Here is a 112,580-nt window from a genome sequence, read left to right as displayed (position 1 = left end):
GAATAAACAAATTTATATACTCGTACTCACGCTTCGCGATCGCATTATTCATGTATGAAGATATCAAACTTTTTCGTGATGACAAAATATGAATAGAGTCCTTTTGTTAGTTTAAAAAAAAAATCTGTTTTCACATGTCCCAAATCGATCAGGCCAGGAAATAAAAAAAACATACAAAAAAAAATGGCTGGCCACTTTGCGGGTGATGGTCCTTTGGGTCAACCCAACCCCAACTCCCCCCCCCCTTGTAAAAAGCTAGATCTGCCCCTGATATGTCTGGATACGAGACGACCCTGGTGTTACAAAATTCTTCGCAATTAAAGGGGCGCAGACACACACCCCTCTCTTTCTTCTGATCGCCGCCCATACCAAGGTCTAAACATTCAAGGTCGACAGTTTAATTAATTGGTTTAATTCTAGTCTAAGCTAGAATTTTAAACCACTCTTTTATGGAATTATTACTTCATAAGGATCTTCCATGTATTTCTGGCAAATATAATGTATTGATTAATTAATTAGAATCGATTTTTTTAGTACTATTATTTTCCTTTTCATTCCATTACACGACTCAATAATTTTTACAACTTTTCAAACCAGGAAACGAATAAATTTTCAATGATGAATTAGTTGACATCTGGCTTAAAAGTGCAGTCTAGATTAATCCAGGTTTCACTAGATCGTGTTTATCAGAATGATACCACTGTCATTAACCCTAAATCTGCGGGGGTATTTTGATTTTTGTCATTCCCGTGGGGGGGCATAATGCCCCCCCCCCCCTTAAGATGTCAGCCGCGGATTGCGCGATCACAACGAAAATTTGCATGATGGTAGAGAATGACGTAATCTACGAAGTTGCATTGGTAAATTTTACTGAATTCGTATTTTTTTTTATTTTTTATGAATTTATTATGCTAATTTATTCATGAAATCATACTCTGCTCTGATTCACTAAATAAAGCTCCTAAAATGCTATTTTTTTGTAAAAATATTTTTATAGCATTCCTAACAATTGTGAATAAAATAATGTTGGTACCAAGATCGATTTCTTATGCATTTTAATGTTGTTTTTCTTATGTATTTCTTTGTTTTTTATTGTCTTTTGCGATGGAAATCGTTCCAGACTTGATTCTGATCTTGAACAAGGCAAAATTAATTAAGTTTTATCAGTGAAAGTAGAAATAATGATACATTTTATTTATTTTGGCTAATACACAATCTGCATTCGACATCACGTTTATGACCAATTAGGGGTCTGACATGCACTTACATAATGCTGCGTAATGTCGTAACCGCGTACCCGGGCATCACAAATTTGGTCTGGAAAATTTGCGCGAGACTTAACTTTATATACCGTGTTTAAGTATAAAGTCAGTGAGCGGCGAGGTCAAAAAAATTTGCGCAGCAGATATATCGCGAAAATTGTTAAACCCCCCCCCCCCTCGGACATGTCGGAGAATTAGGGTTAAAATAAATATATATTCACGTCTCATATACCCGTCTCTCTCACTTTTTTCTCGACCCCCACCCCTTCCTCTCTCTCTCTCTCACTTGATTGCTGACAGTGCAGAAGACGAAAATGTCTGAGATGTGCCGAGGGCTGATGAATTGGGATTGACATTGATATACCAAGTGGCCTCCAATATCAGGATGAAGTGTGGTGTTATGGTAAGATCATTCTGCTTGCATATTTCATTGTGCAATTTTTGTTCTAATTATTCTACCAAATAAGCCTTTTCCGTAATCCACTGCCAGCCTAACACACAGCAAGAGTTTTTCGTTAACCCGTATATATTCCATTTCTCAGATGGAGAGTACCAACCATTTTACTTTTCAATAACATGAATTTCACTGGACGTTTACCATGTCAGAACTGAATAATATTGAAGGGTTTTCTTTTTGCTCGATTTTTAAACATTTTTATTGTCATTTGAACCTATAAATGCTCGTTTGCACCTTTAAAGCAGCAACGTGTCACCTTTTATGGAGAATAATACTTGACTTTGAAAAGGATTCAAAGTTGCACCTTTATTACATGATTCATCTTTGCACCCTAAAAGTAGGTCTACGATATTTATAGACAAACCAAATACAATCAAAGATACTCAGCGGAGACAGTATAGAATGAGGTCAATAAATGTTTCAACGTGACGATTCAAAGGTCATGAATATGGGAAGACCGTACAAATAAACATAAAGAAATATTGTGTCGTATTTTCTGGAGCGGATCCAGATTTTCCAAGGGGGGGGGGGTCAGGCATTTTTGTACTGTAAAGTTTGAAACTACAAGATTTCAGAGGTCATTTTGGTCCATGAAAATTTGGACAGAAAAAAAGGGTTTTCGCTACAAAATTGACGTCATTTTGTTTGAAAAAGGGTCCTCTTTTGCACATGCAAGACATGCCCCTCCCCCTCCCCCAAAAAAGAAATATTTGTTGTGTCTCTCAAATGGGGGGGGGGGGCATGGGCAGAAAGTCCCTTTAGCATGTTTATCCGGATCCGCCACTGAGTATGGCAATCTAATCTGATTGATACACGATTACTGCAACCTGGGCTCCGTAACAATTGCAAATATCAAAGAACCGCTGTTATTGGTTCCCGGTCAGTATATCAAACAAAGTGCGCATGCCAAGATAATCTTGATTGGTCATTGGTATTTAGCGATTGATTGCAAACTTTTTTGTTACGGAGCCCTGGTTCCATGTGTACGAACATGACGAAGGTGGAATAGTAAATTACTTCCGTCTTCGTCAAACTTGGGGATGATACCTCCCAAGTATTTATGATGTCCACATGTATGACCAAAATGCCCCTAATTCAAATTCGAGAAACAAAGGGCGTATCAGGAAAAAAATGACGTCTACATTAAAAATCATTCAGTATTTTTTTTCTTAGTTAATTTCCTGATACTCGTATCTAACCCCGAACCTTGTAACACTAATACAGGGTACATGCATGACCATAGCAACATACAGATCCTGTATGAGAGCATGCACAGTGAGTATTATATTTTCATAAACAAATAACTTTAATCATGTAGGCCTACCTAGTATCATGTACTTTACACGTTGCTTTGAATACATGCTTCTTTCAGATTTCAGTGTATAGCTTTGTCATACACCTAAACATTCGAGGAAACAAGTGGAACGCATCTAAACAGTCTTGCCTGCATTCTTGTTTCACGAACTAGATCCATAAACTTTCTATTAAAGTTATTATGCCAATTCAACAAAATACCTCCAACGCGGCAAAAGTTCATTAATCTTAAAGTTTTAAACGACCTTCGATCTTTGCCATGTGACCTGAAGCACGCACAAGATATTCAAGGATACATGATTGCTTTCTTGTCCAAGTTTCATGAACTATCTCTATAAAATTTGTAAGTTATGACAATTCCACAAATACCCCAAACATGGCCAAAGTTCAATGACCCGAAATGACATTTGACCTTGGTCATGTGACCAGCGGACCTCGTTGCGGTATACCCATTGGCTCTTCTCGCACATCGTTCATTATTTGGCCCTGCATGCACGCGCTTACGTGTATTATTTTGTTCTTTCGAATAGCCGAGATCACCTTGTGTGTGCTAGGGAAGGCACTAGATATTGCTTTCTTAATTTGCGTCTAAAACTTTTGGGAAATTTTCACTCGCCACGTCAGTGGCTTTCCGTCACAATAGTACAAGCTTCCCAAAAGTTTGAGACGCAAATTAAGAAAGCAATATCTAGTGCCTTCCCTATAGCGTTGAAGCGCGTTTGGTATTTACCACACACAAAATGATATCGGCTATTAATATTCGAAAGGACGTGCTCCCTATCTCTTAATGCAGCGATGTCATTTACGAGTAACCAAGCATGCGCTGAACAAAACTGTTCATCTCGGTTTATGGTGCTCAGTCGAGCAAGGAGTTTCACTCATTTGCGCATGCTCGAGGCAGGCAGAAGGAGTTTGTTAGAACCCTTGCGCTATTTTTGTTGTTTCGCTTCAATTTACGGCTGGCATTGAGCCTAACTTGTTTTCCTTGACAGCCAATCACGGCTCACCATTTAGCGTCCATTGTCTAGTTTCTGTTCTTTCATATAATTGTTGCTCTAAAGTCTAATTAGTCATTCATGAGATTTCACTCCGATGCGTACATCTCGCAAAGCGTTAGTATGTCCATTCAATTTATTTGTTATCAAATTTTCAGTGTTTTGATCAGTGAATTTTACTTAACTTATTCAGGTTAATGTTTTTGAGGACATTCCATAGTTATAATGAAGTCCATGTCATTTTTACCCAATTTTGCAGAGTTACTTTGGTATTTAGGCCTATGCATTATGAAAATGAAAAAAAATAATAATGTAGTTTCATGTGCTTATTTTTTTCTCCAGGACTTCAAAGTCGCCGTATTTGATGTTTCGCAATCAAGAGAATTCCAAGTCAGCAAAGTATCTGGGCCAATATGGGTCACATATGGGTTGATGTGGGCCATATGGGGCCCATATGTCCCACATCATCCCCATATGAGCTGATCCACTTGAAACCCATATGGCTAGAAACATCTGGGCCCCATATGGGGGTATAAATGGGCCATGTGGCATCATTAGTAACGGTCGATCTGGACTGCACTCATGAATATTCAATACAACAGTAAATGACCAAAACTTTAGCTAATACAGCTACAACAATTAATATGTTCATGTTCATGCAAGGATTCCACCATGAAAAGTTTCAGAAAAGTAAGTGATTTATATCGTTACTAATGATGCCAAATGGCCCATATATACCCCATATGGGGCCTAGATGTTTTTAACCATATGGGTTTTAAGTGGGTCAGCCCATATGGGGATTATGTGGGACATATGGCCCCATATGGCCAACATGAAACCCAGATTAAAAATCGAAACATTCAATTTCAGGAGAAAAATTTCAAGATTGAATATTGAAAATCGTTATTAACCATAGCCTGTCAAGTATAGCAAACTCGCTCTATATAGAAGTCAACAAGTTTCGGTGGTTAGGTGTAGGATACGATAAGGATAGGATTAGGATTTAGGGTTAGAATGTAGGATTATAGGATATGATAAATGATAAGGATTGGAGTATTGGGTTGTAAAGTCACCATAATGACACAAATTAATATTTTTTAATTGATTAAAACATCGTGAACCTACATGGAGCCCACATGGGACCCATATAAAACACAGTATCGTTTTCATATGGGGCCCACATGGGTTTCATGTAGGCTCGACCAGATTTTCCCCATAATTATGAAACCCACATGGCCCATATGAGCCCCGGATGGTTTGGACGGTGCAAAGGCCCATATCCAAGCCCAGATAAGCCCATATATACCCACACGGGCCCTAGATACTTTGCTGACTGGGTTATGCCTCTCTTAGACCCCACGAATTTACCAAATGAGTTTAATAGTCAGGCAGCATATGTCATGATTTACCGGCTACTTCGACAAATTGGCTAAGTCTGATTTTTCACTTTTATGTGATTGGTGACATCACAAGGAACAACTTTCAACTTGGTGACAAATTTCTAATGGTCATCTTGACCATGTTAGGGGTCAAAATAAGGTCAATAGGGGTCAATTTTATAAATTGCCCCAAGTCTGTTGAGTCACACACCAAATTGTTTGTCTTGTTATACTGAACAAAAAAGTGTACACAACCATATACTCTTGACCTTCTGTTAAAAAGTTATGACCGGAAATGTCAAAGGTCAACGAACTTTCGTTAAATGGCAAATTACTCTGAAGGTGTTAAGGAAGCTCATTTTCCCGTGTTTTTATGATGTGTGTACGTCTTTTTCTCGATTTTTGATCGTCAGAGGTCCTTATCCAGAAGATATAAAGGGTCAAGACAAGGTCAGGGAAAGGTCAAAAGGTCAACAAACTTTCATTGGAAGCCAAAATACACGTCTAAAAGCGGTTAGAAGTCTTATTTTTCGTGGGTTCTTCATTTTCAAAAGTCTATATCTAAGAAGACATTATATATAAAGGGGTCCAATGTGCTTATTTAGGAACAAAATAGATAAACAGAGATTGACGTCGAATACATTGAATGTGGGTATCATGGTATTGCAGAAATACCTTGGAAACGACTTGACAAACTCTAATGCCCTTAAAATCTTATCATTTTCATGATGTAATAATTAAGTGCATCCAGGGAGTTTTTTTTTAATTTAGGAATTCAATTCAAGTTCAATTCATTTCAATTTACTAGTCTTTGATATGTAAAGAAGTGATTTCTTCATTGGCTTTGTACAGGATATTCTAATTAACAGAACCTATTGTTATGTATTGGGGTATAAGTATAATAGGCCTACTATGTTGACAGAATAAACAAATCGATTCATCAGTGCTTCCAACTCCTAAGAAAGTTCCCTAACATTTCATTTGGATTATCTTGCGAATAAGATGCTCTGGAGCCAAGAAGGACTAGACATTTCTGGTGCATGTGCTGTTCTTAGCTGACCACTGGAGCCCTTTTACATTTTGTAAAGTGATATTTAAGGATTTCGAGCATACTTTTGGTCAATTTTATTTATTTTTCAGTAAAAATGCAAGTCTTCACAATTTCTGGGGGCAGCTGCCCCCACTTCCCGCTACGGTATGGTTGTGGTCTACATAATAATTGGATTTACTTCAATGACATTCTTTCTAGTAACATCCAGGCAGTTAAGCAAGTAGGAAAAAACAAGAACGACAAAAGAACAAAAACAAAATCTGCATCTAGCATCTATGCACATCAGTATCGTGAGAATTGGTACTAAGTTTAGTTTCACGTTGTAGGCATTCTCTGATAAAAAAACACACTTGACAAAAATAGTACAAGCCGTTTTTGTCAGCACATAATCAGGCATGTGTAGTCCAGAGATCGAGTCAGGCGCGTACGCAAGGGGGGGGGGGTTCGGGGGTTCAACCCCCCCCCCCCCCCTTTCGTTTCGTTTCCCCCTTTTTTTTTTTTTTGCTTGCTTGTCTCCCCAGAGGTCGGTCTGGTCAAGGAGTCATCGGGCAAGCGCCTGATAACTCCTTGGTCTGGTTACGGATAGTTCCCCTACCCAGTAATGTATATGACAGCAATAATGAACAGAATCTCATGTTTCCGACGAAAAACACAGAAAAAATTTCCGCTCGCTTCGCTCGCTCCATTTTATTAGATCTATATCTTTTATTTCCGCATGTCACCGACATGATCACGGTATCGCCATTAACAAGGCCATACATGATTATCATGATGTATACTTATGAATACAAGTGAACCAAGACAAAGACATACGTTTTCTTACAAAATATGTTTTACCAATATGAAAACCAAAATGACGGAAAACGCTAAAATGTCGGTTAGCTCGCTCCGCTCGCTCGTAATAATTTATGAAATTCCCTAGTATTTATCAAGTATCTAGTCTCCTGTTCAAGGCCGTATTATGAGTGTTACGAATAGAAGGACATGTAGCATCGACTAATACTTGATTTACTAACAAACTATTGACAAGAAATGTATGTTTTGACGGAAAAACGCAAACATTTCGGCTCGCTTGCTCCGCTCGCTCGTAATTATTCATGACATTTCTCAAGTTTCTAGTGTTCTGATCAAGGCCATATCCAGGCGCGTAGCCAGGGGGGCGGTCGCCCCCCAAAAACGTCCCCAAAAAGAAAAAAAAAGGGGAAAAAGGAGAGGAGAAAAGGAAAAGGGAAGGAAGGAAAGGGAAGAAAGGTAGCTTTGTGTTTTTTCTATTTATTCTTTATTTTTTTCTCAAAAGAGAAACTCCTTCACTCTTCTTGCTTTAAATTCATATATGAATTTTGCTTCCGCGCTGCACGCGGTTAAATGACAATATTGAAGTTCTCCATTGTTCCCCCACCTTTTCTCTAACCCTTTTTTTCCACCTCAGCTATGTGCTTCTTGCCAGTTAAAGTTAAAATTGTATACATTACGGCATGAATTTGAGTAAGGTTAGGCCGAAGTAAATGTATGAAGTTATCTTTTTTTTCAATTGATCGCGCAACTTCTGGTCTGGTCGGCTCCGAGCGGGTAAAATCTTTATATCAGTTTCTGCCGTCACCTCCATAAAGTCAGCTTCTCCCGCTTTTCAGCTCATTACTATAAACAACCATAATTTGGGGGCAAACAGGTTCCTAATTTAAAAAGAGGAAGGTATGGAATTCGTGTCGTATTAAATAAAAAAGTACAATATTTTTTTATCAAATTGTATTAAACTTCATCTCCTGTCCTGTTTTGCGCCCTCAGTTTGAAATTTTGAATGACACTTAAGTTTCTTTATATTCAAAATGAAGCGCTTCAGGATAAGTAAAAAAATTAATCATCCTTTATTATATAGATAGATAATTTCAATAAATCACAGAAGTTTCAACTTTATGCGCACTATTTTCCTTGTAATGAAGTTCAATAATCTTAGAAAATCAATTGAATTAGAGACGATTGGGTATTAGAGATATCTACATTTGATGAAACGTCCGCCCTTTGAAATTTCAGAGTTTCATTGCTCATCGCGGGGAGGAATATCTTCCTCTACCAATCTTCTCTGTTTTGCGAGTTAAAAATATGCACTGATGCTAAATTGTTTGTAATCAAATCTGATCTTTCCAAAGAAAGTTTCAATATATCTTTGAGAATACCCTTTTTTCGGGACCCTTTTTATGGCAAGAAAAATTGATAAATCACTTTAGCTTCCGCGCTTCGCGCGGAGTTATTATCATTTTAATTTCCTCCATTATATACCTCTTTTGTGCGTTTACAATCACTTTTGAAAACAAGGTTCAAAATCGCAATATAGTCAACCGAATTGGAGGTACTAGAGACAAGAGAAACGGCTCCTTTTCATTTTAATTTATGAAACACTAAAAGCTTCGCGCGGGAGGGGGAAACTCCCCCTCCCTGCACCCACCCCCTAGGGAGCGCGCTTCGCGTGCATTTACCGCCCCCTCCAAAATGAAATCCTGGCTACGCGGTTGGCCATATCATGAGTGCTACGATCCGAAGGACATGTAGCATCGACTATGATACCAACAAACTATTGACAAAAAGGTTATGTTTTCAACGTAAAAACGAGAACATTTTTGCTCGCTCGCGGGTCATGACCGCACTGTTACATACCCATCCCCACTTAAATGTTATTGTCTTATTTGCAGCGCTGAAAAAAAAATCATCACCCCCCCCCCCCCCCCCCCCGCTCATCACTTTTTAGAGACTGGGCGAGAGATTTAAAAAAAAAATCAGCTCGAAAACCCCCCCTTTTCAAAAATCCTGCGTACACGCCTGGATCGAGTAATGGTCAGAATATATCACATCAGCATGATGGACACACATGACTGACAACAAACAGCATGCTTGCACGATGTTACCTCTTTGTCAGAAATGATAGAAATAATATTACCGTCACACAGAATTCATTAAGGGGCAATTGGAGTCCAACTTATCATATCATCCTCAATCCTAATTACCTCATTATCTTATTCGTAAGTTAATCCAAATAAGATGTTAGGTATCTTTCTTAGGAGCTGGGAGCACTGATCAATTGATGTGTCTGTTAACATACCCTAATACATTACAATACTTTCTGTTGATTAAAATATTATGTACAAAGCAAATGGATGAAATGTATCTTTACAAATCAAAGACTTGTAAATTGCAAAATGAATTGAACTTGAATTGAATTTCTAAATCAAGAAACTCGGAAAGAGCTGGTTGCACTTATAAAATCATGAAGATGATACGACTTTTAAGGGCTTTAGGGTTTGTCAAGTCGTTTCAAGGCATTCCTGCAATACCATGATACCACACCGAATGTATTCGACGTCTATCTCTGTTTATCTATTTTGTTCCTAAATAAGCACATTGGACCCCTTTATATGTAATGTCTTCTTAGATATAGACTTTTGAAAATGAAGAACCCACGAAAAATAAGACTTGTAACCGCTTTAAGACGTGTATTTTGGCTTCCAATGAAAGTTTGTTGACCTTTTGACCTCTCCCTGAGCTTGTCTTGACCCTTTATATCTTGTGAATAAGGACTTCTGACGATGGACTTATCGAAAATCGAAAAAAAAGTACACACATGCATAAAAACACGGGAAAATGAGCTTCCTTAACACCTTCAGTGTAATTTGCGATTTAACGAAAGTTCATTGACCTTTGACATTTCCGGTCATAACTTTTTAACGGAAGGTCAAGAGTATATGGTTATGTACACTTTTTTGTTCAGTATAACAAGACAAACAATTTGGTGTGTCACTCAACAGACTTGGGGCAATTTATAAAATTGACCGCTATTGACCTTATTTTGACCCCTAACATGGTCAAGATGACCATTGGAAATTTGTCACCAAGTTTAAAGATGTTCCTTGTGATGTCACCAATCACATAAAAGTGAAAAATCAGACTTAGCCAATTTGTCGAAGAAAATTACATATGCTGCCTGACTATAAATTGTCTTTACTCTGTCGATACCGCATCAAACTTCATCAAACTTTCAGAATATGCAACTAAGTGAATACCACAGTAGGGGAATGTCTTCTCATTACCCAAACTAAACCCCTCCAAAAAAGTTTGGAAATCTGATTTAAGCCACTGATTCCTCCCAACTCCCGATTTTACACAAAGCATATTATTTTCATATCATTCAAAAGGTCATTGATATGAAACCATGCTTATTATGATCATGCCCTCCGAAAAAAAAACAGGATTCAAAAGTTTTGGATGAGGTCTGAATTGAAAAGGTGTAAAATGAGGATAAATAGTCTTGAAGGGTTACCAAAGATTATTTGGTCTGTGTCAATAGAGATGAAAATTCATTCAAATCAAGCCCCTGCTTCTTCATTTTTGATGTTTTATTGTGGTTTATTTAGTAATGGTTCTGTGGTGTGAATACCCATGCATGTTTGTCTGAGTTTGCTTGTTCATAGGTGTGTTTGATTCCATGTTAATGTTGATGTTAAGGCGCATGAAAACAAGAGAAACCGCTGAGAAGCTCACTCATCACCAACGGAAAAAAGAACAGTGACTTTTTCGTTTCGCATCTGGAACGGAAACATTCAATCTGCGTTTCGTGTGCAAAATTCTGGTTGCTACTATGGTAACAGCGATATATCTGATTTAGGACGACTTTCCAAATCCAAATTTGGTTCCTCCCAGAGCTCGAGAGGCCGCCCGGGGGACCCACTTCCATTGATTGGTGGATACCAGGCGCGACCACACGTAAAAAGGGAAAGAGTGGGTAAGTACGTTATGTATAGGCCTATGTAGCGTTATGAGGGTGTGAGAAACAATGATTAAAATACTGAAAAGGGATATATTTCCACTACTTGTAGGGTGTCACAACTTGTTGAGAGATGCATTTTCATAATCTGGAAAAGACCTTCCCTTGTTTAGGGTGCTTTTCGAAACCCCATGGTCGCGCCTGGTACCCACTCATCAATGGAAGTGTACCCCCCGGCAAACCCCCCATTTCTGCGGAAAAGTAAAACATACTGCCCATTACATTGTGTGCTAGAGGCATATCGTTCATGTAGGAGGTGCAGGCAAAAGAAAAAACTCCGCAAATTTAGACGGTTTATGGCCTGTTGCATGATGTGTACATGTCAACGCATGGGAAATGATTCGGCTTGAGAGGTGATCTGACTCATGGAATCAATTGCCAGTGATCCACAAATAATGCACATTAAATGCAATATCGATTCGATGGACTGTAATGATCTATATCTAAGCCTTAATTCGGTAAGTTTTTGCTTACTCAATATGTACTCGATTTGTTTGAAAAACCACTTTCTTATCCATGTCATAATCTACATTTCGCATGTCTCCAGCCAGCTGGAGTCATAGCCATGATACAGGTACAGTCCCGCCGCGAGCTTCGGCAGGCAAATGGCATGGCATGGCATGCTGGTATCGTATGAAAGAGCTTTGCACACGAAAAGCAAGATCTATAGGGCCTGTAACACAAAGCTTGGCAATGATTGTAAAACAGTTTTCTACGTTTGATTGTATTGACTGTAATGTATAATCAATCTAGAAATTCGAGTCTATGATTAATCGTTAACTTTTGAGTTACCCGACTCTAATCTCGCGTTGTAGAGATTTGCGAAAGGTGCCTATTTTGTGATTACTCTAAACGCCCCGTTACCGCCTGGTGAAAATATGCAGATGATACATTTCAGGTTGATATAGATGAAGAGTAAGGCACAATCTGGTTTGAATATAATTCACTAGCACAGGGCAGGAAATAATTTCCATTTAGGTAGAATGTAGAGTTAAATTGTTCATTTTTTTTTTCATGGATAATGAGAACTTAAATAGAGAATGCTAAATATGATTTTAAGAAATTTAATGTATTTTGCTAAAAAGTTAAAAAAAGGTTATCATGAAATTGTAGTTTGCACAGCAATAAAAATACATAGTTTGATGACATTGTATTTACCGTTCTGCTTAATTTTTTTTTAACAAGTGCACACCTAGTTACCAATAATGCATTCAGCATTTCCATTTATTTGAAAGCAAGATAAAAGAGCTTTGTAGATGAAAGGGGAAGTTCACCCTGAAGAAAACTTTGATGTAAAAATAGCTGAAAAAATAGTAAAAAATATTGGTGAAAGTTTGAGGAAAATCCGTTAAAGTGTAAGAAAGTTATTAGAGTTCAAATTTTTGGATTTGTGACGTCATAAACGAGCAGCTGCCTCATGTGTTATGTAATATAAAATGTATGAATTTCAAATTTTGTATGGTTCCTGATGACTTAATTTTGTTTTCTTTTCATGATCGGATGTGAAATGATTTGTCTATTGATATACAAAAGGTACAGTGAAAACTATTTTCAATTTTCTGAGAAAATGGCATTTTATTGTTTTTTTACCATTCGCTATGTAGGAATGCTGCTCGCATATGACGTCACAAATCAAATAATTGAAATTCTAATAACTTTTTAATTATTTGATGAATTTTTCTCAAACCTTCGGCAATATTTTTTATTATTTTTTCTGCTATTTTTACAATAAACTTTTTGTCAGACTGAACTTCTCCTTTAAATGCTTTGCTCACGGGCATTAGGGCCGCGGCCGGGGATCGAACCCCAGACTTTCCATGTATAGCCAGGCGCCTTAGACCACTCGGTCACGGCACCTCCACATTCTGCTTAATTTCGCTGTCCCTACCAAAACTACACCATCAAACACCAGAGCCAAGACCTTGATCTTCTGTCCTGACAGCGCCGAAACTTCCCCGGAAACATATAGGTGAGCGGCCAGAAGCCAAAAAGTGCCTTATTTCTTGACTTTAATCCCCCCGGCTGGATCAAAGCAAAATCATACATCAAATTAAAGGAAATTTCCTGAATTTTTCGGAATTGGGCATTAAAAATGCCGTAATGTGTAGCATCACTATGGAAACCAGCCTTGAACAAGCCACGCCCATTTTAGATACTTATTGAATATTTATCACGAATATTGATTTTTTACTTATTAATTTAGATTATCAGATATTTTTCTTATTTTCAAAGGATAGATCTACTATATATTGTAAGAAGAATTACTGAAAAACAACTTAGCATGAATTTTATGAACATTTTCTCAGAAATTGTTGCCTAGCAACATAACTTTCCTTAGCAACCATTTAGCTCCTTAAGTTAACCACTTATTTTTCCATTTCAAACCTAACTTTTAACTTTTTAACTAGGTTGAATTAAACCAAATAAGTTACACCAATGAAATTATATAAATTATCATTTAAAAATAATAAAAAGAACTGAAAACCCTCATTTAAGCTATTGAGAACCTCAAATTAATTTGCTATGCTCTCCCGGACACACCCCTTCACATCGTACAAATCGCCATTTTATTGTTCATTTTGACTACATTGATACACATACATGTACATGTACGTACAAGTCACATACTTTATACTAGTTATTTTGTACGGTGAAAAAGTTGATTGAGTGAATAATTCCTGATCAATTATCTTGTCTTCAATAGAACAACAACAAAATGACAATTTCACATTATCCATGGATACCAATTGTTGCCTAGCAACGACTATATTAACACTCTTTTCCCTGGACAAATCTGTGGAAAATAGTCCATTATGAGCAATAATACTGACACAATTATCATTATAGATGTCTACAAACTCGTTTTCAGTAATCATTCAACAAACTATTTTATAGCTTCCATGGAGTCAAATGTGTTGCCCAGAAACAATATTCCCTAGCAACGGCAATGTTACCACTCTTCATCTCGGCTAAATGTGTTGACGAAGTTGTGCCTTAGAGTAAAAATATGGGAACGTGCGCGTACTGCGCGAACAACGGTGCTGGCCGCATACTCGACGCGAATCGACCAAAGCTAGCTGGATATGGACTAGAATGATATGGACTTGGTCTGTCACTGTTGTGGCACTAAGGCAGTTGAGCAACGATAAATGTTCAAGGTTAGAATCTTAATATTCTCTTTCAGTGTTGATTGGAGTAAAAAAAATATGAATACAGTCTGTAATATCAACAATTCCCCATCTTTTTGCTATCCATCAGGCAGAAATCGAATATGGCCACTACACGAGCAAAGCCAAGCCCTTGACCAGGGATTCTCGAATAGCGGCGCGCGTGCGCCACTTATGGCGCACCGAGCCTTGCGGAGTGGCACGTGAGAGCTGGTATGAAAAAAGATGGGTGAAAATATGTATGTAGATTTGATATTTGATAATAATTTTATACAAAGGGAAAAACAAGTCAGTTTTATTTTAAACTTAATTCTACCTTGAATTTTATTTTATTTATTCTAACGTTATGGTTTTTATATGCTTGGTGTATGGAATCATGTGCAACTGTCTGCATCACGATAGAGGAATACAATAATACAAAATACTATGATCATAAGTGATCCTGGGGGTGTTTCATGATAGCTGTCAGCACTGACAAGTTGTCTTTTTCCGGCAGTTACCATAGTAACAGTCAGAGGCCAGCGCTTTTCAGCCAATCAAAACCAAGGACTTCTCTAAAATTGTTAGCACTGACATTTTAGTCAGTGCTGACAACTTTCATGAAACACCGTCCTGATAGCCCCGTTCGTCAGATATCTATTACGTTTTTAACTTTTTCTACGGCTAGTAATTTTCCATTTCAAGATTATACATTGAAATTTGATGGAATTGCTCAGATGCAGCATTTGAAATGATGACAAAAAAATCCATCATTTATCACTCTTGTACCTGATAAACCATGCTTTTAATCAACAACTTGGACTCTTGGCATAGCACATCGAATTCTCCATTCTTCTCATGATATTGATCTAATTATATTTAATCATATTGGTTATATTGATTTAAATTTGACATGCATGTTAATTGATATTTGATGCACTTATCACTTTATTCAATGTTGAATTTTGTTCAAGCTTTTATATTCAAATTGAATTGATTTATCTTGTACTTATTTGTATTATGTTCATGATGTTGAAGAATGAAAAAATAAATTAAAATGAATATCATATCGGAATAAAATAGCGACATATATATATAGATATAAAATAAAGTTCTTAATTTGCATATTGGTGTGGCATGGAAAAGCAAGTCGGGTAAGTTTTAACCATCAAATAATGTTCACAGGAGGAGTTTTAGACATATTAAAAAATCAGAAACTTTGTTTCCGAAGCCGATTATTTAAAATCCAAGGATGTGAAAGAGAAATGCTGCAAGGTATTGCCTGCTGTAATGTGTGCATGCCCTCGTGAACCAGCGGTATAACTGGTGTGTTGTGAAAAGCCATTTATCATTTGAAAAAAATAATAAATTGTGTAGTTTGTTTGCATTTGTGTTTCTTGTGTTGGCATTAATTAGACAATTAAGTTAATTATACACTTAAATTGGACACTTAAAAACCTCATTTTCCAAAGCTTCAAGGGGCTCCGCCCCCTCGAGCCCTCCAGGGGCCCCTCAGCAATATTTCGCTCGTTAGCGCTAGTGGAGCAGTACAGATTCTCGACAAGAAATGTGGCGCTTCAAACAAAAGTAATTGAGAATGACTGCCCTAGTCCTAACGCCGGGGTAGGGGGGGGGGCACTATGCGTGCTGGGTATGTGCCGCGGTGGGGACCCCCATTTTTGTACACTCAAATTTCCGTTCCAAGGCATGGCATTTTTATCGCATTGAGAGAATATTTTTCGTTTCGCCGCTACGGCCGCACTGATCCGTTACAATAAGCTGCAATTTTGGTGAAAAGCGGCCGCAGTGCGATGTCCCGACCATCGCCTCTGCGCGAGCGCACCCGGTGCCCCTGCTGCCGGGCTAGCTAGCTGCATGCACGTATGCCCGTTCCATAGGGATGCATACGCACTCGACCCGTTCCATTGACCCGTTGTAACTGTGGACAAAAACAATTTTAGTTCCGAAGCCCGTTCCGAGGACCCTCCATTTAAAAATAAGCCCACTCCAAAGCCCCCGTTTTTGTCTCGCCCGCGGTATATGTATATACCTACCACTTTTTTGGTCGAGTACCCCCCCCCCCCCCCCCGCCGGATGAAAAATTATTTTTCCCACCGCAGTTCCAGGCGCAAATGTGAAAATTTTAAGACTTGGGTCTTTGGAATAAGAGTACACATGCGTACTCAGAAAGAATAAAATAAGAGGAGCAATATAAAACTTGTTTGATCGAAATCGGTTATAGAATAAGCAAGTTATAGAAGATTGAAAACTCTTTTTGTACTTTTTATGGGGATCCTAAAATTGGCAAACGAGCTCCAAAATGGCTGATTTTGTGGACAACTCTCCATTTGTTTTGTTTTGCCAATTTCAGGATCCCATAAAAGTACAAGACTTTTTAAATATCCATAACATGCTTATTGTATCCCCCGAACAGAGTTCGGAGGATACTATGGATTTGGTCTCGTCGCGCCGCCGCCGAGATTTCCTTGTGAGCGCTCTATCAGATGCATTTCTTCTCCGATCGTCTCCAAATTTGGCATGAAGGTTGAGTATGGTATAGCAAAGAAGCCTCTCGATTTTGGTGTGGGTGGAGGTCACATGGTAAGGTCAAAGGTCATTTACAGGTCAACATTAATGTTTACATGCAAGACTCTCTTATGCCACCTAACTCCGCAACCGTAAGTCACTTTTCAACCAAACTTGGATGATAGATCAGATGGTCTTGGGGAACCTGCATGTTATGCTGCAGTCAGAAGTCACATGGTAAGGTCAAAGGTCTTTTTCAGGTCAACAATAAAGTTTACATGCAATACTCCTTATGACACTTAACTCTGCAACTGTAAGTCACTTTTCAACCAAACTTGGATGGTAGATGGATTTTGGGGGACCTGCATGTTATGCTGCAGTCAGAGGTCACATGGTAAGGTCAAAGGTAATTTTCAGGTCAACGTTGATGTTAACATGCAAGACTCTCTTTCTCCGCAACCATAAATCACTTTTCAACCACACTTGGAAGGAAGATGGACTTGGGGACCTGCATGCTAGGGTCATTGTCGCCATGATAAATGTATATTTTTGTCAAATTTATGTGTGAGCTCTATATATCGCAATGACGGATGACGCGGTGGGTTCGGAGGATAAATGTGCTCGGCTGCGCGACCCGCCGAGCATCTCTAGTTTCATAACCGATTATGATGAAACTTATGTTTTCAATTGTTCCTCTCATTTCGCTCTAATAAGATTGCTTTCGTCTCGATTTTTGACTTCCTTTATTTGTGGCCGCCGTTCACGTTGCCACGAATTAAAGGGGAAGTTCACCCTGAAGAAAAGTTTGTTGTAAAAATAGCAGAAAAATTAATAAAAAATATTGGTGAAGGTTTGAGGAAAATCCGTTAAAGATTAAGAAAGTTATTAGAATTCAAAGTTTTGGATTTGTGACGTCATATGCGAGCAGCATTCCTACATAGCGAATGGTAAAAAATCAATGAATTTCAAATTTTGTATGGTTCCTGATGACTTTATTTTGTTTTCTATCTATGATCGGGTGTGAAATGATTTGTCTATTGATATACAAAAGGTACTGTAGAAACCATTTTCAATTTTGTGAGAAAATGACATTTCTTTGATTTTTTTACCATTCGCTATGTAGGAATGCTGCTCGCATATGACGTCACAAATCCAAAACTTTGAATTCTAATAACTTTCTTAATCTTTGACGGATTATCCTCAAACCTTCACCAATATTTTTTATTAATTTTTCTGCTATTTTTACAATAAACTTTTCTTCAGGGTGAACTTCCCCTTTAAAGAATCAGTACCCTCAATTTAAACCTAGATCAAGTTTGTGAACACTTATCGAATTGCCATTAATGAAAAGACGAAGTGCTAGGCTAGACTTTATAGGGCTAGCCTAAGCTACCGACTGCATTAACTTAATCTAAAATCTGGACCTCTCTAATGCCATGGACCATGGTCAACTGGTTAAAATCTGAACTTAACGTTTATTTACGTTTGACCAATGAGCTAGCCTGGCTTGGTTTAATAGGTCTAGTCCGTATATAGAACTAGTACCACAAACAATTATTACCGATTTTGAGCACGGATATCAAAAACATGATTAGTAAAGAAAATGCATATCGATCGAAATTTAGTTAATCAGATTAAACGATTTATTTTGCGATTGCAAATGGTAGTCGCGCGTTCACATAAGCAGTTTACAAATTTGATTAGTAAAGAAAATCAATATCGATCGAAATTTTGTTAATCAAGAGAGATATTTTGCGATAAAGTGGTGAACCTTGGGTCGCGGCATGGGGGGCACCAGCAAACAAAAATCACTTAGTGAGCGCGCGAAGCGCGCTTGGTTGTCAGATGTATTGACAAAATAGAGGCATTTTAAGGACAGTTCTATTAACCCTATCTAGGCCGGGGGCCTCGGAGCCCCCCCCCCCTCAACGAATCGCGCGATATTTTCGCCGCGCGAAATTTTCCTGACCGCGCCGCTCGCTGACTTTTTACTTTCAAGTCTTGCGCAACTTTTGAGACCAATTTTGCGTCACCCGGGTACGTGGTTCCGAAATTACGCAACATTATGTAAGTGCATGTCAGACCAAAAATTACTCAAAAACGTGATTTCGTGTACAAAGTCAAAGCAAATTGTGTTTTCAACAAAAATTCATAAATGCATGATTATTTTTAGTGTTGCTGGTCTAAGTGTATTTATTTTATGCTTTTTATGATCACAGAAGAGTCCCCAACAAATTTCCTGGAAAAAACAACGAAAAACAAAAGGTCAAAAAACATACAAATACATAAGAAATTGCGAAAAACAATATAATACATAAGAAAATGATTTGATATCGCAATTTTTTTCATGTACACTTGCAAAGAACACCACAAAGAGTTTCTATTTGGGGCTTTATTTAGGGAGAAAAAGTATGATTTTGCAGACTAATTACGCATAAATTAGCATGATCACTTAATAGCAATTCGCATGAAAAAATTACTATACAATCTTGTAGATTATGTCCCAGGCAACCCGCGTGCTAATTTTCGGCGCGATCGCGTGGTCGACGGCCGAGATCTTAAGGGGGGCCTGGGAGCCCCCCCCCCCCCCCCGGCCATATGAACTCCAAAAATACCCCGGCCTAGATAGGGTTAACGGATACGTATCTCACTGATCAAATACCAATACGCCCAAAAAAGTGACATTATAAGAAGAACACTCGGTTGCCAGTTGTATTGACATAAGAGGCATTTTAAGGACAGTACTATCAACGGATATGTATCTCACTGATCAAATAGTAATACGCCCAAAAAAGTGACATTATAAGAAGAACACTCGGTTGCCAGTTGTATTGACATAAGAGGCATTTTAAGGACAGTACTACTGACGGATATGTATCTCACTGATCAAATAATAATACGCCATAAAAGGTGACATTATAAGCACATGTTTGTATTCATGATACGTATCTTTCTCGCCTAAGAAACAATGCGAGCGCAAAGCGCACAAGGCCGTCGCTCTGGATATCGTCTGTAAATCTGCGCGCCCGTCGAGAAAAAAAAAACACATTTATACCAGTAGGCATAAGTGAATGGAACTCTTTATCTCAAGACAGTCGATCTGTTCAATCATCATTAATATTGAAACGACTTCTAATTTCCTCAAAATATTCGCATATCATATAATTGCATAATTTGTTTTCGCTCAAGTCAATATGTAATTATAATGTTAAATTAATTATTATATGTTACAAGTAAGTAACGAGTCTGCAGAATGTGCCATAGTATGTGAGGGAGTGTGTGTGTGTGGGTGTGTGAGTTTGGGTGCTTCCGTGCGTTTGTGTGTTTCTGATTAATCTGATGACGACACAGATGGTTGGGATTTTTAAAGATTTATTTCTATTGAAAAATGTTTCACAACGTCCAGTTTGATCAAATCGGAATATCAAAAATTGTTGAGCATGATACACTTCGTTTTCGTTATTTAAGGAAAGTGCAAAAACAGTGTTGCATAGCTTGCGCTTCGCACTCGTTATAACTGTTTATTGAGATATATATATATTTATATGATCGCAGTAAATATTGAGGGGGTTGATTCAACCCCCCCCCCCCCCCCCTCCGGCCATTTTAGGGTTAAGGTTATATCGCTTCGAATGTCTTGTTTTTAGGCCTAAATTTACATTAAATCTAAGCTGTCGCTTCGTGCTCGCATCATGTATTTCTATATTTTCTTTCATGTTGGACAGTGCTCAAATTTTCCATTAGAATACCGAAAATTTCCGTTGCGCTTCGCGCTCGCATTCAGATACAGAGAATGTTAAATTGCAAATGCCGCATTTGAGTTTGTTCTTTATTATAAAAAATTGTGAAACAATTAAGTTTTAAGTCAAAATTTCAATTTGTCAGCTCGCACTTCGCGCTCGCATCATATATCATATATATATATCATATATATATCATATATATATATATATATATATATATATACATACATACATACATATTGTGTAAAGAAATGGATGAAGAGAACAAAGGTAGGCGTAGCGTATATCAAGGTTCCCCAGAGCTATCTACCCTCTGGAAAAAGACAGAGACATTTTTTCGGCATCACCAAATTTTCCAAAGGGTAGATAGCTCTGGAGAACCTTGATTTAAGCTACGCCTACCTTTGTTCTCTTCATGCATTTCTTTACACAATATTTAAATAAAAGAGTTGCCAAAGCTGTTGTACATGTATAACTTCACACATTTCTCCACAACTTTTCTTTATGAGATTCAGTACTATACAAATAATTTGAACTCGCGCTTCGCGCTCCCATCATTTTTTAAGATACACATTTTTTTCCAAATACAAATGCAGAAACTTACTTAATTCAAATGTACAAACTGTAAAAGTGCTTAGCTTTCAAGTAAAATATCCTAAATTTTCAGCTCGCGCTTCGCGCATGCTCTATTTGATCAGTGAAAATGTATCATATAAATAAGTAATTGCAAATAGTTAATAAGCATGTCCTTTTTCAGAAGGGTCAATTGAAAATATCAGATCGCGCTCGCAAGATTTGTTATACGCACATTCTTCGTGCGAAAAGTGCTTAGAATGTCCAGTATTCTTGTCGGAATTAAAAAAAATCAGCTTGCGCTTCGCGCTCGCATTTCGTTTTCGAGATACACAGCTTGCTCAATTACATAGAGAGAAGCTGAGTTTTCTTTAATGTATAAACGTGTAGAAATGTTTAGTGTTTAAGTCCAAATAGTTCAAATATAAATATGAATATAAAAATTCCGTGCTCTCTCTAGATTAGTGAGATGTGTATTATATTAATGAGTCACTGCAGACGTATAACTGACATGTCTGTTTTAGAACAGTTATTTAAAAGTATTGGCTCACGCTCGCATGAATTGTCAATATCGCATGTATCATTCATGCGAAAAGTGCTTAGAACGTTTTCTGGTCGGAATCATTTTTTTTTTTCAGCTCGCGCTGGGCACTCGCTACCATTGTTTGGTTAATGTATCCATCCTCTTTATGGTTACAATCGAGTTTTAATCTCAAAATATTACATTTTTCAGCTAGCGCTTCGCGCTCGCATTCATGGCTTGGAGATAAGTTTACAATTTCATGGTTCACTGCAGACAGTCTTCAAAAGGTGTTTATGCTGGCCAGTATAATTTCAGCCCGCAATTTGCACTCATAAGGTTCGTTTAGTTAGATACCCCTCTAGTTAATTATTACAAAAGTGATCACAATGATCGATTTCCAGGTCTAAATATACAAAATATTCAAACATTTGAGCTCGCGCTTCGCGCTCGCATGGTAATATATATTCAGGCCACATAATACCTTATGTTGCTTCAAAGAATGAAAATTTAGTTAGGACTAACCCTTATTAAAAAAATGGTGGCCGCGACATAGAAAATGCGGATTAAAATCTTTTCGAAACCCCCTCCCCATTCATGAAAGTTCCTTGGCATTACAAAAGAAAGTGTTACTAAGGCGAATGAAGAACAAGAACAAGATTCATGGTCGCGGGACATCGGTAATGTCGATAATCGGTACTGATATTTGTCGGTAATCAGGGCGTCTACACCCCCTACTGGGAAAGGCCTAGGGACGCCCCTGAAAGCGCAAGCTGAAATTTTGTATATATTGACGGCAAACAGGGACATTTTAAGGACTATATTTTAGGAATCCATTTAGAGTATACATATCTCACCATAGTCATCTATCACCAAGCTCTAAGGGCTTGCTTATTTTGTTAGAATTATATCTTAACACATGAAGCACTTTTTGAAGTCATTTAAATCATGATTTTCGTACGCATCTCAATATTACGAGCGCGAAGCGGGAGCTGAAAATTTATAAAATTCAGACCCGAAGAGGGGCATTCTAAGGCTAGTTTGTAGGAATATACTAAGACCATACGTATATTTCACCAACCAAATAATGCAAGTGCGACACGCGAGCTGAAAATTTGTATATTCAGTTTAAAAAAAAAAGATATTTTAAGAACTGATTATAGGAATTCATGAAGAGCAGACATATCTCACTAATCCACTAGTACGAACGTGAGCACGGACAGGAATTATTTTATATTAAGACTTTAAAATGGGCCAATCACTTTAAGCATGTCACTACACAAAACAATTAATAACTCAAAGTACGAGAATAAGCTTGAAAATGGGAGGTTTTAGTACAACGGGATAATACATCTCTTTAAACAGACAATGCGAGCAGTAAGAAAAATAAAGACATGGGCCAGAGCAGATTATGTTTCATATAGTATTGAAAAAGGGTATCTATGTAATATAACATAACATAATCATAATATAATATATTATGTGATATAATAAAATGATATAATATTATAATGAACAACATTTCTTCTTTGCTACAACGTTTCTCTTCCTTTCTCCCTCTCTTTCTCCTTTTCTCAGTTTTTTTTATTTTTGGCCGGCCGATGGGGCCGGGGGGGGGGGAAGTGTCCTATCTAGTCCTTCTCTTACCCCTTATTCTCCTGACAATCTTGAACACATTGCTGACATCCACATGATAAAGTCAAAATGCTGCACTAAAAATTGCAATTCATGATCACTCATGCATTAAATTTCAATTTAATAACTCGTGAAATTTTCTCAAACAACTATATGATCAAAATTGATCATTAATTCATCCTAAATCCCTCTAATTTTGCAAGTTCCAACCAAAAAAAAACCTGGAAGACATTGGAAGGCTAATTCCGGTCCAGACTAATTTTCATACCCTTTGTTTCATTGGGCGATGATCGCTCAAGCATGAATAGTTTTCCAATTTTTGGTGTCATTTGAAAGTTGAATTTATTGGCTTTCCAAAATACACAAGTCTTTCCCCCAAAGTGATATATATTTGTTTTATTTGGCAGCCATTTCAAAAGTGTATAGTTTTTTAGTGGACGCACTGTATGGGTGGCATGGGAATAAATGTCATTGCCATTGTCATTGTGCTTCTAGAAAATCATGCGCATGGAATGAATGATTGTACGAACTGGCTCAAACCTTGATTTGTGACGCTAAAAATCAGTGCGCATGGTGCGCGTGATTTTACGAAGTGGCTCAAACCCACTGTTTTGGGGGTAAAAATTTGCAGCTTGTAAAATGCATACATGCGCTTCTTTTCAAGTATTAAGAGAATGAATACGAATTGCGGACGAAATTCTGCATATTATGAAAGAAAAGAATGTATGCATTAAATTGGTATGAATAATTAATCTGGGGCCCGTAACACAAAATTTAGCAATGATTGATTCCTTTGACTACTATGTAGAATCAATCGTGAAAATCAAGCGTACGATTAATCGCTGACCTTTGTGTTTCTTTCAAAAGCGTGAAGTTATGAGGGTCTGAGAAATCATTCAAACTTTGAACGCAATTATCTTGAAATCATGTTTTGGAGACCAGCCGAGGTTTGAGCCTGTTCGTAAAATCACTGACGAAATGTATAAAATGCTAAGGGTTCCGTAGTTCTGCTCTCAAACATTCTAAATCCATGTCATTTTCCCCATACTCTCCAGCTTTGTCGTGTTTGTAGAGGAACATATTTTGAAGCATTAAAAATATGGGTCCATGCGCTCATTTTTAAACTATCAGACCCGTATTATGAGGTCGGGTTTAACTTAAACTCAGGTTTAAAGTTGTGGTTTAAGTATGGAATATTTCACCTCATTCGGCTCTCAAATCATTCATAATTGTGTAGGAAGTACGAATAAATGATTGTCTTCACGATCTATGAATTAGAAAAGAGCACAGTAAAAATAAGAAACATGCAACTTAATAAATATTTTGACACTTTTTTGCTTCCCATAATTTTAAGAGAGAGTTAAACCTGACTTCAGATTACGGGCCTTTGTGTCCAAACTATTGTGAGTTGGCTTGAAACAGACCAAAACGGGCCGAAAAAAGCCAAAGTCTGATAATACCGTCTAAAAGGCAAATGTCGTCGTATAGTTCTGCTCCCAAACTTTGTTGTAGAACGTTTAAATGAATGATTGCCACATGGTGGCATCTGAGGGGAAAATGTTTATTCTTCTTTACAAGTAAGGTGAAAAATATCTAACTCACATTTAATATCGCTTAAATTTCATCTGCGTCCATTTTGCTCATTGTTCACATTCACTTTTCAAATCTACATACAGACTAGCTTTAAACGTACCACTTTTCACCCAAAAATAAATGCCTCTTATGCTTTCTTTCATAAAAAAAAATCAGAAATCGTGCATCATATCTCAGACTTGGCCCCTATATTACAAAATTTTGTTAATACGAAATCCGAATATAACATTATAATGGCTTAATAATATTGGGGAGATGTAAAAAAAAAATCCCTCATCATATCATGTCTTTATTTTTATTATTTTATTCTTACTTCTTTCCCGTTTTCAGTCCAAGAACACATTTCTACTGCTAGTTGTCTTGACAACCGTTCTGATGTCATACACAATCTTACAACTAAACCAAGGAATAGCAAGCTCAAACATTCTACGGTAAGATATATACATATATATTTTTTTAATCTTTAGAGAAAAAGAAATCCCACTCGACTGACGTAAAAAAAAACTCATTAATTTCATATGTTTGCAAGAGAGTTCTAGATACCATTAATATAGACATCACCATTTCAACAAACGGACAAGTCTTATTTCATTGATATCCAGTACACAATGTGTTCGTACATAATGCGTATCAATGTGTATCGCAGAAATCTGTTTGCGCAGAAATGCTCGTTTTCACGCAGTGTCAAGGGGAAAGGGCGAAATCAAACTAACGGTACCCTGCGATACATTTTTCCTACTTCCCTTTCACTTTTAGTCAATTTAGATCAAACAGATACATTCAAGCATTTTCAAACAAATTTGCCACCCAAATTGAAATTTCAACACTTAGTAAGCACAACTTTTACCCTTTTTGTGCCAGCTGGATCTGATGACATAACTGAATCTGAACAAAAGTTTACATCAGACATCTCCAGCACTTTTTCACTAAGTTTTTATTATTTAAAGTGGGTTGACATTTATTTTTTCATTTAATACTTGTTTCTCCACACTTTTCCCAAGCTCAACAATGATTAACAAAATGAAAATCAAGCCTAATTCATTTTATGTAAATCACAGCTCAGTGTAAATCAAATATCGTCTTGATGGCCTTGGTGTGTGGGGGAGTGGGGCGGGGCGCAATGCACTCTTCGAAGTGTATTGGGCAAGGAAACAAGTTAAAAGAGGTCAGAGATATCTTCAAATCAATTTTACTTGCTAAATTCTACGTGTTCTTCATGATAAAGGTTTACTTTTATTCGCATAGCTATTTCAAAGTTCTGCGCAAATCATTTTTCACTAACTTTTCAAAAGTAAGTGGTGCTCACTCAAGCGGAAATATTTTTCGATAGTTATATCGTCATTTGCTTAAATGGATCTGTACCAATGTTAAAATGTCGAAAAATCTTCAGGATATTACAAGTGTATAATTTTACAGGATTTTTTTCAAAGTGTAAACTTTTTTTGATACGCACTGTATATTCCTGTTGAACGTCTGCTACCGGCGGGTTTCATGCCCAAACTTGAGGCGATCTTCAGGGTCTGTGATTGTGGCCTGAGATATCCTTGAGTGTGAACAGCCCTTGTTGATATAGTACATTTGGTGAAGTATGCATCAGAGTTGAATGAGACAAGCTCGTGGTGGATCTTGTAGAACATATAAGGCGTGAGAATTTTCGTCGTTGTTGAAGGGATGTACATCCTAGCTCCTGCAGCATCGATGGCACACTTAATGTCTTGTGATATCGATTCAGTGTGTATCTGGCTGCTCTGCACTGGATCATTTCAAGCTGGTAGATGTTCTTGGGGGTTAATGGATCCCAGACAGTAGATGCATATTTCACCAAAGGTCTAATGAGTAGTTGGTATGCTGTAGCTTTCATCTTGGGAGAGCTTACTCGCAGGTTTCTTCGTAGGAAGACAAGGGTGTTATCAACCTTTTGACAAACATTGCTAATGACAATAATAATTGTCATTTATATAGCTACGACTGCTCAAAGCGCTTCACAATTATTATTACCCGGTCACTGGATTCATAGTATTTCCAGCAGCCTGTTAGGCTCACACTTGCTACACCAACCACAATGACGGTTGTTTCCTACCGGTACCCTATTAGCACCTGGGTAAGAGTGGCAAAGTGTGGATTGACGCCTTGCCAAAGGACGCTAGGTCATGGTGAGATTCGAACACACGACCTTTTGATTGCTGATGTGGTTTACGGTACACCATGTGGAGTGTTATAGAAACAGTGAATAGAAGAAGAGAAGAAGTGGATAGGCGAGAAAGTGGAGATTTGAGAGTAGAGTATTTTTTCTTGAAAATAGTCCTGAAAAGGACTGTAAACCAGAAGGAATGTTGGGTAAGAACAGCTTGAGTAGTAGAGCTGATGAGGAGATGCTGGCTTGAGTCGGCGAGTAGAGATGAGTAGTAGAGAGACTCGACGTTTCGGACAGGAGACCTGAAGACGGACAGTCAACCTGTCCGAAACGTCGAGTCTCTCTACTACTCATCATCTCTACGTGCCGACTCAAGCAAGCATCTCCTCATCAGCTCTACTACTCAAGCTGTTCTCACTCAACATTCCTTTTGGTTTACAGTCCTTTTCATGACTATTTTCAAGAAAGAATACTCTACTCTCAAATCTCCACTTCCTCGCCTACCCACTTCTTCTCGTCTATCCCCTGTCTCTATAACACTCCACATGGTGTACCGTAAACCACATCAGCAATTGTACATGTCACCATGCAAACCTTCAAACAACATCTGACCTTTTGATTATAAGGCGAGAGTCAGAACCGCTACACCAAGGTGCTTCCATGGCGCTGATGTGACTGTTCCACTTCAGGTCTGATGTGATAGTGACACCAAGATGTTTCGTTGCTTCTACAGTCCAAGGATAGCATCGTTGAGTTTGTACTGGGGTACAATACTGTTTCGCTTCCTGGTGACTGTGATGACTTCACATCTATTGGTGTTCATCATCCATTTACCGATCCATCTGATCACTTAGTTTCTTGAGGTCTTTCAGCTCATCAGCATCTTACTGAACTGTGAGGTACATGATAGCATCATTAGCAAACAGTCGAGCACTTGACTTGAGTTGATCAGGCAGGTCATTGATAAAGTAGAGAAAGAGGCATGGGCCGAGGACAGAGCCCTGTGGTATGTCTGAAGTTACATCGACTTGAGATGAATTACGACCATCCAGGAGCACTTGCTGCTTCATGTTATGAAGAAAGATGGTAATCCAGCGGTTATGTCCTCCAACTCCATATAACTCCAGTTTCCGGTGAAGGCGCTGGTGACCCACCTTGTCAAAAGCCTTGCTAAAGTCCAGCACTAAAATGTCTGTCTGCTTTCCATCTTGAAGGTTGTTGGTCAGGTTGCTTACTAGTCCTAACCATTGTAGCTCACAGGACCTGTGTTGTCTAAAGCCATGCTGAAGATGGTACAGAATATCCTGGTGGTTTCCATGCTTCATGATATTACTGGCAATGACGTGCTTCATCAACTTACATGCGATGGAAGTTATTGAGATGGGTCTGTAGTTGCTTGGTTCCGCTCTATCTCCCTTCTTGTAAACAGACACTACATTGGCATTTCTCCAGTCCTGTTGTATCTCCCTGGTGCTATAGGACTTCCTAAAGAAATCCCTAAGGGACGTTGCGATAATACCTGATAGCTCCTTGAGTACTCGAGAAGTGATGGCATCGGGACCGGGTAATTTCCTTGGCTTCAGATTGTCAAGTAGTTTCTTGATACCTTTCGTTGTGATGACATGTGGCATGGTTTCATAAGGCGAAGTAGGGGGAAGCATGTCAGGCGGTACAGGGGTCTCTTCAGTGAATACTGATTGGAATTGCTGGTTGAGTGCATTGGCCTTTTTAGTGGGGTCGGTAATGTGGGAAATTCATCCACTGCCACTTCAGTTGAACTTAATGAAGCTCCAAAATCATTTCATGGCCATGAATTGATTGTCTTCGTTATCAGATCCATCAAACATAGACTCAAGATATTTCCAGCATTCTTCCCTGGTCTCTGACTGGATGATCCTCTTAAGACTTCTGCTATACTCTTCAAGGTTATAATGGAAGAAGTCCTCTGAATTTCAAGATTTTTTTGAATTTCTTGTCAACCCTACTCCTTTTCTTAATGAGCTTTCTACTTCTTGCAGTCACAGAAGGTAGGATGGTTCTGGACTTCAACATTGTATGAGGAATATGTGCCTCGATGCCATTCTTGATTCCTGCTTGAAATATGTTCCAATAATTCACTAATGGAGGCTTACTCGAGCTTGGATAATATTTTATCAGCTACTTTTGACATGCTGTCCTTGAACCCTTCCCAGTCTGCTTTGCTGTAGGCCGGAACCTTTCTAGGCATTTGACGTATTCCTGGTGGTTTCAAGTTAAAGGTCAGCAACGGACTGTCATGATCCGATATGCCAGGAAGGAAACACACATTGTAAAGGCAAGGGTGGGATTGTTGGTGAGGAACAAGTCCAGAGTGTGATGCCGTATTGTAGGTTCTTCTACTGGTTGGTTAAGTTGTTTGTTATTATGGATACTTTTTCCTTCAGGCAACGATTGCACAAGCCACTTTTTATTTGGTTTGAATTTTACTTTGTCCCAAGTTAGTCCCGGTATTTTTCATGATTAAATGATTTGATGTGGTTTCTATATCTTTGAATGTCCCCCTGGAAGCCCGAAGTAGTGTTTCTCTTCGTTGCCATATGTCGGTTCGTCGCCTTGCATACCATAGCCGTCTGCATACACTTTTCTAGTAATGGACATGGGGGGGTTGCCGACATTTACATTTTGGCTCTTCTTCCGCACGTCAATTCGAATTTAATGTGTGATAACTTTTTAGTTGTGGGTTTTTATTACGGTTTCCATGTTTTTCATGCAACTGCAGCTAACCTTTATTGTGTTCTCGTTGAATTTTTGGTTCAGTTTGTGTCCCTTGGAGAAGTACTTCATTATTAGCTTCAGGACTCCCCCTCCTTGTTGGTTTTTACCTCGGAATTGTATGGTGGGTTAAACCAGGTGACTTTTCTACTTCTATTTCTTCTTTTTCTTGCTTCTTCTATTAGCCTGGTGTATTTGTTGGTCTTATCATACCCGCTTCTTTTCAGGGCGTCGTCGTATGATAGCGCTGCTTTCTTGAACAAGTCTTCGTTAGAAGATAGTGTCGAAATGCGCTTTTCAATGGCCGCAGGTATTTGGTTGGGGATAGGGGTGGGTGGGTGGATGCCCTATGTACGTAGGTAGCTGTGTCGTTAGGTTTTCTGTATGGTTGAAAATCGCCTGTGTCTAGATTGAGGGTGACGTCCCAGTAATCTACGATTTTTTGGTTGGTTTGCACGGTGATGCGTCGGCCGAGATCATTGAAGACTTTTATGAGGTCTTTTCGCGCCCTATCCGCCCTGCTCCTTGATGCTAGTCGGAGTACTGCTCGGCCGTCGTCGAGATATAGGCCTACATTATAGGTGTTATAATTGTTTAAAACGCACGCCCCCTCAGATAAATGAAATGGCAGAGTTTGTAAATGACTTATTGGGAATTGTAGATGAGTTGGAATTCAGGCGGGTAAATGACCAATTCAAAAGTTTCAGAGGTAGGCCCTAACCATTTTTACTCATCCAATGAGAATTCATCACATTTGTATTGGCGATGTTTTCTCTCTGGTGGGTCAGCAGGAGCTAACCCAGGCGCGTAGCCAGAGGGGGCGGTCGCTCCCCCCCCCCCCAAAAAAAAGAAGGGAAAAGAGAAAAAGAAAAAGCGAAAGGGGAAAGAAAGGTATTGCTATTGTTGTTTTCCTTCTTTTTTTGGTCAAAAGAATAACAACCTAAACGAGACTTTCCTCTCTCTTCATGCTAAATATTTTGCTCCCGCAAATAAAAAAAAATATAAAATTGCTATTCCCTTTGTTTCCCACATCTTCTTTCTACTCCTTTTTTCCCTTTCCCGCCTTGGGAACCGTATATTCTTGCCAGATAGTGTAAAGTATACATGACACAAGATTTTGGATCTTCTGTTCAGAACGGGTAAACATTACTACCGTCACTCCCCGAGTCCCCAAATGCTATTTCTTCAGCAAGTAATTTTTGGCAGAGTATCTGCTCAAATGTGGAGGAATTAAATTCGTGCCGTGCTATATGTAAAAGTATGTACGATATTAAACTTTATTCTGAGCTGTATATCGCTGCTCATCCATCTCCTGTCTTGCTTTGCGCCATTGATTTGAAATTTTGAATATTACTGAACTTTCTTAATCAAATAAAAAGAGGCGCCTAATATGAGCGATTTTTTTTCTTCCAAAATAAATCACAGAGGTTTCCGTGCTTCGCAAGCATGGGAAAGGAAAAGTTCATCTTTTAGCTTCCATCATCCCTTTCACTTTTGAGCTCGTTTTTGTTCTTAATCGAGTAATATGTGTAATCTAAAATATATAAAAATTAGAAGAGATTACAGTTTCAGATAATTTTTTAAAGAGTCAGAGCTTCAAAGCCATTCGCGGGAAAGAATAGGGCCTGTTTCTTGTATTTATACCCGTCTTCTACTAGGTTTTGCGACTTGAGTTGACGGTAAGAGGAATTATTTTAAATACTCAAATTTTTTCCCATTTTGTTGACGCTCATAATTTCTTTCGAAAACCATTTTTTTAAACACAGCAAGTCAATTTTCGACTTGTTCAGGGTACAAGAAACGCAAGAGATGCCTTCTTTTGATTTGAATTTGATGAGATATCAAAAACTTGCGTGCACTTACCGCCCCCTCCAAAATTAAATCCTGGCTATATACGCGGTTGTGCTGACCCACACCTCTCTCTGTAATCCATGCATTCGAACAGACTGGTCATTCAATTCATCCGTGTTCTTCCTCATCCCCTCTTACCCTCTATCTTCCCCGTCAACGCTAAAGACCGTCCTCTCTATTAAAGTCATGTCCAACAAAACTCATTTTCCTTATTTTTATATCAATAATGAGCTTTTCTAAATCCTTGGTAAAGGTTAGTAAAGAAATCTTGTATTCAGCGCTGTCTTAATGCTGTATGATTATTAATTCATTTTATCACAACGTTTTATTCTTTGCAGGTCTAATGGGACATATCTACAAAGCTGGCAACTCCCTGTGCACAAGCCAGTGTTAATCCACAAAAGCTGTGGAAAGGAAAGTAATGCACCCATTGCAACAAGCAGAATTCAAAGGGGTTTTCCTACATCATGTTGCGCGGTTCAGAATATCGCTTACATAAAGACATTGAAAACGGGCTCGACGACCATAATGTCAATAATCAATAGATATGGATTCTTTCATAATTTGTCTTTCATTTTGAATCGACAGTCGTCAACAAATGGCCATTTCTACCACCTCCCGTTCACGGAGAAAACGGCGGAAACACATTTCTTGCCTCCTATCCACGTGGCTGAGAATGATTATCCAAACTATAAAAACTACAATATGATGGCGGTCCATGTTCGTTATCAGCGGCCTGTAATGGATAGGTTCTTTGCACAAGGTACAAAATACATGACAATTATTCGTGATCCTGGTGTGCAGTGGGAAAGTGCTTTTAATCATTTCCAATTCCATGATGCAATTCTAGTTAACATAACCGTCAAGTCAAATCCAAGTGCAATGAACAATGAAACGAGTACCTTGGGTAACTCCACGTTTCGTAGCCGAAATCCCAGATTCAAAGGATGTCGAAAAGAGCTCATGAAGACATCGCAAAAAGGCTCATCCATAAACCAGACCAATTGTACGATTTTTGAGCTTATAGAAGAGTTTATGTCGCGACCGAAATTCTACCAGGATCGTTTGCTTTTCTTGCCTTGGGAACATGAAATTGGAAAGAGATGGGCATACTCTAGGAACAACCAGATTTACGATCTTGGTTTGGACCCTCAATACCACGAAAATACGACCGCAGTGAAAGAATGGATACAAAAACTTCAGGACGAGTTAAGCATGGTCCTTATCAATGAATACTTTGACGAATCGCTTTTGATAATGCGCAAGCTCTTCTGTTGGAGCTTCCAAGACATTGCATACATCGCCAAGAATATCCGGATCAAGGATACGCGTCCAAGCATGAAAGATTCTCTAAGAGATAGAATACGCGAGTGGAACGCCGCGGATATGCTCTTGTATCAATCCTTTAACCGCACGCTTTGGTACCGTATTGACAACTACGGACCAGGCTTTGAAACCGATCTTACTTACTTCAGGAATCTTCTGGAATCGTTATTGCAGAACTGCACACAGGAAACAGAATCGACAAAGTGGGACAAGGATCATCTCTTTGGCCACCAGGAGCGCGTGCCGCGCAAGAATGCTTCGTTGTTCTGCCGAACGCTTGCTGAATCTAAACGTGAATTACATATGAGAGTTTATTGTAGGCAAGACGTCAATAGAAGTACGGCAGCATGTAAAGTACGTAAGAAGCGAGTGAAAGTTGGCAAAGCCAAAGCAAATCGCACGAATCTATCAACGAAGAAGAAGAAGGGTAAAAGGAGGATTTCCGTCATTTCCAAGAAAAAAATTCAAGCAAGTCACTGAAAAGAGACAATAAAATCATGTAGTAGGGCCATGATAAAATGAACCATCGTGGTGATACTTTGGAAAATTTGCCACACCTGATCTTTCGGCTTTATACTATCTGCGTTCATATTTTATAAGACAAGGAAGAGCTTTCATCTTGGTGTCCAATGTCTTGTAGTCACCTTGACAGTCTGAGGGCGCTTTTCTCAAGATGGCTTCCGAATTCATCAATGTATAATGATTAATTACAGCATTCCCTCCATGTAATCACATTAAAAGATCGGGGTCATTAGTATGCTTCAAATGAAATATAAATCAACAAAACAGGAATATCAACGATTTGATCAAAACTGCAATTTGTCGAGATGGCGTCAGCATAATTGCCAGCTCTACCACTCTTAAAGATAAATTCCAGTTTTGGTAACGATCTCAAAATGACTTTTTACAGAATCCAATATAATGACCACCCAAGTATATGAATAAAAAATATGTGCCAAAGGATTCTGGAAGAAATTGTGTAATTGCTGAGAAATAAGCAAAAAAAGCGCGGATTCGGTCACTTCCGTCGGGTCTTTATTCCAGCAATAATAATACACTGTCCCACGCGTGCCTATCTGTATTGGTGATCTTCAGTGTGAACGTTTTTCAGCGTAAATTTCAAGATTTCACAAAGTTTAGTATATGTGATTGTACCAGATCTAGATCCTCGATGATATTCTGACAATTAAGCCTGGTTTTACAGACTTTCTCATGAAATCAGTGTTTACTGCAACTACTGCTTGTATCTTTAATTGGCGGTAGTCTAACGCTTTTCAAGCATTTTCACCACCTACCGTTATATTCACTCTCCTTACAATACAATCTGCTTTTTCAGATAATGATGTATTTTCACATTTTTTTTGTCAGAATGCATGATTTATTGACCAAAGGTTTTCCAAACTCCGCAATGGGGTGTGGTGAGAGGTGCTCGGCAGCTAATTATAGTCTATAGAGTGTTAGTATATACAATAATATAGAAAGTTCAGAGCAAGCTACAACTTTTCACTTGTACAGTTTTGTAAGGTTCATTGATTCGTGAACAACTTACGAATATTTTTTTAATGCATATAGCATTTCCATTTATTTGAAGGCAGGATAAAAGAGCATTGTACTTTAAATACTTTGCTCACGGCATAGGTGCTGCGGCCGGGGATCGAACCCCTGATTTTCTATGTATAGCCAGGCGCCTTAGACCACTCGGCCACGGCACCTCCACTTACGAATGATGGTGGTATATCGATATCTAAAACAAAACGATCTTGCTATGATAAATCGTATTGTTTCCCACTGCTCATTAATTTGGGTGAAGAGTTTAAAAGGACTTCGCCATGAAAAACTCATGTAGAAGGTTCTTTTGCATTTTGCAGGACACATTCTTCTGAATTCAAAGTAAGTCATGGTGGAATAAAATAAATGATGTCAGAAAGCACCTTACACCGGACAAACGTGGAGAGTTAAGCCAGAGTCCTAACTTACCCCAAAATCGCGCGGGCATGGCGGGGGGGGGGAATTCTTGCCATGCACAAAAATAATAAATAGAGAGGCTCTAGCTCGGGCGGGGGCAGTCAAATGTATTGCTGTACACATGCGTGACCAAATTAATTCTTAATATCCCCTAAACGAGTTCATTCTCTGTGTGCAAAATAACCCCCTAAACAAGTTTTTCGCGGGATTTATTTGCACATTTTGGCCTAAACATGTTGTCGCCAGAATATGAGCCCGGGGAAAAACCTTGTGGGAAAAAACACACCCTAAACACGTTTGGCTAGTCTTGAAAAAAGCTTTTAAAAATACATACCCTATACGTTTGACCGTTCGATTAACCATTGACCAGTCTTTCAAAACTACCCTCTTTTTTTGAAAATCGGTGTTTTTGATACCCGTTTTGATACTCGTTTTTGATAACGAGTGCACGCGCGGCCCGCGTCCATAACTAAAAAAAAAAAACCCTTTATACGCGGTGTTTTGTATTTTGGTCACGCTTGTGTACAGCAATATATTTGACTGCCCCCCCCCCCCCGACACGAGACAAACGTTAAGTTAAGCCAGAGTCCTAAGCGACACAAAAATCTGTATTTTTCCAAAATCGGGGAAAATATTTTGCTATGCACAAGAAATGATAAATAGAGAGGGTTCTAGGATGGTGCAGGGATTCGTAATTATTAGAGCACAGTCTCCTTATCGTCGGCCGAAGTACAAATTCATGTTACAGATTATTATAGTCAAAGAATTACACCATAGATTACTTTAAAGGAGAATGAAACCTTTGGAACAAGATAGGTTGTGTGAAAATAAAAAAAATCAAAGAAACAGATCAACGAAAGATTTAGAAAAATCTGACAATGAGAAGGTTATGAGCATTTGAATATTGCGATCACTAATGCTATCAAGATCCTCACATTTCAATGCGACAACGATGTGTATGATGTCACTTGTGAACAACTCTCCCCATTACTAACATGACTAAAGTATATATTTCACTTAAACTGACTCTTTTATCACACCTATCAGTAGATCATGTGTTCTTTCAATAGGAGGGCATGTAATACAGATTTTTAAAGAATACATCATGGATAAAGAGTTTGCATGACCATAACAAAAAGCAAATAGTGACATTTTGGGGGTATTTTATAGTCCATCAAAGGGAAAGTTGTTCACATGTGACATCACACATCCTTGTCCCATTGCAAATGGGAGGATCTCCAAAGCATTAGTGATTGCAATATTCAAATGCTCGTAACTTTCTCGTTATTTGTCAGATTTTTCTCAAATTTTCTTTGTTCCAATTCTTTTATTTTTCTGTTTCGACACAAGACTATACTTGTTCCAAAGGTTTCATTCCCCTTTAACCTCGATCTAACCATGAACCCTGTCAGTCTAGAGTCTAGTGGTTAGAGCATGAATCCCCGCTCTGACATTGTCTCCACTTTGATAAAAAGACCCGAGAGTAATATCTGTCGTCAGCCACCATCCAATTAACTTAAACCAGGCCCTGGACTGATCAGTCCCTGCTTAAAGGGAAGGTCCGGGCTGAAAATATTTAAATAGAGTAAAATCCACAGAGCGAAATGCTAAAAATTTCATCAAAATCGAATACCAAATAACAAAGTTATTGAATTTGAAAGTTTAGCAACATTTTGTGAAACTAGTTATATGCACGTCATCATGAATATTCATTGGGTGGGCTGATGATGTCACGTACATCCCCACTTTCCTTTTTATGCTCTTACAAAAAAAATCATAATTGTTTCATTTTTTTCATACATGTGTGAATGGTGTCTCCTTTGCAGTGGCGTACCTAGGATTTTCCACAGGGGGGGGGGGCAAAAACATCAGCCCAAAACTTTGCGAAGCAAGAAAAAAGGTCTTCAAGCACGTGAAAAAGGGCCGCAATAATGGTCTTCAAGCTCGTCAGGGGGGCAAAAAATGTCTTTCAAGCTCGTCAGGGGGGGGCAGGGATACGTCCTTTGCATGGGTTGTGGCTCGTCGGGGGGGGGGCAGACTCCCCCCCCCCCCCGGTAGGTACGCTAGTGCTCCTTCATAATGAAATAAGTTGCAGCAATGAATGCATTAAATCAGTTGTCAATTCAGTTCTTGTCGTGGAACAAATTTGAATAAACCTTATTTCATATAATACAGAACAAGTGAGGATATGAATTCATTTACTCATTGAATATTCATGAAGACATGTCTAGAACCGTTTCACCAATCTTAAAAATGCCATAACTTTGTTATTCCTTGTCCGAATTTGATCAAGTTTTCAGGGTTTTGATTGTCTGATTTTTCTTCATCTGTGCCAATCCCCGGGGGGCCACTTACATTGACGAGTGGATACCATGCGCGACCAAAAAAACACGTAAAAAGGATGTCCTTTTCACGATAGGGCACGTTACGTACGTAACGTGAAAAGGGTGTCAAAAACACAAAATTAATGGGAAAAGGGTATCTATTTCGCTAGTAAAATTACGTGTTTAGGGTCGAATTTGCGGGGATGATAAAACAAAATTAAAATGTTTTATAAAGGATGTCATTTTTGCCCCAACACTACGTGTTTAGAGTCCTATTTGCGCGAGGTGTAGAAGGTGGGGTCGTACTAAATTAAATAAGTTAAAGCCGACAACCAAAGGACCCGTAACAATGAAACATTGCTGTACTTGTTTAGGGGTTCATTTCAGGGAATATTTGCCAAGAGTATCGTTTTGTTTCCAGTACTTGTTAAGGGTAGGGTTTCACACGCCAATACTTGTTAAGGGGTGCATTTTCAGAATATGGAAATTACGTGTTTAGGGTGCTTTTCGAGACCCCATGGTCGCGCATGGTATCCACTCGTGAATGGAAGTGGCATATTATTTTCAGCCCGGACCATGTTCTTTCCTACGTAATATTGGCTAGATATCAGCTAGGGGTTAACCGGAGGTTTACCAGCAAAACACTGTCCTGCTGAGTTCCTATGAGAGTTACCATAAACAGAAATTGATATGATTTTTGGGATGAGGTCGCTGAACTGTTTATGGGTGGGAGGGGGGAGTCGGGGGTGGGCAGTGGCGTAACTACGGGGGGCATGGGGCACGTGCCCCCCCCCCCCCAATCGGCTGGCCAAAAAAAAAAACGGGAAAAAGAGAAAAAGAGAAAGTGAAAGAAACATAGTGGGAAGGAAGAAATTATTGTTAATTATGTTATATTATATTATAATTATGTTATGTTATATTACATAAAAATAAAAAATATATATAACTTTATGAAACATAATTCGCTCAGGGCCTATGTCTTCATTGTTCCTGATACTCGCATTGTCTGTTTAACGAGATATATAATCTTGTACTAAAACTTTCCGTTTTCAAGTCAATATACACCAAATATATCTCCTCGCATTTCGAATTATTATTGTTTTATGTAGTGACATATTTTAAGGTCTTAACATTTCCTGTCCGTGCTTACGTTCGCATTAGTGGATTAGTGAGATAATATGTCTGCTCTTCATGATTTCTTAAAATCAATCCTTGAAATGTCAATTTTTTAAATCTGTGAGAACGGCATATTTAAATTAAACATTTAGACCCCCCCCCCTAGATCCGCCACTGCGGAGATTGGGCATTTTAAATGTTCACGTCGTAAATTACAGAAAGGAAGATTCATAAAAATCGATGCATTTGCGTGAAGCCCACTGCCCGGTCCTGAATAGGTAACTTTGTAAGCACGGATAATTAAATCTTGTTATGGTTGTTTTGAATATTTGTTATTGTCTAATGTTGCTTATTAGAATCAGCTTAGTGGTATTTAGCACAAATTATGAGAAATCTGTATATAAGAGAATCATTAGTACAGGCCTATTGAAAAATGTGGTTTGTTTTTATTTTTCATGTGCGGCTGTATTTGGCCGGGCATTTGATTGATGTAATTCTTTTGTTTTTGTACAAAATAACTATTTTACGTTAATGGTTCTCATTCGCTATCAATGACAGAAATAATATACCGGCAAGTGAAGTCAAATCCATTCTACTGGAGTTACAACTTTTTAAAGTTTTGATTTGGCAATTTCACATGCACGCAGCTCCACAATATGCCATGTGAAATACATTCTAATAAGTGACATTTTCTCAGAAAATTGAACAGTTTCTAACTGTGCATTCAACATATCAGAAACATGTTCTTTCATGCCCACCTCTATAAGAGGAATATTTTTAGTAATCTTAAACCTTAAAAGTGATATGTACGGAATAAAAACATGTCATATGGGGGCAGCTGCTTGCAAAATTAATGAATAGTGTGTCTCAAGTATATTGACCATTATTAATGATATCTAATAATTTCAATTTAATTCAATTCAATCTCAAAGATCAAAACTTTAAAAAATTCATGACTTTCTAATTCTTTGATAGATTTTCATTACGCCTTAACAAAAAGTATTTCTTTTGCTGACTTTATGAAATCCTGGGACCCATCTTACAAAGAGTTGCGATTGATCCGATCAATCGCACCTATGGAAAGCCAGCAATATCAACATCTTACATGCATGTTTGTCAAAAATATTTTCTACAAATGACGTATATTCATAATTTCACAGCTTTCTTGAGCATTCAATTTGCTTCTCTGTTTTCAAAGGAGATAAGCAAATTTCTTAAAGAAAAAATTATGACATTGATGGATTTCCATATACTTGAGATTGATCGGATCGATCGTAGCTCTTTGTAAGAATGGGCCCAGATTACCATCAGGGTGAACATCCCCTAACACTTGCATTAAGGGAATATTTGTTTTCTGGAGAGCATTTCATGAAAGGACTTGTGGGGGCATTGTGATCTTGTGGTTAAGACTCTTGTCTTTCAATCTGAGAGAAGTGGGTTTGATTTCCATCCCATGGCATGTTTTCCTTCAGCAAGAAATTTACCCACATTGTGCTGCACTCAACCCAGGTGAGGTACATTGGTACCAGCAGGAAGCAATTCCTCAAAAAGCTAAGAGCAACAGAATCGGTCAAGCTCAGCCGATGTACTACAGGAGTGCCTTGAGCACTTAACAAGATGGATAAGTGCGCTATACAAATCCTATATTATAATTATTGATTGTCGGACATTTAATCTGACAAAGTCCTCTTTTATCCGACGTTACCATAGCTACAGTACTTTCTCAGTCAATAAAAATCACAGAAATTTGTCAGAACAAACCACTTTTCGCACAAAAATGTTGATGTAATGCTCCCCAGGAATGTCAACTTATGCTTGTTTACCTGGTTGGTACACAAAATACAATTTTGAAAAAAAGTATAAAAAATGATATTCAGAATCTCCTACATTACACTTTTTTTTATAATGGTCCCTCTATGTACATAAATCACAGAAATTTGACCAAATCAAACGGAAAATGAGAATTAGTGGTTTTATGCTCCACTTGATATGACTTTCTTATTAATTTGTTATTTCTTTACACTAACATCCTGCAACTATGATGACGGTATTCATCTGCTTGCATGAAAAGGTCAATTCTTCGGTGATGCTATAGGAGGCAAACGGTGTCAGTCGAGATTTTCAAAATCATAAATGGAAGAGGGGAAAAATGAGTAGGAATTACAAGAACGGGATACATGTAACGGATAAAGCTTGTTTTTGCCGGACATACAGAATTAAACGTCATGATAAGCCATATCGATGCATTAAAAGCTTGTTTATTTTCCAGGCTTTAAAAGGGCTTTCAGTCTGGATCTGGATGCGTGTTATTGCTTTAAATGCGCACCCATGTATTGGAAGCCGGATGCGGTTTGAAAAAATCCATGTATCTGGCACTATAGACTTGGTTTACGTTCATACACACATGTTGCGCATTTTCTTTGAATTTTTTTTGGGGGGTTTTAATTTTGTTTTAATTGATGAGCCATTTTAACTGTACTTTTCTATATTTATATGTTGAATATTCTTATTTGTAAATAGCTATAGTATTATGCACTGTATATATTCCTATCATTTTCAATTCTGGACACGGATACGAACGTACTATTATGTCTTATGAAAAAGAACATCTTCTCAGAACCAATTTCATAACATTCTTATGTGGTTAATTTACATTTACTTTTTTGGATAATCAAGAAGTATCATTTGCCCGGATTTAAATGTTCATGTAAGAAAGACAAGCAGGGCACATTATTACCGGAAAGTTTTCTTGAACGGCAAGGTGACATTATCCGACGTCTTTGACGCATATTTTTTTTTTGGGGGGGGGGGAATCGTGGGCAGTTTCCCCCTCCCCACTCTCACTAAAAATAAATAATGAATAAAAATATGAAATGATATAAATGAAAGTGAAAAAAAAATATGCAAAGAAGACACAAAGTTTTTTTGGATATATGTATTATAATATTTTTTGGGGAAAAGGTTCTTATAACTTTACACTTTATTAAATGGTCTGCCCCCTCAAAACTGTTAATTATGACATCATCCGCGGCATATCTGCTCATTCAGCCAATCATAGCGTGTGAATCAATCAACTATATTCTGTGACGAGTATATGAGTTAGTATAGGAGAAATCATGATTGAATGTCCAATGCTAGTTAGTTCAATAAGGCTTTTTGATTTTTAATCATATCAACAATTATTTTAAGAACGCTGTAAATATCACTGTATCGAAGTTCATGTATTTGGTCTTTCCCTTTCATTGCACGTATTTTGGATCATTTTTAACTTTTGCCGGAAGTAGTGTAAGACATTTCTTCATTCCACTTATTGATTTGTCTGAAAGCACAGACTAAAATTTGACACTTTAACAAAAAGAAGGCTAGATTACTCCCAACTTCTTCCTACATTATATCTGTAGTCGTTTAATTTGTTTCGTTTATCTTTTATAGAAGCTAGAAAATGTCAATCGTTATGTTTATGTACATTTTTTCACTGTTTTGACGTTGTAATATGTCTCCCCATAGCGGCTACCATACATTAGTTAGGTCTGTTGTATCCATTCCCCCCCCCCCCCATATCTCTTAATTTTATTGTCGGATGTCTCTTATGTAGTTTAGACAGTTTTATGTCTTGGTGTGACATTAATAATAATAATAATAATAATAACGTTTTATTTACCCAGGGTAGCCACTTCAGTTAGGAAACTGCTCTACCAGCGGGCCCTGCATAACATAACATGTTATCATTACCCTTCTCCAATCTAAATGCTGAGCGCCTAGCAAGAAGGCAGAAGGTCCCATTTTTATAAGTCTTTGGTATGACTCGCCGAGGATCGAACCTACGACCTCCCGTTCATGAGGCGGACGCTCTACCGCTGAGCCACCATGCCCGGTTAAATTATGTATATGGGGGTTTCCAAGCAAAAGCAGACATCTTCCTAAAAAAATTATATCGGCTCTATTTCAAATCTTTATCAAAATTTTCAAATAAAATTCATATGGAAGTTCTAAATACAAAGGAGATCAAAATAAGCCTCAATTTTTTCGTACCCATCTCCTTATAGAAGAATCCGAACCACACACACAAAATAGGCATGACACTACATATATTTTTGCTTACTTCATTTCAATTTAACAGAAAACTATTGTTTGTTTTGTAAAAATTTCAGTTGGATAACCTGATGGTTATCATTTTACATCATGTTAAAAGAAAATTTTCAAACATAAGTTGCCGCAAATGTTAAAAATGTCAGACTTGTGGTGCCGGACAAAACGTAACGCGACACACTGTAATGCGACTGACCGGAGCTTTGTATCTACAAAAGAAACTCGAAGCTGCTTCCCAAATTCAAAATGTCTTATTTGAGACTGCAAGTAATGTTTTGTAGGTAGACCTATTTGAATTGGTTAAAGCGTTTTGATTTGAAAGATTTATCAAAAAGCAATCAGTCACTTTTTTCATATCCTATTTGTGTAATGCGACAGACCTATTTTCAGAAAGTCATGGCGTCCATAATATACATCATAATATACCGTTCTGTATGTGTTGTCGGATGTCAAAATAAATTGACAGCTGAGTAAAAACTTGAAAGAAACACTCATCCCTGTAAAACTGAGAGCACCAAGTCGTAGAAAAGACACGTGTTGAAGTGTAATGCGAGTGACTGTAAACGTCGTCCATATATATATATATATATATATATATACAACAAAAAAAAGTAAGTCCCCCCTAAACAAACATCAATAATTTCCGAACCAATGCAAGTTCTTGATATATTTTTACATGAGCGTGTAGGTAATTTTATAAGCTACCCTCTGAGTAAATTTTGTGGACGTATCTTACGTCATGCTTCAGTGAGCACCATCAGAAGGCAAAAATGTCACTTTTCAAAAGTCACATGCAAAATATCATGACTTTGATTCCATTTTATTGGAACTAATTCCACATTCTCATCATGAAAAATACTCAGAAGGCTTGTAAAAGGTACTTTCTAAAAGACGATACAACTTTTTTAGCGAAATTTCACGGTTGAATAAACTCAAGTCCAAATTTGCTATAAATGGATTTTTACACATTTCTATCAATAAAAATGCAAGAATATGATGACAGTTATTTTTGGGAAGACTTTATTCAACAATATTCATCGTTTCACGGTTCAATGAACATTTATTGGAAACAAAAAATGCGATTTTCAAATATCGTAGGCAAGTATTGCTTTATTTTGGTTACTGAAAATGATCTTTTCTCAACTTTTTCGTTATGTTCATGACCAATTAACATGCTTCAATGATTTAAAGGTGTCAAATTAAACATTTACGCTTGAATGAACATGTGGAATGTGATTAGCTAGTTTTTACGTTATTGGAAAAAATGCAATTTGTAACTATGGATATCTGCCACAAAACTCCTTGCACAGTTCATTTGATTTGATTTTCATGAAAATCCCGATGTTTAATGCATCAGTGAGCACACAATATTCGAAAATTATGCAAATGAGAAGAAAGTTCAAGGCCTTGGCCCCACTCTGTACCGTATCGAATGGTTATTTTGGTGTGCGCACCTTTTGGATAGTGTGACTCTGAAGCCATGTGCGAAGTTTCATGAAATAACTGTTGGCAGAAGTAACAAAAACCTTCCATGAAACAAACCCTCATTTCATATTTGTTAAAATTTTGACTTCCTCTCTCATAGACTTGTGTACATTATGGGTGCATATGTTTAAGCATACGTAATCCCTTATTCAATATGGTGGAACTTTTTTTCAAGGCTGTCTTTAGCAATGTCGTTTGGCAGTAATGTTTATCAACCTATGGGCATAATTCTGTGCAAAAATGAAATCGATTTGTTTATTCATGGATGAGTGAGCACGCATCAAAGCGGGAAAATTGGTATTTTCAATGTCACAGACTCATTTCAAAGGGTAATAAAGTGAATATTGGGGGCAAATTTGGTTTCAAATGTGTCTTTAATTGCTGTTGTTTTATCATTCATCATTTCTATCACCAAACACTTTCCGAACTTTAACAATTTTCATGGTTGAGCGAGCACAATCGAAAACTTAGGAATGAATACTCTTTATACTGCATAAATGTATTCTTTTCCTAACAATTTCTCAGGATCAGTTGAATGTATGGACAGATCAGTGGTGGATCCAGAATGTTTAAATGGGGGAGGGGCCTATAATCGGGGGAGCCATCAACTTTTTCAAATTTTAACATGATCTAACAAGTTGTAGAAGATACTACCAAAACCCCTTTGATGATAAGTCACAATACAGGGGCCGCAGAGCAGTTTTCAAAGTGGGAAGGGGGGGGGCTAGCCATGCCAAAAATCACAATTGTATTACATTTGTGTACTTGCTTATGGAAAAAAGTGGGGGGCCCAGCCCCCTCCCCCCCCCCCCCCCCCCGCTTCCGCGGCCCCTGCAATACATTGTGCTCACTCAACCATGAACATACGATATCAAAATTTGGTCTGAAGTGGTTAAATGATGGATAGTAAAACAGCATAACACCATAAAATTCACCTAAAGAACAATTTTTGCCCAACTTTGTATTTGCACAATTTGAAAAACGACTCTTGTGACTTTCACAAATGGTCATTTTTAATTCAATCTTTAATTACTCATGTATGGCTCAGCCGAACAATCTCATTTTTCCCCAGGAGTTGCTTAATGAGTGTAGAAAACCACCCATGAAATATCATATCTCAAAATAATTCGGTTCAAAAGTTACAGCAATTTGATTTAGGGGGGACTTACTTTTTTGTTGTGTATATATATATATATATATATATATATATATATATATATATATATATATATATGTATATATATATGTGTGTGTGTGTGTGTGTGTGTGTGTGTATGTATCATTATTTTTATTATCATTATTACTGGAAGCAGATGCGTATGTATTTAATAATGGGTCTCCCAGATCCGGATAGATCTCTTTATCCGGATTGGTACTGGTCCCAACGTGTCCGGATAAGAGACGTCGGACTGTACTTTGGCATTTGAGTGTGTAAGTTCTTCAATGAATGGGTGTGTGTGATGTGTTTGGGATTGTGTTTTGATGCAGATGTAGTTAAAGGCTCTTGTGACTATAAACCGTGTCAATCTTAATCTATTATTCGTATCAATTACCTTAATTCCGACCACCAGCAAATTGATGAACTAGAACTTTCCACAGCGCTGATATGAAATTGATAAAAGAGACCAGTACAACATTTTTTTTACCCATCACTTATTCTGAACGGCTTCAATAGTTTGCACAGATTTTGCAAACATTGGTATTGGAATATGTAGTTTAAAGAGATCATTGGTTTATTTACCAAAGTGATAAGTAGGGCTTTATTACGGGATCTCCGGAATTTCGTGGTAGATAAAGGTTCTAAATAGGCCAAAAGACAAAAGTTTGCCATAAACTGCACGATGTATAATCATATAATGACTGCCTTGTTCAAATCGAGAAAAGAATATTAGGATAAGCATAAATCTTGGCACTTACATTTTGATGTATGTATAATTCATATATCATAGCGTCTATAGAGATCACGGGAAACTTGAAATTTATCTGAAGAAATGTACTATACACTGCAAAAACTCCGGTGTTGATTTAACACCAGCCCAGAATCTATATATGTCCACACCAGAAAAATGTTAAACAACACTAGTTTGGTTTTGGTCTAACACCAGATATGTCTTTATACAACACCAATTACTATTAAAACAGCATCGGTTTGATTCCAAACTGGTGTTGTTTCAATACTCTGGTGTGGACAGAAATCAACACCGGAGTTTTCGACGTGTACTTTTACAAGAGAAGGTGTGTGAATCATCCAGGAATGCAAAGTACAAAACCAACTATCGAAAGGATCAAACCACTCGATAGCAGACAACATCAATTATATTTAAACTTGACTACTTGAAATAGGATGTAAGAACAAATAAATGGATCGAATTAATGAAAAGGAAAAGTAGACTAGAGCATAGAACAGAAATTGAAGTAGAGGTCTCATGCAGATAGGAAGCGATAGAGGAACTATACACATGCAATACCAATATTCATGTTGTAATAGACTTCTACTACCGATGTTCAAACTGTAGTCCATGCATGCGCTTCAAGGAAGTCAAAGTGTATAAATAATATCGCTTCACCCCCCCCCCCTCCCTCAGTTTCGAAAACCTGAAGGGCAGACGCATGCTGTCCAGTTGGATTTCATTAATTTAAAAAATAATTGTAACAAAAACGATAATGGTTATTACGAGTTACGGCGAAATGAAGCACACAATTTGGTTTATATTCTCTTTGTCAAAAGGCAATAGGTCTTTTTCTCAGATAGTCTAATACCACATGGGCTGAAACCCATTTGGTCTACACTACACTCTAAAAAATGAAGTGCTAATTTAGCTCTTAAAGAGCGTGTATAGTGACTGCACTTCGGAGTGCTGATTTGTCTAGTTCAAATTTGAACGAGAAAAATCAGCACTGCGAAGTGCAGTCACTATACACGCTCTTTAAGAGCTAAATTAGCACTTCATTTTTTAGAGTGTACACCTTGTCCAGATTGTCCATAAGTGTATCGTCCAGTTTGGTCTTATTTCCAATTCGGCCTCTTATCATTTTGTACTTTGTCTAGCTATACAAAATTTGATTCATGATTATTGTCCCCAACGTAATTGGACGAAGTGGAAATTAAACGAAATCGATTAAGTCTAACTGGGCAAAATAAAAATGCGCCGAATGGCAATTAGATCAAATTAAAGATAAACAAGGGAGCAATTCATCAACACTTTTGTCCGACAAGTTGTCAGATCTGACAAGTCCTTGGATCATGGTTGACTGAGAAGCAACGATCCTATGGTAGGTGTCGAATAAGATGGGACGTGTCAGATAAAACCTCCGACAAGTTTATTAATGAAACGTTCTCCCGGTGGAAACGCGAGCAAAGTGATCATCCACTCTGGTTTCCAGTATAATGTAATGAGAACAATGAAGCTGTAACCAAATTGACAAATGACCGCTATTTCTGAATTATGAAATCAGACGATGCGAGAAGGCGATTTCACACTCTTGACACAAAGTCATCTATACTTTATGAGTTTTCTCGGTGAATCCATATAGTGGACGATTGAATATGTGATCCACACTGATGAGAATACTCAACATGTTCAAAGTCACAAAGTGTGAAGATGATTTTACATTGCATTCCACACTGTGGCTTGCACTGTGATACACCATGTACACTGTGTTCCTACCGACGGGGAAATAAGTAACCGACTAAAAAGAACTATTGGAACACGTTTAAAGGCCTAGACATGTTAAGTGTTCTGCTTAGTTGACATTGGTTTCATAATCCAACATTATCTCCCACCCTCACCCCCCCCCCCCCCCATAAAGAGGACTTGAATGAAACGAGCAACAAATACCCACAAATCTGAAAATTCCATCAAAGTCGATTTTCAAAATATTTTAATAATAATAATAATAATAATACATGTGTATTTACCCAGGGAAGCCACTTCGGATCTGAAAAATGTTCTCCCAGCGAGCCCTGCTATTATTGTGTACCCGGCTGAAGCTGGGCTACCAAGGTCCAGGTTTGTGTTTATTTATATCATTACTTTTGTTGTTATTATTTTTATTATCATCATTATCATCATTGGGTAAGGAATTAAAAGTTTCAAAATATACCGCGCATACTTTAAAATAATAATTTGTACTTTAAAATTGATGAAACGAACATATATAGAACTTTTTTTTGTCCGCTTCTCAGTAGCATCCTTTTCCCTCTGATTTCACATTGAAAATTGGCTGCCACAAAAGACGATATTTACAAGGAGGCACACCAATACATCTGAAAAAATATGATAAACTGTAGATTAATTCCCTTGAATTCCTTTCATTCAAGCAGCTGATATTTTCAAAGGTGTTTATTGTGGATTTTCCCTTTTTACCATTAAAAAGAACTTTTTATTACTTACTTCTTTATTTATCATTGTTTTCAATCTAACAAGTTGGATGGAAGATATTGTTTTGTATTATTATCAGTAATGAATGTAAAAAGGGAGAAGCCTAGATAGGCCATGGCTTTTTGTTACTCCCTCACATCCCTTTCATTACTCTATGTTTTTTTCTTGTTGTGTTGTTGTTGGGGTTTTTTTTGGGGGGGTCTAAATTGTACAACTGTCATTGTTGTTTTTACGCTATTAGATTAACTCACTATATTGTACCTTTTTCGAAAGGTATGTGAAATAAATGAATTTGATTTCCGGCAAACAAGAAAATGATTTGATATTTCTTTACACAAGCAAGAGCAGCATGTGATCACAATTAAGTTTAACCCTATCTAGGCCGGGGGGGGGCCTCGGAGGCCCCCCCCCCCTCAACAAATTGCGCAATATTTTCGCCGCGCGAAATTTTTTGACCGCGCCACTCGCTGACTTTTTACTTTCAAGTCTTGCGCAACTTTTGAGACCAACTTTGCGTCCTCCGGGTACGTGGTTCCGAAATTACGCAACATTACGTAAGTGCATGTCAGACCGAAAATTGCTCAAAAACGTGATTTCGTGTACAAAGTCAATGCAAATTGTGTTTTCAACCAAAATTCATAAATGTATGATTATTTTTAGTTTTGCTGCTCTAAATGTATTTATTTTATGCTTTTTATGATCAAAGAAGAGTCCCCAACAAATTTCATTGAAAAAACAATGAAAAACAAAGGTCAAAAAACAAAGAAATACATAAGAAATTGCAAAAAACAATAAAATACATAAGAAAATGATTTGATATCGCAATTTTTTTCATGTACACTTGCTAAGAACACCACAAAGAGTTTCTATACCAAAAATTAGTACATTTGGAGCTTTATTTAGGGAGTTAGAGGAAAAAGTATGATTTCGCATACTAATTACGCATAAATTAGCATAATCACTTAATAGCGACTCACACGAAAAAAATTACTATACAATCTTGGAGATTATGACCCAGGCAACCAGCATGCCAATTTTCGGCGCGATCGCACGGTCGAGATCTTAGGGGGGGGGCCTGGGAGGCCCCCCCCCGGCCATATGAACTCTCAAAATACCCCGGCCTAGATAGGGTTAAATAGGACATGTAGGATGACGTCATAGATTCCAACCAGTGAACAGATGTTGAATCAATTTACCAACTTAACCTTACGCTACTGACAGGGTCTGCGTAACCGGGAGAGGGGTCTTCATCGCCCTCCCCTTTTTTATACCGTGTACAAAACGTAAAAATGACTATCTAATTGTGATTTTATGCATGGTCACCCGACCCCACTTTTAAAGCCATTCCGCCGCCCATGACTGATAAGGCCTTTGATTAATACTCTTTGAGATAAAGTGTTGTTACTTTAGTGGTGTTAAGTTGCTAGGCTTAGTTAAACATTAATTATCTCTTGGTCCAAATACAGACTTTTAAACATGTTCTGTATACCTTGCGTGGTTCTTATTTGTTAATAAGATGAAGATCGAGTACTCGCCGCGCGTCAGTTGCTGAGTAGAGGCGGATAGGCCTAGTATATACTGAATTAGTATACTGAATTTTTGTTCAGCGTCAAAACACACGGTGGAGAATAATGCTGTATCGTCAACATTGCCTTCCATGAAAATTCTGCTTTTTTTTTTAAAAGGCGTAGTCATCTCCTTGTTTAGTATTCTTCCTCATATAGGTATATCTGCCATGTCGATGTGGAGATAGTGGTAAGTATATATGCTTACTAAATATATCTGAATCACATTACTTCCGATTCATAGAAGACATAAACAGTTTAAACGGGAAATGGCAAAATGGGGAAAAATTGAGATGTAATAGGGACTAATGGTGGAATCTATTTTATTCTTTATCCTCATTTTGTACATATCTTATCTTTTTCATGTGTATATATAATTTTATTCTTTCTCCTCATTTTGTACATATCTTATCTTTTTCATGTGTATATATAATTTTCGTTTACTTTTAAGTAACATTTTTACAGTATCATATTTTATTTACTGTGTCATTTTCCATAATTAATTATGATTACTTCATTATTCAATTTTTCAATATTTGTATTTATGCTCTGTTCTTTGTTTATATTTGAATGTGTCACAATGTTTTATATTTGTGTTTGTTTACGAAGGGCCCCAATGGAAACCAGCTTGTTGCTGATTGGACTACCCTTCTTTTGAATATTGAAATAAATAAATGAATAAATAAATAAATGAATAAATAAATAAATAGATAAATAAATACTTGTAAAACTATATTATAACATTTTACACGTTTTAGCATCCTCATTCTCATTAACAGGCCTAATACGTTATGCATACGTCCAACTCGTTATGAATACGCCAAGTATACGCCCACAGTTGAAAAAAAAATCAAAGTTCAGCATATGCCGACGTTTTAGAGAAATTTTGATACGTCGGGCATACGCTGTCTAAAACGCCAAGGTGTGACACCACCTTTACAACCACTTTCTTTTCTTCAGATTTTGAGTGTTGTCAATCATGAGCATATACGGCAACAACAAGAATTATTTGTTTGTGTGCTGTTTTCAAAAACAGTAATGTTACAACTACACCACCGGTTTTAAAGAGGATTATCATAACATGGAGTAGCTCCATGATTATACCAAGCATTGCACACTACAGCGTGTCCCACAAACATGTTAATGGCACTTTAACTGAGTATAATGTGAAATTACTAAATCCAATTGTATACAATATATGTAATCATAGCATTTTTTATACAACTGGCTTGTGTGTAATAGGCCCTATTCCAATTTGAAATGTACAAATAATAGATATTTAATTTTAATCAACCCCAAATAAGAATGATCGCATATCAAAATAAAAATGTAATCAAAAACTTTAAAAAATATCAAAATACGTGATTTTCGACATTCTTTCAGATTTTACGCGAAAAATGATACTTTCATACAAAAGTGCACTTAGCATCTACCCGTACGTTATCCCTCAGCATTTCCGCAAGACTTTAAGCTGAGATGGCAAGAAATGACAAATTTTGCTATCCAAACTTCCAAGGAATAGTTTTTTTTAGTATGTACTTTATACATGTAATTATGTACATAATGTACGGTATGTTCAAATTTTAATTAAAGATGCGCACCTGGTAAAATATACATTAACCCCTTTCGGATAACATTAAAATGAGATATCTTCCACCTTAATTGAAAATTCTTGTAATATACGTAACATTAGAACAGTTACTATACATTCAATGGGTAATACCATTTAAATCGAAGAATTTAGGTTGTGTAAACCAACTTCAAACTATTGATAATTTTCACAAACTTTCATTTTGAGGAAATCGCGGTTTTATGTTTCACTGCGCCATATATGTGTGTGTAATTTTCAAATTTGAAATGTATATTTATCAGACTTATAATTTGAAAATTCAAATAAAAAGGATCGCATGTCAAAGGTAATAATTTTTTAACCTATTCCGTCAATATATAAAAATGCGTGATTTTTGACATCATTTCACGCTAAAATGACACTTTCACGCAAAAGTGCGCTTGGCATCCGGCCGTACACTATTCCTGGGTATTTAAGCAAGACTTTAAGCTGGGATACCAATCATTAACAAATTTTACCGTCGAATCCTTATCTAGAGCCCTTTTTGACGTTTGGCCGGTCTACTATAATACTTCATTAACCATATAGCCAAGTTTCATGAAGTAGGTCCATATACTTTCGAAGTTATGATGTCATTTCAAAAACTTAACCTAAGGTTAAGATTTGATGTTGACGCCGCCGCCGGAAAAGCGGCGCCTGTAGTCTCACTCTGCTATGCAGGTGAGAAAAAATGGGAAGAAATAAGCAAAAACAGCAGCCAGACCAGCATAAACATGACTGGTTTACGATGAAAGAGACACGCACGCGCGCACACACACTACACACACACTCCAGAGAGAGAGAGAGAGATGGAGAGAGTGGTGGTCGATATTAATCTCTGACCACTTTTATATATTTATTTGAGATAAAAACTATTGGGAGGGCCGTAGCAAGATTAATACCTGTCTTCATCAAGCTTTCGGACACATGCTGTTCATCAGGATCTAAACCAATATACAAAATATATAGTATTAACAGTGATACATACAATACAATATGCTATCTATAGCGAAGATAAGTAATTATAGGTGCATTGATAATAATTTAATATGTGGTTACCGTAAAGTCCGTATATATATATATATATATATATATATATATATATATATATATTCATAATATATAATATATGCACTGTGTAAATCATTTTCTCTCTACATATTCTCTATTCATCTCACAGGCCAGCGTTGAAATCATTGTTATAAATACTGGTACATGTAATATTAGTACCAACTTCTGACGAGTGCGTGAGTAAGAGAGGATGTTGCGGTGTGTTCTTTTTTCCGGGGCTTTTTTTAAAGGAGAATCCAACCTTGGTCATAAAATGTAGTGTTTGAAAGGAGAAAAATAGATAAAACGGAATGGTGAAAGTTTGAAAGAAATCGGACCAGCAATAAGAAAGTTATGGCTGCTTTGAAATTGAAATCTCTATGATTATGTAGATTTCAAATTGGCAACTGGGTAAGTAAATAATTATGACAAGAGCCATGGACAACTTTCCCATAGGCCATGTACTTAATCATCAGGGATTTGTGGTTTTCTCCTAACTGCCCATTCCCCTGGGGCAGTAATCTAAATATAACCCTGGTAGTATATTGTTTTATGTCCTCATGAAAGAAAAATAAAATTTGAAGTAAAACATTTGAAAAAATGACATATTAGCCATTTTATGTATTGGAGTAAAAGGAAGAGTAGTCCTTGCCTTACATCACTGTGACATCACATATGTGGCCAATTTGCAGTCTCCATGGATCTAGGGATTACCAATACTCACAACTTAGCCCGGGGGGGCCACTTCCATTCACAAGTGGATACCATGCGCGACCATGGGGTCTCGAAAAGCACCCTAAACACGTAATTTCCATATTCTGAAAATGCACCCCTTAACAAGTATTGGCGTGTGAAACCCTACCCTTAACAAGTATTGGAAACAAAACGATATACTCTTGGCAAATATTCCCTGAAATGAACCCCTAAACAAGTACAGGAATGTTTTATTGTTACGGGTCCTTTAATTGGTCGTCGGCTTTACCTTATTTGGTTTAGTACGACCCCATCTTCTACACCTCGCCCAAATCGGACTCTAAACACGAAGTGTTGGGGCAAAAAGGACATCCTTTATAAAACATTTGAATTTTGTTTTATCATCCCCGCAAATTCGACCCTAAACACGTAATTTTCCTAGCGAAATAGATACCCTTTTTCATTATTTTTGTGTTTTTGACACCCTTATCACGTTACGTACGTAACGTGCCCTATCGTGAAAAAGACATCCTTTTTACGTGTTTTTTTGGTCGCGCATGGTATCCACTCGTCAATGTAAGTGGCCCCTCCGGGCAACTTAGAAAAAATCATAACTTTCTTATTATTTGTCAGATAGTGTTAAAACTTTCACCTATCAACTTGTCTGATTTTTGTTATTCCCCTAAGAACAAGTTTTTATTTGGGTTGGATTCCCCTTTAATGTGTGGGTGCGTATTTATCAGAGGCCTCTATGCGGGTGTGTTTGTGTGTTGCCGGTGTGCACGCGCGCAGTGGGGGTAGTGTTGGCGAATGAATGTGTTATAGAAATGTTGGGATCTTGGAGAGAGTTCGAACGTAGGCGGGGACAATATCAGCATCGAGGCAGCCGCGCGGGGGGGAGAGAGAATAGGAGAGGGAGGGAAAGTGAAAGAAAAAGGAATTCATAGCCGCCCGGCTCCTTCCCGCATCGAGGTCATGTCCAGTGTCATATTGAAGGCGCGCGCGTGCACGACGTTGCCAATATAAATATATATATATTTTTTTTTTTCAAGGCAGAGCTATACGTCTAAACGGTGAACAGACCGCAATGCTTAGTCTCAACGGAGAAAGAGTCTGCATTCAGTCTATTCAATGTCAATGCCATTCACGATGCAAAGAAGTCGTTTTCATTGTCCGATTCTGTCTAATTCTCTCATATATCATTTGGAGTTTATCATCATTGACAGTATCTATTCTGCATGTGCAGTCTTTGCCACGGAGGAGCATGCATTCCGTGCATACATACATGTGGTCAACAATGAGGTAGGCCTATATTTTCTTATACATGTAGTTCTCAAGAAAACCGACGTTCGGATTCGACGAATGAATTCAAAACTCTGATCATATTAGCTGGGGTTCTTATGTTATAGTTCAAAAACCCTTCACCTTATCGTAGGCCTATGCGCAGCAATTTCGTGAGATTTTGTTTCCCCCTCTTTCCCTTTATATGCAGGTTATATGTGGATTCCAAGTTCAAGAAACCGTGCCAGCTCTGCTTCATGAGATCTCCATTATATTACTCGCCGGGAGATCGCAGGCTTGTCTACCCTATATGGGGATAGGCTGTCATCCAGGCGTAAGAACGAGATTTGGATAAACAAGAGTCCAAATTAAGGCGGAAGTCTCACGCATAAAGCGTGAGACTTTGTATGCATGCAGAGGCGGGGGTTTATTAAGACACACAGCTTGTTCTTTATCAAAAATATGCTTAAATTATCCAGCTTCAGATAAGAATAAAACAAAGAATCTACACGTACTCTTGCTTCGCGATCGCATTATTCATGTATAAGATATCCATCCTTTTCATGATGACAAAATATAAAATAGAATGTCCTTATTCTCAGTTCACACTCTCATTCTTTTCCTCTCTTATTCATGATTAGAAAAAAGTGCTTAGAATAACCAGTTTTTAGGTCGGAATGTCAAAACGTTCAGCTCGCGCTTTGCGCTCGCATCATTTGATTGTTGATCAGTATTTCCATTGGTAAATGCAAACAGTAATTTCATCTGCAATTATCTAGTTACATACGCATCTTGTTCATGATTACGAACACTGATCAAAATGTTCAATATTCAGGAGAAAATATAGGAAATTTTCGAAAAAAAATTAGCGCGCGATCGCATTATTTAATCAGGGCATTTACAGAAATGTTTATAAGAATAACATTAAGAAGTAAACAAGACTACCTCTTGAAAAAATTGCTTTGTGACGACGACCGGGGAAAATGTGGATAAAAATACCCCCCCCCCCCTATTTGTTAAAGCTGGATCCGCCCCTGAAAATAATTTAAAAAAAATCGGCTGGCCACTTGATCACAGGTGATAGTCCTTCTGTTCAAACCACCCACCCCCCTTGAAAAAAAGCTAGATCTGCCCCCGGTATGTCTGGATACGAGACGACCCTGGTGTTACAAAATTCGTAATTGGAGGGTCGCAGACATACCCTCCCCCCTCCTCTTTCTCTCTCTCTGATCGCCACCCATACCAAGGTCTAAACAGTCAAGGTCGAAATTTTATCGAGCAGACAACATACAACATGGATGATAATCTGATAATTTAACCTGGGTTTAATCCTAGTCTAAACTAGAATTTTATACCACCCTTATATGGAATGATTACTTCATAATAATGCTCCATTTATTTCTGTCAAATATAATGAACTGATTAATTCATTAAAACACATTTTTAATATTAACATTTTCTTATTCATCCCATTTCACGACTCAATGATTTTTTTACAGTTTTTCGAAGCAGAAAATGATTGGTTTATAAGTTGACAACTGGCATAAAAGTGTAGTCTAGGTTAACCCGGGTTTAACTAAACCGTGTCGATCAGAATAACACCCACTCTCGTTAAAATGATATATATTCACATCTCATATACCCGTCTCTCTCACCTTTTTCTGCGCCCCCCCCCCATCCCCCCCCCCCCTCTCTCTCTCTCTCTCACTTGATTGCTGACAGTGCAGAAGACGAAAATGTCTGAGATGTGCCGAGAGCTGACGAATTGGGATTAACATTGATATACCAAGTGGCCTCCAATATCAGGATGAAGTGTGGTGTCATGGTAAGATCATTCTGCTTGTATATTTCATTGTGCAGGTTATTTCTAATTATTCTACCAAATAAGCCTTTGTCATAATCTGCTGCCACCTTAACACACAGCAAGAGTTTCCCGTTAACCCGGATATATTTCTCAGATTGAGAATATTTTAATAACCTGTATTTCACCGTAGGTTTACCATGTCAAAATTGTATAAAATGTTTTTTCGCTCGCTTGTTTTAGTAATAATACCTTACTTTTATTATTTGTAATGACAAATTTTCGTTTGCGGCCTTAAAGATACTACTTTTTCACCCAGAGGGGGGGGGGGGCATTTTTGTACAGGAAAAAAATGACAAGAAAATTACAGTCTTAAACTACAAAATGGCGGTTATTTTGTTTCAGGAAAAATTGGACAAGCAAATTAGGGGTTTTTTGCTACAAAATGGACGTCATTTTGTTTTAAAAAAGGTCTTCACTTGGGTATGCAAGACGTATTCCCCTAAAAAATATTTGTTGTGCCTGTCATTTTTTTTTTGGGGGGGGGCGTGGAGCACGGGCCACATATGCCCCTACCCGGATCCGCCACTAAGTATGGCTCATAATGTGATTTAATAGACGATCACTTCAACCATCTCTAGTAGGTCCATGCTTCAACCTATTTATTATGTCTACATGTATGATCAAAATGCTCCCAATTTTAGCTTGAGAAACAGAGAGCGTATCCGAGAAAAACAAATATGAAGTCTTCATTGAAAATCATCCAGCAACTTTTTTTCTTAGTTCAATTTTCTGATACTCCTATTTACCCCCCGAAACGTGTAACACTTATACAGGGTATGCATGACCATGGCGGCATACAGAATATGCACAGTGAGTAACATGTTTTTATAACTTGACATATCCCTTTAATCATGTACCAAGGTTTATACTAATTTTACACGTTACATTAAATACATACTTATTTCATATTTCAGTGTATTGTTCCGTCATACATAAACATTCCAGTATAAAATACTCTTCAAGGGAACTTCGTTTACCTCGTTGATTGTAGTAATCCGGTCATTGGAAACTCATCCATTTGCTGATTTCTCACCATGCGATTACTTTCTAACCATTCAAGATCATTAAAGGTCAAGTCCACCCCAGAACATTGTTGATTTGAATCGAAATAGAAAATTCAAACTAATATAACGCTGCAAACTTCATCGAAATCGGATGTAAAATAAGAAAGTTATGACATTTTAAACTCAGCGATATGCAAATGAGAGAGTCGATGATGTCCATACCTCACTATTTATTTTGTTTTTTATTGTTTGAATAATACAATATTTCAATTTTTACAGATTTGAAAATAAGGATCAACTTAACTTAAACATAAACTGTTAAAATAATGGTAATTCCACATGTTCAGGGACAAATAAAAATTTGTTGCACTTGACAAGGAGGAGAAAATTAGAATATTTCATATAATAAAATACAAAAGAAATAGTGAGTGGGTGACGTCATCAGTCTGCCAATTTGCATACCGACCAGGATGTGCATAGAACTGTTTTGTGAAATTAAGCGAAACATTAAAATGTCATAACTTTCTTATTTTACATCCGATTTTCATGAAATTTTCAGTGTTTTGCTTGTTGGATTTTTCTCTTTTTTCAAGTTTTTCAAACTTTTTGTTGGGGTGGTCTTGTCCTTTAAAAAAAAATCCATTTGTTATCAGAATAGAATCGGACAGTCGACATATGTATAATGTACCTTCACTTACATAGCATTATAAGATTGTTTAAAGGTCAAGTCCACCTCAGAAAAATGATGATTTGAATCAATATAAAAAAAAACAGACAAGCAAAATGCTGAAAATTTCATCAAAATCGGATGTAAAATAAGAAAGTTATGACATTTCAAAGTTTCACATTTTTTCACAAAATAGTTATATGAACGAGCCAGTTACATCCAAAATGAGAGAGTTGATGATGTCACTCACTATTTCTTTTGTTTTTTATTGTTTGAATTATGCAATATTTCAATTTTTACGAATTTGACAATTTGGACCTCCTTGCCTGAACCACAAAATGGTAAAATAATGGAATTACCCCTGTTCAGGGAGGAATGAAAACTTCATTTCACATGACATTGACGAGAAAATGACAATATTTCATATAATAAAATACAAAAGAAATAGTGAGTGAGTGATGTCATCAGTTCCCTCATTTGTATACCGACTGAGATGTGCATATAATTTTTTTGTGAAATGAAGCGAAACTTCAAAATGTCATAACTTTCTTATTTTACATCCGATTTTGATGAAATTTTCAGCGTTATGCTTGTTGGATTTTTCTCTTTTTATTCAAATCAAGTTTTTGATGGGGTGGACTTGTCCTTTAAGTACTAGTAAATGTAATGTAAAATAATCTTGGGCCTAAGATAAAGTCATGGGGAACACCTTTCAAAAACACGCTGCGAGCTGTTCAGGAATACATGTAGGCTAAAAAAATAGACATATGAAGCTTAGAATTTCATCACAATCTTATAAATAATAACAAAGTAACATTATTTCAAAGCTTTGAATTGTTTTGGTGAAACAGTTATATGCAAGTCTTCATGAACATGCAACGAGCAAGGTGATTGTGCCATATCCTTATTCTTTTCTTTTTTTATCATATTGATATTATATTCATTTAATTTTTTGGAATCATAATGTGAAAAGGGGGAAATCTATTTAACGGAAGGACTATTCGCCCTTTCACACTGAAAAAAAATTCAAGATTCCAGTGAAAAATAAGGCTGATGACGAATATTAAGCACGTGTGAAACCAAACTAAAACATGATTAGAATAAAAAACGCTGATCACAGTCACGATTACAACAGCAATCATTACATTTAAGATTCAAGATTCACGTGTGAAAAGGCCCTAGATTTAGACGTAACAATGTTCACCGCTAAATAAATGCCTCTTTTTGCATTTTGCATCGTATCTCAGACTTTCTTAAAGGAGAAATATATTGATTATGAATGTGGTCTTATTATATATCAATGGAAAGGTAATGATGTGGGGATCATCAGTGGGTCATTCAAAAATACCGAAAATAATACAAAAAGGTGAAAATCGCCGATTAAAAAACGCTAAAATGCCCCTCCGAAATATGCCTCGCATCGGTCTCTGAATTGACTGGAATTTGATGACGTCACTGTCTGTACGAGAGGCGTGATTGGCTCTCCCACGTGAAGCTCCACTTGCATGCAAAACCTGTTGCGTGGGTACGTTTTCTCCACACTGTCACTGAATACTTCTATCACGAAATGAAAGAAAATCCAGAATTTTATCTAGATTTTGATTTTCAAATTGATGATTTTAAAGATGAAGAGAATGATGATGAAGTGAACAACACAGTGAGGTAGTTGGAGGTAAATAATGGGGGAACAATGCCGATTATTATGCTGAAAATTCAACTTGCCTGACGATCACAAGTAAAGTCATGTACATGCCGATTCGCTACCAACTCATGCAGCTGCTGCTACAAGTGGTAGCTACACCGCGCGGGCCAAATTAAATCCATGAAAATGAATAACCACATCCAGAGAGAGTCTATCATGAGAAGGAAAATAATGATATAACTGTACTTACAAACAAGTGAATAATCCGAATTAACCTGAAAGCAAATCAACTCAACGAATAGCAGCTAGCAGACGATATGCACCGACGATAAACTTCATGTGGCTGGGATAGATTGTCACTCGTTCTGTTAGATGTAATTTGTAACTCATTAATTTGACAAAATTACGAAACTCGGGGAATTATTTATATATATAAAAATATATTAATATCTCTTATTATTTTTTGTATTACGATAAAACCTCTTTTGAAGGAAAACGTTGAGATAAACTAAAATTACTTTTAAATCCCAACCCCCCAACATGCGTAGCTTGTATGTCATTGCAAACAAACCATCGCAAACATGCACGTATTCCTTCCTTGCTGATAGAGAGCTGTGCAAAACGTGCATAGATCTATTCTCTCAGTCTCAGCCAAGGCGAGCAAACAATACGGCATGCATGTGTTGTTGTGATGGTTTGTTTACGATCACATAATGCTACGCATGATGGGATGATCTTTTACATCTAATTTTAATTTACCTCAACGTTTTCCTTCAAAACAGGTTTTATCGTAATTCAAAAAATGATAAGAGATGTTACTATATTTTTATATAGAATAATAATTCCCCGAGTTTCGTAATTTTGTCAAATTAATGAGATAAAAGTTACATCTAACAGAATTAACGAGTGACAATCTATCCAGCCGGATGAAGTTTATCGGCAGTGCATATGCCATATCGTCTGGTACTATTCGTTGGGTTGATTTGCCTTCAGGTTCGGATTATTCACTTGTTTGTAAGTGCAGTTATATCATTTTCCTTCTTATGATAGACTGTCTGGATGTGGTTATTCATGTTCAGCATGAATTCAATTTGGCCCGCGCGGTGTAGCTAGCACTTCCAGCAGCATGAATTGGTAGCGAATAGGCATGTACATGACTTTACTTGTGATTGTGTTGCAAGTTGAATTTTCATCATCATCATCGGCGTAATTCCCCCAATTTACCTCCAACTACGTCACTGTGTTGTTTCACTTCATCATCATTCTCTTCATCTCAAAATCATCAATTTGAAAATCCAAATCTAGATAAAATTCTGGGTTTTCTTTCGATCATTTCGGGATCGAAGTATTCAGTGACAATGTGGAGAAAATGTACCCTTGCAACAGGTTTTGCATGCAAGTGGAGCTTCACGTGGGAGAGCCAATCACGCCTCTCGTACAGACAGTGACGTCATAAAAAAATCCCCAATTTCGCGGACGTAATTCTGCGTGTTTGAAGCATTCAGAGAGAGAACTTTAAACTATCAATTAACTGAGTTTCATCCGTCTCCATGATAAATGATGTACACCATCGTGTTCTCCTTATTTTCTCCTTTATTGTGATATATGATTCTCCAGTTTTACGATTTTCAATATATTTCTACTTTAAAATGTTTTCCGGCTTTATTAATACGCTATCCAATTATACTGTTTCTGTTTGTGGTAACTCCCGTAGGAACTCGGCAGGACAGCATTTTGCTGGTAAACGCCAAGCTGGTATATAACCAATTACCTATGAAACATTTTGCGTCTAGGTTAATCAGTCATAGTGGCTGACGTTATACACAGATATCACTCTCGGGCCTTTTTTATCAAAGTGGAGACAATGGCAGAGTTGGGATTCGAACTCACAACCTTGCGATTATGAGTCCAATGCTCTAACCACTGGACCACACGACCATTATTATGACTTGATAATATCGAAGAGATGTAAAAAAAATCCGTAATCATATCAATCCTTTTTTCTCCCCACCTTTAGTCCAAGAACACATTTATACTGCTCGTTGCCTTGACAACCTTTATGATGTCATTCACTATCTTACAACTTAACCACGGAATAGCAAGCTCGAATGTTTTACGGTAAGATATTTATTTTGTTTACTTTGGTCAATAGATGGAAATCTGTATATGTAAAAGTTCACACATTTATATATGTATATAATTTTGAGGTGAAAAATTACATTGCCTTTTGCTTTCAATATGCAGATAATTAATAATGAATAGGGATGGTCCGGGCTGTAAATATTTAAATAGAGTAAAATTCACAAAGCGAAATGCTGAAAATTTCATCAAAATCGGATGAAAATGACCAAGTTATTGAATTTTAAAGTTTATCATCATTTTGTAACAGTTATACGCACATCGGCATGAATATTCATCAAGTGGGCTGATGATGTCATATTCCCACTTTCCTTTTTCTTATGTGTTTACATTGAAATCTTAATTAGTTTCATTTTTTTCATGCATGTGTAAATTATGTGTCTCCATTATGATGAGATAAGTTGCGGCAATAAAATGCACTTAACCAGTTGTCAATCCAATTGTTTTAGTTCTTGGTAAAAAAATTTGAATAAACCTAATTTCATATAATAAAATACAAAAGAACAAGTGGGGATATGACATCATCAGCCCACCTAATGAATATTCATGAAGACAGGCCTAGAACTGTTTCACCGGAATAATGCACATTTTCTAAATTCAATAACTTCGTTATTGATGTCCGATTTTGAACACATCTTCAGCATTTTGCTTCGTGAAATTTATTAAGATATAAATATCTTAAACCTGGACCAACCCTTAACCCTATCTAGGCCGGGGTATTTTGGGAGTTCCTATGGCCGGGGGGGGGGCCTCCCAGGCCCCCCCCCCCCTAAGATCTCGGCCGTCGACCGCGCGATCGCGCCGAAAATTGGCACGCGGGTTGCCTGGGACATAATCTACAAGATTGTATAGTAATTTATTTCATGCGAATCGCTATTAAGTGATTATGCTAATTTATGCGTAATTAGTATGCAAAATCATACTTTTTCCTCTAACTCCCTAAACAAAGTTCCAAATGTACTAATTTTTGGTATAGAAACTCTTTGTGGTGTCCTTAGCAAGTGTACATGAAAAAAATTGTGATATCAAATCATTTTCTTATGTATTATATTGTTTTTTGCAATTTCTTATGTATTTCTCTGTTTTTTTTACCTTTTGTTTTTCATTGTTTTTTCTATGAAATTTGTTGGGGACTCTTCTGTGATCATAAAAAGCATAAAATGAATACATTTAGACTAGCAAAACTAAAAATAATCATACATTTATGAATTTTGGTTGAAAACACAATTTGCATTGACTTTGTACACGAAATCACGTTTTTGAGCCATTTTCGGTCTGACATGCACTTACACAATGTTGCGTAATTTCGGAACCACATACCCGGGTGACGCAAAATTGGTCTCAAAAGTTGCGCAAGACTTGAAAGTAAAAAGTCAGCGAGCGGCGCGGTCAAAAAATTTCGCACGGCGAAAATATCGCGCAATTCGTTGAGGGGGGGGGGCCTCGGAGGCCCCCCCCCGGCCTAGATAGGGTTAAGAGAGAGGTAGAAAGGGCGATCTATTTGAGAGAAAAAAATAAACACTACAGTTTGGTCGACTATGGATGAAATTTCTATTAGTGATAAGGAAATTGAAGTAATTCTTAAAGGGGTACTCCGGGCTGAAAAAATTTATATCTGAATAAAAAGAGTAAAATTCACAAAGTAAAATGCTGAAATTTAATCAAAATCGAATCACAAATAACAAAGTTATAGAATTTTAAAGTCTGTGAAAACAGTTATATTCACTTCGTCATGAATATTCACCAGGGGGATTTATGTTTCACCACACTTTCATTTTTCTTATGAAATCGTAATTGTGTCATCTTTGTCTCACCTGCATAGCAGAGTAAGACTATAGCCACCGCTTTTCCGACGACGACGGCGGCGGTGTTGTCAACACCAAATCTTAACCGAAGGTTAAGTTTGTGAAATGACAGCATATAAACCTAGTTTATGAAACTTCGACATAGGGTTAATCAAGTACATTTATTACTGAACATCATGCCTGAGATTTAGGTCAATGAACTTTGGTCAAGTTGGGGGTATATGTTGAATTACCATCATAACATTGAAAGTTTACTGGTCTAGTTCATAAAACTTTGACATAAGAGTAATCAAGTATCACTGAATATCCTGTGCGAGTTTCAGGTAACATGACCAAGGTCAAAGGTCAATGGACTTAGGCCATGTTGGGGTATATGTTGAATTGCCATAACTTTGAAAGTTCATGAATCTGATTCATGAAACTTGGACATAAGAGTAGGCAAATATCACTGAATATCCTGTGTGAGTTTTAGGTCACATGACTAAGGTCAAAGGTCATTTAAGGTCAATGAACTTTGGCAAAACTTACCACCATAACTGTAAGTGTATTGGTCTAGTTCATAAAACTTGGACATAGGAGTAATCAAGCATCACTGAACATCCTGTGCGAGTTTAAGGTCACATTACCAAGGTCAAAGGTCAATAGACTTTGGCCATGTTGAGGGTATTTGTTGAGGAACCATTTATGGATCTAGTTCATAAAACTTTGGACATTACGAGTAATCAATTATCACTGAACATGTCTTAAGTCGCATGATCAAGGTCAAATGTCATTCATTGACAATGAACGTAGTATTGTAAATGATACTTTTTGTGAATAACTATTTCATAGTAGTTTTCAGTCAGCACTGATGCTATATTGAATTGCATGATGCAGGTGAGACTGCCAGAGGCGCTCCACTTGTTCATACATGTGTAAATGACATGCTTCCCTTGTAATGAAATAAGTTGGAGCAGTGAATATCTAATGCACTAAATCAGTTGGCAATCCATTTTTTAAAGTTCTAGTAGAAAATCTTTGAATAAATCTTATTTTCTCTCATAAAATACAAAAGAACAGGTGGGGATATGACATAATCAGTTTGCTCATTGAATATTCATAAAGACATGCCTAGAACTGTTTCACCGGAGTAATGCACATCTTTGAAATGCCATATGTTTGTTATTGCTTTTCTGATTTTGATCAAATTTTCACTGTTGTGTTTGTCTGATTTTTCTTTGTATGTTCAAGTCATATTATTTTCAGCATGGAGCATATCCCTTGAAGCCTAATATATCCGGGTCGTGGTAGGCCCAATAGTTTCAGAGGTAGACCCTAAACATAATTATTCATGCAGGTTTTTAATGTGTTTTTATCACATTTGAATTGATGATGTTTTCTCTCCCTCTCTCTCTCTCTTTTTTTGGGGAGGCATTGAACTTTTTCCCTGTCTTATGAGTATTCAGCGTATTTCCGTTATCACTTTTAAAGATGGATCCCTCTTAAATATTTATTTATTTATTGGTTTCCTTTATTTTATACTGCAGGTTAGACCTGTTCAGTTATGCAAAACTGCTTTCCAAAGGCGCCCTGCAGTTTAACAAATAACTCAACATCCTAGCAATTCAATGTATGTAACGTGATAAAGTAAAAACAGAATATTATATAGATATAGAGTGAGTCAACAATTACTTAAGGAATTATTACATTTGCATCAAGTTATTCAGTGTAATTACTTGTATGACAGTCAGAATCAATGATTTACAGTGGGGGTTTTTAAATGGATGGAGGGGCGTGCATTTTTGTATATCACAAGGGCTAGAATTAAATACGACGGGAGCAACATATTCAAAAGATTTTCTTTAAAATCTGTCCTAGGGCAGGGTATTTGAAGGGGACATAGTTCAGAATATCGTGTTTTATAAGTTTCATAATAATTTATTGTTGATTCAATGTGTAGAGTTCTTGCGGCTCAGTGGATAAGTTTCCTGACTTTAAACCACAAGGTCAGGGGTTCGAATCCTACCGCAGCACTCTCGTCATTTAGAAAGGCGTTTATCCACATTTGCCACTGTCCACCCAGGTGAAGTACATGGGTACCCGGTTGGAAGAAAATTCCTTGCATGCGATCGAACGTCCGATCTCTCGCTCTCTCTAAGTGCTGTATCACGAGACGTAGGCGATTATGGCATGCCACAAATCTCTGTTCCTGGTTGTTTAATCAGCTCCACTTGAGAGCGAAGTTGGCTCAGTCAGTGAAGTGTATGCCAGTCGAACCGAAGATCATGGTATTCGAGCCTACGCTAGGCGGGTGACAAAACCCAGTGCATTGTGTGTAAACATGTCTCCCTTGTTTCATAGATGAAGGCTATATTACAGTGGACAGGATAGGACGTTAAATGGAGACCCCGTCTATATTGAACCTTGAGGAAATAATCCCTTAGCAGCTCCTCCAAGATGAACTGGGATGGGATGGGATGTGCTGTGACACGTGGTGGTGCAGACAATTTTTTATTTTATTTTATTAACAATAAAAATGGTAAAGTACAAGTAAAAATCATGCTCCTAGTGCTTACAGCATCCTGGAAGCTCCAGGAGGCTTTAACCCTCTGATGACAGGAGATACGAATGGTACGGGAATAATATGAGAATTTGTATGCATCAATCGTTGCTTGTGGTACAGAGAGTTTTAGCATATGATCTCTTCTACTGATGTATGGAGCCTGGCATATGAAGTGTGGAAGCTGGGTATTTACAAGCAGGTGGTACCTGTATTTGATACAGCATGGTGCATTGTGCAAGGAGACGACGTGTGTGCAGCTGGTCCCATCCAAACTTTGAGACAAGTCCTGAGGCTGATGTAGATTTTCTATAATCGCGGTTGACAAAGCGAGCAGCTGTTTTCTGTACCCTTTGCAGGCTTGCAGCCGTAGTAGAGGTGTGGGGATTCTAGGCTTCAGCTATATACTCAAGCTGCTTTCGAACCAAGGCCATATATACGCATTTATTTGGCGTTTTCAGAACAAGGTGAGAGTTCTTCTCAGCAACCCAAGGGTTTTGCTGGCCTTGTTCGCAATAAGCTTACAGGTCCATCGGAGGCCTTTGGAGATGGTGACTCCAAGGTACTTGTATTGGAAAGCCTGCAGTTGTGTTTGGGAGCTCGCTTCCTAGTAATGGTAAGAGAAGCACACTTCTTGACATTAAAAGCCATAAGCCACTTTGCTATCCAATCTGACAGGGTTTGAAGATCTTGCTGCAGGATGGAGACATCATGTACTGTGTTGATATCTCGGTATATCCATGGTCCATGGTATGTCACACTGTCGACTGCAAAGAGGTGCATCTTGGACTGGATATTTGCAGTGATGTCGTTGATGTAAAGCAAGAAACGGGCAGGGCAGATCACTGATCCTTGAGATACCCCAGATGATGTCACTGGCATCCAAGATGACCGTGATCACTGAACGACAACTGCTTGTTGTCGGTGTTGAGTAGTGACATGATCAAGTTTTGGGTGTCTCCTTTAATGTCATAGTATGCAAGCTTCGTTTGCAGATGGCAGTGAGGTACTCCATCAAAGGCTTTCTTGAAATCAAGAAAACTTATTTCCGCCTGGCCTCTGCGTTGTAGGGCGTGTGCCCAGTCATGGTTGGCTGAGATGAGTTGGGTAGTCTGGTAGTGGTAGATAACTTCTGTCTAAACCAGTGTTGTTCTTCTACCAGGATGTTGTTTGCAGCTACATGCTTTGAGATGTAACTGAATACTAAGTGTTCCATTAACTTACTGCAGATGCAAGTCAGGGAAATCGGCCTGTAATTTTCTGCGTCGCATTTACCACCTGTCTTATGAATGGGGGTCAGCAAGGTAGAATTCCATTCTGTTGGAACAGTAACTGTATTGTAGCTCTGTTGGAACAGGAACTCAAGAGCCGGTGAGATTTCAACAGCTACAAGTTTAAGTAGCTTAGGAGGAATCTCATCTGGTCCACAGGCTTTGGACGGGTAATTGAGACCTGACAGTTGTATAGCCGCACCATTGCGATAAACGTGCAAATGACCAATGTCAGGACAGTGCATAGAACCTTCCACAGATGTATGACAAACCTGTTGGTTTGTGAAGACAGAGTGAAAGTTAGCATTCAGGCACTCCGTTTTGTGTCTGCTAGTCATGCGGATACCCCTGTCAGATTTCAGAGATGGAATACTGATGTTTTCAGACCTGCAACATTTGACGTAAAACCAGAACTTAGGATTTTTTGTAGGCTGTCTCCTAAGATGTTGTTCATATAATTGTGGTGTGCCTGGTGAACAGGCTTAGCAACCATATTTCAGTGCTGTATGCAGGCCTTCCATCTTAATGTACTAGGGCTCCTACGGGCTTTCTTGTACAGCCTATCCCGTTTCCTCATTTTCCTTTTCAGGTCAGTGGTGATCCATGGAAGGTGTCTTTGGAACTTGCTGAACTTGGACGGTATCAGATCTTCCATGCATTTCTTGAGGAAGACAGCTATCTTCTTCCAGTTCCCATCAACAGATTCAAACTCTGGATTTGAAACAAGAAAATCTGAAGAGAACTTTGCAACAGCATCTTTGATGGCTTCCTCATCTGCTCTGTGGAATTGGTAAATCTTCCTGGAAGTGGTGCGGCCTATCCTAGGGTTATCCGAGAAGACAAAAGATACAACATTGTGGTCATATATGCCTGGAAGTACTTGTACATCCGTAATAAGGCTTGGGCTAGATGTCAGGAGAAGATCCAGGGTGTTACCCGATGCAGGGCGGGTTACAACCATAGCAAGTTGTACAAGCGAAAATTCCAAAAAGGTGTCGAGCAGGAGTTGGTGGATGCTTGCAAGGCTCATACTGCTCAATATGCAGGAATCCCAATCAATATCCGGAAGGTTGAAGTCTCTTCCAATAATGATATTAGGTTGATTTCTCCTCTGCTTGGAAACCACCTTAGATATAGAGAATTGGAGTTCCTCAAGATCCCGCCTTCCATTTGTTGGAGGACGATAGAAACTTGCGATGAAAAGCGGCTTTGCATTTGTGAACTGCAAATTACACCAAGTGGTTTCACTTTGAGAGTCAAATTCAGGGCAGCTGGATAATATGAGAGACTCATGGACTGCTACAAAAACACCACCACCTTGTCCATTTCGATCCTTTCTAAATACCGTGTAGTTACATTGGAATGCACTATATTAATGAACATCTTGCTTGAATAGAGGCTTGAATAGCAACAGGCTTGTCGTAATAATGAGAAAGAAAACCATTATCACTGGATGTGGCCATGGATCGAGCCATGGTTGAAGAAGGGCGTCTACCCATGTTTTGAATTTTCATATAGTCCAGTAGTCGGAGTATCTAACACTAAAAGGTCAAATCTGGAGAAGTGGATTGCACTTCACATTACCACTGGTAACAACACGACAAGTAGCATATCATGCATATGGGACTGATGTAGGCCATTACTGAGCTATACAGTGTTGAGAAGCAGTAACAAATAAAAATGAAGTGTCCAAATTCCCTTAAAATCAACCGACGATATCCATAATATCCACAATTTAGCAGAGAATTTTGAAAGTGCATCCCTCACCAACTGACACAGACACACTAACTCTTTTGTAAACTGTTTTGAAAAGTATGTTTAGAGGAGAGTCCCCACCTTTGTACGTTAAGAACCACTGCACTATTTGAATAAGAGTAGGGGGAAACCCCGGTGTAGTGGTCCACCTGCATTCCCCCAATCAGTTATATCAGGAGAGATCTCAGTGCGGGTCACAGTTCTGTGTGCGCGCCCTTCTAGGCGACCCAGAGTGGCTGGCTCCTCCAAAAATGCGCCTTTGAATGCTGTGCATCATCACCATCATCATCTTCATCACCTCCCGCTGACCCACACCTCTCTCTGTAATCCATGCATTCGAACAGACTGGTCATTCGATTCATCCATTTCCTTCCTCCACCCTCTTGCCCTCTATCTTTCCCGTGAACGCTAAATTTTAAACACCGTCCTCTCTAATTCATGACCTACAAAACTCATTTGCCTTATTCTTATATCTATAATGAGCTTTCTATCTGATCAGGGTAGCCATACTATAAGTATACATGTAGTATAGAAATATTGTATTTAGCGCTGTCTTAATGCTGCATAATTACTGATTCAGTTTATCACATTTTATTTCTTGCAGGTCTAATACGACGTGGCACCTTCCTGCGCCCAAGCCCGTGCCAATCCACAAAAGCTGTGGGAGGGAAAGTAATGCATCCATTGGAACAAGCGGAATTCAAAGGGGTTTTCCTACATCATGTTGCGCGGTTCAGAATATCGCTTACATAAAGACATTGAAAACGGGCTCGACGACCGTAATGTCAATAATCAATAGATATGGATTCTTTCATAATTCGTCTTTCATTTTGAATCGACAGTCGTCAACAAATGGCCATTTCTACCACCTCCCGTTCACGGAGAAAACGGCGGAAACACATTTCTTGCCCCCTATCCACGTGGCTGAGAATGATTATCCAAATTATAAAAACTACAATATGATGGCGGTCCATGTTCGTTATCAGCGGCATGTAATGGAGAGGTTCTTTGCACAAGGTACAAAATACATGACAATTATTCGTGATCCTGGTGTGCAGTGGGAAAGTGCTTTTAATCATTTCCAATTCCATGATGCAATTCTAGTTAACATAACCGTCAAGTCAAATTCAAGTGCAATGAACAATGAAACGAGTACCTTGGGTAACTCCACGTTTCTTAGCGGAAATCCCCAATTCAAAGGGTGTCGAGAAGAGCTTATGGAGACATCGCAAAAAGGCTCGTCCGTAAACCAGACCAATTGTACGATTTTTGAGCTTATAGAAGAGTTTATGTCGCGACCGAAATTCTACCAGGATCGTTTGCGTTTCTTGCCTTGGGAACATGAAATTGGAAAGAGATGGGCATACTCAAGGAACAACCAGATTTACGATCTTGGTTTGGACACTCAATACCACGAAAATACGACCGCAGTGAAAGAATGGATACAAAAACTTCAGGACGAGTTAAGCCTGGTCCTTATCAATGAATACTTTGACGAATCGCTTTTGATCATGCGCAAGCTCTTCTGTTGGAGCTTCCAAGACATTGCTTACATCGCCAAGAATATCCGGATCAAGGATACGCGTCCAAGCATGAAAGATTCTCTAAGAGATAGAATACGCGAGTGGAACGCCGCGGATATGCTCCTGTATCAATCCTTTAACCGCACGCTTTGGTACCGTATTGACAACTACGGACCAGGCTTTGAAACCGATCTTACTTACTTCAGGAATCTTCTGGAATCGTTATTGCAGAACTGCACACGGGAAACAGAAGCGAAAAAGTGGGACAAGGATCATCTCTTTGGCCACCAGGAGCGCGTGCCGCGCAAGAATGCTTCGTTGTTCTGCCGAACGCTTGCTGAATCTAAACGTGAATTACATAATAGAGTTTATTGTAGGCAAGACGTCAATAGAAGTACGGCAGCGTGTCAAATACGCAAGAAGCAAGTGAAAGTTGGCAAAGCCAAAGCAAATCGCACGAATCTATCAACGAAGAAGGGTAGAAGGAGGATTTCCGTCATTTCCAAGAAAAAATTCAAACAAGTCACTGAAAAGAGACAATAAAATCATGTAGTAGGTCCATGATAAAATGAACCATCGTGGTGATACTTTGGATCCTTTGGAAAATTTGCCACACCTGATCTTTCGGTTTTATGCTACCTGTGTTCACATTTCGTATGACAAGGAACAACTTTCATCTGGGTGTCCAATGTCTTGTGGTCACCTTGACAGTATGAGGGCGCTTTACCCAAGATGGCTTCCGATTTTCATCAATGTATAATGCTTAATTACAGCATTCCGCCATTTAATCACATTAAAAGATCGGGGTCATTAGGCTTCAAAGGAAATATAAATCAACAAATCAGGAATATCAACTATTTTATCAAAGGTACAATTTATCAAGATGGCGTCAGCATAACTGCCAGCTCTACCACTCTTAATTAGCGGTAGTCTATACTGCTTTTCAAGCATTTTCACCACCTACCGCATATTCACTCTCCTTACAATATAATCTGCTTTTTCAGATAATGTATTTTTACAAATTTTTAGTCAGAATACATGATTCATTGACTAAAGGTTTTCCAAACTACGCAATGGGGGTGTGGTGAGAGGTGCTCGGCAGCTAATTATAGTCTATACAATGTTAGTATATACAATAATATAGAAAGAAGTTTAGAGCAAGCTGAAACTTTTCACTTGTAAAGGCCTGGTCACACCGCCCGAGCGTTGTTGGAGCGGTCGTGGAGCGGAGAGAAAAAATCATCACCGCTTGCTACCGTTCACCACTTTCGATTTCGATTGTCAGATTGTTGTTGTTGTTTTCGTTTTCCCCAATTTTGTGAGCGAAATTCGACCCCCTTTACCTATCGCTCCACGACCGCTCCAACAACGCTCGGGCGGTGTGACCAGGCCTTAAGGTTATCTATGCGCAATACATTGGTTCGTGAACAACTTACGAATGATGGTGGTATATCGACATCTTAAAAAAAACATCTTGGTATGATAAATGTGATAATTTCCCACTGCTCATTAATTTGGGTGAAGAGTTTGAAAGGACTTCGCCATGAAAACTACATGTAGAAGGTTGCTTTGCATTTTGCAGGACACATTCTTCTGAATTCAAAGTTAGTCATGGTGGAATAAAATAAATGATGTCAGAAAGCACCTTACACCAGACAAACGTGGGGAGTTAAGCCAGAGTCCTAACCTACCCCAAAATCGCGGGGGGGGGTTCTTGCCATGCACAAAAAATGATAAATAGAGAGGCTCTAGCTCGGGGGTGGGGGCAGTCAAATGTATTGCTGTACACATGCGTGACCAAATTAATTCTTAATATCCCCTAAACGAGTTTATTCTCTGTGTGCAAAATAACCCCCTAAACAAGTTTTTCGCGGGCTTTATTTACACATTTTGGCCTAAAAATGTTGTCGCCAGAAAACGACGCCGGGGAAAAGGCTTGTGGGAAAAAACACACCCTAAACACGTTTGGCTAATCTTGAAAAAATCTTTTAAAAATGAATACCTATACGTTTGACCCTTCGATTGACCAGTCTTTCAAAACTACCCTCTTTTTGAAAATCGGTGTTTTTTATACCCTTAACGAGTGCACGCGCGGCCCGCGTCCAAAAACAAAAAAAACTATAAAAAAATAATTAAAAAACCTTTAAACGCGGTTTTTTGTGTGTGTGTTTTTTGTCACCCGTGTGTACAGCAATATGTTTGACTGCCCCCCCCCCCCCCGGGCACGAGAAGAACCTGGAAAGTTAAGCCAAAGTCCTAACCGACACAAAAATCGGTATTTTCCCAAAATCGGGGGAGGGGGTGAATTATTACCATGCACAAGAAATGATAAATAGAGGGGTTCTAGGCTGATGAAGGAATTCGTAATTATTAGAGCACAATCTCCCTATCAACATGATCGACGGCGGAAGTACAAATTCATGTTACATATTATTATAGTCAGAGAATTACACTATGGATTACTTTAAGATCGATCTGACCATGAACCCTGCCAGTCTAGTGGGTAGAGCAAGAATCCCCGCTCTGACATTGTCTCCACTTTGATAAAAAGACCCGAGAGTAATATCTGTCGTCTATAAAGTCAGCCACTTTCTAAACCAGGGACTCGGCCCCTGCTGAAAGGGATGGTCCGGGTTGAAATTATTCGTTTCGTAATAAATAGATAAATCCACATAGCGAAATACTGAAAAATTCATCGAAATTGGATAACAAAGTGGGCTGGTGATGTCCACGTACATCCCCACTTTCCCTTTTTGTATGCTATTACAAACAAATCATACTTGTTTCATTTTCCCTACATGTGTAAACGGTGTCTCAGCAATGAATATCTAATGCATTAGATCAGTTGGCAATCCATTTTTTTTCAGTTCGTGCCGTGGAACAAATTTTAATAAACCTAACTTCATATAAAAAAAAAACAAGTGGAGATATAACATCAATTTGCTCAATATTCATGTCTATAACTGTTTCACCAATCTTAAACATGCCATAACTTTGCTATTCCTTGTCCGAATTTGTTCAAATCTTCAGTGTTTGTTTGTGTGATTTTTCTTCATCTGTGCCAATCTTTATTATTTTCAGCCCGGACCATGTTCTTTCCTATGTAATATTGGCTAGATATCGGCTAGGGTTAACCGGAGGGTTACCAGCAAAACACTGCCCTGCTGAGTTCCTATGAGAGTTACCATAAACAGAAATTGATGTGATTTTGGGGATGAGGTCGCTGAACTGTTTACGGGTGGGGGGGGGGGGGGGTCGCTCAGTCGAAGGGGTGGGGATCAGTGCAAAATTACACACAGATCTCAACTTCTATTGATCGAGATATAATATGCTAATCTGCATATTTCACATGTGCCTAACAGTGTGGTGATACACCGTGCCTTCAACATTTTCATTGCATTATAAACAAGGCAATATTTCTCCCTCTGGCTTTACTGTGGATATTGCTTTCAAGTGCATATTCGTGTACTCAAGATGATTATTTTCTTCCGAGTTAAATCATGAAAAATATCCTACACATAATTTATTTTGTATTCACTGAGAGAAATCACCATCGGGTTCAAAAGGGAGATAATAAAACTTGACATGGGTTGATATTCATTTTAGTAGCCAGTAACTTTTTAAGTATAGCGAGAACCATATGCCTAACAAAATGTTAGAAGTTATATCTTCTTCAAACTTACAAAAATTATTGTTTACAATTTAACGACTATTAGTATGATTACGTAAGCAAATAGGACTCACCAGTAACATATAGCATTTCTTATTTAAATGACAAAACTGTATGGTGGGGTGGGGTGACCATTGTCCATTTAGTCGACACACTCATCTTTTGTTAAGTATGTCAACCAAACAAGGCAATGGACGGTTTTTAAATCCCATTGCTCTTATTTGATATTGTTGAAAGTTGTTTTTACGACGAAGAGATATGTTTATATGTTTTTTTCCGAGGTAGCCATGTCTTACACAGAGGATGAGATGAAAGTGATTTTGCAAATCTTTTACACAGTGCCAGTCTTCTCTCAAGTGTTGGTAATTACATTACATAACTGACATGCATTTGTGTATGGGATGTAATTATGTCCTGAAATAATTTTACATTACTCTCCATAATTGTATTCTTTCAATTATATTATTTTGTTTTGCTGTAATAAAGACTGCTATGGAAAAATGGAGCACAATATTCTAAAGGGGGGCACACAAGTGTAAGAACAACATATTTACGTTAAACATTTAGATCATGGCTCCTAAATGGGAGCACATGCCGGATGTGCCCCCCCCCCTAGATCCGCCACTGCAGAGATTTTAAATGTTCACGTCGTAAATGAATCTAATTAATCTAATTAATTAATTAATTAATTAATCTAATTTTGTCTGAAGGAGAGCAACAATAGACATTTCTACTTTGATCGATGAACAGGCTTCGTCCTACAACATCGTTGGAGTAAACTAAACTAAACTAAACGTCGTAAATTATAGAAAGGAAGATTGATAAAAATCGACGCAATTGCGCGAAGCCCACTGCCCGGTCCTGAATAGATACGTAAGCACGGATAATTAAATCTTGTTATGGTTGTTTTGAATATTTTTTAATTGTCTAATGTTGCTTATTAGAATCAGCTTACTGGTATTTACCACAAATTATGACAAATCTGTATATAAGAGAATCATTAGTACATGCCTATTGAAAAATTTCGTGGTTTTTTTTTTATTATTATTATTCATGTGCGGCTGTATTTGGCCCGGCATTTGCCTTGATTGATGTAATTCTTGTATATTTTTGTACAAAATAACTATTTTATGTGAAACGAATTAATTTATTAGTGTAGTTTGTTTCTTTCTTTCGTAAAATAAATAAAGTTTAACAATACACTTTATTTTCTGTTTCTTTCCTGTTCACGCACATTCGCTCACCGCTGTGGAACAGATGGCCTCAATCCAAAATTGGGAGTATTTGTTGAATTACCATCATAACTTTTAAAGTATATTGGTCTACATGTATAGTTAAAAAAAACTTGGACATAAGAGTAATCAAGTATCACTGAACATCCTGTGCGCATTTCAGGTCAAATGACCAAGGTCAATGAACTTTGGCCATAATGGAGTTATCTGTTGAATTACCATCATAACTATAAAAGTCTATGGATCCGACTCATGAAACTTGGACATAAGAGTAATCAGGTATCACTGATCACCCTGTGCGAGTTTCAGGTCACAAGAAAAAGGTCAAAGGTCATGTAAGGTCTATGATCTTTGGCCTTGTTTGGGGGTATTTGTTGAATTACAATCATATATCTGTAAGTGTATTGGTCTAGTTCATAAAACGTGGACATAAGAGTAACCAAGTATCACTGAACATCTTGTGTGAGTTATAGTAGTTTTCAAAGTCAGCACTGCTGCTATGTTGAATCACGTGATGCAGGTGAGACCGCCAGAGGCATTCCACTTGTTTTTATTTCATTTACAAATTCTGAAATAAAGCAACTGGCTATTTGTTCGTTTCTCTGCCTTTCTCTCGTTCCTCCCTCCTCCTTCCATCTCACTTTTACCTTCCCCTCTCTGACTCTCTCTATTACCCATTTCTCCCTAACAATTTCCATCTTCCTATATCTTCTCCTCTTCTCCACCCCGGCCTCCCTCTCTCTTTCTATATCTCCCTTTCACTTTCTCTTTCCTACTCTCCATTACCTCTTTCTTCTCTCCCTTGCCCCTCAACGACAAATCATTCTGAAAATAAGAGGTCGATCCACTATGTTTAAAAAGTAGTAAAAAACTATTTATTACTATTAGTCAAAGAATGGAACCCCTTCATCGCGGACATCTATTAACAATGTACGTGTTGCAGGGGTCCCGTTTCATAAAGGACTGTTTTAGTAACGAATGCCTAATTTCTGTAACAAGTTTGCCAACAGCCAATCAAATTGAATGACTTCAGTAAATGTGCTGTAATAACAAATTTTATGAAATGGACCACGCTGATGGCATTACTCTTCATTTCAATCGCAATTGATTGCAAGTCAATTTTAGTTCCAAAATCAATCACAAGTCTTACAATCACTTGCAAATATGCAACTGATCGCTAGTCTGCTTGTTGCATCAATAACTATATATTAGTTCGCTTTTGTTAAAATTGATTTATAACTTGTTAATTTCAAAAGGAAATTTGCAATCAATTGCAATGCATTCTTAGTTCCCGAATCAATCATAAGTCTTGCAATCATCGCAAATTTTCAATTGATCGCTAAGCCCCGTCTTACAAAGAGTTACGATTGATCCGATTAATCTCAAGTACATGGAAATCCATTAATGTCATATTTTTTTTCTTTGGAAATTTGTTCATTGTCCTTTGAAAACACAGCAAAGCACACTGAACTGTCTAGAAAACAGTGAATGTTTTGATATAAATCGTGTCTAAATTTTTTTTTATCAATGTCTATTTCAGATTCTGACGTTGCTGGCTTTCCATAGTTGTGGTTGATCGCGTCAATCGTAACTCTTTATAAGATGGGGCCCAAGTTTATGGTTCTCATTCACTATCAATGACAGAAATAATATACCGGCAAGTGAAAGTGAAATCCATTCTACAGGAGTTACAACTTTTTAAAGTTTTGATTTGGCAATTTCGTCATGCACGCAGCTCCACAATATGGCATGTGAAATACATTCTAATAAGTGACATTTTCTCAGAAAATTGAATTGCTTTTACCTGTGTATCAACATATTATCAGGAACATGTTATTTCATGCCCATCTCTGTTATAAAAATATTTTTAGTAATCTTAACCTTAAAAGGGGATATGTAGGGAATATATACATGACATTTGGGGGCAGCTGCTTACATAATTAATGAATAATATGTCACAAGTGTAATATGTTAACAAAATATTGACAATTTAATTCAATTCATCTCAAAGATCAAAACTTTAAAAAATCATGACTTTCTAATTCTTTGATGGATTTTCATCACACCTTAACTTACAAAAAAATTGTTTTACTGACTTAATGAAAAACCAGATTACCATCAGTGTGAACATCACCTTCATTGACATAGGAGACATTATTATTGAACAAGGTTCAAACAATTATTGGAATAAAAACAGGATTATTGCCATCAACATAAACTAAGTGAAAAAAATTATGCTTTATATCAAAGGGCACAGGTTGCAACGTATCACATTGCAACTCCAATGTGTTACTTGTTGGCACACACTCTGCGATTATATTGCAATCAAATATCAGCGCAATTGGGAAGCGTTATACCGCGCGAGTCAAAAAAACTTGACACCTCACTAATCCCCATTTTAAGAATAAAAAAATATGTCACATAATCATTATATATGACTGGAAAGAGTATCTTCTCCACAAAACAATTTGATACCATATTTACATGGTACTTTGTGTTAATGTTTGGGTGATCAGGAGGTATTCTTTGCAGTTATATAAATTTTGATTTGCGGAAAAATAAGGCATGGCTGCAATTAACTAATTCAGATGTCATTATCCTAAACAAGAGTTGCATTAAAATCCATTTCAAAACATGTTTTCAGTAATTTACATTATAATTGTTCAATAAACACTTTTTAGTATCAATTCTCAAGTTAATTTAATTGAAAAGGGAATTGCAAATATGTTCACTAACTCATGTAGGATTATGGCGCAATTCATCAATTACATTACTGCAAAGAATATCTCCTGGGGGGTGTTTCACAAAGATTTAAGTATGACTTAGTCGCACTTAAATGCCGAGTTGCGTACGGTATGAAAGGCTTGACCGCATTGGTCAGATCGTGCCATGAGGACGCGCACTATTGCGTATCTATCAATAAGATTGCGCATTGCATATCATGTACGCGTCAGCATTTAAGTGCGACTTAAGTCATACTTAAATCTTTGTGAAACACCCCCCTGATCATCCAAGCGTTATTACATACCGCATAAATATGGTATCAAATTATTTGGGAGAACATACTCTTTCCAGTCATATATAATTATTATGCATTCATGACTGGGTTTTTTTTTTTAAATGGGGATTTGTGAGGTGTCAATTTTGTTTAAAATGTATCTTGTATTTTCTGTGCTCTTTCACATTTCTTTAATAGTGAAGACAACTAACTTATTTGTTCTTCTCAGACAGTTATGAATGATTTGATTGTCAAATGAGCTAATAAACTGAACCTCTACTGACAAAAAATATGTCACAATTAGCTATCCATAGTTAAACCATAACTTTAGACTGGAGTTTAAATTAATACTGACTTCGGAATACAGGTCCATTAGTCCTAAACCACTATTCCAAAGAATTGTGTCCATTTAGATGCCTGTTGAAAATTAGGACTGTCAATGTAACGAGACATAATTTTAACTGTACAGCTGATAAATATTAAAATGATTATGATTTGGTACCCAAGAGTTATCTGTTATGCATTAGTCATGTACATGTATACCTTATGAACAGCTTTCTGGAACCCCAACCTGCTTCAGTACTGAAGTTACCTTCATATTCTGCCATAAACTAAACATCGAATTAACTTTCCACATTAAAAAAAATCATATTAAAAACTTAAAATTCAGCAACAATAAATATAGAGTTAGGATAGAAGATGCCTATGTTAATACTGACATAAAAAGAGACTGCAGCTTTATGCTTATACAATAGAAAATAAATAGCTAGGAATATAATTTTTTTCTAGAACATCAGTCATACCTGGGTGGTATAACCAGTGTGTGCAGACTTAAGGCCACCGCACACCTTACGATTGGTCTGCGACCTGATTCTGGAATAAAACGTAGTAAAATTTGATGCTAATATTATTATCGAGACATAGAATATCTTACAGTGTAATGCTCTAAATCATCATATGAATACCAATGATCAAATTTGTGACTATGCTATAATCCTCTTTAGAATAAATGCAAATTTAGTATCTAGTCGAAATAACATCATAGCATTGTACGATTGGCTATGATTTGAAACTAATTTGGACTTTATTCAAAAGTAAAGGCTTGCAATTGTCCATAACTTTCATATTAGTATTCTTTCAATTAGTTTGAACCTCAAATAAAAAGATACTTTTTATTCACCTTTTCAGAAAATGAGCAAAATGAGATTTGTTCCATAAATTGGTTCGTGGACCAGTCGTAAGGTGTGCAGTAGCCTTCACACGTGGAAGTGGTTCCATTGTTTAATTATATTTCTTGATCACATGTACAAGTATCAGTATTCTTAATAAACATAAATCCCTTTGTTTTCTTAAAGGGAAGAGGGAGATCACCCTGAGGAAGAAATTGTTGTAAAACTACCAGAAGAAATAATGATGAATTTTGCTGAAGGTTTGATGAAATTCTGTCAAAGCTTAAAATATTGTTTGAATCTTAAGCTTTGATTTGTAACAACACATTCAAGCGGCTGCCTCATATGTTATATAAAAACTGCACATATTTCCATTTTTAATGGTTCATGCCAACTGATTTTTTTTCTTCTTTCAGGAGAATTTATGAAATTATTTGTCTGTTGATATACTGAAGATAAAACAAAAACATTTCCAATATTTCTAGAAAAATATATATTTAATGGGGGTCTTTTTACGACGCAAAATGTGGCGAAGCTGCTTGCATATGATGTCACAAATTCTAAATAACTCTCTAATCTTTATTTTATCTTTTTTCTGCTATTTTTACAGCAAAACTTTTGTCAGGGTGAACTACTCCTTTAACAACAACAACAACAAAAACATAATTTAGTGTTACAGGCTTTCCATAATCCAGACTTCATTTTGGAGAACTTTCAAAATCCTTAGTCTCTTCAATATTCTCTTATGAATAAATAAATATGTCTTGTTAAACCTCTTTATAAAGACGCCGGAGCCTCTCATGCTGCCATTGGTCTGTAATTCTCAATGACATATTTAACCCATAAAGGTACCTTATACAGTATCCCTTTAAAAAGATACTTTTGCAGTTTCTCCTTACCCTAATGCTAGCAGTTGATCATGGAATACAATTAAAAAGAGAATATATCATTTCCCGTGGAGTACTATGCCATTTCTGTAGAAAATCTGATTTACTGGAGGCAATCACTATACCCTCTAAAACTGGCAAAACAATGATAAAATTGCAATCACTATCTAAACATGCAAATTGGCGATTTTCAATTAACCTCTCGCAATTTTGATCAATTTTCAATGATTCTGAATCCAAGTTTGTTTGTTTTTTCTCTAGGTCAAACTATGTAATTTAGTATTGGTGCCAATTTGCAGAACACAATCAGATTCATCTAAACAAAAGCTGTGTATCTGTATGGGTTAATACAAGCAAAAACTCTTTGATCTCATTCGTCCAGAGCACATTTGGTGAGAGTGAAAACCAACTTGATGCTACATGAAAAGCTCCCCAGGGTCTTGTTGCACAAAGTCTTGCCACTGAATGTTGTATAGTCAAATTTGTATGTTTGATTGCACATAATGAATAATGGGTGATTTCAAATTCAGTGTTGACTTTACGGCGTTTGGTGTCGGGTCAATTTTTACATGAGTACATGTATAACACCAAACATATCAATAGAGATGTTCCTGAAAAGTCACTCACTACATTGTAGATGTTGAGCTCATGAGCTGTCAGTAATATGATCAGGGCCCTGTTTTACAGAGAGTTATGATTGATCCAATCAACCATAACTCTTCATAATTTTTCCTACGAAAATTTATGAAATGTCCTTTGTAAACAGAGGAAGGCAGCGTAGCTCAGTCGGTTAGAGCACCTTTTTCGAATAAGATCGTAGATCTCAGGGCTAGGGGTTTGGCTCCCCCTCATGCCAAAACATATCTAACAAAAAATCTGATGCAATACCATTGTGTGTAAGCGTGCCTCACCACTGAATTCAGTGCAGGTGTGAATGTACTTGGAAAACACTCCGTCCATCGGACAGGACGCAAGTATTGGTCCCATGTCACAACCTATGCACGTTAACCCTATCTAGGCCGGGGTATTTTGGGAGTTCATATGGCCGGGGGGGGGGGGGGCCTCCCAGGCCCCCCTTGAGATCTCGGCCGTCGACCGCGCCGAAAATTGGCATGCTGGTTGTCTGGGATATAATCTATCGAAACTGTATAATAATTTATTTCATGCAAATCGTTATTATGTAATTATGCAAATCGTTATTACCTAATTATGCTAATTTATGTGTAATTACTATGCGAAATCATACTTTTTCCTCTAACTCCATAAATAAAGCTCCCAATGTTCTAATTTTTGGCATAGAAACTCTTTGTGATGTTCTTAGCAAGTTTACATGAAAAAAATTGTGATATCAGATCAATTTCTTATGTATCATATTGTTTTTTGCAATTTCTTATGAATTTCTTTGTTTTTTTGGACCTTTTGTTTTTCATTGTTTTTTCAATGAAATTCATTGGGGACTCTTCTAAGATCATAAACAGCATAAAATACATACATTTAGGCCAGCAAAACTAAAACTAATCATACATTTATGATTTTTGGTTAAAAGCACAATTTACATTGACTTTGTACACGAAATCACGTTTTTGAGCAATTTTTGGTCTGACATGCACTTACATAACGTTGCGTAACTTCAGAACCTCGTACCCGGGTGACGCAAAATTGGTCTCAAAAGTTGCGCAAGACTTGAAAGTAAAAAGTCAGCGAGCAGCGCGGTCAAAAAATTTTGCGCGCCGAAAATATTGCGCGACTCGTTGAGGGGGGCCTCCGAGGCCCCCCCCCCGGCCTAGATAGGGTTAAAACCAATACACTATTCGTCAAAGAGTAGGGTGTTCACCCTGTTTATTGCACCTGGCGGTCCTGGCAAATTTCAGGTCAAGTCAATCTTGGCGTTCATATGCCATAATACCGGTAATCAATATAATGATTGTGGGCATTAACAAAAAGACTAGACATGAGGTGAACACACTGAGTCTTCCAGAAAATAATGAATGTATGAATATACTTCATATCTAGAAAATATTTTGAACAAATTTGGATTTTAGATGTTGACATTGCTGGCCATCCATAGTTGTGGTGATCGTATCAAACGTAACTCTTTGTCAGACAGGGCCCTGACTTGAAATCACCCAATGTAAATCAAGCGTAATAATTTGGTTTTACGATCAAGTACCGTGCTTTATGTTACAGGCCCCATGTCACACTTCTTAATATACATGTAGTCTTGAAGCATTCAGACCTCTGTCATTGCGCTAGGATATGACTTGGGTTGGTGCTGTAGCCGTATTACCAACTGCCTGACTTTGTTGGAAAACCAGTGATTGATGGTGGCCTTGTTCTTGCTGTAGACGTTTAAGAAGATACCGAAGATGACAAGCATTCCGGACCACAAGTATCTGAGAGAGAAAAAAATGGAGGAAATTAATTAGATACTTATTTACTTATAAGGAAACTAAAGAATACAAGCCCTGCTTTTAAATAGTTTTCCCTTCATATTCTCACCTATAATGTAATCTACAAACTGCAAATTCAAATGATATTACCTTTGTTTTTTATGTATAGGCCCGATATCAAATTATTGCATTGTACTATTTTATCACTTAATGTTTCGAGTCTTTCTTGTCAAATGCTGTAATATGAAATATGAAAAATAAAAATAAAAAAAAATAATAAACTAAAAACTGATCAAAGTTATCAAATGTAACACTTTCCATCTTACGCTATTGCATAGTCACGCCAACTTTCATTGTGCAGGGAAAATTTGCAGAGGAAGGAGGGAGATCATTCTCGATTACACACAATCCCAAGAAGGAAATCAATGTATGAATCGGTGAAATATTTGAAAATGTGAAGTTTCACTTGAAAATCAATCAATTTTCAAGGGGTCTCCATGACAATCATGGATACTTGGCAGCCCTGTTTACGACTTAGCAGAGCTCAAAAGGTTTTAAATTTCATTTCTTCAATATTTTTCAGTAGAATATAATCATTACTTTACAGAAAATTGTTATACAGGCTTGATGTTTGTGTTGAAAGGTTTTTGGTGGAGTGGTGCATTTGGCAGATATACCTGAAGGCAGCCATCATGCCCCCCTCCCTTGGGCAAAAAAATAATTGTTCATTTTTTCACAACCCACTGCCTAAATCTGCAACATTGGACAAGCTTTAACATTGCAGTGAAGGGGGAATTTCAAGGGCTCCTTTGAGCATTTTGGGGGCCATATCACCATGAGCCCTGTGTATTTTTTCCCCTTGGGACCCCCTTCCTTCTCCCACTTTATAATCAGATATTTAAAAATAAGGAAAATATTTTTTTTTTATGTTCTGATTGAAAAAAAATTAGTACATAAACGAAGGCAATATAAAGAATGCCTTACCTATCATTGTCTATTCATTTTTTTCTGCTGTACCGTTTTCACTGTCCGCCGTGAAATCATTCAAATCATGTCCATGACATGTTCACTGCCGGAACTTGCATCCTCTTAATGAGCCGACCATCGAACTCTCAATTATTCTTTTAATAATAACTGGCACTCTGCGGCTCTGCGCTTATTCCTGATATGAAATTCAACAGCCGTGACGTATTTTGCAGTATCACAGTTAAAATGTGTTGTCCTAAACTGATATCATATCACAAATAGTCAAGTTTCATGCGAACATTAGATACGATCAAGTGAAGCTTGTAATTCAAGGATGAATTCATCAATCCAAAATATAACAATATCATAAAATGGCTCTAATTCCCCCAGATATGGCCATGATTGCCCTTCCAAATGTTTGTATACATACTGTACTCAACAACACTAGCTATTGGTATGTAAATACACGATTTACTTACTGCATTGTAAATGGTTTACTGAACAGCAAGAACGACAAGACCATGGTGACAGTTTTTCTAGTTGTGGTTACTAAAATGAAACATAAATTGAAGGAGTCAGATAAAAATTTTGTTCTTCCATATGGTATTCTGAGGAACAAAAGTGCGCATTACTCTCAAAATCTACATTTAGCAATTCCAGAAAATATGTACATACGATCCCCTATATATGTAGGACCTTCATGAAATTTTCTGTCTCTGATTTCTTGTTTGTTTGACAGTCTGTAATGTTCTAAACGGACCATGGTTTTGTCAGTTTATAAAGTGAAATAAGACTTCAGATAAATGGGGGTCAGGCTTACAAAAAGGTTGATCATTTTATGGAATTGCCCACTTGCACAGGCTAAAATAGCATTTCTAATCTTGTTGCCTTTCAATTTTATATATTGACAATTCATAGAAACTGTGATCAGACTAATGTGGTCATGCCTTTTATTCTACACTCAAATAGACATTTAAGTGCAACTTTGAGTCGTACTTAAATCTTTGCAAAACATCCCCAAGGTCAATTCAATTCATTTATTCTGTTTCAGTAAAAAACAACAAAATGTGTACATTTGAAATACACATGTATATACATGTATCAAAATAGATCAAATACATAAGCATAGTAAATTAATATTGTGATAGAAATATATGAAAAATGGAACACCTGTAGAAAGCTTTTAAGAAAGCTTGTAAATGGCAGGAGTCCAAAAGTTAACAAAATAAAAAAATAATAATGATAATATTAGATGGCACATGTATTTGAATTCAACGTCTTGCCCCCCTCCCCTATCCCCACCTGCCCCCTGTCCCAACTCCCCCACCCCCTACCCATCTCTCTCTCAGGTAGAATTCAAAATTAATATTATAGGCTAAAATCTAAATTTAAATTAAATTATAAATATGACAAGAAATAAACTTTAAGATTTTTTTGAAAGGTCAAATTTTTATTAAACATGTATATTGTTTCTTTTATTTTCAATTTCTTATGTTTTATTATTACATATTTGCACAAATTTTGGTTTGTCATTTACATAAAAAAATTATGCGTATATTTAGAACTGCATACTTGGGCATCACAAATCACAAGTCTTGAAAGATGGGGAAGAAAGCAATGAAACATCGTGGTGCGAAAATGTTGCACGAATATGATCCCACAATGGCCTAGTTAGGGTTGAAAACGGTATATATTTACATCATATTCGTGCTTACCTGTAACTGTGATTAATGCACCAAACTGCCTGATCATCGCCAGGACGAAGATAATACCCAAATACCCAGATAATGAGAAGAGAACAGCGTAAACATACGTCTTCACTGGATGCTGAGGAGAGAAACAGGAAAAGAATGCGAAAATTAAGGAATGAATTACACAATTAAATGCAGTATACCCAATTATTGTGTATACGGACGGTTTGTATGCCCGGACGTTCAATTTTAAACAGCCACTTTAAAAAAGTTAACAAGCAAAGTTTCATCAATTTCTAGCGCAAACTCTATTATAGATTAAAAAAATGAAAAAAGTTACATTTATTGAATCCATATTTTTTGTGTAATCCAATGATAAAAAGGAAGGTTTCAAAATTATAAAATGTCCAAACACCTGACTAACTTCACCCGACACCCCCTCCCCGATCCTACAAATTATAAGCCAGGCACAGAGCTAGGGATAACACTGTTTGGCCTAGCACAAAGTTGTATACCAGTTGACATTTTTGTTTGAAATGGGAACAGATACAGCTATTTTAAATTGACAAAAGAAAGACACACAAATGTCAAGTGGAATGACCCCCAACAGACTCACCTGCATTCCACAATTCAATATAGCAGCAGTATTGATTTGAATAGCAACACTGAATAATCAACATTTTTTCTTGTTTATCCAACCCTTTGGATATTCAATACACACATGCATTTGCAGATAATCATCATGGTTAAAGGGGAAGTTCACCCTGAAAAAAACTTTGTTGCAAAAATAGCAGAAAAAAATAGTAAAAAATATTGGTGAAGGTTTGAGGAAAATCCGGTAAAGAGTAAGAAAGTTATTAGAGTTCAAAGTTTTGGATTTGTGACGTCATAAACAAGCAGCTGCCCCATGTGTTATGTAATATAAAATGCATGAATTTCAAATTTTGCATGGTTCCTGATGACTTAATTTTGCTTTCTATTCATGATTGGGTGTGAAATGATTCATCAATTGATATACAAAAGGTACAGTGAAAACCATTTTCAATTTTCTGAGAAAATGACATTTCATTGATTTTTTACCATTCGCTATGTAGGAATGCTGCTCGCATATGACGTCACAAATCAAATAATTGAAATTCTAATAACTTTTTAATTATTTGATGAATTTTTCTCAAACCTTCGGCAATATTTTTTATTATTTTTTCTGCTATTTTACAATAAAGTTTTTGTCAGGGTGAACTTCCCCTTTAAGTTTTAAGCAATAGGGACTTGAACTTTCAAATGATCTTGAAAAATCAAAATCTCAACCTTACTCATTTTTTTTTTATATTGATACCAAAACATTGTCAAAGTTCAATGACATTGATCATGTGACCTACAGGTCTGAAACTAATATGCAAAATGATTAGTAAAATAATATCATTCTGCTATAACTAAAACAAAAGCATAAAGTACATGTATAATGAAAGGTTTACTTACTTGATAGCAAAACCAGAAAGCCTCTAAAAAACTACCATGACCTACAAGGCCTACAAAGATGAAGACAAAACCTATAGAATAAGAATATAAAACCTGAAAAAAAATAGATAAAAAGTGAGAAAATCATTGTCAGTAATATGTGACTGGTTTGGTCTACAATGTATGTCCATTTGTAGAAGTTCACTCAAATCCATACGCCTTATATGGATGATTTGTTAAAACAATTACGAATTAAAAGTGGGTCAATATCAGACTATGCAATGATAAATAAGATCTTCTTATGATTAATTTATTCATGTTCTTATTAATCTATATATAATATAGGAGGCGCGATACTAGTAGCTTAGTCGGTAAAGCAGAGGATTTGTATTCTGGTGACCCGGGTTCGATTCCCACTTGGTGCGCTAGTGACCTTGAGTAAGGCATTAATCCTCAGTGCCAGGTCCTTCAGAGAGCACCTTAATCCGTCGGTCCTCTGGTTGCTTGCTTACAAGCATTCATGCTTACTTAGCAATCAGGTAAAAAATGTAAGCTCAAAAAGCAAAGGCGTGAGCCAGGCTAAGTTCCACCCATGAATTTTACCTCTTGCTTTTAAAGGTCAAGTCCACCCAAGAAAAATGTGGATTTGAGTAAATAGAGAATAATCAAACAAGCATCACCCTGAAAATTTCATCAAACTCGGATCTGAAATAAGTAAGTCATGACATTTTAAAGTTTCGCTTTTTGTTTCACATAAGTGATATATTTCAAATTTCATACATGTATACAAAAAGAAATAGTGAGTGAGTGATGTCATCAGTCTCCTCATTTGCATACCAACAAGGATGTGAATATAACTGTTTTGTGAAATTAAGTGAAACTTTAAAATATCATAACTTTCTTATTTTACCTCCGATTTTGATGAAATTTTCAGTGTTATGCTTGTTGGATTTTTCTCTTTTTATTCGAATAAACTTTTTGTTGGGGCAAACTTGTCCTTTAATGATCTTCCTGAAATATAACGTTTTCATAAAGTGACAAGAAGACTACCGACAGAATACCGCTTGTGACCACCTTCCATCCCAATCTACCCCCTCTCCGCAAAATCCTGTGTGATAACCACCACATTTTACACACTTCTGATCGTCTCCAACAGGCCGTTCCCGATACTCCCCTTCTAGCATACCGACGCCCACCAAATCTCAGGGACCTCATTGTTCGTGCTGAATTGCCCTCCCTCACTAACCATTCTTCTCCCATACAGCATGGCACCTTCAAATGCACCAGCAACAGGTGTATCATATGTGAAATACACATTCATGAGGGCGACACTCTCACCAGCAACTCTACCAGCCTTTCTCAACGGACCAAGGGTAACATCACATGCACTACCACTAATGTTGTATATCTCATCACTTGCAGAGTTTGTAGGGTACAATACGTAGGGGAAACCAAGACCACACTCAAGAAACGATTCTACGGGCACAGATCCACCGTCAACACAGCAAAGCTGGACACTCCAGTTGGCCGCCATTTTAACCTTCCCAACCACTCCATCACTGACATGATGCTACAGGGCATCGAATCTTTAGGTACCCGTCCTGACTCAGTCCGTACTAGCAGAGAGAAGCTCTGGATGAGACGACTTCGCACCATCCAACCTCATGGCCTGAACATCCAAGAGGGGAACGACTGATTACCCCTTCTTTTCCACTTTCCATTTGTGTACACATATTTTTTCCCTCAGCTTTTTTAGATTAGTCACTTTATAGTTTCTTCCTCTACTTTCCTCCCATATCTCATACAAGCTCAGCTCCAATTTTTTCTCCCTTATTCAGGCAATATTATAATCATCATATATTTATTTATTTTTTCTCTCCACCCACCTCTTAGATTTACCACTTATTTATTTTGCCTTTTTCATGTTTACTTAATACACCCCCTCTCTCATACAGCATCAGCTTCTTTATTTGCTTTTACCCTTTAGGCATTTTGCTTCCCTTCCATATATACAGGTGTTTTTTTTTTTTCTACTATATAGTCTGCTGTTTTCCCCCCACACCCAGCGGATCACTATATCAGTTTTGTCTACCATATGTATATACATTTATATATTTATTCACATAGATTCCTTTCTGGATATATTTACATACTTTTATACTTACAGATTTATTTTTACACTCACTTTCTTCTCTTAGTTTGTTTTTTGCTCTTTCATACATACTTATGTCTTTTGCACATGTTCAGTTATTTCCCATTCTTTCCCTTTTTCCCCCACTCTTTTGCACCAGTTTTTTATGCCTTTCTTTGTTACCTGTTTGACCCACCTCTCACTAATTCTCTTGTTATTCATCTCTTCCTCATACCCTTTATCACTGTTTTGTTCCAGATCCTGTTTGATGTTGCCTGCTCCATATCTTAATCCCTCTTGGCTTGAGGTCTTTCTTTGGCCTTACTCACACCTACTTCCCTTTGTGTCTACCTACTCCTTTTCTTTCTTCCCCTTCATTAACCTGATTGGTCATCTCTTCTCACTAATGCCCCTTTTGTCTCCTTGTTTCTAGTGTTGCTGTTGGATGTTTGTGGTCTATATCATGGTTGTTCCACTTTATATGTTTGTCATTTTGCCTCCGACGAAGATTCTGCTAGGATCGAAAGCTTAGGCCCCTTTTGACTCTCTAATTTACTCCATTGGCTCTTTTTTTTAGATAAGCAGTTTTCAGCAGCTTCTTTTTGCCTTTGGTTTTCATATCTATTAAATTCTGAATATGAATTTGAATGTCAATCAAAATATTGAACTTACTACTTCTGATGATGATGCTCTGTGTGCTTTCATAGCCTTTTCTTGAACGTTGCCTATAATTGCATCAGCACACAATGCTAAAGATATCAATATAATGCCTGTCAAGAAATAAAAAATCAAGAAGAAAATGGATGACAGAATATTCAGCTCTGTATGGCTTAACTCTAGAAATACTGGGCTATTTTGACTCAAATTACTAGGGAGTAATCTACTTCGGCAAGAAATTCATCCACAAGATGATGCACTCAACCCAGGTGAGGTAAAAAGGTACCTAGCAGGAATGTGTTCCTTCAAGCGCAGTGCTTGTTACAGCTGCTCTGCGAGAGCCAGGGCAATTACTACATTTGGCCATGTTCATCCACAACTGACCGTAAGCCCAAAATCCACAATATGATCCACTCAACCAAGTTGAGGTAAATAGGTACCTTGCAGGAATCTATTTCTTCAAACGCACTGCATGTTAAGGTTGCTCTGCTAAGCCAGGGTAATTACGCTGCATTACTGTAGAGTGCTTGAAGGCTTCTGATAAAGTAAGTTACTTAACTTACTTTATCAGAAGTCTTCAAGCACTCTACAGTAATGCAGCGTTATTATTAGCAGAGCAACGTTAACATGCACTGCGTTTGAAGAAATATAAGCAAGTAAATTATTACAATGTATTTTTCTACAAAACCAGATCTGTGGAGGACTTCATTAATATCACTAGAAGTACAATGGTAAAGGATCTGTGAGGGGTTCTTGTAATCATGACTTACCCGTCCTGTCAAACTTGGGTGAGACGGTACTGTCAGCTAACGTAAAGAAGATAAGACCTACACTCATACAGATGGCTGCACAGGTGTCTGTTAAACCATATGGCTTTCCTGTATTTACAACAAACACAAAAGAGTTTTAACTGATTTGGGATCACAAATTTATAGGGAAACAAACACAACTTAGAGATTAACTTTCATTGGAAAGAGTAATATAAGAGCAATTAAATATAAGCTTCATTCATCCGTTAAAACATAGGAGAATAAATGGAAATTTAAAATGTCTTGCAAAGTCTTATAAGGTATTCTAAGCTTGGCAAACACGCATCAAAATCCATGGTTTTGTGGACAACTCCTTTATTTGTTTTTATATTTATAAATGTTCAGATTTTTTCTATTAATACTACCATGACATACGTTGTGCTCAGGAGGCAAGAGGCAGTTTGAAAGATAATGGGGACAAGCTGAAAGCTTGTACCCAAAACAAATGAATAGTTGTCCACAAAATATTTTGCCAGCTTTGGTTTTGGCCTCGGCCCAAGTCAAATGTACTACATGTAAGGCTATGGGAGAAGGTTATCTCCAGCAGCTTCATGGGTCAGAAGTACCAGCCTCGACTACATCTCTGGCTATAACTAACAAACTCTGTAAGGTTTTGAACATTCAAAATTCTCATAATAAAAAATGTTAACTCTCAAGATAAGTTTTTCCCATCAATACACCTTGATAGTACTCTATTTATAAATGTAAACTTCAGGAAAAATATCCCAGGACTTTAAAGATTTAGGGACAAATTTGAACTTAAAAAAAGAGGCCGAAGGGGTAATTTTTTTGTTAGTAAATGAAGATTTGATTAATGATACTGTAGGTTGCTGTACTATAATTCCTCTTTTTGAAATTCTTTTTTTACTTCACTTTAATTCATTTCATAAATCACCAAACGTATACACCCATGAATGAATAAATTAATGAATAACAAATCCATACACACATCAATCAATAAATAATGAAATAAATGAATGAATAAATAATAAATGCAATAAATCATACATTTTACCCCTCCACACAGTGGATTTCTTTTAGTGGTATTGTTCTATATACTTTCAATGTTGTTTAATATGTTTGGTTTATTATAATAATTCATTTTAAGACTATGTTTTATTATTTGTATGCATGTTCAGTTTTGATCCTTGGACCTTGGAATCATGTATATTATGGGGTTTTTTTGACCAAATGAATAGATAATTAATAATAATAATAATAATAATCCGCTTTTATATAGCGCTTAATCCATCGGAACGACGTTTCTAAGCGCTTTACAGATATATTATTACCCCGGTCATCGGATTCAATCAGTCATTCCCGCACACAATGTGTGCACATCCTCCACTCCCTGGGGAGTATTCCAGTCAGTCGCCTGTGAGGCGCACACAATACTGGACAAGCTACAATGACTTTCACATCCTACCGGGTACCCATTTAGCACCTGGGTCGAGAGTGGCAAAGTGTGGATTAACGCCTTGCCAAAGGACGCCAGACCGCGGTGGGATTCGAACACACGACCCTCAATTAAGGGATTGAATGATAAATTAAATCAATAAAATAATACCTTGTATAAGAACACCTCCCAACATGACTGGTATAAGTTTGCAGCATTTGAAGATGACCTGTGTTGGGTAGTTGAGATAGCCTAATGATGCATTAGACATTCCCATGGTGGTGACAGTCAGGATCGAGAGCAGGATGTACGTCTTCAGGGGAATTCTGGGAAGGAAATGACGAGAGAGAGAGCGATGTCTTTTTATATTATTTTTCAAAGGACATTCCACCCAAAAAAAAGTTGATTTAAAAATAAAAAGAGAAAAATCCTACAAGCACAGATAAAGAATGAAAATTTTATCAAACTCGGGTGTAAAGAACGTTATGACATTATGACAGTTTTGACCTACATGTAAGTTTTGCTTCATTTCAGAAAACAGTTTATGGACATCCTGGTCGGTATGCAAATGAGGGGACAGATGATATCACCCTCTTTCTACTTCTTTGGTATCTTAATATGTAAAATATTCTAAATTTCTCCTCATTGTCATATGAAGCAATGCTTTATTCTTCCCTGAACATGTGACATTTATTTGTTTTCATCAAGTTTTTAGTCCTTATTGTCAAATCTACAAAAATTGAAATATTGTATAATTTACACAATACAAAAACACAAAGAAATAGTGAGTGAAAAACTTTGAGGTGACAGAAAAGAATATTTACAATAAAATCAACACATTAGAGGAGTTGCTAAATGTAGGCCATATTCTTCATAATCTACTGTACATGATTTTGTGGTGATTGTTAAGTCAACGGATTAGTTTCATGACATAGAAAATGGCAGTAATCATCTGAAATATGTAGTAATGATAATAATAGCTGGATTTATAAAGTGTTTTTTGCCATTTAAATGTAGTCCATGATATTCTCTGACAAATTTTGACTACTCAAACCCTTGCATCTGATTGACTCAGACCAAATCATAAAACACACTCTTGTAAAATTAACCGACAAATTTCATACCTAGTCTGCTGTGCAAACCCTTCACTCGAGGTATTGGGTCTGAATGCACAGCCTACAATGGCTAGTGTACAGAACAGCAAGTTTTTATGTGTTAGTCTTGTGTGAAGACCTTCTTATTGATCAAAGTTTCAATTAGGGCCTGCGCCTACGTGTACAGACTATTTCATACCTTCTTTGGTTGTCGCTCTGTACCTGGGTTGCTAGGAGACCAAATATTGTATAGCAACCAAACTGAGTGAGAGTTAGATACCAGCCAAACGACTTGAACTCCTCAAAGCTGAAGATTAATTCCTACATGTAAGGAAAAAAAAGAATGATTTAATTATATCAGCATCATTATGAAACGAGATGAAACAAATGGGTACGAGATTTGTTCTTTCAATTTCTAAGGTCAATGTGACATACATGAAAATGTATTGGTAATGAGCTTCTAATTCTAAACCTTGTACACTGTACCTCAATTTTTTTTAATGGAGGCAGCTGAGAAAATTTTTGGAAAATATCACAATACTAGCAACCAGGCATTTTTTTTTTGGGGGGGGCTACTTTTTCACAACTTACTGTCTACATGTAAATCTTTAACAAAGGATATTGTGATAAATGGGAATTTCCATGGCTCTTTTGAGCACTTCAGTGGCTAAATCACCCACAGTCCCCATGTGATATTGTTTTTCCCCCCAATGGGCAACCTCGTTTTATAATAGTCATATGAAGAGTAGGACTACTCTTCATATGACTGCTCCTGATCTACAGCTCCTGTCTTCGACTTCGAAGACAGGAGCTGTAGATCAGGAGCAGGAGGGGACTTTCACTTCTACATGTACTTCTATCCATTTTATCTCAGTCCTTCCATGGCCCTGTCTTACAAAGAGTTACGATTGCTCCAATCAATCGTAACTCTATGGAAATCCATCAGTGTCGAAAGATTTTCTACAGGAAATTTGCTATAAATTGTCCTTTGTAAACAAAGGAAATTGTTAAGAAGTCAACAAATTTATGGATATACATGTACATTCATATCTAGAATTTCAGAAATCAATGAATTTATGGATATACATTCATATCTAGATTTTTTTTTAATAACAATACATTTTATATGTTGACTTTGATGGCTTTCCACAGTTGCGATTGATTGGATCAATCGGAACTCTTTGTAAGATGGGGCCCAGGACATTACATTGTGTACCATATTTCAATGGAGGCTTCAATGAATTTCATATCCTACCAGGTACCCACTTTAACACCTGGGTGGAGAGTGGCAAAGTGTGGATTAATGCCTTACCAAAGGAAACAAGGCTGTGGTGATATACATGTACATGCTCTTGTATGCATACATACATGTATCTATGCTTCCTTATTACTATGAACTTAATTGTCATTCAATGGAGGGAGGGAGGGGGGATTTTTTTGTACATTCCAGGGGGTCGATAGCCCTAAGACCGGAATACATTTTTTTTCACTGCATACTACCAGGACAATGAGCGGGCATATAGAACGCTGCAGGAGTAATTTTTTTAAAGGTGTTTTGAACCAACAATAAAGTTAAGAGTCTACAATTAATCATACAACATGGGTTCTTGCAGAGTTTACAATGAGAAACGGCATGGCTCAAAGTTCATGACTGTGTCTATGCATGATCCTTGATTTGCATGACCGCATTTCCCTGCTCATGAAATTTACATAGCAGACTGCAATCTACATTGAAAAATATATGTTGTAATAAAAAAAAATGTTGGTTGCCAAATGTGACATTAATTTTTTATTGCCTTAGATCAAGCTACATGTACTGTATGTACAGTATATAGGCTTAGAAGTTCTTTTCATAATGTAAATGAGGTAGGTTTTAATAGAGTTTTCCTTCCTTGAGGGGACATCGTTGCAGTGTCTCTTTCATTTGATTACTTGCAACAGGGTTGTTGCATATCCCTGCTTGCAATTACAATTGAATATCTAAAGCCAAGATGTACTGAAAAATTGCCATTTCCAGTGAGCTAGTGTATTCATGGAATGCTATTCCTGAATAAAAGCTCTTTAACTTGTAAAGCTAATCATTACACACTTTCAACTAGCAAATTGGCAATGCAATGAAAGCAACTAATCGCTGCAAAAAATGCAAATTTGCAATTTTTCATCAAAATGTCTGTTCTATTCTTATTTATACCCATACATGTACATCCATATGTAAGAATACATGTAGATTATACAAAAATTGTTCATTTAGAATATTAAGATATAAAGAAAGATTAATGTTAAGCTGGTGAAAGCTGTGTACTTTTAATAAGGAATGTAAAATTTAAGCCACGTACAAATTTGAAATATTACAACTAAAAAACATTTAAGATCAGTTTGGTTTCCCTAGTCATGGTGAAAATTTGAAAAAATTAACAAAAAAAAAAGTTCAGAGGTCTGTCTTGAAGTTTGGTCAACCATGGACCTTTGCAATACATGTAGGTCCATGGATCATCAGACTGAGAATAAATTCACTTTTAATACAAATAGCTGAAAAAAAAAGAATCTTTTACCTGACAATAACCATAGATGATGAAAAAGAAGAAAATTGAACCCATAAGGAAGAAAAACTGGGCACCGGTCGACCAAGTTGATATAGGGAGTCCAACGACATAAAACACATCACGCTGGTTGCTGGAATCCTTCGCCCCTTTGGCATCGTCTGCAAAGCCCCCAATGTTCACAGAATGCTTTCCATTTGTCACTATCGAGCTAGGAGTCCCCTTGAGGGGCGCACCAGGGGGCTGCGTCCCCTGTGGGGTGGTGGAAGGGGGCAGCTCCATGAGATAGGTGGCTGCCTCGCGGTACTTGAAGCTGTCGTTGAGCTTGGACGATGACGTCTGGCGTGTTGTGAGAGCCCTGTTTGCTGGGACACGTCCAACCAGCCGGGGCTTGTGAGGATTCGACATGCCTGAGTAAAGATGAAAGGGTACCAGTTAAAAGCCATTGAAGAGCTATCATCCCCCGGAGTTATTGTTATTCAGGGTAAATAAAACCTTGTCTCACTTTTAATACAAAGAATGCTCTACGTGCAGAGACACATGCTTGTATGCACATGGATACATATTCCAAGTCAAAAAACAAGATTTATTCTTTCATGGAGGTTAAAAATAAGGCCTTTTCACGATGGAATTTCATAAAATGAATAGTCAATTAATATTTTACAAAGAGATTCATAGAATAATAATTGTCAAACTCAGAATAGCATTACATACATGTATGTAGGCCCTAATAGTATTTCACTCCCACTTGCTTGAAATGGCTTGCTTATGGCATAATTTAGAACACTGACATACCGACATACACGAACATGCACATACATGTACGGGTGATCTTAATAATTTGGTGCATTCATACATGTACATGTATGTAAAATCACATTTACAGCTAAACTTGAATGTGTAAGTTGGGACCGATAAAACACATTATTACTTGATGAAGGATAAGGGGGGGGTAGGGTGTCCAAACTCTTTTCCACATTTTGAAGCCTTCTTTGGATTTCACCAAAAGTATGAATATTACACCAAAAACATGAAAAATACTTTCTAAAATCTTCTATTTTGTTCCCTATATTGGTTCACACTTTGTACTAAATATTGACATAACTTTTCTTGTTAATTTTTTCCAAATGGCTGTTTAAAATTGATAGTCCAGACACACAACCAGTCGGGACACACAGCAAAGTTCTGGGTATGTAAGCCCAATATTCAACGTGAATAAACAGACATATATATGTAGATACTGAAAGGGGATATTTTTTCAGGAAAGAAACAATGCCTTCCATCAATGGATGGGCCTGGATTCACTCATTCATCATTCCATTCTCACTTTGCAAACCATATTAAAAAAATGCAGATGAAGAAACCTCAAGAATCGACCTTGTTTATGCACTGCACAAAAGAGAGCCTGAAATAAGCTGCCCAGCTGATCCGATAAACAGGGAAATGTTACATAACTGAGTAAATAATACAAGTAAACAGAAACTTAATAAATTCTCCTGGTATGAATGATACTGATACAGCTCAATGAAAAGTAAAGGTAAGAAAGGACCATAAAATCGCAAAGCATGAAGAAAGATTTTTTTTTAATACAGTAAACAAAATTCTCTAGCTTTATCTTTGACAATTATAAGGAATTGTTGGCATGACAGATAAAAGAGACAGTTACAGTACCTGTAGGTGAGGATCAAGATTCAGGGGGGAGGGGGCTCTTCATTCAGTTTCTTCCCAATTCGAAGGGACATCTACAATCATTTCTTTCTTTTCTTCAATTTTTGTCATTCTTACCAGAGGACCCTGGTGGGTGTTTCATAAAGCTTTTCGTAAGTTACAGTGTAAGAGCAACTTTAAGAGTGACTAGTGATCCTTTCTTGTGGAAAATGGTATATTCATTGGCGATGGTTTAAGCATGTAAGAAAGGTTCACCAGTCGTTCTTAAAAGTTGCTCTTAACTTTATACGAACAGCTTAATGAATGGCCCCCAGTACAGATGGCAAAATTAATCCATTTTCAATAGTCTCCTTCAACCTTTACACTTGGTTTGTATCAGGGAATTTGGTGAAATGTACTTTGTACTTTAATTAAAGTGATTCCTTTAATAGTCAAGAAACTTTACAAAAAGTTTTACGAAACACCCCACTCCCCCTGTGCATCAATAAAGTAAGAACTGACTACTGAATCTGTATTGTGGTCTCATTAAACATCAATATTTAAAGCAAGAACTGACTACTGTAGGCCTATGTTGTGGTCTCATTGACTAATATTGGAATACATGTAGTACCCATAAAATAACATCATAAAAACATGTATGATAATACAGAAAATAATTTAGCCATTTATAATATATGGAGAAACAAAAATAATCTAGGGTAAAGCTACCAGTTTTGCTAGTATACATGTACCTACATTTGGTTACTAGCAGTCCTGATGTGCACCACAATTGAAAAGTGGTCTAAATCGTTGAGTGAGAGATTGTATCAGAACTTATCAGATCTTGAGTTGTTGCAATCATTGTGATTGTAACAAAATATTTGGATGGCTCCAAAATTTTGAGCCAGGAAAGGCTGATCATAACTGACCGCACAACAGTGGGAACAAGCGGTGAAATAGTGTGTTATCATTCAAGTGGGCTTTTTAATACAGAGTATTTGATCAGAATGTTGCATTGCGTAGTTGAGGACTTGGGGGGTACAATACATGACTGAATAGGGCCATCTGCACCAGCCCAAGTTTTCGAATAAGCGCGATATTTCTGATCCGGCAAATTATCCCAATCTGAATCTCAGGATTATTTGTAATGGAGACGCAATTATCGTGCTAGTTCGTAGGATTAATCTTGAGATTGCGATCCCAAGTCAACTTGGAATTATTTGCATAATTGCGTGATATTCTAATTCGCAGGTGCAGACCCACTCTGGATTATTTATTCACAGCGTCAGACCATAATGCATCGATGCCTCGCTCAAGCAGGAATTGCTCATCTTGCGATGGTGGAGACAGGGTTTCTTGAATCTCAAGATTAATCATGAAGAGGGCCGATCAGGCTCAAATCTCGAGATTGAGCAAACTCGTGCTGGTGCAGCACCACCTATAGTGTTGTTTGTATTGGCTTTAGGTTTGCAGGCAACATAATCATTTGACTCTATAACTGTCAAAGAGCAAAAACATTACATAATGTTACACTTTCAAGAACCCCTCCATACAAAGCAATCTGGTGTACAGAAACCAATCAACAGTTTCTTCACAATCATACTAAAACCTCTGAAATCTTCAGAGCAAATAGAGACCTAAAAAGAAGAGTAGATACATGTTTTTACCAATACAATACACTGTCTGAGGTTTATAAACTCCACTGTACATTTTCCTGTTTTCTATAAAAACAGGCAAATTTTTTTGTGCTTCAATGTAAATACCATGCATCCCTTTTAAACAGCATAATAATGCCATTAATGAAAAACTGAGTAAAAACTGCAAATCTTATGACATGTACAGATTTTGGGGAAAATCAGGGGCACCAAATTGTAGTTCAAACAATTCAAATGTTTAATTTCTAATCAACAGCATATCAATTTTTATTATCCCCTTTATGAGAAGACTCTTTGGTCAATTCCTTTTATATTATGCGACCTTTTCCTATCTTGCACATGTACTTCAAAATTGAATTTGTAAAACAATTTCAATGTCTCAGAGTCTTAATTCTTTAAGATCTTTGAATTCTAAATTGTCTTCAAATGATTTCAAAGTTAAATTTTTGGATGAATTCAAACATGTTTACATTAAAGTTCTTTTATAGAGTGTTTCAAATTAAAACGATTTCAATGTTGAATGTTGAATTCAGAATTTGCAAAAGCTTCAAAAAAATTTGATCACTGCCTACACTGTACCCTCTCAAAAATTAATCTAGCTTCTTTCACTTCATATTCTTCTTGTTGCAAAATGCTTTAGCAATGGTTTATTAAGAAAATTGTATTAAGTATTTTCTTAGTTCTTAACATTCAAATCTTTAGTGTGGTGATAATAACCATTTCCAATTCATTTTTTTATTTGCATTTCATTATCACCATATCTCTTTCAAATGGTACTGTTGCTTAACTTTTTTTTTAATAAAAGGCCTTGACATCTATTTTACATATATGTAGAGGCATCTCGGAAAGTTTTTTTGTAACTTGAATTTTTCCCCCTTTCCATCTTTTAAGGTGCTTTTACATAATCCCATCTAGACTTCAGATTTAAGATAGTTTCATAGAGTAAAGATCTTTCACATAATATATATTTTTTAATGATACATAATCCTTTATTACGAGTCCATCCCAACAAAAAGTTTGAATAAAAAGAGAAAAATCCAACAAGCATAACACTGAAAATTTCATCAAAATTGGATGTAAAATAATTAAGGACAAGTCCACCCCCCAAAAAACCTGATTTGAATAAAAAGAGAAAAAATCAACAAGCATAACACTGAAAATTTAATCAAAATCGGATGTAAAATAAGGAAGTTATGGCATTTTAAAGTTTCACTTATTTTCAACAAAACAGTTATATGAACGAGACAGTTACATGTACATCCAAATGAGAGAGTTGATGACATCACTCACTCACTATTTCTTTTGTATTTTATTATATGAAATATGAAATATTTTTATTTTCTCGTCATTGTCATGTGAAATGAAGTTTCATTCCTCCCTGAACACGTGGAATTCCATTATTTCAACATTTTGTACTTCAGGCAAGGAGGTCCTAATTGTCAAATTCGTAAAAATTGAAATATTATATGATTCAAACAATAAAAACAAAAGAAAATGAGTGAATGACATCATCAACTCTCTCATTAAGATGTAACTGGCTTGTTCATATAACTATTTTGTTGAAAATAAGCGAAACTTTGAAATGCCATAGTTTTATTTTACATCCGATTTTGATGAAATTTTCAGCATTGTGCTTGTCTGATTTTTCTCCATTGATTAAAATCAACATTTTTTTCTGAGGTGGACTTGACCTTTAAGTTATAACATTTTTAAGTTTCGCCTAAATTCTCAAAACAGTTACATGTATTTGCACATCCCGGTCGGTATGCAAATGAGGGAACTGATGACATCACTCACTATTTTTTTTTGTATTTTATTACCAGTATATGAAATATGAAATATTCTAATTTCCTGGGAACTTTTCGCTCCTTTCTTTCTTTTACTTTTCAAACTGACATAATTTGAACAAAGAAATTATCATATTTTGAAAAAAAAGAAAAGCATATTTATAAGGCAACAATAGTCAAAACTGACTAGTTTGCCTATTCAAAATAACAACAACAACAACAATTTTCTCCTCATTGTCCTGTGAAAAAAAGTTTTATTTCTCCCTGAACATGTGGAATTACCATTGCTTAACATTTTATGGTTCAGTTAAGTTGGTCCATATTGTCAAATCTGCAAAAAGTGAAATAATGTTTAATAATTCGAACAATAAAAAACAAAAGAAATAGTGAGGGACATCATTGATTCTCTCGTTCGCATGTGACTAAATTGTGCATATTTTGTGAAAAATAAGCAAAACTTTAAAATGTCATAACTTTCTTATTTTACATCCGATTTTGATGAAATTTTCAGCATTACGCTTGTCAGATTTTTCTCTATTGATTCAAATCAACACTTCTTTGAGGTGGACTTGACCTTTTAACTTTGCAAATGAATGTTTTTAGTACTGTAGATTTAATAATATAGTTCATTTATTTCTTCCATTCACAAGTGGATACCATGCGCAACCATGGGGTCTCGAAAAGCACCCTAAACACGTAATTTCCATATTCTGAAAATGCACCCCTTAACAAGTATTGGCGTGTGAAACCCTACCCTTAACAAGTATTGGAAACAAAACGATATACTCTTGGCAAATATTCCCTGAAATGAACCCCTAAACAAGTACAGGAATGTTTTATTGTTATGGGTCCTTCGGTCGTCGGCTTTACCTTATTTGGTTTAGTACGACCCCATCTTCTACACCTCGCGCAAATCGGACTCTAAACACGAAGTGTTGGGGCAAAAAGGACATCCTTTATACAACATTTGAATTTTGTTTTATCATCCCCGCAAATTCGACCCTACACACGTAATTTTCCTAGCGAAATAGATACCCTTTTTTCATTATTTTTGTGTTTTTGACACCCTTATCACGTTACGTACGTAACGTGCCCTATCGTGAAAAAGACATCCTTTTTACGTGTTTTTTTTGGTCGCGCATGGTATTCACTCGTCAATGTAAGTGGCCCCTCCTTACATAACAAATGATAATAAAATAAATAGCAAGATAAAAAATGGATTCATTGTCAGCGTATAAACATACTTTGAGGTTGTTAACATAAATCATACCCAGTAGGATTACGGAGACAAAAGTAACACAAAATTTCACATTTCTGAAAGAAAGAGGAGACCTTAAAAAAGCTAGGCTTGTCAAGACAAGGTCCCCAGTTAGGATACGATAAAGTGTATGTGTATAGATATTTTACGTACTTAAGTAGGACTACACATCTAAATCGACATAATGGAAAGAAAGGGAAAGAAGGAAATACAAAGAGAAATTAGCAAAAGAAGAAAAGGGTGAGGATATATATGAATTTATATACAGAATGAAAAGACATAGGGAACAATAAGAGAGGAATTATGAAACAAGGAAAAAAAGGTGTATACAGGGAAGACAAAGAGAGGGAATTACATGGGGCCAATAGTGGAGGTGTATAGAGCAGTTTATAAGATATAAACACTAAATAGAGGCTATAACATTGATTTCCATTGTTACCATCATCGTATCTAGATCTAGGGAGTTTAGGCAAATATTGCAAAACACTTTGAAATAATTATCAGGCTGAAAAACTGATAGTCTGAAGTCATTGCTTTTAAGCACTACTGGAACTTACATGTATGTTACATATGGCCAAAGTAGAAAAACACACTCCTTGTCACAGAGGGCGCTATTTAACTTATCTAAAAACTCAGCAATTGATGCAATGGATTTGGCCAAATTTAATTTTAGTTATGGTAGACAACACTGGTACTCTAGAACTGACATGTGATTCATTTTGGTGTCAAAAAACAACACTTGGAGGTGATTTCAAGTGGTTTAGGGTCAAAATCGCAACCATGACACCTAAAGGTGCTTTTAGTGGATTAGTGTCAAATCATCAGCATGACACAATGGGTGATTTCAAGTGGTTTGGTGTCAAAATGCAAGAATGGCACAGTCACAGCGGGTAAATTCAAATGACTTGTCAAAATGTAAGAATGGCAAAAAGGATGATCTCAAGTGGTTTGCTAATTTGGTGTCAAAATGCAAGGATGGCAAAATGGGTGATTTCAGGTGGTTTGGTGTCAAATGTAAGAATGTCACAATGAGTGATTTGTCACTGATTTCAAGTGATTTGGGCTCAGAAATGCAAGAACGGCAGAATCAGTCATTTAAGGTGGTTTGGTGTCAAAATGCAAGAACAACAAATATTAATGATTTCAAGTATTTTTAGTTTGATGTCAAAATGCAAGAATGGCACAACAGGAGATTTCAAATGCTTTGGTGTAAAAATGCAAGAATGCCACAATTGGGTGGTTTTAAGTGGTTTGATGTCTTAATTAAAATGCAAGAATGGAAATGAATGATTTCAGGTGATTTGGTGTTAAAATGCAAGAATGGCATGATAAAGCCGGTTCGAAGTACCCCACACGTATTAATTCATCGCCATTTTGGATTTGGCGGTGAATTAAAATGCCAGTTTGTCACCGGTTCTTGAGATAATTTTTAGTAGAGGGTAGCGGTAGTGAAGTGTAGTGGAGCCTATACAAACCATTGCCCGAGGTAGGCTCGGCCTGAATAAAGGAAAGATGTGATTTTTAGGAGCTTAAAGGCCAAGTCCACCTCAGAAAATGTTGATTCAAATCAATAGAGGAAAATCAGACACACATCATGATGCTGAAAATTTCATCAAAATCGGATGTAAACTAAGAAAATTATGACATTTTAAAGTTTTGCTTATTTCTAACAAAATAGTTATAAAATATGCACAATTTAGTCACATGCAAATGAGAAAGTTGATGATGTCCCTCACTCACTATTTCTTTTGTTTTCTATTGTTTCCATTAAATACAATAATTCAATTTTTACATATTTGACAATAAGGACCAACTTGACTGAACCATAAAATGTTAAATAATGGTACTAGTAATTCAACATGTTCAGGGAGAAATAAAACTTTGTTTAAAAGGACAATGATTAGAAAATTAGAATATTTCATATTTCAAATAGGGTAACCCTAACCCAATAAAATAAAATACAAAAGAAATAGTGAGTGGGTGATGTCATGAGTCCCCTCATTTGCATACCGACCAGGATGTGCATATAACTGTTTTGTGGAATTAAGAGAAATTTTAAAATGTCATAACTTTCTTATTTTACATCCGATTTTAATGAAATTTTCAGTGTTATGCTTGTTTGATTTTTTTCTTTTTATTCAGATCAATTTTTTCTTGGGGTGGACTTGTCCTTTTAAAACGAAAATTAAAAATGTCATAACTTTCTTGTTTTACATCCAATTTTGATAAAATTTTCAGTGCTTGTTTGATTTTTCTCTTTTTTATTCAAATCAACTTTTTGTTGGGATGGACTTGTCCTTTAATCGAGGGAAAATGATGGTGCATGTACAGTACTTGGCATCACTAGCGTACCTATGGGGGGGCAGGGGGGCAGACTGCCACCCCCCTCCCCGTGATGAGTCATAATTTATCCCTGATGAGCCACAAGTGGCCTCTTCCTATGAACTTGAAGACCTTTTTTTTTGCTTGTCAATTTTTTTCTGGTTTAAAATGTCCTTTATACGCGGTTGAAGACCTTTTTTTTTTGCAGGTCAAATTTTTTGGCGGACGAATTTGCCCCCCTTTGGAAAATCCTAGGTACGCTACTGCTTGGCATGCTGTCTCTAGCTGCGTGGAGATTGACCTACGTAGTCTCTAACAGTTAGGAGCGTCCTGGGCCCTGGCTAACGTACATGTATGATGGGGTAACCATAATTAGCACACATATTCAAAATTATCATGAAGTTGACTTTCAATCAAAAATTTCTCACAGTTCACACAAAATTAATAAAAATCATATATACCAGACGGAAGGCAAGATCTGAAAGTCAAATTCGCTTGACTGAATTATAAAGTAGGTCAAGGGTTTTGCTTGTATCGTGATCTCAAAATTCAATGGCGATCTACTACAAATGCGCGCTTGACTGAAAAATGTCATATTGTGTGACTTTAAATTGTGCACGATCGTTTTGCAAAGTTTTAGTTTCGAAAAAATAATCAAGCAGACAAAGTCAAAGGTAAGATTATTAAGATAAATATCAGATGGAGGTTAAAATGCCATAGATTCGGTTGGTATCACATTTTACTTGCATGTACTTATTTGAAGACGTCTGCTTGCAAACTAGCGATTTCTTGATTTTCTTGATGCCTGTCAAGAAGATCGGATTTTCTCGGAGTGGACACAAAACTTAAAATTTTTAAAAGGTAACAAAATTTGCCAATGTTTTGCCAATATTTTCATAATTTGAGACCTTCCTCACCTTCACATAATTACATTACTGGGTAATTTGGGGTCGCTTTTTTCTGTTGGTGATATCACTTTTTCAAGATATTATTTAGATAAAGAGATATTCGATCATGCGCAAAATTAGGTAACACGCGAAATTAAGGTCGCTGTCACACCATAATAGATCTACTTAAAGGACAAGTCCACCCCAACAAAAACTTTATTTGAATGTTATACAAAGAGAAAAATCCAACAAGTACCGGTATAACACTGAAAATGTCATCAAAATCGGATGTAAAATAAGAAAGTGCAAAGTTATGACATTTTCAAGTTTCGCTTAATTTCACAATTTAACAGTTATATGCACATCCTGGTCTGTGTGCAAATTGGCAGACTGATGACGTCACCCACTCACTATTTCCTTTGTATTTTATTATATGAAATATGAAAATTCTAATTTTCTCCTCATTGTCACCATATGTGAAACTAAATTTTATTCGTTCCTGAACATGTGGAATTACCATTATTTTAACAGTTTATGGTTAAAGAGAAATTCCAGTAGTTGCAGTAAACACTGATTTCATGAGAAAGTCTGTAAAACAAGGCTTAATTGTCAGTATATCATCAAGGATCTAGATCTGGTACAGTTCCATAAACTGAACTTGAAATCTTGAAATCTACGCTGAAAAATGTTCAGACTGAAGATCCCCAACACAGATAAGTGCACGTGGGACAGTGTATAATTATTGCTTCGAATGTCGGGCCCGACGCTCTACCCGAATCCTGTGCTTACGGTATTTGCTGATTTCTCAGCAATTACACATTTCTTCCAGAATCCTTTGCTTTGGCACATACATTTAACAAACAGACACTTTGGTGGTCATTTCATTGGATTCTGTACAAACTCATTTCGATATCGTTACCAAAACTAGCATTTACCTTTAAGTCAAGTTTGTCCTTAAATATTGTCAAATAGAATTAGGAGTGGGCTATAAATGGGTGATTTTTGGTTTTACTGTGGGAACAGTTTTTTTGTGTTCCTTTTACCTTATCTCAACATGAAATGACAATATTTTTTGTCTCGGGTCCGAGAAAAAAGTGTGCCGGGCCAAAATCCAAAATGGCCGCCAAAACCACCCAAAATCACAGTTTTTGCCACAACTTCTTTATTTGGTGGTCTTTTTCTCTGGTTTTGGTGTCTATTCATATGTTTTAGGGGGCAGGCAATTTGTTTTTCCTATAATTAGCACTTTTAAACCATTATTTGTAGAGTTAAAAGGTAATTATACCTAAATTTTCAAATTTTTATAGCCTTTTTTCAGACAAATATAGGTTTTATTGTCCTGGAGTTCTTGGATATTAGATGGTACGAGGTCAACAATAGCAAGCAGCTTCATAGAGCTATATTGCTTTTATTCCTCTACTGTGGGTTTTACGGATATTTGTGAAATATATCTTATTAAATAAAAAAATGTTAATTATCCATAGGGGCAATACAGTATACAATGTACTGTTACAGTACATACTACACTGCATATTTCCATGCATTGACCACCATGACATATGACAAGGCCTGTATATAAACTATAGTGTCATAGAAATAAGCTCTTAAGGTTTAAAATTAGATTGTGAATTTGATTGCTTGTCAGCTGATGTACATGATGAAACCAGCAACGTGAATTTCACATAAAAGATCACATACATGCATCATATACGTACATCACATATCTACATGTAGCCATATCTTCTTCATTTGGAGGCTTTTTTACCTGGTTGTGGTGTCTAATTGGCCTATGTTTATGGGGTCAGGTAACTATATAATCATGGTAATGTTGATCAACAGCCAATCAGAACCAAGGATTCCATGTATCAAGTTACCATTAAGTTAACATAATGGTAAATTTTTAAGCAACGGGACCCAGAATATCTACAGTGTAAATGCCATGATGTGGGGTTAATTACCTTTCTCCGCCCCCTGAATTAGCATATTTGACAAAACATGTCCTCAGTTTCTGAGACAAAACATATCTTCAATTTCTAAGGCATCTAATTCTAAGCCTAAGAGCTCATTTGTTTATACATGCCTTGTCATGGTGGCCAATGCATTTATGCAGTGCAGTATATGTACAGTACATTGTATACTGTATAGCCGCTATGGATAATTAACATTTTTTTTATTTAAGATATATTTCACAAATATCCGTAACCCATAGTAGAGGAATAAAAGCGATATAGCTCTATGAAGCTGCTTGCTATTGTTGACCTCGTACCACCTAATATAGAAGAACCCCAGGACGATAAAATCTACTTTTTGGCTGAAAAAAGGCTATAACAATTGAAAAATTTAGGTACAACTACCCTTTAACTCTACAAATAATAGTTTAAAAGTATTAATTATAGGAAAAACAAATTGCCTGCCCCCAAATACATATGAATAGACACCAAAACCAAAGAAAAAGACCACCAAATAAAAAAGTTGTGGCCAAAACTGTGATTTTGGGTGGTTTTGGCGGCCATTTTGGATTTTGGCCCGGCACACTTTTTTCTCGGACCCAAGACAAAAAATATTGTCATTTCATGTTGAGATACATTACAAGGAATAAAAAAAAACTGTTCCCATATTGAAATTACAAAAAAAGTATTTTTGACCCATGTATAGCCCACTCCTAATAGAATTGAAATATCGTATAATTCAAACAATAAAAAACAAAAGAATTAGTGAGTGAAGGCCATCATCAACTCTCTCAATTCTGCCTTTTCTGGACGCTGTGGCGTGCGCCTGTAATCCAAGCTGTGAGAAGTTACAAATTGATGCAGAGGTTCGAGCCCTGGTCACGTCTTTTGGATGGTGACGTTAAAGGTCGGTCCCACTCATTCAATGAACAAGGTTATAATATAACCTTGTTCTCAGTTATATCTCCATGTGTGACAAAATAAGGGTGGCAATGTTTGGCTTATTTTCTCTTTTTCTTTGGGGCAAATGCTTGATTTTTTTTACACTGACAGCTTCCATTAGACCTGTTAATTCATACTGCTTGGCTCTTATTTAAATTTGATTCTTTATATCATTTATTCTTAATTAAGAATAGAGATAAAAAAATGAAAATTTTCTTGCCATATTACTTTCCACCAATAGAGGGCGTACACAAAAATATGCCCAAAATTCAAGTTTTTGAGCGCTCTGGTGAATACAAAAATTATTCCCACATTACTAATGATAAATAAATTGCAACTGTATGGAAATTAGTAATTTTGGTCACAAAAGTGATATTTTAATGATTTTTTAAAGTGTGTGCTCTATACAGCATTGGCATACCATAGTCCTACATGTAGGCCTAGACTCTCCACAGCCTACAGGCCAGATGGTAGCAGTGAACAAGTGCAAGTGGTCGGTCCCAGACTTAAATAATCATATCTGATTGATACACGTCTGACAAAACTCAAATACACACACACACACACAATTTCATATCGCTAGTGAGTTGGGCATTGAACTGTTTGTCACAAACTTTGTGAAAAATAGATCTTTCTAATCTAGGCCTAATCTATTTAAAAAAGCGAAATTTAAAAAGGTCATAGCCCCATACTAGGTGTCACAATGCGACTGTAAGTCTATTTAGTGTTAACCCCTAGTAACCATTCAGCTTGTATATAATAAAAGGAATTTGGGTGGTTGACTCTTGTCATAGTCCCAGAGTCAATCAACTGTATCTTTAAGTAAGTGATCAAACCCGCTGGGGTGTAAGGATTAGAATTTTACTTTGACTTCTTGACAATCTTAGGTCATGAGCATTGGGTCATTTAACTTGATATATTTAGTTAAGTTCAATGGGGCTCTAAAATTCTATAGATGTTTGTTTTTATGTATGAGAGGAAAAGACTGTTGAGAATGTTTGAGATGGGAGTTTTGAATAGGTGAAATTAAAGCTTGGATAGTTAAGTAGTTTTAATTGGATATGTTCAGCATGGAAGAGTAAAGCAGAGGAATATTGAGAATGTTAATGACTTTGTCTTTGTGAGAGTCAAGATGGAGTGGTGTTTGAGTAAAAGCAAATCAGAAATCGTTTGATTCTCGGGAGAGGAAGACCCTTCCACATTTGGTCTTAACTCGGAGTGTGAGGGTGTGGTTCTCGTAGGCCATTACTTTGGGTGAATGTTGCAGGCTGTGTAGTGCAGGCACAGAGCTGAGTCTTAATCCCCATCGTTGGCAGGCTGGATCCAGGCAGCACAGGCCAGGTAAAGCCACCACATCTGCCCTCATCTCACCAGGCACGACTGTTCCAAAGAACTGGACGAGCTTGGCTCGTACTTCATCCTCGAACTCAGAGTTCGTGACTTGTGATTCATCGTAGCAATCTTCGTACTGTGGCTCTCAGCCCCCATCATTTCGTCCGCGAATCTGGACTGGCTTTTCGTCGAGAGTTCGCTCGCTTTACTTCGCGTCGTCGAAGCCACCGCAGTTCGCTCTTAGACGACTATATTCATCGGACCAACGATAGTCATTGACGATGTCGAAGGGGTCCTTGTTCTGAACTATATAAATTATAACCAGATTAGATATACTACGGTCCAGTGTAGGTATTCATCCAAGTATAAACCCTCTTTTGATGAAACTTAATTGGTGGAATTAATAACCAAAAATATTGTCACGTTTGGATGCCAAATTATTAGGCCTTGATTAAATATAAATAAATCACTCTCATTAGATACATATTGCAACATATTCAGTATAGGTTAATTCATGCTGATGCTAACTGCTAAATACAGTTTGATGTTATGTTGATATGCATGTGATTCATGATTTAATTCTGATTGTTCAATTTCTTTAATTATATGTACATTTATAGAGCTGGTCGCTCTGAATTAAATTTATGTTACATATAGATATTGAATGATTGTGTGATTATTGCAAGTGGTAACTACTTTCGTTTCAACCAGAACCAAATCTATTACCAGACTGGGAATTTCAGTCCCAAGATCTGACACTAGGCCCCAACTTGTTTCATCCAATTTCAATAAAAATTTGCATCATTATGTTTGTTTTGATTTTTCTCTACCGATTCAAATCAACAATTTTCTGGAGTGGACTTGACCTTAATACCCTTTTCATAAACCTATCCTCCAATTAGCCGCCTAAGAGTAATGCGGATAATTCAATAAAAATTGCGTTCATAAACTCCGAAAATAAGCCGCATTATTTCTACGAGCGCCCGTCCTGAAAAAGGGGGATAATCGCCATGACAACTGGACACGCCCCCTCCGATGCGGTTGTGTTGGAAAAGGGTGACCTTGTGACCGCACCATGGCAATTATCCGCATAATTTGGAAATGCGTTCATAAACTCAAAATCTTGTCCCGATGCTGCTATTATGCGGATAATAGCAGCATCAGAGTAATGCGGATAACTCTTGTCCTCCTCCAATTTAACGACCAAATTATGCTGCTATTAGCCGCCTAATTCATTTTAATGGGGTTTATGAAAGGGGTATTAGTTTACTTTAACTTAGTCTTGCCTTTAGTCTTGGTCTTATTGACGTGACGTGGCAGTTTGCTACCTCCACATTCTAAGCCTATCCCCTCCTGGACTTTCGGGGAACAAGAACAGCAGCGTCCCGATGTCGATTGCGCTCAATGCTATTCAGGCCCGATACTCGGCTTACCTTTCATTCATACCAGTAACCAGTCTCTCTAAATCACCACACTACAACAACCATGCAATGTTATGTTCCACACTTTTCATTAAAAGAACACATATCACTTTCAATATAATGAAAAACAAACCTTCACCAACTTCACGGCCTTACTCCTTACTTAGTCTGTCCTACCTTGGCCTTGTCAGCTGTCGTCTGATTCTTCTACTTTACGGTACCGGTTAGGACGCCACCTGCTGTCCTTATCCTCTGTAAAAAAAAAAAAAAAATTCTTGCAATTTTCTTCTCATAACACTCGTCGGTTTGTTTTTAGGGGGTGGCGGTGTGCTAAACAATTTTGAAATGGAAGGAGGGAGGCCTGATTATGCAAAATATAATCATCATATGATCATTTTTATGTTTGTTAACTTTACCTTGACGGTTATAAATACATGGTCCTTTGCAAATGGGGGTGCATGCTTTTTTTAACTGGATCTTAAACGGATACTCCAGCCTGATGATAATGATATGATTTGAAAAGATGGAGAAAAATCAGCCAAACAAAATACTGAAAATTTGACCCAAATTGGACAAGGCCGGAATATCAAAGTTCAATGACATCTTAAAGTTTTCCATTATTCTGGTGAAACAAATCTGGGCTTCAGTGTCTTCATGATTACGAGCAAATTCATGATGTCATATCTACATTTGTTCTTATGTATTTTATTACATGAAATTAGGTTTATTCATTTTTTTTTAATTCAAGAACTTAAAAAGTTGGATTGACATCTGATTTGGTTCATTAGATATTCATTGCTGCAAGCTATTTCTTTTCAAGAGAGACATATCTTTCGTGACACATGTATGAAATCATGAAACAATTGCCATTTCATTAAAAAAACATAAGAAAAAGAAAAGTGGGGATGTGACATCATCAGCCCATCTAATGAATACTCATGACGACGTGCATAACTGTTTTCACAACAACAACAAAAGTTTTACTAAATTAAATGTTCAGCATTTTGCTTGGTGGATTTTACTTTATTCATTTATTCATAGATGGGCCTAAAAATTTTCAGCCTGGAGTTGTAGGCCTACCCATTTAACATAAAATGGGAGAACCGTAAACCTACATGGTCAGTGGGGACTGTCCCCCTAATAAACCTTGATAAAGAAATAAATAACTTATCTTCCTAGATTTATTTTTCTTCTTCTCAAATCAACAAAAACCTTAAACGAGACGTCTTTAGTTTCGCTCAAGGGGAAATTATTATATTTCCTTTTTCTTTTATCTCCATCATTTCTCTTAGCTGGCAAGTGTAAAACTACATAGGCTATTATGCATAGGGCCTACTATCCACCATTAAAAGAAAAAAAAACGGTCAAACACATCGATTGCAAATAGTTTGAATTTCCGGGTAGCCCCCCCCCCCCCATCAATATGTATTAAGGTAATAAGAATATTGATCATAA

At 37.1% G+C, this 112,580-nt stretch overlaps 3 protein-coding genes across 9 annotated transcripts; 2 read left to right on the top strand and 1 right to left on the bottom strand.

The window, feature by feature from the left end:
- The first annotated feature begins 1,567 nt into the window (after positions 1-1,567).
- On the top strand, positions 1,568-33,993 carry LOC121431410 (galactose-3-O-sulfotransferase 3-like). The gene is made up of 4 exons (XM_041628974.1): positions 1,568-1,665; positions 2,944-2,994; positions 25,338-25,438; positions 32,082-33,993. The coding sequence occupies exons 1-4, from the start codon at positions 1,648-1,650 to the stop codon at positions 33,547-33,549; spliced, it is 1,638 nt and encodes a 545-aa protein (XP_041484908.1). The 5' UTR covers positions 1,568-1,647; the 3' UTR covers positions 33,550-33,993.
- A 15,578-nt stretch (positions 33,994-49,571) lies between these two features.
- LOC121431073 (galactosylceramide sulfotransferase-like) lies at positions 49,572-72,023 on the top strand. 5 transcript variants are annotated; one of them, XM_041628548.1, is made up of 5 exons: positions 49,572-50,185; positions 56,356-56,453; positions 57,266-57,302; positions 61,823-61,923; positions 69,919-72,023. In XM_041628548.1, exons 3-5 carry the CDS (start codon positions 57,273-57,275, stop codon positions 71,378-71,380), a joined length of 1,593 nt encoding a protein of 530 aa, XP_041484482.1. In that variant the 5' UTR covers positions 49,572-50,185; positions 56,356-56,453; positions 57,266-57,272; the 3' UTR covers positions 71,381-72,023. The 5 variants fall into 5 exon arrangements, with proteins under 5 accessions (XP_041484482.1, XP_041484481.1, XP_041484485.1 ...); XM_041628547.1 differs by having other exon boundaries at positions 56,351-56,453; XM_041628549.1 differs by lacking the exon at positions 49,572-50,185 and adding an exon at positions 54,096-54,649.
- A 10,561-nt stretch (positions 72,024-82,584) lies between these two features.
- On the bottom strand, positions 82,585-111,325 carry LOC121430913 (adenosine 3'-phospho 5'-phosphosulfate transporter 2-like). 3 transcript variants are annotated; one of them, XM_041628346.1, is made up of 11 exons: positions 111,259-111,282; positions 102,773-102,777; positions 95,938-96,337; positions 93,585-93,706; positions 92,463-92,617; positions 90,857-90,964; positions 90,102-90,199; positions 87,320-87,412; positions 85,865-85,976; positions 84,629-84,698; positions 82,585-83,186 (listed from the first exon to the last, which is right to left on the bottom strand). In XM_041628346.1, the coding sequence occupies exons 3-11, from the start codon at positions 96,331-96,333 to the stop codon at positions 83,024-83,026; spliced, it is 1,317 nt and encodes a 438-aa protein (XP_041484280.1). In that variant the 5' UTR covers positions 96,334-96,337; positions 102,773-102,777; positions 111,259-111,282; the 3' UTR covers positions 82,585-83,023. The 3 variants fall into 3 exon arrangements, with proteins under 3 accessions (XP_041484280.1, XP_041484279.1, XP_041484278.1); XM_041628345.1 differs by lacking the exon at positions 102,773-102,777 and having other exon boundaries at positions 95,938-96,335; positions 111,259-111,325; XM_041628344.1 differs by lacking the exons at positions 102,773-102,777; positions 111,259-111,282 and adding an exon at positions 111,138-111,213 and having other exon boundaries at positions 95,938-96,335.
- Positions 111,326-112,580: the final 1,255 nt, after the last annotated feature.

The sequence above is a fragment of the Lytechinus variegatus genome, chromosome 17 (genome assembly GCF_018143015.1).
Source record: "Lytechinus variegatus isolate NC3 chromosome 17, Lvar_3.0, whole genome shotgun sequence".
NCBI classification, from domain to species: Eukaryota; Metazoa; Echinodermata; class Echinoidea; order Temnopleuroida; family Toxopneustidae; genus Lytechinus; species Lytechinus variegatus.
Note: the sequence above shows the minus strand (reverse complement) of the source record. Positions and strands in the feature narration are given on the sequence as shown.

Coding starts and splice junctions, on each gene's coding strand:
- LOC121431410 (XM_041628974.1), top strand. Junction 2,995..25,337: donor CCTGTATGAGAGCATGCACA/GTGAGTATTATA, acceptor TCCCGTTTTCAG/TCCAAGAACACATTTCTACT. Junction 25,439..32,081: donor GCAAGCTCAAACATTCTACG/GTAAGATATATA, acceptor TATTCTTTGCAG/GTCTAATGGGACATATCTAC.
- LOC121430913 (XM_041628344.1), bottom strand. Junction 93,707..95,937: donor TCATCTATGGTTATTGTCAG/GTAAAAGATTCT, acceptor CCTTACATGTAG/GAATTAATCTTCAGCTTTGA. Junction 84,699..85,864: donor TGCATTAATCACAGTTACAG/GTAAGCACGAAT, acceptor GTTTCATTTTAG/TAACCACAACTAGAAAAACT.
- LOC121431073 (XM_041628548.1), top strand. CDS start 57,273: ATGACCATGGCGGCATACAGAATATGCACA. Junction 57,303..61,822: donor CGGCATACAGAATATGCACA/GTGAGTAACATG, acceptor CCCCACCTTTAG/TCCAAGAACACATTTATACT. Junction 61,924..69,918: donor GCAAGCTCGAATGTTTTACG/GTAAGATATTTA, acceptor TATTTCTTGCAG/GTCTAATACGACGTGGCACC.